Genomic DNA, 144,179 nt, shown 5'->3' with positions numbered 1-144,179 from the left:
TTTCTTTCAGAAACGTTTATATTTTGATACATTGTTCATTGTTTTACTTTTATTGGAATGTATATTTAAAATGATATGCATTTTATTAAAATTTTTGTTAATTTAATAACATTATACCACTTGTCCACGAACTTTACGAACAACCCTCGTATAACAGAACACAGTAATATATCGTGCTTGAACATGCAATCGCTCTGTTCGACGCAAGTACACATTCTCATTGCCGAACTGGTATTGGTTTTTTTGTTCGATGGCCATTACGTGTTTAAATAACCGTTCCCGACTATTTCGTACGACGGACAAAATAATGTGGTATTAAAATATATCATTGATAATCGCATCAACAAAATCGCTAAACTGTATCATAAATATAGACAAATTTCACACATTTTTGCGACGTATGATTGGAACGGTTCAATTCTGAAAAGTACATTTATAACTATTCCTTAGAATAACTCTTACATTAATTTGTTTTAATTTAAAGTATATAATTATTGAGGGATTGTAGCTTACACTTAGTCACCCAATCTTTTTTCAAAGTCATTTGTTGCATTGTTTCACATTGTGGTTTGAAATGTTAGATTGAATTTTCAAAAAATGAATTGCAGATTGAATTCACACAATGGTTTTATTTTTCACGTTTTAAAAACTTACAAACTGTCATCTGTTTGAGACGGGATGTACGGATAGATAATCGTTCTTTCTGTTTTTGCAAAATGAATATTTGGCTTAAAATGTTTTTTCTTATGCTTCAGCTATAAAATGTTTTATTCATAGTGTTTGATAAAGATGAAATCGCACGCCGTTAATTGCTGGATAAAAGACTCATTTTATGATCCTGATCTCGTTATCGAACATACTGGCAAATAAACTACAGAAAATCGAAGTATGTAGACAAATATAACCTGGCTATTTATGCACATCTAAAACCAACTGAAATAAATCTTCCAAATACACTAAAATATTTCACATTTGGAAGCTAAAATATCGGCCTTGTTCTCGTTATGCATTCAAACAGATCTCAAGTTGACATGCAAATCTCTTAACGATGCCATTAGATGAACCATTGGCCCACTCCACAATGATGTAAAGCTGTGAACTGACAACTGCTTTAAAACAGGAAGGACATTTATAACGCAAACTCTAATTATCATTATGTCTTCAAAGGAGTAATAAAACTCTGGTGTGGACTGTATTGGATGGTTAACGTTAATTTTGCATTTGTCATTCAGTTAACATGTTCACAGCACCACTACCCGTAACATTACATGCATATGACTTGTTACCCCGCGCAATAATGGTATCATATAATATCAGATTTGTCATTTCGCGTCATATTCGCAAAGAACTAAACACGATCGACTTTTCCGAGTGGTTTCTGGTTCATTGATTTATATTATTTCTTGGTAAAACAAATTCAAGACAGGAAACACGGTTGCGCTAGAGCCATATCAAAAATAAGTCAATCTGTATCCCTTTAATTTAAATAAAAAGTGAACTCGCACGGGGTTAAATGCAGAAACAAAAAGGTGTTTCATTGTACTAAGCTCGTAATCGAAATAAAAACTTGCACAAAAACAACGGAAAACCGAAATATATAGATAATCAGAACTGGGCTGATAATGCACATCTTAAAACACTTGTAATAACTATTTCAAACACATTAAAATATTGCGCATTTGAAAGCTAAAATAGCGGTCTTTGGAATCCTTCAAGCAGGAATCAAGTTGACATGAAAATCTCTTTACGAGGCCATAACATGAACTATTGGCTCACTCTTCAATGATGTAAGGCTATGAACGGACAACTGCTGCTTTAAGTGAAATCTGGAAGAATGTTTCCAACGCAAATTCTAGTCCCGTGCTAACTTTCTTCTTTGAAGAAATGATTAGCTGTTGTGTATGCCTACTTACCCTGTAAAAGATCGCTATCATCTAAAAAATGTTTTGCCATTTCGCTTTTGATTCGTGTAGAATTAAGCACGATCGAAGATGATTTTTTTTAAGACTGATCTTATTGTTTCTTTTACATTGTTTTATTACTGCTTGGAGGGCTATATTAAATTGCACTTAATCTATAACCATTTATTACTCCCTCCTTATAAAAAAGAAATCGCACACTGTTAATTAAACATATCAGTACTTGACTTGTAATTGTAAATCACCTGTACACAAAACTTCAAAAAGTCGAAATATATTCGCCAATAATTACCTGACTATAAAGGCGCATCTTAAAACAACTGAAAAGAACTCCTTCAAAAATACTTCAATATTGCACGTGTGGACACATTCTTGTTCTCGTTATGCATTCAAAGAGATATTAAGTTGACATGAAAATCTCCTTACGAGGCCATTGCTTGAGCTAACGGCTCACTCCACAATGATGTAAGGCTGGGAACTGACAACTGCTGCTTAAGTTAAAACACGAAGGATGTTTCCAACGAAAATTATAGTCTCTCGATTACTATTTTCTTCAAAGGAATGATACTGTTGTGTATTTGAAAACGAGCTGTGATGATTACGGTCGCCAGAGCGACTGTATTGGATGGTTAAGGTAAAACTTGCATCCGTCAATTAGTTAACATGTTCAACGAGCCATTTGCCATAATATTACATGCATATACCTGGTTACCCGGTACAACAGATATATCCTATTAAACTTGTTTAATCATTTGACATTTAATTACCACGTATGGTAGAGTTCGACTGCATTGTTTTAAATTTGCTTGTTGAATTTTGAATTGATATGATTACTTGAACATGTGTAACACGGGTGTATTAAATCAATATTAAATATAACTTGAATTCAAAGTTAGAATTCTGAGAGTTTTGACTGGACTGTAAACTTCATTTGGCAGTAGAGTTAAATCAAAGTCTAAGGATTAGCATAGGACGCCTTAGATACAGCCCAGTGTCTATGTCCCACAATCATACTGATTGATGTACCCAATATACGAATAAGCTTGTCAATTACTTTCATAAAATTAGCGATAATATGAACAGATGTTATGCTTGATATCATTTGAACGGGTATAGTTTGAGGATTTTTTGAAAAAAATGACCGAAAGTTTCGTACGCGTAGATATAATTATCGCTACTTTTAAATGTGCTCTTTATTTAAAATACGACGTGAAATTGCGTGTTACTAGCATTTTTCGTCGGCAAACAAGCTCGTTTGTAAAGAATCGTTTGTCGTTTATGATCGGTTCATATAACAAATGTTTCTCGTCACATTAACCTCTTGAAAATTATACCATATTATATATGGGGTCACCAGATATCAAAATTCCATATACTTGTACATTGTACGGCTTAAAACCTGATTCACGACAGTGTGTGCCAGAATGCTACGAAAACCTGTTCTTGTTCCATGGGTAGTTTACTCTGTCTCTTCATGTTTACGAATGTTGTTTTTGCAAGACAAATGAAGTGAGAACAGTGCATTTCCTGTTCTGAAGTTTGTAGATTAAAGACATAAGAATTTAGCATTTATGACATTTCCACAAGTGCTTAAGTTAAGAAAAGGCTGAGTTGGCAAATGATTTAAGACAGTTTACGGCTACCGTGTGTTCGAATCATAAAAACTGGACATTGGGATCAGCATTAGCCCAAGGACCCTACTCATAACGCAACTTAGGTTGACATATCATTTGCAATGTAAACTACAGTAACGTATCCTCTTTGTTCAACAATATAATGTAAACTACAGGAACTTACCTCTTTGTTCAACAATAGTTGTAAACTACATGAACACATCATCTTTGTTTATTATAAAAAATAAAACTACCGAAACACGACGAGCAGCATTTTGATTTAAATGATTTCCCTAGGGTCAGAGTTTAAACCGCCCCTCGAGTTTAATTAATTTGAAAAACTTTAAACCCTCAGGTCAAATGTTTTAGTTAAAACAAAGGCGTAAAGCATGATATAAATCATCTACTGGCAGCAGCTATGATAACTGTTTAACTACACAGGTCCATCCATGGTAACAATCTTCAAAATGATCTCTTCAGATCTAGCATTTGCCGTATAAGGAGAATATCTGCTTTCCTGCATTTAATCAAACTAAACCTTACTTGTTTTAAAATTGCATCAAATTGTGTTAAGCATAATACAAAAAATAGCTGATTTATGATACCTTTTTGGTTGTTTATTTATTCATTTCCATTTCGCCTAGTCTCAGAAATTTAGTGAGTAACAGAATATAAGAGACACACACCGAGTTAAACTTGAAGATTAATTAGAGATAAAAATACAAACAGCATCGAAATTGCCAAAAGAATCTTCTTTACGATGAAACATGTGTGCTATTTCTTTGCAGTTTTTCCAAGAAGTACTCTTTTGTTTTTGAAGTCCCCGAGGTAAATTTCAGAAGATCAGCTGTCATTGCAATTTTCTGAGTTTACTGCCACCGTAGTAGAAATAATCCAATCTTGTTCGCGATTATTAGTTAGTTATTGAACGTTATTGTCCCAAAGAGGTAAGACTCTCGTTAATCATTGACGCATTTTTTATCGAATGTTTTAATCGAAAACCAGTGACGCAGAGACACTATTAAACAAAATTAGAAACGCACACCAAACATCAACTGCAGTAAATTCGACACGAACTATTCAAAACAAAGGCTAAACACGAACTATTCAAAACAAAGGCTAAACACGAAAAAGAACAACTAGAAACGGTCAAAAGCTTTGTAACGCTACAAACATCATTTGCAGTAATTACGTATAGACCAGAACGGATAAAAACACAAATTGCAGCATTTCTAGCAAAATATGTTTTATGGCCATCATAAATTGGTTCTATATTTTGCGTCGTCTGTCCAGAAGGCTTACGGCGTATAGTGAAATTAAAACCAATCGTCAACACTGAAACTGTTTTTAAGCTGATCTGTTTTTCAACGGGAAAAAGTCAACGCCTTTGCCTCGTTGAAGTCGTCAGCGTATAGTAGCCTTTGTCGTCAGGCACAAAATAACTAAATGTCATTGTTTTCCATATCAGGGGAGTGTGTTGTTTTATCTCGGCATTTCTTTGCTTCGTCTTATTCGTGCTAGGCAGGGATAGCTAGGCAGGGATAATCATACGGACACTTCACATGATCTTGACAAATAAGTCATCGATAATGTATTAAGGAATATATGCTTGACAGACGTGTATACGAAACAGATTGTTTAGGTTATTATATGTTAAACATGTTAAGTATTTGCTTGGTGATAACATGTTATACATGTTGAGTATTTTGTGGTATGTGTAACATGTTATTTAAATCAGTATTTTTGTTAATTATATGTTATATATATAAGTATTTGTTTGGCGACTATATGTTAAACATGTTAAAAAATGGTAATTATATATAAGATTTGTTAAGCATTTTTTTCAATAGGGTTGCAGTAGTAATTGTTTATCGTCTTAAACGTACAGTATCTGTAAGTCGTGTAAACAAGTTTTAAGCGTAAAAAGTAATATATATCTTCGTTTCCGGTTTCATACCCACCCCTCCCCCCCCCCCCCACACACACAAAAAAAAATAGGGAGGATCGGAAATACCATTTGTTTTATTTTTTATGATGCAAATTGTTTCCTCAGATTTTTTTGAAACCCAAAATATAGTATATGATTAAATATCTAACCATTATTGACATCACTGGTATTGGTAAAGGCCAAAAACACTCCATTTTTTAACTATGAAAAGAAACAAATCAAACAAATGATTAAAACCATTGTTCACGGCTTTAAAGAGGTTTAAGGTCGGGCAAAAAGGGAAGGTATTCTTGTTCAGTATTCTTGACAGTAAAAGAAACACGTTTCTTGTTTTACAAATCCTTCATTGTCATTCGATGTCACTGCACTTTATGCCAATTCTTTCTTCCATTCTTTAGATTAGGAGCACTAGTTTCCATCGGGTAATGAGTAATTGATATTTAATGTTGATATGGTCGAGTAATACAATTGTCCATTCCCTCTGTATTAGTAGATCTGAATCTCTAAGTAATAAAGTAATAAGCCTGGTTTGTATATTCGAACAATGCATTGGTCAATAATTATTGCTAGGGAGTTATACCATTTCTGATATTAATGTCGATCTGTTCTGTTTGTAAATTGTTATGTCAAAAACATCCAGACGTTCTTTTGTTACTTTTTTATGTTTCGCAACCAATGGTGTTAGAGATATTTCTGTTTGTTCTTTATTGAAATGTATTCAACCTAAGCTGAACTGTGTTAAATATGGCTTTATATTGCATTGTCTGGGTTTAATGCAAAAATAGTTTTAATTTACTTGAAGCCTTTTTCAAAATGTATATTAAATGCATTGGATGTTTCTTAATATGTTAGCTAGTACATAATCAAATGCATTTTCGTTTCAAAAAATCGTCCTCATTTATTTGAATTACGACACTATGAAATATATCTTTTTTCTTCTGCTAAAATTTAAAAGAAAATATCTTAAAGAGTCAGATTTAAGATATAAAATACACGAACTAACACTCCATTTGTGCTCCCATAGATGAAATCATATAATTTTAATTCCATTCATTTATAGATCGATCTTTCGTGCGTTAGTTTAATAAAAACGCTCGCCGCGATTTTGCAAATTTGTGAAGCTAGCATAATCTCAAGCAAAAATACGAGTTTATTTTTATATATATTTACACTTTTTCATTTTCAACGCTTAAACTTGTGGTAATTATGATTTGGGTGGTAAAATTTTAAGCCTGTATCAAGAAAACTGTTTTACATTTGTATGACCATTGTCGTTCTCGCGAGAATCCGCCTACATTATTTAACAACTTGTAAAGAAGTACATCTTTCAGATCAAATGCTTTACATGAAATCAAATTCTCCAGCTGGTAGAAAAACAGTTGTGTTAAGCATGCTACAAAAATTGTGACTCCGTTTTTTTCTTGTTGTTTGTTTATACTTCGCCCATTTCACCAAGACCTCTTATCTGGTGAATAGCGGTATATCAGTGGCAAACACCGGGCTATATTGAATTTTAATGGAAGCTCAAAATACAAAACATATCTTAATAACCCGAGGATTCTACTTTACGATGAAGAACAAGTGCTATTTCTTGGTGGCTTTTCCAAAATGTACTATTCTTTGTTCAAGTCCCGGAGGTATATTTCGGAAGATCAGCCGTCATTGCAATTGTCTGAGGGTTTTTTTGCGAGGTATAATCCAATTTTGATTGCGATTATTGGTTAGGGAACATTCAACGTTTTTGCTCCACTGCAATAACTTCGACAAGAAATGTTTATAACAAAAGCTTAACACGCGTCCGTTAAACAAGAAACGCTACAATTATGAGTGGCAGTACTTTCAACGATCAATGTTTTAAACCAAAACTCGAAACGTAAGCGCACGGAAAATATAAAACGCTACAAACATCAGTTGCAGTATAAAATAAATAAAGGCTATAAACGACAACCAGAAAGGCTACAAACACAAATTGCAGCAATTCTTGCAAAATATAAAGCCATCTCATTTGGATTTATGTGTCCGTGAGTGTTTCGGCATTTGAACCACAGAAGCCATTTTTCAAAAATAAAACCCCATTTAAACCCATCCGATTTTCAACGGGAAAACGTCATGGCCTTTGCGTTGTAGGAAGTCGTCAGCGTAGCCTTCGTCATCTCGCAAGAATTTAAACTTTGGTCATAACTGAATGTTGTCAATATGTTGGACGTTTTTTTTTATTATTTATCTCGGCATTTCATTTTGTTTGTCTTGTTTTCACTTGAAAGGATTAATCATATGGACCCTACACATGATCTTGACTTGACAAAGACGTCACTAAATTCGTACTGAATGCAAAAAGGAAGGTATGCTTGATAGACGCGCATTTAAAACAGAGTTTGTTGTTAATTATATGTTTAACATGAGTGTCAAGTATTGGCTTAATAATAATATGATACATATATTCCAATATGTTTGGGTAAATATGTGTTAAACATGTTTAAATAAGTTGTATTGTTCGTACTTATATCTTAAAACAAGTTAAATATGTGTTTGGTAACTATATGTTATATGCGAAAGGGTTTGTCGTAATTATATGTTAAACATGTTAAGTGTTTGTTTCAATAGGGTCACTTAAGTATGTGTGTCTCGTGCTTTAACTAACAGTATCGGACTCGTCATGTTCACATGTTTAGGCGTTAAAAGCAATATGTTTGTTTCAGGTTTCATGTCCCCCCCCAAAAAAAAATAAATAAATAAATAAATAAATAAATAAATAAATAAATGATAGGTAGGTCGGATTTGTTTGATTTAGCATTTTTTTTCCGATTTATATGTAACCAAACATTAAATTGTTAATGTCTGTTTCCTTCCTTTATCTTATATATATATACAGGAAAATTGCAATTCATAATATGCAATAAATGTTGCCTTACGCAAATGAGAACATTTAAATAGGCAAACTTGAAATGTAAGTATGTATGGTCATGCAACCACGAGGTGAAAATAAAATTAGATCAGATGTTTGATGCGTTCAATGGAGAGTGCATGCTATCCCTGATTATCGCCCTTCAACCAAAGTATGTGTCGTCGAATTTGACAGCGCGCACGCTAAGTCTGAGGATTAGCGCGACACGGTGTCCACGTTGCTTCGTTTGTTTTCATAATTATTACTGATTTTAATGAATTGTCATTTTATCAATGCTTTTTTGCACCTCCTTCGATACAATGTCCGCTCATTTAAATTAAATATGTATTTAGCCAAACAATTAGGCGTGGAGAGTGAGAGTGGTTCAGTGGTACAGGTGTTGGCTTCTTACCCAGGAGGTTATGGGGTCTGTCCAAACCAGGGGTACCTTCTCACGGCGTCTCAAAATGGACACAAGTTTGAGAAATAATTGACTACTCATGTTACATGACAAGTGAATTTCTCAAGTAGACAGTGATCAAATATTAGCAAACACCTGCAAAGGCATTATTGACTTCGTCCACAGTCCAGTGTACGACACAAACATATACAGACACTTATCTGGCATAGGTTGATTTAAAACCCAAATCAGCGTAACTCGTAGAGATAAGTGGAAGGAAACCATTGATAAAACAATGCCTTTTTTCTAAATATCAAACATGTGATCAATTGTGATATTGATGTTATGCACATTGTTAAATGTGAACTTTTGCTTATTTGGTAGTTTTATTACGTATTGTGGTTTACCATGTCACCATGTCACCAATGCGATTATCGAATTGTTTGCTATGCTTTTGGCCTTTTACTTTGCCTTTGTATTAGGTTAAAGCGTATATTTTATTTTTTGTTTTTTTTTAATATGTCTTTCTTGAATACCTCTTCAACTAAAACTAGAGACATTGCCAGCGTTGCCGTTTTTTAGTATTGCACATGTACTTGTACTTCTGATTTCGTACTTAAGCTTTGATGATCATTGGATGGGATAATTGTCTAAGTCGATGCTCTGAGCCTCCCTTGTGACAATTCATAACAGATCAAACCCAGTTTAAACGTTGAGGACGCCTATTCCTTCTTTTCACTCAGTTGCTTAACTTTAAATTGTCAATGATCATTGTTAAAAAATCACCTTTGCAACCAATAAATTTCTATGACTTTATACCTTATTTAATAACTTTAGTAAATTTCCTCACTTTGCTAAAATTACCTTATTAAATAACACATGGGTGAAGTGGGTTGAATCCTTTATGCAGCCAATAGGCGCAGACCTACCATACAATCTCGAACGCAGCCACGATTGCTGACATAATTTTAGTTAGGATTTCCCCTGCACTTCCTCGCGGTAACTTTGATTTGACTGTATTTACATGTTTTACCACAAACACTATTTTGAAATGTCAAAAACTGGAACTGCATTTGCCTTCAAAATGTTTTATGTATATTTTCGTAGTTTGTGGTTTAATGTGTCATTTGTCTCATAACATTAAAGAATTATAAACATCTGTTGGTAAAACAGCGTCCTTTTTTGTTTCCATTTGGCCATTACCTTTCCTGATGAAAGGCCGCTGTACGAATCCCTTACTGCCATCTTCATTTGAATTTATTACAATACAATCTCGCCGTGTTGTTTGCAGGGCATTCATTTATTTACTTATTCCATTTCTTCTGTGATTCCCACTTTATTCTGACCATAGAAACCAATACCTCACCTTATTGTTCTCATCCTATGAACCTTATTCATCATGGACAATTGTATTTTGTCGGAATGTATGCTGTGTGGCACCCCTTCCTGACATTTCCGTTCATATCATTTTCATCAGCCCGTTTATTGCCTTTTTGAGAATAACATAGGATATTCAGTAATATCGTTATGTGTTTGAAATTCATTTAATTTGAAACAGATTCTAAGGACAAAATGTTGCAACATTATGTTCTTTTTATAATGTACTGGTTTTCGTTGGTAAAACTCAGTTGGAATCGGCTTATGAAACTTCATATATCAAATCTTTTATTTCTCGTCTCTGTATTTGGTCCAAAATCAACAAATCCAGTTGGAGAAAACAACGGTTTATTGAATAAAACAGTTCTTTAAAATAATCATACTCAATAATTTTAAAGCAAAGCCCTTGACTCCAGTCAACATATTACAGAGGGTACAACCCAAAGTTGGTTACACCTATTAATATCAATGCCACACTATCACTGAGTCGGTGGCCATATTGGAAAAGTGTCCGCCTCGGGTGAAAAAGGTCATGGTATACATCCCGACCGCATTATACTGGAATACAAGTAAATACGGTACCAACATTTCCTATACCCCTATACCCGGTGCCGACATATGAGGGAATTTATGTGTTAAGTTCTAGTCAAACAAGGAATGTTTTTTCTCGTGTATCGGCGCTTTAAAAGCTAAAGAAACGAGGAGTCATTCCGAAAAGAGCTAAGGTATTGCTACCAAATTGCTTCAACTCCACTGATTTCTAGATGTGACATTAGAAGTGCGGTAACCTCTATCGCTCATGTCACGATAGAAAACGGCGAAGACAAGCCATGCTGTAGCCAATGAACCTTTAAAAAACAACCAGTGCTGCCATTGTCTGTAGTTATTGTTATTCAGAAATGCATATATTCGAATGACCACACACCGATTGAGCTGCTTTTTTGCAATCATTGAATGTTCCAGTAAACATTTATGTCTACTACAAAGCATATACAATAATGTTATATATAATGGTCATGTTGTACCAAAAACTAAATGTAGGAAGGACGTTATGCTTCAATGTCAAATCGGTTTTAAGACACACATAACAATATCGCAGTTGGTGTTGATTTATTTGATTAAGTTTGGAAAATAATTACTATGCATTTAAACTTAACACACATAGGAATATTAAAAAAAAATCAGGTGGTATGTTTTCTCCCTCTCAGTTTGATAAATATAAAATAATCATACAAGGAAGAGATTAATATTCTTCTTAACTTGCTGCCGATTGCTCCTAACCTTTCTTTAAAGTGTGAATATGCAAGAAAAATGGGTGAAAAGGTAATAATATCGTAAATAAAGAGTGCAAGACAAAACGTGCGTTCATGAAATAAAAAAAAAACTTAATTAAACAATTTGCACGTTAGTTTCACTTGACACTAAGTAAAAACGTAGAGTCAAACGTTAATGAGCGTTCATATATTGAGTTCATCAATAAGTAAATACTGAAATACCATATATATCGACGGTCCAATAAGTAATACTCATCCGCCAAGACGATGGCTCCATAAATAAAAACGGTATATAATCAAAATACAATATGTGTTAAGATAAGTTTTCAATTTATATCGTAGAACGAATACATGTAAACTATATCTATCATAAAATTCACCATTCTTCAGAAAAAGTATCGACAAACTGGTATTTACTTGAATTCATATTCAATAATATATTTTACAAAATGCCATTTTGCGTTATCTTTGTTTTGAAGAAAAGTCTTCTTTATTTGTCTTGAGCTTTATGGGTCGTAACTACTTAAGACTTCAAAATGCGCGCAGACATGTTCTTGATGACTGTACATGATGCGAAACCAATGAAGAGAAAATGCATTTCTAAATTTATAACTGTATCTGATCAGCCAAACACTCACACTTTGTCACACTTGACATGTAATAACCAAATGGCGAAAAAACATATGCCGATAAAGTTAAATTGAAAGAGTGAAAAACGTTCAAAAATATTTGAAATAGAAAAACACAAGTGTACACTTTTGCATTTAACATCGATATTAACAAGTTCAAACGACGATGTTTTCATGTTTATATTAAAAGTGTCTCCAACGGCTTAAAAGTTCATCCGTGCTTTTCATTTTTCAGTGAACAGCGGCTGATACTCTGAAAGATATGATAACAAATCCAGTTGGAGAAAACAACGGTTTATTGAATAAAACAGTTCTTTAAAATAATCATACTCAAGTACTTTAAAGCAAAGCCCTTGACTCCAGTCAACATATTACAGAGTGTACAACCCAAAGTTCGTTATCCCTATTAATATCAATGCCACACTATCACTGAGTCGGTGGCCATATTGGAAAAGTGTCCGCCGCGGGTGAAAAAGGTCATGGTATACATCCCGACCGCATTATACTGGAATACAAGTAAATATGGTACCAACATTTCCTATACCCCTATACCCGGTGCTCTACATATGAGGGAATTTATGTGTTAAGTCATAGTCAAACAAGGATTTTTTTCTCGTGTATCGGCGCTTTAAAAGCTAGAAAAACAAGGAGTCATTCCGAAAAGAACTAAGGTATTGCTACCGAATTGCTTCAACTCCGCTGATTTCTAGATGTGACATTAGAAGTGCGGTAACCTCTATCGCTCATGTCACGATAGATAACGGCGAAGACAAGCCATGCTGCAGCCAATGGACCTTTAAATAAACAACCAGTGCTGCCATTGTCTGTAGTTATTGTTATTCAGAAATCCATACATTCGAATGACCACACACCGATTGAGCTGCTTTTTTTGCAATCATTGAATGTTCCAGTAAACATTTATGTCTACTTCAAAGCATATACAATAATGTTATATATAATTGTCATGTTGTACTAAAAACTAAATTTATGAAGGGCGTTATGCTTCAATGTAAAATCGGTTTAAAGACACACATTACAATATCGTAGTTGGTGTTGATTTATTTGATTAAGTTTGGAAAATAATTACTATTTAAACTTAACACACATAGGAATATTATAAAAAATCAGGTGGTATGTTTTCTCCCTCTCAGTTTGATAAATATGAAATAATAATACAAGGAAGAGATAAATATTCTTCTTATCTTGCTGCCGATTGCTCCAAACCTTTCTTTTAAGTGTGAATATGCAAGAAAAATGGGTGAAAAGGTGCGTTCATGAAATAAAAAAATCTTAATTAAACAATTTGCACGTTAGGTTCACTTGAAACTAAGTAAAAACATAGAGTCAGACGTTAATGAGCGTTCATATATTGAGTTCATCAATAAGTAAATACTGAAATAACATATATATCGACGGTCCAATAAGTAATACTCATCCGCCAAGACGATGGCTCCATAAATAAGAACGGTATATAATCAAAATACAATATGTGTTAAGATAAGTGTTCAATTGATATCGTAGAACGAATACATATATCTATCATAAAATTCACCATTTTTCAGAAAAAGTATCGACAAATCTGGTATTTACTAGAATTTTATGTTCAATAATATATTTCATAAAATGCCATTTTGCGTTATCTTTGTTTTGAAGAAAAGTCTTCTTAATTTGTCTTGAGCTTTATGGTTGTAACTACTTAAGACTTCAAAATGCGCTCAAACATGTTCTTGATGACTGTACATGATGCGAAACCAATGAAGAGAAAATGCATTTCTAAATTTATAACTGTATCTGATCAGCCAAACACTCACACTTTGTCACACTTGACATGTACTAACCAAATGGCGAAAAAACATATGCCGGTAAAGTTCAAACGACACTGTTTTCCTGTTTATATTAAAAGTGTTTCCAACGGCTTAAAAGTTCATCCGTGCTTTTCATTTTTCAGTGAACAGCAGCTGATACTCTGAAAGATATGATAAACCATTTGAATTTTGAACATTTTATCCGCAAATATACAAACTGTAAAGGATGTACTACATTAATTCTTTCATGTATACTATATGTTGTAATGATTACTAGGGATTAAAAATCGGTCCAAAACCACAATGGATCAATGGATTAATTGATCCAGCCATTTTGGTCAATTTTCAATTTAAGAGAACATAACAGTGGACGAACATGAAAGCAAATTATTAGGATTCATCTTTTTATGATTCGCTGTAGGTATTAGCTAAATCAAAATTAACGTATTCTGTTGTTTAAGCGTGTGTTTTTTTTCTATTATTAGACCATTCATAAAGGAGAGAATCTGATTGACGTGATGTTACACAAGTCATCAAACGTTTGAGGAAATGCAGCAGTGGTCATCAAAATTATATGATGCAAACAATGTTTTAGGCCTGTACAAAGTTAAAGATAAACCCTCATCTTAAACAGTCATCTATCATAGCTTTTTGCGGTAGTTGAATTCTATAAAACACTCAAAGGAGGTTATTAAAATACATTGTAAATAATTCTAAAAATGATATATAACATTGCAATCGTTTTGTGCGCATATGACACTAAATATTTATTGACATGTTTCCCCATTAACGTCGAAAATTCTGTTAATAAGCTCTAACGATTCTGACAGACAATTGCAATTTATATAAATGATGAATCTCCATCTTATATAAGCCTATCATAAACAGCTGCATGCGATTGCATTACACTGAATACGTTATCCATATGTTATTGTATCGATAGTTTGCAACATTCAGTGATTTGATTGTTAATGATAATTATAAAAGATATATTGAATTATCAATAAACTAACCAGTGATATGCAATTGGCAGTTGCAGCCGTTTGCATGAAAAGGCAAATTGAGTTATCAATAAACTAACCACTGATATGCAATTGGCAGTTGCAGCCAATTGTATGAAAAGGGATATTGAGTTATCAATAAACTATCCAGTGATATGCAATTGGCAGTTGCAGCCGTCTGCATGAAAAGGGATATTGAGTTATCCAAATATTATATTTTGGTTAGTTTGCAAATAAAAATAATTATAATTGTTCAATATTAATTAATTAACTTGTTCGCTAATTTTAACAAAACCAACGATATAAACGGTTGTAGATAATTGGCAGCTGCTAATTTAAGCAGCACGATCATATTTTCTTAAGCAGTATTAAATAAATAACAATAACAATATTATGTATTAAAAATCGCTAGAACAAAACACGTGTTCTTTCGCAATGCAGATTTTATTTAAAATCATTAAACTTGCATTAGCACAAGCAGAAATAGAAATACATTATAGAAGATGGCTGAATATGTCGATCTTAATCTTCAACTTAAAAACGTCTGTTTCGTGTCAAATATTCATAAAATGCAATGGTTCATGAACGTCATATTTCTTTTCCAATATCCCACCATGAAAGAATGTCTAGATATGTATCATTTAGGCCCGCGTTATTTAAAGGTTTTAACCACAATACTGTGCTTGTTTGTAAAACAATACAAATTTCAATGCTAATCACAACTCAGACGTAACCTACCTGTCCAAGAAAGCCTCCCGTCTCCGTTGGCGTCCGCAGCCATGTAGAAACCGTTCACCGTCTGTCTCGCCTCTTCCGGTAGCATCCCAACATATTAGTGAGGACGACAATAATTCACAATACTTATGGAACAACGATAAATGCGAATTATTGTATATACAGTAATAAAGGGAAACAAGTAAGTATCAACAAAATAAGATGGGGTCGACCTTAGTCCAAATAATTGTACGTTGACAGATTTTTTAATGATTTTTGATATGGCAAATCCTTCACGTACACATTGTTTTGTACCAAAAGTGGGTAGTTATTCCGATTGAGAGTCCGAGTTTAAGCATATAAGTCTATAAAATATCATTAAAACAAGAAATATTACCAGATAAAGTTATTTCATATTAGTTCCGTACACAAAAAATAAATATCCGACGAATTAATATGAGTTTGATGTGTTTTTCTTCATTTTGTACTGTCAAAACATAACGATTTTTACATGAAGGGCGCCTGCAAGGCTGCGGTTCACAGTTTTACAACAATCGGAAGACCTCGGCCATGGCCGAGTTGTCACTATTGTATTTACGAGGTCTATCTCGAGGCTTGCCGGAGATGGCTGAGGTGTTACAATTGGCATTATTGTTGTCTGTGTCAGTCAAGTTCGTTTTATTGGAAAGGTAAATCCTGTGTGCTAATGCATTTCATGCTTGTTTTGTGCAAAACATCTTTGCACTTACACGATAAAATATAACTACAAACCTTTATGATCTATTTCAAACATAAAGTACTTTTCTAAATACAATTTCAATATCTTCCACCCCCCCCCCCACCATCCCCTGTTTTTGCACAAACCCGTTTAGACGTTAGAATTTGGAAGAACCCGGTATAACACGTCTATTATTTTAGACTAGGGACTCGACCTTAACTTACACTGTAGTTTATGAAATATATTTGTATGGTTCCTAAATAACGTAATTCAATTACTGCATTCGTTGTAAGATATTTTAAAATATGTTGATCTCATGCCTTAAACATCTGTCTTATATACCCTAGGGGTCTAACACAAGGCGGGGTCATGAAATATTAAAAAGAATATTATTGTATAATAAGTTGTTTCGGTTGTACCGAATGTTTAACATTTAACCGTATTTATTTTTTTACTTAAAAACTATTCATCGGTTAACTTGCTACTTCATTAACAGCTGGATCCCTATCATTTGCCATGCCCATCGATTGATTAGGACTATGTCCGTCTCAGGTAAGTTTATTAAGAGTGAAAAATCCATTCAATGGAGTCAACAAATCTGCATATTTTTATTTCCATACCGATAACGAACTTAAATCCGAGTGTTCCGACGTCATCTCAACTATACTTTACCAACCATCGTAGCGATGTTGATGAGCTCCTCGCGTGTCACATATCCGTCCCCATTCGTGTCCTCTAGACTGAACCACTCTTTCGCGATGGCAACATCGAAATCAGGGGAGCTAACCTCCATCAGATAGTCGGGAATGAAGTCCACGGACCCGTCGCCTTAAATAAGTGATTTTCTAAATCAGTATCACAAACAATTTACAACACCGTTCAATTTGTCGTTGAGGTCAGAGTGAACGGACAGTAATTAATCTTTTGAGAGTTTTCATTTAATAAGAACGTATATTTGCTTTTGTTCGAGTTATTGACATTGACATGTGCCTCGTGGGACGATATGTAAATGTTAGTTGCTGCGAAACCCATGAATGTTTTATTAAGCGTCACGATATATATTATATTGACAATAGTGATTGTTCCAGAAACACGTGTTTCTGTTCTGGGATGACATTTAATTATAATTTACATTAGTGTATATTTGTATCTTCTTTCTATTAAATGTAGACGTACACACATGAAACAAGAATTCAATGATTCGGAATTTTCATTTATAGAATTTAAATAAGGTATCATTGTATAGGCACTTTGTTTTTCCTATCAACTATGTAACACCCTCTCAATTATACATACTTATTGATACACATTATTTGATATCTCCTTAAATGTTATGTTACAGTGGTAAACTGCTAATATGACACCCTGCATACTACTTCCGAACAAACAGCCAATTACAATTCGTCTTCTCCTGTTCATTTGACTATTATTAGTTACACGTGTGATTTAACTAGTACTAATCTTAAGAGTCGATAAATAGATAATCATTTAACAACAATGGATATACACATTTCCGAACGAGGTAGTATAGACTTCTTTAAAACAAACTGAACATTGTCAGCAATTAAAAAGGGATTTTCAAACAAATATTACTGAAGATTGAAACTTCTAAGACCTCTTTTGCTCAAGACTAAGCGTTTCTTTATTTTTTCTAGCGAGGTTAAACATTTATAACATTAATAAACTCTGAATTTTCTTCCAAAGCCCATTTATTGTCTGTTAGACATTTCTCATCTGCTTTACCTTTATTTGTCTTGATTAAGTAACACAATTACAAATAAAACAATTAACAAGTTTGTACTGCGTGTTTGAAATGTCCTTGTCAGCGATTACGGTATATCACGGAGTTTATCTTGCACAAATCCACAGCAAAGCACAGACTAGTGTATCTAACAATGAATATGTGTGAGAGATATATAGGATGTGTTGATTTCAGTGTAACATCGAGTTTTATTTCAGGAGTGGTCATATAAAAAGAGTTTCACTAGTAGTTTCACTATTTCCTTGAATGATATACGCATAGGGAGCCTCTTGCTGCCTTCCATCCACCCTCTATGACAAAAGTGTTCTTCAAATATGAAATATTTTTATCCCTGAATCCTATTTAAATTCCAACATTTGTTTTAGTATTGAATAGTCAACCTGTACTGATCTTTATTTGTCTAGTACTAAAACAACTACAGTTTTGAACAAAAAACAGTTTATTTTAAAGGCGAATGAATGCAAATACAATGTACGTCGCATTTTTGTTATGAAGATATTCAGTACAAATTATTCATGGCTTTAAAACACTTTTTTATTCCGTTAGTTAATGATTGGTGTAATTTATTCACTGAAATTGCCATAACAAGCTTGGGTCCCGCAATGCAAAGGAACGGTGGTGGGGGGGGGGGGGGGGCAATTCGAATGGTATTTGTTCTGATACTGTGTTCGGGCGTTTCTGTTTGTTGAATGCTCTCGTGGAAACTTCTGGGGTAGTTTGTATTACAACAGCAGACGGTTTGGAGATATTGAATAAATGTGAGCATGAAATACAACTCTGTACTGAAGTCACTTATTGACAAACATGCTCCTTTGTGAACAAGAAATATAGTGTTAAGACCAACCTGTGCATGGTACACGGATCAGTTACATGAGGAAAAACATACCAAACGTAAGCTTGAAAGAAAATGGCGAGAGTGAAAACTAACAATCGACCATGAAATCTACAGAAATCAATGTGAAAAAGTTAACAAGTTATTGAAACAGGCTCGAGAGACATATTATAAAAATGAACTTCAATCACGTGATCAAAAGAACCTATTCCAAGTCGCAAACCATCTTCTTGGAAACAAAAAGGAAGTTGTGCGACCATCTCACACATCGCCCAAAGAACTAGCTACCAGAGTTTAGTGACTTTTTCGTTGAGAAAATTGAAACGATCAGAAACAATATCACATCAGCTGATAACACAAATCATGAAAATACTACACTTGAAATGCAAGACTCAGAAGTGAAATTTAATGAATTCGAACCCGCAACAGAAGATGAAATTTCTAAGCTAATTGCAAATTCTTCCACCAAATCGTGTGAACTTGACCCAATTCCAACATGGTTATTGAATGAATGTACCATTGAGCTTGTTCCAATAATTAAAAACATTACCAACATCTCATTGAGGGACGGAGAAGTGCCATCGTCATTCAAACACTCGCACATTCGTCCTCTTTTGAAAAAAGAATCATTGGATCCTGACATATTCAAAAACTACCGACCAGTCGCAAATCTTCCGTATTTGTCGAAAATCAATGAAAAAGCTGGAGACACTCGCTTAGAAAGACATCTGGAATCCAACAATCTACATGAACCTTATCAATCAGCATACAGAAAATTTCATTCCACAGAAACTGCCTCACTCAACGTGCAAAACGACATCTTGCTAGCACTGGACCAACAAAAAGTTACGAATTTAGTGATGCTTGATCTGCGGCGTTCGATACCATAGACCATAAAACATTGCTAACACGTCTTGAACATTATTTTGGCATTTCTGGGAAGCCACTCGAGTGGATGAAATCGTATTTAAGCGACCGCTACCAGACCGTATGTATTGACGGTGAGCTTTCCGAGCCCGTGCCTATAGTGTCCCCCAAAGTTCCGTCCTGGGTCCTAAATTATATGTCATGTACACCAAACCCGTTGGTGCTATTTGTCGAAAACACGGACTAAATGTACATTTCTACGCTGATGATTCCCAATTGTATTTGTCGTTTGAACCAATAGATGAATCAACTATCAAAGACATGGTAAATCGTTTAGTAAATTGTGTTTCTGAAATCATGCACTGGATGAATAACAATATTTTGAAACTGAATTCGGATAAAACGGAACTTATAGTTTTCTCATCTGGTAACAAGTCTGAAAAAGTATCAAATCTTACAGTAAATGTTGGAACATCTGTTATCACTCAATCAGCTAACGTCAGAAATCTTGGTGCTTTTCTAGACTCTCGGATGAACATGGAATCGCATGTTAAGTCTGTATGCAAATCAACTTACGCTCAGCTGAGACAGATAGGACGCATTCGACAGTACATCAATGAGGATGCTACGAAAACAGTCGTAAATGCCTTAGTAACATCTAGATTGGACTATTGCAATTATCTCTTGTATGGAGTCCAACAACAATCATTAAACAGGCTACAACTTGTACAAAATACTGCTGCTAGGATAATTACCAGAAAGTCAAAGCTTAGTCACATCACGTCAGTGCTTAAAGATCTTCACTGGCTCCCAGTGGATTACACAATCAATTTCAAAATACTAACTCATGTATTTAAATCACTTTATGGCAAAGCTCCACAATACATTAATGATATGATCAACGTTTACAAACCGACTAGAAATCTACGTTCAGCCAACCAATCGCTAACTCTTGTGCCACCAAAAACAAAAATTAAATTTTGGGATAGGACCTTTTCTGCAGCTGCTCCTAAACTATGGAACACTTTACCAGCACATGTTAGAGACTGTACTTCTCTTGAAAGCTTCAAACGACAACTAAAGACTCACTTCTTCGTTCAGGTTTATGGGAACTGAAAACTGAATCGCTTACTTTATTAACTGTGATTATGTAAGATGGAAAATATCCCATATTCCAATATCTTAATATCTTATTATATTCAATTTAAGTATTAGTCATTCGCTTGTTTTATCTATGCTTTCAGAATATGTCTTAGAAAACTGCTTTATATTTGTAATTCCATGCCTATTTTTAAGTATTAGTCATTCGATTGTTTTATCTATGTTTTCAGAATAAGTCTTAGAAAAATGCTTTATATTTTTAATTCCATGCCTATTTTTAAGCATTGCTTTGAACTTTTCACATTGCCTTTAACTTGCACATATATTTTTTTCCTTTCTGATTAATTTGTACTGATTAACTATATATTGTTAAGCGCTTTTGAGCATTTTTGGAAAGAGCGCTATATAAATGTGGTATATTATTTTATTATTTATGAAAATGAAGGCCAAAACTAGAGAGAGAAAGGGGCCATGAGGATTAATTGTCCGGAAATAAATGCAGAGAGAGAGAGACAGACAGACAAAGTGAGAGAGAGAGAGAGAGAGAGAGAGAGAGAGAGAGAGAGAGAGAGAGAGAGAGAGAGAGAGAGACAGAGAGAGAGAGAGAGAGAGGGAGGGAGAGAGAGAGAGAGAGAGAGAAAGAGAGAGAGAGAGAGAGAGAGAGAGAGAGAGAGAGAGAGAGAGAGAGAAAGAGAGACACACACACACAGACAGAGAAACAGAGACAAAGATAGATACAGAGAGAGTAGTAGTAGGAAGGTTAGGTCTGAAGAGAGCTTAGTGATGAATGAAATGTGGGATTAATGGCAACAATTTTTGGAGAGATTTTTGGAGAGGTGAAAACAAGATAGAGGAATGGAAGATGCAAGACGTGAAGAGTTCATGATGTTGGATGGGAAGAGGGTTCAGTGAAGAGTTGAAAAAGATAGGGGATTGAAAGATGCAGGATATGAGGAGTTGAAGAGGGAGGATGCGGAGAGGGGTTAGTGTTGACATGAAGGGAAAGAGAGAGGATGATGAGAGACAGAATGATGAGCTAAAGTTAATTTGAGAGTGGGATGGGGGGAGGGAGAGATAGAATGGCGGAAAGAGAAGAGAACAGCGGGAGAAGGAATATGAGTAGAGCTAGGTCCGCAAAACCAGCACCGCAACAACCGTACACAGCAATGTTTGGAGTTCATTGACATTGTTTGTCATAACACAACGTTTTGGGCTGAAACAAAAGTTTCTATATCATTTAACTTGGGCTTTTTAATTGTATAGAAAAGGAAAGCATTACCATATTAATGCTCTGCTAATTTCATTGAAAAGTGCAAAAATGTCTTTGAATGGAAGGAATCAAATACTATTATCAAGGAACAATGAGTGCAATAAAACAAAACATGTCAATGTTTGTGAATTGCCATCCTATCAAACAAACTGGATGTAAACGAGTTTGGAGTTGGGTCTGGGCGAACACACCGAAGATCGAGCACAAAGGCAGTAAAACATATTAAAATAAACGAGGTTTTACTACGATTCTTAAAGCACTGGCTAATCAATCTAGATTTAGATAATAACCTACATGTTCAGCCAAGATCAATATTTAAGCACCAAGCTTCGTCGTAAAGATTTGTATTTTTACAACTACAACAAACCGTTTTAATTGGTTCCCAACCTGCTGAAAACATGTTACTTTCTACGGAAATATTAGATCGAATCCCAATGACCAAGCTTTCTCGCTTCACTCAATCATAAAGATTTACCGAATACATTCTAGTATAAAATCATATTATTGTTTCGTTCACAATTTCAGTGTATGAGTATTTTGTGTTAATTGTTTTCTTAATTTAACGAGCAATTAAATTAAAACATAAAGACTCACATACGCACCGTCTTTATCTATCCGAGCAATGAACTCCCTCACTTGTCGTGGCGTAACGTCTGTGTCATATTTTCTAAGGTAGCTGAGAACCTCTTCCATGCTAGACCGCTCGTCTCCATTGCGGTCGATGTATGTTGCAAACTGCTCCTTAAGGGCTATAAGTATATAATAGTACAGTATTTCTGTAAACAGAGGCGTCAATAAGTTACGCGTTAATGTTTTTTAGTGATATTTTGCCCAATAATCTAAGAGAGCTTTGTATTTATCGGTGTGCATTTTTGATGAACAAATCAGAATGACCATAGTAAAATATAGGCCAGTTTCTTGCAATGGAGATGCATTTATATCTAGCTTACCTTGTAAGTGTGGTAGTGTGGAGCACATCTCAAATACATTTCGTTAAATAATTTATAAATGGGTTCGCGCAAAGGCATTTATTTTGAGAATTATCAATCAAAAATAGTTTTAGGTGAATTAATTGAAAAAAGACGGAAATGTGTCCGTTTTTATATATCAACAGAAGGCATAAAACAACATTTAATTAAGAAATAAGACCGATAGTAAAGCTCATAAGTTGACCATGTTCTTATATAAAAGAACAAAATAATATTTAGTGCTTGAACATGCAATAGCTCTGTTCGACGCACGTACATATTATCATCGCCGTACTGCTGTTGGTTGTGTTGCTCGATAGCCATGACGTTTTAAAATAACCGTTCCCTACTATTTCGTACGCAGAAAAAAAATAATTGTGGTATTAAAATATGTCATTTATAATCATTTCTTCAAAATCTCTAAACTGTTATGATAAATATAGACAAACTTTACACATTTTTGCGACAATTGATTGGTACGGTTCAATTTTGAAAATGTATGATGTACGAATAAATGATCGTTTGGCTTAAAAGAAAAAAAGAAATTGTTACTCTTAAGCTATAAATAGGTTATCAATCCCTTTTGATAAAGACAACACAGACAGACCACATGCATCACACACAACACACAGAACAACACAAACATACCACATGCATCTCACATAACATCACAAACACGCCGTTAATTGCAGGATAAAAGACGCATTTTGTGATTATGATCTCGTTATCAAACATACATCCACATAAAGTAAGAAAATCGAAGTATATAGACAAATATAACCTGACTATTAATGCGCTTATAAAAAAAACTGAAAAAAATCTTCCAAATTCACTAAAATAATGCACATTTGGAAGCTAAAATAGCGGTCTTGTTCTCGGTATGCATTCAAACAGATCTCAAGTTGACATGAATGTTTCTTAACGAGGCCATTAGATGAACCATGGACTCACTCCACAATGATTTAAGGATATGAACTGACAACTACTTTAAACAGGAAGGATGTTTCTAACGCAGTTTCTGGTTCTTATTATGTCTTCAAAGGAGTAATAAACTGTTGTGTGTTTGGCAACGAGCGGTGATGATTTCGGTCGTCATAGAGACTGTATTGGATGGTTAACGTTAAATTTGCATTTGTCAATCAATAAACATGTTCATAGCACCACTTACCGTAACAATACATGCATATATCTTGTTAACCAGAACAAGATTGCTATGAACTAAATTTTATTGTTTTGCCATTTCGCTTTTGATTCGTGTAGATCTAAGCAAGATCGAAGATGATTTTGGTTTTTCGACTTCACCTATTGTTTCTTTTACATTGTTTTCTATAATTGCTTTGTAAGCTACGCAAATACATTTGACACGGAGTAATTATGGCAATCTTAAGTTGCACTTGTAATTATTTATCATTTATAAAGAAAGAAGAAAACGCACGCCCGAGATTAAATGTTTGTAATTTACGTTCTACTTAACTCGTAAATGTAAATACAAAAATCGAAATATATTCGCCAATTATAACCTGATTATAAAGGTGCATCTTAAAACACACTCTTTCAAAATAACATAATATTGCACATATGGACATTAAAATAACATTCTTGTTCTCGTTACGCATTCAAACAGATATCAAGTTGACATGAAAATCTCTTTACGAGGCCATTGCATGAGCTAATGACTTACTCCACAATGATATAAGGCTATAAACTGACAAATGCTGCTTAAAGTGAAATCCGCAAGGATGTTTGCAACGCAATTTCTAGTCCCCCAATTACTATTTTTTTCAAAGGAATGATAAACTGTTGTGTATTTGCAATCGAGCGGTAATGACTACGGTCCTCAAAGCGACTGTTTTGGATGGTTAAGGTAAAACTTGCATTAGACAAATAGCTCAAAGATGCTGTCGACTTTTTCCAGAAGTTTGTACTGCATTGTTTTATATTTTTGCTATTTGAATTTTGATGAACTTCTTTAAAATGTGTAACACGGGTTTATTGGAGCAATATTTAATTTCACTTGATTTTAAAAATAGAATTCCGAGCGTTTTGATTGGAGGGTAAACTTCATTTCGCAGTTGACTGAATGCAATTATAGTCTAAGGATTAGCAAATGACGCCATACATACAGCCTAGTATCTGTTTCCCACAATCATAGTAATTGAGGTACCCAATGTACAAATGCTTTTAATGTTATCCAGCCATTTGGTGGTTACAGGAACATGTTATGTTTAATATCCTTTGAACGGTTATAGCTTGTGGAATTCCTATAAGTTGAAGAAATGACCAAAACTTTCCTATCGTAGATATAATGATTGTCGTTACTAAGTGTGTTCTTTAAACCCTTTCAAATTATGCCATATTTATATGGGGTCTCCAGGGATCGAAATTCCATAGACTTCATTGGACACCTTGAACTAAATTTACGAGAATGTGTACTAGAAAGCTACGCAAACAGGTTCTTGTTTCATAATGAATTTACTCTGTCTCTTCATCGAATAGTTCATATGGCGAATGAGAAAACTCCGTCTACATTGGTGAAGAGAAATACGCCCAGTGCCATATAAGCTGCCTCCATAGATTAAGGGGACCTAAAAAGAAAAGCGATGGTTATTAAGTTTTAATTTACACAATGAAATATACAAAGAAAAGCTCAGTTTTGAGGCGCAATGCTTATGTCCACCCGACACGAAATGAGAGGCACACAAAATATCAAGAACAACACAGACATATCACATGCATCAAATTCAACGCCAAAAAAACACACAGATAGAGCTAATGCATAACACACAACACACAGAACAACACAGATAGACCACATGCATCAAACACAACACACACAACAACACAGTTAGACAACATGCATCACACACAACACACATAACAACACAGATAGAGCACATGCATCAAACACAACACACACAACAAGACAGACAGACCAGATGCATCGCACACAACAAACAGAACAACACAGACATACCAAATGCATCAAACACAACACACAGAACAACACAATCAGATCAAATGCATTAAACACAACACACAGAACAACACAGACAGACCACTTGCATCACACACAACAAACACAACAACACAGACAGACCAAATGCATCACACACAACACACAAAACAACAAAGAAAGACCACATGCATCACACACAACACACACAACAACACAGATATACCACATGTATCACACACAACACACAGAACAACACAGACAGACCACATGCATCACACACAACACAAAACAACACAGACAGACCACATGCATCACACACAACACACAGAACAACACAAACATACCACATGCATCTCACATAACATCACAAACAGACCACTGTATCAAACACAACACACAGAACAACACAGACAGACCACATGCATTACACACAACACACAGAACAAAACATACAGACAATATGCATCATACACAACACATCGAACATTACACACAGACCACAAGCATCACACACATCACACAGAACAACACAGACATACCACATGTATCAAACACAACACACAGAATAACCCAGACAGACCACATGCATCACACATAACACACAGAACAACACAGACATGCCACATTCATCACACACAACACACAGAACAACACAGACAGACCACATTCATCAAACACAACATACCGAACACCACAGACAGACCACAAGCATCCCACACAACACACAGAACAACATAGACATACCAAATTCATCACACACAACACACAAAACAACACAGACAGACCACATTCATCACACACAACACACAGAACAACACAGACAGACCACATGCATCACACACAACACACAGAACAACACAGATATACCACATGCATCACACACAACACATAGAACAACACAGACATACCTCATGCATCAAACACAACACACAACGACACAGACATACCACATGCATCACACACAATACACAGAACAACACAGACATACCACATTCATCACACACAACACACAGAACAACACAGACATACTTTATGCATCAAACACAACACACAACAACACAGACATACAACATTCATCACACATAACAAACAGAACAACACAGACAGACCACATGCATCACACACAACACACAGAACAGCACAGGCAGACCACATGCATCACACACAACACACAGAACAACACACAACAACACATACATACCACATTCATCACACACAACACACAGAACAACACACACAACACAGACATACCACATTCATCACACACAAAAAACAGAACAACACAGACAGACCACATGCATCACACACAACACACAGAATAACGCAGACATACAACATGCATCAAACACAATGTTTTGGTTGCCACCTTGGATGGGTCAGTCAAACAGCAGCGTTCACTAGGGGTAGAAGTCTTAGCCCGTTTAATTTTAAAGATGTTATTATTATTGTTCGTTTCGGTGTCGTCTACAATTTCAAACTTTAATATTGATACAATTTGATCCTGTAAGAATGTACCAATGTTTTCATCTACCGCAAGCGCTATAAAGTTGCATTCATCTCGAAATATGTCATCATATTATATACGAATGACATAGTTATTTTCAAAAATAAAATGCACAGTTTCTTGTTTCAACCGCTCAAATTTAGTCTGGACATTTTCTCTTTGTGTATGTGTGTGAATGGGTTTTTTCTCTCGAAATGACTATATCCGAAACATGTCTTGTTTTCTTCTTGAAACAAATCCTATAAAAAGACATTAGACACTAAGGAAAGGGAGCACTGACCTGTTTTGAAGTCCAAAATGTCTGCATAAAAGAGACGGTTCTCTTTTAAAAAAGCTTGATAACAACCGGTTTTAGAGTAAAAGATGTGTAGACATTGAATGGTATATGCTTTTCAAACCAATGGCATCTATAAATATTGAACCACAGTAAAAATAAGTAGTTCACATAAATAACAAATTAATCACCATTCTTGGATTCTTTCTGACAAGTAAAATGGCTGTTTTGCAGGGCAAATGAAGTGAGAACAGTGCATTTCATGTTCTGGAGTTAATTAAACATCAATTTGACATGTTAACTCAAGCAATCATTCGTGGAAGTCGGTTTTCAACCTTATTGAGCTGCCCATGGTAAGTTATTATAATCTAGCCGGTATTCCTAAACATCTTATGTCGATTTCGTCAAACCTTATTGTCAAATTGACAGATGTGTATGAGTTTTTTGTACACAAAAGTATGCAAATAGATTAAAGATATTAAAAATAAAACTTTATGGACATTTCCAATGAGTTCTTAACTTAGAAAATGGACTTAATTTAGCATATGATTTAAGACGGCTGCCGGCCACATGTTTGTTTGACTGGTGAATCAACGTAGGTTGAATTATCAATTTAGTAGAAACACGGCTCCAGACTCTGGGATATTGCTACTACGTCGATTAGAACTAGTTTGAAGAAGCATCGTGTGAAACCAGGAAGCTTAACTACTTGCATATGCAATACTATAACATATTCCTCTTTGCTCAATAATACATTGTTAACTATAGGAACATCCATATTTGCTCAAAACTAAAATGTAAACTACAGGAACATATCATCTTTGTTCAGTATTACAATGAATCTACCTGAACACGACGAGTAGCAATTGGATTTAAAAGATTTCGCTAGTTCGTACCGCCTGTTGAGTATAATTTATTTAACATAATTATCATCCTTTGTTCAATAATACATTGTAAACTGCAGAAACATATCCGCTTTGTTTAACAACACAATTATGTCAACTACAGGAACATATCATCTGTTGTTCATTATAACAATGAAACTACCGGAACACTACAAGCAGCAATTTGGTTTAAATGATTTCCCTAGACACAGAGTTTATACCGCCCCTTAAATATAATTTATTAAAAAAATCCTCAGGTCAAATACTTAAGTTAAAATAAACGGCGTAAAACATTACAATAATCCTCCAGCAGGTAAAATAAATACACAGTTATCTGTTTAACTACAAAGGTTCATCCATCGCAACAATCTTAAAAAATGTTTGTTTTTTCAGATAAAGCATTAGTCGGATAAGAAAATTATCTGCTTTCCTGCCTTTTATAAACCTAAATCTTACTTGTTTTAAAATTGCATCCCGTTGTTTCAATCATAATACAAAAAATAGCAAATCTGTGACACCTTTATGTTCTTGAGTTTATTTTCCATTTCGCCTAATTCCAGAAATTTGGTGAATAGCAGCATATAAGAGGCAAACACCGGGTTCAATTTAAAGATTAAATGAAGTTAAAACACAAAACGCATCGAAATTGCCAAAGGATTCTTCTTTACGATGAAACATATGTGCTATTTCTTGGCGGCTTTTCAAAGAAGTTCTCTTATTTTTTCAAGTCCCCAAGGTATATTTCGGAGGATCAGCTGTCATTGCAAATGTCTGAGTTTACTGTGGTAGATATAATCCAATCTTGTTTGCGATTATTAATTTGGGGAACATTCAACGTTATTGTACCAAAGAGAAACCGACTCTCGTTCATCATTGGAGCAATTTCTACCAAAACGTTTTTAACGAAAACTAGAAATACAGAGACGCTGTTCAACAGAAATTCGACAAGAAACATTTAAAACGAAAGCGAAACACGAGAAACAACAACTAGAAATGGTCACAAACAAAAACATGTAACGCTACAAACATCAGTTGCAGTAAATTCAAAAAACAGCAATTCTAGCAAAATATTGTTAAGGCCATCACAAAATTGTTCTATATTTTGCGTCATCATAGTGTCCGTAAGTTTTCGGCATTTAGTGAAAAAGAAACCATTTGTTAAAAATGAAACTGTTTTAAGCTCATCTGTTTCTCAACGGGAAAACGTCATGGCCTTTGCCTATTTGAAGTCGTCATTGTAGCCTTCCTCATCGGGCACGAATTTAAACTTTGGTTATAACTAAATACGTTTGTATACACTAACAGGGGTGTTTGTTGTTTTATCTCGGCATTTCTTTGTTTCGTCTTGTTCGTGCTAGGCAGGGATAATAATACGGACACATCACATAATCTTGACTTGAAAATTACGTCGTCACTAGTCATCGAGAACGCACTAAGGACGGTATGCTTGATATACGTGCATACGAAACAAAACGTTTTGGCTATCATATGTTAAACATGTTAAGTATTTGCTTGGTGATAACATGTTATACACGTTGAGTGTTTTGGGGTAATTATATGTGTAACATGATATTTTAATCAGTATGTTGATTATATGTTAAAAAAGTAAAGTATTGTTTGATAACTATATGTTAAACATGCTAAAACATGGTAATTATATGTTAAATTTGTAAGTATTTTTTCAATAGGGTTGCTGTAGTAAATGTTTCTCGTCATTAACTTACCGTATCTGCCTTGTCGTGTAAACAGGTTTAAGCGAAAAAAGTTATATATATGTTTGTTTGCAGTTTTATGCCCACCAAAAATAGGAGGGGTAGGTCGGAAAATATTTTTTAAGAGGCAAATTGTTTCTTCAGATTTTCCTGTACTCATTATTCTCATCATTGGTATTGTAAAATGCCAAAATCACTTCATTTATTAACTTTTAAAGGAAACAAATCAAACAAATGATTGAAGCTATTGTTCACGGCTATAAAGAGGTCTAGGGTCGGGGCAAAAAGGGAAGGTCGGAAAAACGAACACATACATGTGTTTTAAGCCTTAGTATTCTTGTTCAGTTTTCTTTACAGTAATAGAAACTAGTTTCTTGTTTTACAAATCCATCATTGTCATTCGATGTCGCTGCACTTTATGGCAATTCTTTCTTCCATTCTTTAGATTAGGAACATTAGTCTGCACCGGGTAATGAGTAATCGATGTTTAATTATGACATTGGTCGGGGAATATGATTGTCCATTCCCTCTGTATTAGTAGATCTGAATCTCTAAGTAATAAAGTAATAAGTCTGGGTTATATATTCGAACAATGCATTGGTCAATAATTATTGCTGGTGTGTTAGCTTTTTCTGATATTAATGTCGATATGTTCTATTTGTAAAGTGTTATGTCAAAAACATCCAGATGTTCTTTTGCTATCTTTTTTGTGTTTCGCAACCAATGGTGTTAGAGATATTTCTGTTTGTTCTTTATTGAAATGTATTCAACCTAAGCTGAACTGTGTTAAATATGGCTTTATATTGCATTGTTTGGGTTTAATGCAAAGAATGGTTTTAATTTACTTGACATTTTTTTAATACAACATTACCATATGTAACTTCTTCAACCATTCAAAACAGTTAACTATAATTTCTTAAAATGTATATATTAAATGCTTTGAATGTTTCGTGATATGCTAGCTAGGACATAATCAAATGCATTTTTGTTTCAAAAAATTGTCCTCATTTATTTGAATTACGACACAATGAAATATCATTGTTTTCTTCTTCTTAATTTTAAAAGAAAATATCTTAAAATACATAAACTAACATTCCTTTTGCGCTCCCATAGATGAACGCATATATTTTCAACTCCATTCATATTTGGATTGATCTGTCGTGCGTTCGTGCATTTAAAACGCTCGCCGCGATTTTGCAAATTCTTGAAGCGCACTAGCATAAACGCAATAAAAAATAAAATAAATAAATATAATTACTGTTTTTCATTTTCAACGCTTTAATTCTTGTGGTTATTATGATTTTGGTGGTTAAACTTTTCAGCGTTAATCAAGAAAACTATTGAGAATTTTTACATTTGCATGACCCTTGTCGTTCTTGCGAAACTCCGCCTACATTATTTAATTAGTTGTAAAGAAGTACACCTGTCAGATCAAATGCTTAAGTTCAAACAAAAGGGCGCTAAACATGAAATCAAATTCTCCAGCAGGTAGAAAAACTGTTAAATAACGCAAGTCCAGCCATCGTAACAATCTTCAAAATAATTTTCTTCTGATCTAGAAATAGTCAGATTAAAAGAATTTCTGCACTCCTGCCTATAAAACTAAACCTTATTGTTTTAAAATTGCATCCCATTGTGTTAAGCTTACTACAAAAAGAGATATATGCGACTCCCTTTTGTTCTTGTTGTTTGTTTATACTTCGCCCATTTCAGCCAAACCTCGAATCTGGTGAATAGCGGTATATCAGCGGCAAACACCGGGCTATATTGAATTTTAATTAAAGATGAAAATACAAAACATATCTTTATAACCCAAGGATTCTACTTCACGATGATAGGGGCGCTATTCAACGAGGACGAAAAAACTGCTTCACTGCAATAACTTCGAAAAAAAATGTTTATTAAGAAATCTTAACACGCGTCTTAGTTAAACAAGAAACGCTACAAACACTGGTCGCAGTAATTTCAACGATCAGTGTTTTAAACCAAAATTCGAAACGGAAACACACGAAAACAATTAGCGTTACAAACATCAGTTGCAGTAATTAAGTAAAGAAAAGTTAAAAAAAAAACAATCAGAAAGGCTACAGGCTCAAATTGCATTATTTTTATATGTTTATAAGACCATCTCAATTTGGATTTATGTGTCCGGGAGGTTTTTGCATTTGAGCCACATAACCATTTTTCAAAACTGAAACCGCATTTAAGCCCATCCGATTTTCAACGGGAAAACGGCATGGCCTTTGCGTTGTTGGAAGTCGTCAGCGTAGTCTTCGTCATCTGGCAAGAAATTAAACCTTGATCCCTCATACAGAATGCAAAAGGGAAGGTATGCTTGATAGATGCAGATACGAAACAGATTGTGTTGTTTATTATATGTATAACATGAGTGTTAAGTATTTGTTAGGTAATTATATGATATATGTTTAACATGTTAAGCATTTTAATAGGGCCATAGAAGTGCATGTTTCTCGTTTTTTACCTTTCAGTATCGGCCTCGGCCTGTGCACTTGTTCAGATTTAAAAATCAAAATGTTTGTTTACGGTTTCATGTCCCAAAGAAATAGGGTAGGAATGTCGGATTCTTTTATGAAGCAAATTGTTAATTCCTACTTTTATTTAACTTTACATTGTTTTATTCATATGTGTTGGCCAACTCCTACCAAACCATCGTATTATTGTATAGGAACCAATTTTTTTTCTCTCAACTTATATAAATAAACATGCCAAACATTGTTTTTTTTTCATTTTGTTTACGTTTACATTAACGATTCAAACATCTATCGCTTTGCAACTTCTTAGCCTTATTTTAAACTAATATTGTTCAAACTACCAATACCTCCATTACTTATGAGAATGCTTTTTCGTATTATCTTCTGTGAAATGATTAAATATTTATGAAAATAATTAACATCGATGTTTCTTTCCAAGCACATTCTTTGTCTATGAAGCCATTCGAATCTGCTTTACTTTTTATTTTCCTCATTTAGAAACAAAATTATTTATCAGGCAGCCCACACTTTTGTCGTGCGAGTTCAATTCAGTGCGGGTTGGTATTGAATTCATCGACTATCACGGTTTACATCAGTTTATATTGAATCGTTATGTTGTAAATGATGTCGACGTTTCATATAATCGGTGCTTTTTAAACTGTTCCTATGTAAGTATTATAAAATGAACATTACTTTGTATATAGTGAAATCACAATTCATGATATGAAATAAATGTTGCCTTAACCAAATGAGAACATCTAAAAGGGCAAACTTAGAATATATGTGTTTATGGTCATGCAACCTCGAGGTGAAAATATAACTATAGCACATGTTTGATGCGTTGAAAAGAGAAAACATACGATTGCTGATTATCGACATTCAACTAAAGTATGTGTCGTCAAAGTTGACAGCGCGCACGCTAAGTCTGAGAGTTGGCGAAGCATGGAGTTAACGTTACTTCGATTGTTTGGCATAAGTATTACTGATGTCAATGAATCGTCATTTCAGATGCTTTTTGCACCTCCTTCGATAGAAGTAATGTCCGCTGCAATTATTTTAAATTAATATGTATTAAGCCATACAATCATGCGTGGAGAGAGAGAGAGAGAGAGAGAGAGAGAGAGAGAGAGAGAAAGAGAGAGAGAGAGAGAGAGAGAGGGTGGTTCAGGTGTTGGCCTCTTACCCATGAAGTTCTGTCCAAAACAGGGGTACCTTCTCACGGCCTCTCAAACTCGTAGAGATAATTTGAAGGAAACCAGTAATAAAACAATGTTATTCATCTGAATATTAACATATGATCAATGTTTGTATTGATGTTATTCACATTGTTAGATGTGAACTTTTGCTTATTTGGAAGTTTTATTACGTATTGTGATTAACCATGTCACCATGTTCGAATGCAATTATCGAAGTGTGTGTTATGCTTTTGGCATTCTACTTTGTCTTTGTATACCGGCATAGTGTAGAATTTATTTCTGGTTCTTTAATATATATTTCTTAAAAAAATATTTAACCGTTGCGGACCCCTTTTCCTTCTTTTCACTCTGTTGTTTAACGGTAACTTGTCAATAATCGTTGTTAAAAAATCACCTTTGCGACCAATAATTTTCTATGGCTTTATACCTTATTCAATAACTTCAGTTAGTTTCCTCACTTTGCCTAAAATACCTCTTTAAACAACACGGGGGTGAAGTGGGATGAATCCTTTATGCAGCCAATGAGTGCAGACATACCATACAATCTCGAACACAACCACGATTGCTGACCTCATAATTTTGCTGTATTTTTTGCCTCCAAAGATTTCCTCTAACATAATATGTTTGCACTTCCTCGCGATAACTCGTGATTTTCAAAATATTACGCCTGTATTTACATGTTTTACCACAAATACCATTTCGTTACTGGATTGATCATGAAATGTCAAAAACTGGAACTGCATTTGTCTTTAAATGGTTTTGTGTAATCATTTCGTTGATCGTGAATTCATGTGTCATTTATCCCTTTACGTTATTGAAATATAAACACCCGTCGGTATAACTGCGTCCTTTTCCTATTTCCATTTGGCAATAACCTTTCCTAATGAAAAGCCGCTGTACAAATCCTTTACTTTCATCTTCATTTGAATTTATTACAATACAATCTCGCTGTGTTGTTTGGAGGACATTCATTTAATTACTTATTCCATTTCTTTCTGTGATTTCCAATTTATTCTGACCATATAACCAATAGCTTACCTAATTGTTCTCCTCCTATGAACCTTATTCATGATGGACAATTGTATTTTGTCGGAATGTATGTTGTGTGGGACCCCTCCTGACATTTCTATTCAAATCATTTTCATTTGCCCGTTATTGCCTTTTTGGGTATAAACTATGATATTCAGTAATATCGTTATTTGTTTGAAATTCGTTTGGACATGGAGATTGTCACATAAGAGTATAACAGGGTAATTAGAGTGCTAAGTACTAGTCAACCAAGGATAGTTATTTCTTGTCAGTCGGTGTTTTTACAAGCTATAGAACCCAGGAGTCCTTCCAGAAAGAGCTCAGGTATTCCTCCCGAATCGCTTTTACTCTGCTGATATCTAAATGTGACGTAAGAGAAGCGGTCACTTATATCGCTCATATCACCATAGAAAACGGCAAAGACAAGCATTAATGTAGCCAATGGACTTTTAAAAAAACAACCAGTGCTACCATTGTCTGTCGTTATTGTTCTTCAGAAATGCATACTTTCGATTGACCACACACCGATTGAGCTGCTTTTTTGCAATCATTGAATGTTGCAGTAGTTTGTGTTAAACATTTCTGTCCACTACAAAGCCAAAAAAAATATATAATGGTCAGGTTGTGCTAAAACTGGATTTAAGAAGGGTGTTATGCTTCAATATCAAGTCGGTTTAAAGACACACATAACAATATCGTAGTTGGTGTTGATTTATTATATAAAGTTTGTAAAATAATTGCAATGCATTTATGCTTAACACACATGGGATTATTAAAGAAAGTCAGGTATTATATTTTCTACAGTTTGATAAATATGAAAAATAATACAAGGAAGATATTTATCTTCTTCGTTTCTTGCTCCCAATCGAGTCAAGCTCTTCTGTTAATTCGGAACATGCAAGAGGAATAGGGTGAAAAGATAATAATATCGTTAATATAGAGAGCAAGACAAAATGTGCGTTCAGAAAATAAGAGGATCGTTATTAAACAATTAGCATGTTCGTTTCACTTGACACGAAGTAAAAACATAGAATCAAACTTCAATTAGCGTATTGGGATCATATATTGAGTTCATCAATATGTAAATACTATAATACCTTATATATCGCCCGTACAATAACTTATACTCATCCGCTAAAACGACGTTATCTTTGCTTTGAAGTAAAGTGTTCTTAATTTGCCTTGAGGGTTCTTAGCTTCACATGTCGTAACCGTTCTGATATTTAGGGATTAAATTTCAAAATGAGCTTAAACATGTTCAAGTCTTGACAAAACCAATTAAGAGAAAATGCATTACTAAATTAATAAATGTATCTGGTCACTCTTTGTCATACTAAGTTTGACAATACTGAGCAAATGGCGAAAAAACACATGCCGGTAAAGCTAGTTTTAAAGAGTAAAAACCGTTCAAATATAGATGAAAAAAGAAAAAAACATAAGTCAACACTTTTGCATCTAACATCTATATTAACAAGATCAAACGACACTGTTTGTGTATTAAAAGTGTTTCCAGCGGTTTAACAGTTCAGCCGTGCTTCTCCTCATGTCTTTGCTCATTTCTCAGTGAACAGCGGCTGATACTGTGAAAGAAAATGATAAACCATTTGAATTTTAAACATTTTATCTGCAAATATACAAACTGTAAATGATGTACTACATTCATTCTTTCATTTATACTTTATTTTGTAAAGAATACTAGGAATTGAAAATCTGTCCAAATCTGGATCGACGTAAATCATTGATCAAGCCATTTTGGTCATTTTTCAATTATGTTCTCAAAATGTTCACGATAATGTTTAAACTTAAGATGTATAAACAACAAATATCAAGCTAAATTGTAATGTTGCAAAGAGAACAGAACAGTGGACGAACATGAAAGCAAAATATGATGATGTATGATTTTATTTTTGTTAATGATTCGCTGGAGGTGTTAGCTAAATCCGAAATAACGTATTCCGTTTTTTTAGCATTTTTTTCTCTTTTTTTAGACAATACAGCCAAAAAGCGATAATCAATTCCAAGTTTTTGCAATCGAATTTCGGCATCCTCATTTATAAACAATCCATTCGTCGACATCGCACGATCATACAGTTCAATCCCTACCAACTGTGCCAACGTTTAACACTGTCGCTCAAACCACTCATAAAGGATACTGATTGACGTGATTTTACCCAAGTCATCAAACGTTTTAGGAGATGCAGCAGCGGTCATCAAAATTTTATAATGCAAAAAATGTCTCAGGCGCGTACAAAGTAAAAGATACACTCATTTTAAACAATCATAGTTTTTTTGCTTAAATTCAATTCTATAAAAACACTCAAATGAGATTATTTAAATACATTGTAAATAATTTTTAAAAATGATATATTGTATTGTGAGTGTAATAATAAATATATAAATTGAATCTTTTCCCCCATTAACGTCGAAAATTCTATTCATGTTCTAACGATTCTGACAAACAATTACATGTTAAGAAAATGATGAATGTCATGTTATCATAACATAAACAGCTGCATCCGATTGCATAACACTGGATTAGTTATGCATATACCTTTGTTTGGCTTGTTTGCACCAGTCAGTGATTTGATTGCTAATGATAATTATAAAATAAATATTGAATTATCAATAATCTAACCAGTTTGATGCAAGTGCCAGTTGCAGTCGTTTGCATGAAAAGGGAAAAATTATCCAAATGTAATATCTTGGCTAGTTTGCAAAAATTAAAATTGTTCAATATAATTTATAATCTTTTTGGCCAACTGTAACCAAATCAACGAAATAATTGGCAGCTGCTAATTAAAGCAGCAATATTATATTTTTAAGCGTTTTTAAATAAATAACAATAAAAATATTATGTAATTCGCTTTAAGAAAACACGTGTTCATTCACAATGCAGATTTTATTTAAAATCATTTAACTTGCTGTAGCGCAAACAGAAATAGAAATGCATTATAGAAGATGGCTAAATATGTTCATCTTAATCTTCAACTTAGAAACGTCTGTACTCGTGTCTGGTATTCATAAAATGTAATAGAGCAATAAGCGTCATATTGCTTTTAAGATATCCCACCATGAAAGAATGTCTTGATGTGTATCATTTTAGCACGTATTAATAAAATATACAAACCATAATACAATGCTTGATTGTAAAACAAACAAAGCTGAATAATAATCACAACTCAGACGTAGACCAGTAGCCTACCTGTCCAAGACAGCTTCCCGTCTCCGTTGGTGTCCGCCGCCATGTAGAAACCGTTCACCATAGAAACAAAAAAAGCAAAACAAGGAAGTATCAACGAAATAAGATGGGATCGACCTTTTCATACTCTGAAGTTTATGAAATATATTTGTATGGTTCCTAAATAACGCTATTCAATTACCTGCAGCTGTTGTGAAATCTTTTCAAATGTGTTGATCTCATGCCGTAAACATCTGTCTTATATAACCCTAGGCGGGATCATTAAATATTTAAAAAGAATGTTTTGTAATTAAGTTGTTTCGGTTGTACCGAATGTGTAAACATATTTATTTTTTACTTAAAAAGTATTAATTGGTTCACTTGCTACTTGATTGACAGCTGGTTCCCTATTAATTGCAATGTCCCTTGATTGATTCGGACTATGTCCGTCTCAGGTAAGTTCATTAAGAGTTATGAATCTATTCATTGAAGTCAAGAAATTTGCATATTTCCATTTCCATACCGATAACGAACTTAAATCCGACTATTTTGACGTCATCTCAACTATACTGCACCAACCTTCGTAGCAATGTTGATGAGCTCATCGCGTATCACATACCCGTCCCCATTTGTGTCCTCTAGACTGAACCACTCTTTCGCGGTGGCCACATCGAAATCAGGGGAGCTAACCTCCATCAGATAGTCGGGAATATAGTCCGCGGACCCGTCGCCTTAAATTGGAGAACCGCACACCGGTTTAAGCGAACAGTCTTTGACATTAAAACATATAAATATTTACTCCTGTGAATGTTACTTTTGTGATCCTCGTTTGATATGGTGTGTTGGTGACCTTGTGCTTTGAAAGATTTGGATAATAAATGTCGTGACATGATCGTAATCGAGTTATCAAACAAGTTTTAATACTCAACCGCGATATGAAGACCATTTCAACGTAGTACCTTTCACTGATAAACAGTTTATTGAAATTAATGTGGATTTTCTGAGCTGGTTGTGGTGTTTCGTTCGTTTCTCATTAAGATTGCTGTCTGCCTGTTGTCTGATTTGTTTCTGTTTATGTTGAAAATGTCTGTTGTTTAAAAATAATGTTACAACACATACATTAAGGCGTTGTTTTGTAATGTGACCCAGTCTTATCATCAAACTTATCGTATGACCATATTTTAAATCGGAATTCCCGAGTAGTTGTTACATATAATTCTTTTTTTTTCTAAGAGTGGAGTCTTCGTAAAATATTGTTGTTTTCTGAATGAACGCATTTACCTGGGCTTTAAATTCGTGAATTTCGGAATATCCGAAATATTTTCCAAAGTTTGAACAATTGCAGACATTTTAGAAGTGCAAGTATGTTGTTGCGATAAGTGATCCATGATTTATGTCAGAGTACACAAGCCTTTGTTTTGCTTATAAAAAAAAATAATTTACATATGATGTCATTTAATGACTGCTTTATAATTGTTCTTCAATTCATCAGATGCGTGTACTATCTAGTTTTAATTTCTTTCTTAAATGCCACTCTCAAAATTGACGGTTCCCATAAATCGATGTTAAAACAGCAATACTTTGTCACTTTCTAAATCAGTATCCAGAACAAATTACAACACCCTTCCTGTTATAAATATCAGTTATTTGTCGTTGAAGTCAGTCTGAACGGACAGTAGTTAATCTTTTGAGAGTTTTCATTTAATAAGAACGTTTATTTGCTTGTGTTTGAGTTATTGACATTGACATGTGCCTCGTGGGAGGATATGAATATGTGAGATGTGGCTGCGAAACCCATGAATGTTTTATTAAGCGTCACGATATATATAAGTTGACACGAGTGATTGTTCCAGAAACACGTGTTTCTGTTCTGGGATGACATTTAACTTTAATTTACATTAGTGTATTTTTGTATCTTCTTTCTATTGAATGTAGACATGCACACATGAAGCCAGAATTCAATGATTCGGACATTTTATTCAAATAATTTTAATAAGGTATAATTGTATAGGCATTTTGAAATTCGTCTTCTCCTTTGACCATTATTAGTTACACGTGTGTTTTAACAGGTACTATCCTAAGAATCGATAAATAGTTAATCATTCATCGACAATGGATGTTCTTAATTCGGAACGATGTAGTATAGACTTCTTTAAAACAAACTGAACATTGTCAGCAATTAAAACGGGATAACAAATATTTCTGAAGATTCAAACTGCTGAACCCCCTTTTGCTCAAGTGTTTCTTTATTTTTTTTAGGGAGGTTAAACATTTATGACATTGATAAACTCTGAATTGTCTTCCAAAGTACATTTATTGTCTATTAGGCATTTATCATCTGCTTTACACTTTGTTGTCTTGATTAAGTAACACAATTACAAAAAGTTTGTATTGCGTGTTTGAAATGCCTTCGTCAGCGATTATCACGGAGTTTATACTGCACAAATGCAAAGCGAATCACAGACTAGTGTATCTAACAATAAATTTTTGTGAGATATATATAGGATATGTGTTGATTTCAGTGTAAGTTCGAGGTTTATTTCAGGAGTGGTCATATAAAAAGAGTTTCACGAGTAGTTTCACTATTTGCTTGAAGGAAATATCCATAGGGAGCCTCTTACCGCCTTCCATCCGCTCTGTATGACAAAAGAGTTCTTCAAATATGAAAATGTTTTATCCCTGAATCCTATTTAAATTCCAACTTTTGTTTTGTAACTATTGACTATAGTCAACCTGTACTTATCTTTATTTTTCTAGTACTAAAACAACAAAAGTTTTGAACAAAACAGATTATTTTAAAGGCAAATAAATGCAAGTATGTCGCTCTTATGCAATGAAGATATTCAGTACAAATTAATCATGGATTTAAAACACTTTTAAATTCCGTTGGTTTTTGATTGGTGTATTTTAATCACTGAAATTGCCAGAACAACAGGCATATGTGTTTATAGCCTCATCATTTACAAGCTTGGGTCCCGCAATGCAAACGAATTAAGTGGGGGTGGGGGCAATTCGAATGGCATTTGTTCTGATACTGTGTTCTGGCGTTTTTTTATTGATTGCTCTCGGGAAAGGACATCTGATGAAGTTTGTATTACCCTATCGGACGGTTTGAAGAGATTGAATAAATGTTCGAGCATGCAGATGAAGGCCAAACGAGTGGAGAGAGAAAGGGGCCATGACGAGAAGTTGTCCGAAAATAGAGAGAGAGAGAGAGAGAGAGAGAGAGAGAGAGAGAAACACAGCGAGACAAACAGAGACAGAGATAGATACAGGGGGAGTAGTACAAGGAAGGTTAGGTGAGGGAAGAGCCAGTAATAAATGAAAACAAGATAGAGGAATGGAAGATGCAGGACGTGAAGAGTTCATGAGGGTGGGTTGGAAAAAGGTTTAGTGAAGAGTTGAATAAAATAAAATAGGGAATTGGAAGATGCAGGATATGAGGAGTTGAAGAAGGAGGATGAGGAGAGGGGTTAGTGATGACATGAAGGGAAAGAGAGATGATGATGAGAGACAGGAGGAATGAGCTAAAGTTAATTTCAGAGTGTGATGGAGGGGGATAGAATGGCGGAAAGAGAAGAGAAAAGCGGGAGAAAGAATATGAGTATAGCTAGGCCCGCAAAACAAGCACCGCAGCAACCGTACACAGCAAAATTTGGAGTTCATTGACATTGTTTGTCACTACACAACTTTTGAGGTTTAAATAAAAGTTATCTATATCATTTAACGTGGACCTTATTAATTGTATTAGTGCATGAAGTGGCAAAAACAAAAACTACCTGTTTTTTCTACTAATATTTAGATATTTCTTCTGAAAAAATGGTTTATCAAAATTGTGTTATTTTACATAGAAAAGGGAATCATTATCATAATAATGCTTTGCTAATATCATTGAAATTTGCAAAAATGTCTTTGAATGGAAGGAATCAAGTACTATAATCAAGGAATTAAGAGTGCAATAAAATTGCGATCATATCAAACAAATTGGATGTAAACGAGTTTTGAGTTCAGTTTGGTTCGGGCAAACAGACCGTAGATCGAGCTTGTCAGCACATAGGCAGTAGAACATATTGAAATAAACGTTTTACTACCATACTTAAATCACTTGCTAATCAATCTAGATTTAGATTAAAACCTACATATTTCGCCAAGATCAATCTTTAAGCACCAAGCTTCGTCGTAAAGATTTGCAGCTTTACAACTACAACAAGCCGTCAAAATTTGGTTCCCAGCCTGCTGAAAACATGTTACTTTCTACGGAAATATTAGATCGAATCCCAAGGACCGAGCTTTCTCGCTTCACTCAATCATAAAGATTATACCGAATATGTTCTAGTATAAAATCATATTTTTGTTTCGTTCACAATTTCAGTGTATGAGTATTTTGTATTAATTGTTTTTCTTAATTTATCGAGCAATAAAACCAAAACATAAAGACACATACGTACCGTCTTTATCCCTCCGAGCAATGAACTCCCTCACTTGTCATGGCGTAACGTCTGGTTTATACTTTCTAAGGTAGCTGGGAACCTCTTGCATGCTAGCCCGCTCGTCTCCATTGCTGTCGATGTATGTTGCAAACTGCTCCTTTAGGGCTATAAGTATGAACTAGCACTGAATTTCTTTAAACAGAGGCGTCAATATATTAAGCATCAATGTTTTGAGTGATATTATGCCCAAATATTTAAGAGGGCTTTGTATTTATCGGTGTGCATTCTTGATAAACAAATCTGTATGACCATAGTAAAGTATAGGACAGTTTGCAACAATGGAGATTCATTTATATCCAGCTAACCTTGTAAGTGTGGTAATGTGAAGCGCATCTAAAATACAATTCGTTAATCAGGTTATAAATGGGTTTGTGCAAAGGCATTGTTTTAGGAATTATCAATCAAAACTAGTTTTAGCTGAATTTATTGGGAAAAAAAGGAAATGACTCCGCTTTTATACATTAACAGAACGTATAAAACAACATTTAATTAAGAAATAAGTCCGATAGTAAAACTCATCAGTTAGCCTTGTTCTAATACAAAAGAACACAATAATATATGGTGCTTGAACATGCAATCGCTCTGTTCGAAGCAAGTACTCATTTTCATCGCCGTATTGCTGTTTTGTTGTTCGATGGCCGTTACGAGTCCAAAAATTGTTCCTGACTTTTCGTACAAAGTACAGAAACAAAGTAATGTGGTATTAAAATATTTCATTTAATATCACATCTTTAAAATTGCTAAACTGTTATCATAAATATATACAAAATTCACATATTTTTTGCGACAATTGATTGGTACGGTTCAATTTCGAAAGGTATATTTATAACTGCTTCTAATATGGAGAACAACTCTTTTATTTATTTATTTTAAATTTATGTGTATAATCAATCGTGTTTGAGGGATTTTAGCATACGCCTTTTCACCCAATCTTAGTTTTTTTCAAAGTCACTTGTTGAATTGGCACACGTTGTGGTTTGAAATGTGAGATTGACTTTTGAAAAATAATGAATGACAGCATAAATTCATACAAGACGCATTTTGTAATCCTCATCTCGTTATCTAACATACTTACACATAAAGTACAGAAAATCGAAGTATATAAACAAAATATAACCTGACTATTTATGCGCATCTAAAAACAACTGAAATAAATCTTCCAAATACACTAAAATATTGCACATTTGGAAGCTAAAATAGCATTCTTGTTCTCGTTATGCATTCAACAAGATATCAAGTCAACATAAAAAACGATCTCTTAACGATGCCATTACATGAACTATGGGCTAACTCCACAATGAGGTAAGGCAATGAACTGACAACTGCTTTAAAATAGGAAGGCCGTTTCTAATTCAAATTCTTGTCTTGTTATCATTAGGTCTTCAAAGGAGTAATAAACTGTTGTGTGTTTGGAAAGAGTTGTGATGATTTCGGTCATCGTAGAGACTATATTGAAAAGTTAACGTTAAATTTGCATTTTTCAATCAGTTAACATGTTCATTGCACCACTCACCGTAACAAGACATGCATGTGCCTTGTTACCCAGCACAAGATTGGTACCACATAAAATCAGATTTCGCGTATGATTTTCAAAGACCTAAACACAATCACAGACGTTTTTCGACTTTTCGAGTGGTTTCTGCTTCATTGATTTCCATTGTTGCTTGGTAAAACAATTTAAACACATGAAACACGGTTGCACTAGAGCCATATTAAATTTTACTAAATTTGTATCCCGTTATTTTTAATAAAAATGAAATCGCACGCCGTAAATTGCATGATCAAAAAGGCATTTCGTGGTACTTAGTTCGAAATTGAAATAAACTTCCACACGAAATACATGGACAATTAGAACTGGACTAATAATGCGCATCTAAAAACACCTATAATAACTAACACATTAAGATATTGCACATTTGGAAGCTAAACTAGCGGTCTTCTTCAAACAGATATCAAGTTGACATGAAGATCGAGGTCATAACATGAACTATGGGCTCACTCCACACAGATGTAAGTCTATGGACTAATAATGCGCATCTAAAAACACCTATAATAACTAACACATTAAGATATTGCACATTTGGAAGCTAAACTAGCGGTCTTCTTCAAACAGATATCAAGTTGACATGAAGATCGAGGTCATAACATGAACTATGGGCTCACTCCACACAGATGTAAGTCTATGAACTTACAACTGCTGAAATAATTGAAATCCGGAAGAATGTTTTCTTACGTAAATTCTAGTCTCGCGCTTACTATTTTCTTTAAAGGAATGATTAACTGTTGTGTTTGAAAACGAGCTCTAATTATTTCGATTCTGAAAGCGGCTATATATTGCGGTAAAGGTTAATATTGCATTTGTCAATATGTAAACATGTTCAAAGCACCACTCACGGTAACATAACATACATATACCTGGTTATGCTGTCTAATATTGCTATCCTGTACACTTATTGTTTTTATCCATTTAGCTCTTTTTTCATGAAAAACTGATCACGATCGAAGAGGAGTTTAGTTTTTTCTTCTTTTCTTCAGAAAATCAAAGAATATTCGGCAATTATAACCTGACATTAAAGGCGCATCTTAAAACAAGTTAAAGAACTCTTTCAAAAACACTATAATATTGCACATATGGACGCTAATGCAGCATTCCTGTTCTTGTTGTGCATTCAAAGAGATATCAAGTTGACATGAACATCTCTTTACGAGGCAATTGCATGAGCTAACGACTCACTCCACAAAGATGTAAGGCTATGAATTGACAACTGCTGCAATCCGGAAGGATGCTTCCAACGCAAATTCTAGTCCCACCGATTAATATTTTCTTCAAGAGTGATCAACTGTTGTGTATTTGCAAATTAGCTGTGATGATTACGGTCGTTAACATGTTCGACGAGCCATTTTCCATAACATTACATGCATATGCCTGGTTACCCGGTACAACAGTGCTATCATATCAAACTTGTTTGGTCATTTCACGTTTGATTTCCACGTACGGTAAAATCAAAAACGTTCAAAGATGCTGTTGGTTTCGACTTTTTCCAGGAGTTTGTACTGTACTGTTTAATATTTTTGCTTGTTGAATCTTGAATTTTGATAAACTACCTTAAAATGTGTAACACGGGTTTATTGGAGCAATATTTAATTTCATTTGAATTAAAAAATAAAATTCCGAGCGTTTTGATTGGAGGGTGAACTTCATTTGGCAGTTGACTGAATGCAATTATAGTCTAAGGATTAACATAAGACGCCTTAGATACAGCCTAGTCTCTATTTCCCACAATTATAGTAATTGAGGTACCCAATGTCCAAATAAGCTTTTAATTTATCCAGCCATTGGTGATAACATCAACAGGTTATGTTTAATTTCCTTTAAACGGTTATAGCTTGCGGAATTCTTATAAGTTGAAAAAATGACCATAACTTTCTTTAAGAATTTACCAATGTTTTCATCTACCGCATGCGCTATAAAGTTGTATTCGTCTTGTAATATGTCAACATATTATATAAATGACTTAAAAATAAAATATTTTCAGGAATAGAAAACACAGTTTCTTGTTTCAAACGCTCTAATTCACTCTTGACATTTTCTCTGTGAATGTTTTTTTCTCGAAATGACTACGACCGAAACATGTCTTGTTTGCTCCATGAAACAAACCCGATAAAAATACATTAAACACTTCGAAAAGGGAGCACTGACTTGTTTTGTACTCCAATATGTCTGCATTAATGAGATGGTTCCCTTTTGAAAAAGCATGATAACAACCGGTTTTAGAGTAAGCCATGTGTCGAGATTGAATGCAATGTGCTTTTCGAACCAAGGGCATCCATAAATATTCGATCACAGTTAAAATAAGTTGTTCACATAAATAAGAACTTAATCACCATTCTTGGATTCGTTCTGACGAGTAATATGGTTGTTATGCAGGGCAAATGAAGTGATAATAGTGCATTTCATGTTCTGAAGTTAATTAAAGATCAATTTGACATAACATGGTGTTTACTAAAGCAATCATTCGTGGAAGTCGGTTTTCAACCTCCTTCTTGAGCTGCTCGTAAGATATTGTAACCTATGCCGGTATTCATAAAACATCTTAAGTCTTTTCCCAAAATTAATGTCGATTTCGTCATATTTTCATTGTCAAATTGACAGATGTGTATGAGTGTTTTGAACATAAAAGTATGCAAATAGATTTAAGATATTGAAAATATAGCATTTATGACATGTTCAAGAAATACTTAAGTTAGGAAAAGGACTTAAATTGGCATATAATTTAAGACACAAGTTTATTCGAGTGATGAAACTGGAAATTGGGGTAAGCAAGGTGCCGTACTCATAAATCAACTAAGGTTGTGTTTTCAACTTAGTCTCTGGGACATTGCTGATACGTCAATTAATAATAGTTTTAATAACAACCGTGTGAAACCAGGAAGCTTAACTACTATGCATCAGCTTTTATAATCCTTAATCATCTTTGCTCAATAATACAATTTAATCTTAATGAACATATACCCTTTGTTCAACAATACAATGACAACTACAAGAACTGAACTGGCCATCTTTGCTCAACAATATAATGTAAATTCAAGAACATGTCATCATTGCTCAATGATAGAATGTAAACTGCAGGAATATGTCATTGCTTATTAATATAACGTAAACTATAAGAACATGTCATCTTTGCTTAACAATATAACGTTAACTTCAGGAACATGTCAACTTTGCCCAATTATAGAATATAAACTTCAGGAACATGTTATCTTTGCTCAATAATAGAATGTTAACTACAGGAACATGTCATCATTGTACAATAAAACAATGACAACTTCAGGAACATATCGTATGTGTTCAATAATACATTCTAAACTACAGGAACTTACCCTCTTTGTTTAATAATACAATGACAACTACAGGAACATATCCTCTTTGTTCAATAATACAATGTTAAAACTGCATTCTCACAGATATATATTTTTCTAATTTTTTTTGTCATGGAAGAGCAAAAGTTTGCGTCAATATCTGCAAACCAATGATAAAGGATTGCTTACAAAAAATAAGATCGCAGATTTCCGTTCGAAAATTAATGTTTTATGGCTAAAGGATTAAGAAAAATGCATAAAACATCAATTTTTGAACTTAAATATTAAAATCTGCGATCTATTTTTTGTCAGCAGTCTTGTATAACTCTTTGCCATGGATTATCGCAAAAATTGGCTCGTTTCAAGACAAACAAAAAATGTTGTCAAAACGTTCAATCAGTGAGAGTGCATCTATAACTTCAATAGCATAATATCCTCCTTGTTCAATAATACAATGTAATCTACAGGAACATATCCTCTTTGTTCAATAATACAATGTTAAATACAATAGTATAATATCCTCTTTGTTCAATAATACAATGTTAACTACAGGAACATATCCTCTTTGTTAAATATTACAATGAAACTACAGGAAAACGACCAGCAGCAATTTGATTTAAATGATTTCCCTAGAGACAGAGTTCGTACTGCCCCTTGAGTATATATATTTATTTATTTTTTAAAACGAAGGTCAAATGCTTTAGTTAAAACAAAAGGCGTAAAACATGATATTCATCCTTCCGCAGGTATGATAACTGTTTAACTACACAGGTCCATTCATGTCAACAATCTTAAAAATGTTTTCTTCAGATCAAGCAATAGTCGGATTAGAAGAATATCTGCTTTTCTACCTTTTATAAAAACTAAACCTTACTTGTTTTAAAATTGCATCCCATTGTGTTAAGCAAAATACAAAAATAGCGGATACCTTTTTGGTCATGTTGCTTGTTTATTTATTTTTTCCATTACGCCACATCCGGAATTTGGCGAATAGTAGCATAAATAAGGCAAACACAGGGTTACATTTGAAGATTAAAAAAGATAAGATAAAAATGAAAACGCATCGGAATTGCCGAAGGCTTCTACTTTACGAGTAATCCTGTGTGCATTTTTTGGCATTTTTCCAAGATTTAAAATTCTTTTGGTAAAGACCAGGTATATTTCGGAAGATCAGCTGTCATTGCAATTGTCTGAGTTTACTTTGGTAGATATAATCCAATCATGTTTGCGCTTATTAGTTAGAAAATCATTCAACGTCATTGTCCCAAAGAGGTATGACTCTCGTTAATCATTGGAGCAATTTTAACAAAAGTATTTTAAACGAATACCATAGACATTATTAAACCAAAACAAAACAAACCGCTCCCAACATCAACTGCAGTAAATTCGACAAGAATTGTTTCCAAATGAGCCAAATAAACAATTTTTCAAAAATGGAACTGCATTAAAGCTCATCTGATTTTCAACGTTAAAACGTCATGGTCTTTGTGTCGTTTGAAGTGGTCAGCGTAGCCTTCGTCATCAGGCAAAACTTAAAACCTTGGTCATAATTGAAAAACCTTGTTGTCAATATCAGCGGCGTTTTAGGTTTTTATCTCGGCATTTCCTTTGCTTCCTCTTGTTTGTGCTAGGCATGGAAACTCATATGGACACTGCACATGTTCTTGACTGGACAAAAAAGTCATCAAGAATGCACAATGAAAGGTATGTTTAATAGGCGTACATACGAAACAGAATAATGTGGTTATTATATGTTAAACAAGTTAAGTATTTGCTTGGTGATTATATGTTAAACATGTTGAGTGTTTTGGGGTAATTATATGTGTAACATGTTATTTTAATCAGTATTTTTGGTAATAATATGTAAAATATGTTTAGATTTTTTTAATAGGGTTGCAGTAGTAAATGTTTCTCGGCTTAAACTTACCGTTTAACTGGTCGTGTAAACAAATTTAAGCGTAAAAAGTTATATATCTTTGTTTCCGGAATCATACCCGACAAAAACTGGATGGGTGGATCGGAAAATATATTTTTATTTTTATTTTTTAATAAGGCAAATTGTTTTTTCAGATGTTTCTGTTACCACAAATAACAAATTAAATGCTTAATTATCCAATTACTATTGACATCACTGGTAATGTTAAAGGCCAAGTACACTACATTTTTTAACTTTGAAAAGAAACAAATTAAATAAATGATTAAAACTAATTCTCACGGCTATAAAGTGGTTTAGGGTCGGGGCAAAAAAGAGAAGGGCTGGAAAACGGACACAAACATGTTTTTAAGCCTTAGTATTCTGTTTCAATTTCTTGACAGTAACAGAAACAAGTTTCTTGTTTTATAAAATCCATCATTGTCATCCTATGTCGCTGCACTTTATGGCATTTTACCCCCATTCTTTAGATGAGGAACATCAGTTTACACCAGGTAATAAGTAATCGAGGTTTAATTATAACATTGGTCGAGGAATACAATTGTCCATTCCCTCTTTATTAGTAGATCTGAATCTCTAAGTAATAAAATAATAAGCCTGGGTTATATATTAGAACAATGAATTGGTCAATAATTATTGCTGGTGTGTTACCTTTTTCTGATCTCATTGACAATATGTTCTATTTTGTGTTTCGCAACCAATGGTGTTAGTGATATTTATGTTTGGTTCTTTATTGAAATGTATTCAAACTAAACTGAACTGTGTTTGAATGGCTTTATATTGCATTGTGTGGGTTTAGTGCAAAAATGTTATTAATTTACTTGAAATCTATTGAATACAAAATTACCATGTGTAACTTCTGCCATCATTCAAACAGTAAAACTATCATTTCTTCGAAATGTATATATCAAATGCATTGAATGTTTCGTGATATGTTAGGACATAATCTAATGCATTTTATGTTTCAAAATTTGTCCTCATTAATTTTATTATTATTTATTTATCATTACGACACTATAACATGTCATTGTTTTATTCTAAACTGTCAAATTTAAGATATATAATACATAAACTAACACTCCTTTTTCGCTTTCCCATAAATGAACGCATGTAATTTCAATTTTGTTCATTTATTAATTGATTTCTATTTTTCGTGCGTTCGTGCAATAAAAACGCGATTTTGCAAATTCATGAAGCGCGCTAGCATGAATGCAAACAAAAATATGAATCAATTTTCATAGATACAGTTTCACCTTTTCAACGCTTAATTTAATTTATGGTTATAAGATTTTTGATTGTAATAATTTTTGCGTTTATCAAGAAAATTATCGAGAATTTTTATACAAGTTTTTTTTTAACACTTGCATGACCCTCGTCGTTCTTGCGAAACTCCTCTTGCATTATTTAAAGACTTCCAAGGAAATAAACCTTTTAGATCAAATGCTTAAGTTCAAAAAAGGGCGCTAAACATGATATCAATTATCCAGCAGGTAGAAAAACTGTTAAATAACACCAACCATCGCAACAATCTTCGAAATATTTTTCTTCTGATCTAGAAATAGTCGGATTAGAAGAATGTCTGCACTCCTAACTTTTATAAAACTAAACCTTACTTGTCTTATAATTGCATCTTGTTGTGTTAAGCACCATACAGCAAGTGATATGTGTGACTCCTTTTTGTTCTTGTTGTTTGTTTATACTATACCATTTCACCAAAACCTCGAAGCTTATAAATAGCAGTATATCAGCGGTGAACACCGGGCTATATTGAATTCTAATAAATTAAAACCTGAAAATACAAAACGCATCATAATTACCCAAAGATTCTACTTTAAGATGAAGAATAAGTGCTATTTCTTGGCGGCTTTTCCAAAACGTAATCTTCTTATTTCGGAAGATCAGCCGTCATTGCAAATGTCTGAGTTTATTTTTGCGAGGTATAATCCAAATTTGTTTGCGATTGTTGGTTAGGGAAACATTCAACGTTATTGCCCCAAAGAGGTATGTCTCTCGTTTATCATTGGAGCAATTTCTACAAAAAAAAAATGTCTTAAAAGAAAACCAGAGACACTATTAAATGAAAACATAAAACGTTCCAAAAATCAATTGCAGTAAATATGACAAGAAATGTTTAAACTAAGTTCAAAAAGAAGCACTTTTAATATAAGTCCCAGTCATTTCAGCAATCAGTATTTTAAACACAAACTAGAACTGGTAACAAACGGAAAACACTACAAACATCAGTTGCAGTGATAATGTAAAGAAATGTTATAAACGAGGACCACAATGCTACAAACACAAATTGCAGCAATTCTTACAAAATATGTTTTTAAGACAAGTTAGTTTTATGTGTCCGGGAGGTTTTTGGCATTTAGAGCCACAGAAACCATTTCCCAAAATTAAACCGCTTTTAAGTCCATCTGATTTTGAACGGGAAAACGTCATGGTCTTTGCGTCTTTCGAAGTCGTCAGCGTAGCTTTCGTCATCGGGAACAAATTTAAACCTTGGTCATAACTGAATAACCTTGTTGTCAACATCATGGGCGTTTGAATGCAAACGGAAGGTATGCTTGATAGACGCACATACAAAACGGATTTTGCTGTTAATTATATGTTTAACATGAGGGCTAAGTATTTGCTTATTTATTATACGACAAACATGTTAAAATATGATTGGATAAAAATATGTTAAACATGTTTTTTTTATATATATTAAGTATTTTGGTTATTAGAAGTTTAAACAAGTGAAGTATTTGTTTGGTAGCTATATGTTAAAAAACATAATAGATATTTTGGTAATTATATGTTAAACATGTTAAGTATTTGTTTTAATAGGGTTGCAGAAGTAAATGTTTCTCCTTTTTTTCACTTACAGTATCGGTCTCGTGGTATGAATATGTTCAGGCCTAAAAAGCAATATGTTAGTTTTCGGTTTCATGCCCCAAAAATAGGGTAGGTACGTCGGATATTTTTATTAAGCAAGTTGTTAATTCCGATTTTTATGTAACCAAGCATAAATGTATACAAGTTTGTTGGCTTACTCCTACCAAACAATTGTATCTTTGTAAAGGTACCAACTTTTCTTCTCTCAACATATATAAATGAACAAGCCAGACATTGTGTTCTTCTACGTTTCCAATAAAGGTTCAACCATCTATCTCTTGGCAACTACTCAGCCTATTTTTAAAAAACAATTATCGTTAAACATTCAAACTGCCAATATCTCTTATACTAAAGACAAATCTAGTTTCGTATTTTCTTCTGTGTAGAGGTTAAACATTTATGAAAATAATTAACTTAGATCTTTCTTTCCAAGCACTTTATTGTCTCTGAAGCATTGCTCATCTGCTTTATCTTTTATTTTCTTAATTTAGAAATAAAATTATACATAAGACAGTCCACAAATGTCGTGCGTGTTCAATTAAGTGCGTTTTGGTAGTGTCTTCATCGACTATCAAGGTTTATATCACTTTATACTGAATCATTATGTTGTTAATGATGTCGACGTTTCATTTAATCGGTGCTGTAGTTTTAAAACTGGTCCTATGTTAGTAATATTAACTGCACAATACTAAGTATATAGTGAAATTAAAATTCATTATATGAAATAAATGCTGCCTTAACCAAAAAAGAACATCTAAATAGGTTAACTTGAAATGTAAATATTTATGATCATGCAACCTCGAGGTGAATAATAAAAGTAGAGCAAATGTTGGATGCAATGAATGGAGAAAGCATACTATCACTAATCATTGCTCTTAAATAGTTTATAACAATGGATTTAAAATATCTAAACATTAGGTTAGTTTTTGTGAATACCCAAATCAGCGTAACTCGTATAGATTAGTAGAAGGAAACCATTAATCAAATAATGCTATTAATCTTGATATAAAACATGTGATCACTGTTGATATTGTTGTTATTCACATTTGTAAATATGAAGCTTTTGGTAGTTTTATTACGTATTGTGATTTACCATGGCATCATATAAGTGTAGTTTTTATTTTCTTGTTCTTAAATATGTCTTGAATACCGCTTCAACCATAACAAGGGAAAAAAACCAGCGTTGCCGTTATAAGCGTTGTACATGTACTGGTACTGCTGATTTCATACTTTAGCTTTGATTATCATTGGTAGAATAATTGTCAAAATCGATTCTCGGAGCCTCCATTGGGACGATTCATAACAATCAAACCCGGTTGTCAATTAACCATTGCGAACCCCTCTTTCTTCTTTTAACTCGGTTGTTTAACGTAACCTTGTCATTGATCGTTGTTAAAAACACCTTCGCAGACAAATATTTTTTTTGGCTTTATACCTAATTTATTTTTTTCAGTAACTCCCCCACTTTGCTAAAAGTACCTCTTTAAACAACACGGGGGTGAAGTGGGGTGAAGCCATTATAGAACCCATAGGCGCAGACAGACGGTACAATCTCGAACACAACCACGATTACTGACTTCATAATTTTGCGGTAGTTTTTGCCTCTGAAGGTTTCCTCTACACTTCCTCACAATAACTTTGTTTTTCAAAAATGTACGGCTGTATAATATAGTTTACCACAAATACCATTTCGTTATTGAATTGATCACGAAGTGTCGAAATCTGGAACTGCATTTGCTTTTAAATGGTTATGTGTAATGCTTTCGTAGATCGTGGATTAATTGTGTCATTTGTCTCATAACGTTATATAAATATAAACACCAGTAGGTATAACAGCGTCCTTTTCCTATTTCCATTTGGCAATAACCTTTCCTGATGAAAGGCCTCTGTACAAATCCCTTACTTTAATCTTTATTTGATTTATTACAATACAATCTCGCCGTGTTGTTTGGAGGACATTCATTTAATTACTTATTCCATTTCTTCTGTGATTTCCAATTAATTCTGACCATAGAAACCAACAGCTTACCTAATTGTTCTCCTATGTACCTTATTCGGGATAGAAATTGTATTTTGTCGGACTGTATGCTTTGTGGGACCCGTCCTGACATATCCATTCATATCATTTTTATCAGCCTGTTTTATGCCCTCTTTGAGTTGAACATTCAACAGGAAAATCATTAATATTGTTATATGATCAACATGCATTTTTGTCTGAAACAGAGTATAAGGATAAAATGGTGCAATATTAAATTCCTTTTATATATATACTGGTTTTCGTTGGTAAAATTAAGTTGGAATCGGCTTTTGAAACTCCATTTAACAAAAAAAATACTTTTCGCCTCTATATTTGTTTCAAAATATGCAAATTCCAGTTGGAGAAAATAACGGTTAATTAAAACAGTTCTTTAAAATAATCATACTGAAGAATTCAAAGCAAAGTCCATGACTCCAATCAACATATTACAGAGTATCAAACCATGAGCGTAGTTTGTTATCCCTATTAATATCAATGCCACACTATCACTGAGTCTTTGGCCATATTGGAAGAGCGTCCGCCTCAGTGAAGAAGGTCACGGTATACATCACCGCCCGACCGCATTATGCTAGAATACATGTAAGTATGGTACCAGTAGTAGTTCATATTCCTGGTGCTCGACATATGAGGGTATAACTGGGTATTTAGAGTGCTAAGTACTAGTAAACCAAGGATAATTATTTCTCGTGTATCGGCGCTTTAGATTAAAATAACCAAGGAGTCGTTCCGAAAAGAGCTAAGGTATTGCTTCAACTCCGCTGATTTCTAGATGTGACGTTAGAAATGCTGTCGTTTCTACCGCTCATGCAACGATAGAAAACGGCGAAGACACGCCATAAAACAGCCAATGAACCTTTTAAAAACAACCAGTGTTGCCATTCTCTGTCGTTATTATTCCATAGAAATGCATACCTTCGAAGAAACACACACTGATTAAACCTCTTTTTTGCAAGCACTGAATGTTGCAGTATTAGTAAATGTAAAACATTTATGTCCACTACAAAGCTTATACAATAATGTTATATGTAATGGTTATGTTGTGCTAAAACTAAATTTAAGAAGGGCGTTATGCTTCAACATCAAGTCGGGTTAAAGACACACATAACAATATCGTAGTTGGTGTTGATTTATTTGATAAAGTTTGTTAAATAATTGCAATGCATTTAAAATTAACACACATGGGACTATTAAAGAAAATCAGGTATTATGATTCCTACAATTTGATAAATATGAAAAATAATACAAGGAAGATATTTATCTTCTTCGTTACTTGCTCCCAGTTGATCCAAGCTCTTATGTGAATTGTGAACACGCAAGAGGAAAAGGGTGAAAAAGATAATAATATCCTTAATATAGAGTGCAAGACAAAATGTGTGTTCAGAAAATAAGAGGATCGTTATTAAACAATTTGCATGTTAGTTTCACTTGACACGAAGTAAAAACATAGAGTCAACCTTCAAAGAGCGTAGCAATCAGTAATTACTGAAATACCTTATATATCGCCGGTCGAAAAGGTTAAACGATGGCTCCATAAAAAAGAACGGTATAAAATCAAAATACAATATTTGTTTAGATAAGATTTAAATGTATATCATAGAAGGAATACATTTATGTTATTTTATATCTATCTTAAAATTCACTATTCTTCAGAATCGAAAAAAGGAGATTTGCTACAATTTAAAATCATAATTATTTTTCATAAAATCCCATTTTACGTTATCTTTGCTTTGAAGTAGTTTTCTTAATTTGCCTTGAGGGTTCTTGGCTTGATAGGTCGCAACCGTTCTGATATTTAGGGATTTAATTTCAAAATGAGCTCAAACATATTCTAGTCTTGATGACTGTACATGATAAGAAACCAATTAAGAGGAAATGCATTTCTAAATTAATAACTATATCTGATCACTTTTTGTCACAAATAGTTTGACAATACTGAGCAAATGGCGAAAAAACACATGCCGGTAAATCTAGTTTTAAAGACTAAAAAAACATTTAATAAAAGATAAAAAAGAAAAAGCATAAGTTTACATTTCGCATTTAACATCTATATTAACAAGCTCGAACGACAGTGTTTTCTTGTTTATGTATTGAAAGTGTTTCCAACTGCTTATCAGTTCAGCCGTGCTTGAATGTCTTTGCTCATTTTTCAGTGAACAGCGGCTGATACTCTGAAAGAAAATGATAAAACATTTGAATTTTGAACATTTTGTCTGCAAATATACAAACTGTAAAGGATGTACTACATTCATTCCTTCATTTATACTTTATGTTATAATGATTACAAGGGACTGAAAATCTGTCCAAATCTGTATCAACGGAAATATCATTGATCAACCCATTTCGGTCATTTTTCAATTATGTTCTCAAAATCAAATGTTCACGATATTGCTTAAACTTAAGATGCATAAACAACGAATATCAAGCTAAATTGTAATGTTGGTAAGAGAACACAACAGTGGACGAACATGAAAGTAAATTATGATTATTTATCAATTTATTTTGATTAATGATTGGCTGGAGGTGTTAGCTAAATCCGAAATAACGTATTCTGTTTTTCCTAGCATGTTTTTTTTATCTTTTTTTAGACTCGGACAAACCCGAAACTCGGAATTGATTATCGCTAATTGGCTGTATTAGCCAAACAGCGGTAATCAATTCCGAGTTTTTGCAATCGATTTTTGGCATCCTCATTTATAGACGATCCATTCATCGACATTACAGGATCATACAGTTTAAACCCTACCAATTGTGCCAACGTTTAACGCTGTCGATCAAACCACTCAATCAGTATGATTGACGTGACGTTAACCAAGTCATCAAACGTTTTAGGAAATGCAGCAGCGGTCATCACAATTATATTATGCAAAAATGTCTCAGGCGCGAACAAAGTTAAAAATACACTCATTTTAAACAATTGGCTATCATATTTTTTTGCTTTAATTGAATTTTATAAAAACACTCAAATGAGGTTATTCAAATACATTGTAAATATTTTTTAAATGATATATCGTATTGTGCGTGTGTAATACTATATATATATTTAAACTTTTTTCCATTAACGTCGAAAATTCTGTTCATGTTCTAACGATTCTATCAAACAATTACATTTTATGTAAATGATGAATGTCATGTAAGCATATAATAAACAGCTGCATCCGATTGCATAACACTGGATTAGTTACGCATATGCTTTTGTTTGGCCTGTTTGCACCATTCCCATTTAATGATTTGATTGCTAATGATAATTGTAAGGTAAATATTGAATTATCAATAATCTAACCAGTTTTATGCAATTGACAGCTGCATTCGTTTGCATGAAAAGGTGACAAATTATATCAACGTTATATTTTGGCTAATTTATAATGTTGTTGGCCAACTTTAACCAAACCAATCAAAAAAGAGTTGTAGTCAATTGGCAGCTGCTAATTAAAGCAGCAAGATAATATTTTTAAGCAGTATTAAATAAATAACAATATCATGTAATAAAAATTCGCTAGAAGTAAACTCGTGTACATTCACAATGCAGATTTATTTAAAATCATTAAACTTACCGTAGCGCAAACATAAATATGAATATATTTTAGAAGATGGCTGAATATGTCGATTTTAATCTTTAACTTAGAAACTTCTGTGTTCGTGGCAGGTATTCATAAAATGTAATGGAGCAATCAGCGTATTTTTGCTTTTAAGATATCCAACCATGAAAGAATGTCTTGATGTGTATCATTTTAGCCCGTAATAAGTAAATATGTAAACCATAATACTGTGCTTGATTGTAAAACAAAACAAAGCTCAATGATAATCACAATTTAGACGTAGACCAGTAGCCTACCTGTCCAAGAAAGTTTCCCGTCTCCGTTGGCGTCCGCCGCCATGTAGAAACCGTTCACCGTCTGTCTCGCCTCTTCCGGGGGCATCCCAACCTGAAAGTGAGGACGACAATAATTAACCTATACTTATGGAACAACGATACATTCGAATTTCTAGATAAACAAAAATACAGGAAAACAAGTAAGTATCAACGAAATAAGATGGGGTCGACCTTTCCTTACTCTGTAGTTTATGAAATATATTTGTATGGTTCCTAAATAACGTAATTCAATTACTGCGTGTGTTGTAAAATATTTTCAAATGTGTTGATCTCATGCCTTAAACATCTGTCTTATATACCCTAGGGGTCTAACACAAGGCGGGGTCATGAAATATTTTTGAAAAGTGTTTTGTAGTTAAGTTGTTTCGGTTGTACCGAATGTGTAAATTTTAACCATATTTAGTTTTCTTACTTAAATAAGTATTCATTGGTTAACTTGCTACTTTATTGACAGCTGGATCAATATCAATTGTTAATGCCATTCGGACTAAGTCCGTCTCAGGTAAGTTCAATAAGAGTGATGAATCTATTCAATGAAGTCAATAAATCTGCATATTTCATACCGATAACGAACTTAAATCCGAGTATTCCGACGTCATCTCAACTATACTGTACCAACCTTCGTAGCGATGTTGATGAGCTCATCACGTGTCACATATCCATCCCCATTCGTGTCCTCTAGACTGAACCACTCTTTCGCGGTGGCCACATCGAAATCAGGGGAGCTAACCTCCATCAGATAGTCGGGAATGAAGTCCACGGACCCGTCGCCTTAAATTGGAGAACCGCACACCGGTTTAAGCGAACAGTTCTGTGACATTAAAATATATAAACGTTTACTCCTGTTAATTTTACCTTTGTGGTCCTGGTTTGAAATGTTGTGTTGGAGACCACCTTGTGCTTTGAAAGATTTTGATGATAAATGTCGTGATATGATCGAAATCGAGATATCACAGAAGTTGTAATACGCAACCGCGATTCGAAGACAATTTCAACGCAGTACCTTTCACTGATAAACAGTTTATTGATATTAATGAGGATTTTGTGAGCTGGTTGTGGTGATCTGATTTGTTTCTGTTTATGTCGCAAATTTCCGTTGTTTAACAATTATGTTACAACATATAGATAAAGGCGTTGTCTTGTAGTGTGACCCAGTCTTATCACCAAACTTATCGTATGACCATATTTTAAATCGGAATTCCCGAGTAGTTGTTATATATTATTCAAAACAAATTCTAAGAGTGGAGTCTTCGTAAAATATTGTTGTTTTTTGAATTAACGCAATTACATGGGTGTTAAATTCGTGAATTTCGTGATATCTGAAAACAGTCGGTCACATTTTCCAAAGTATGAGCGATTGCAGACATTTTAGAAGTGTAAGAATGTTGTTCCGATAAGTGATCCATGATTTATCTCAGAGTACACAAGCCTTTCTGTTCCTTATAAATAAACAATAAAATAACATATGATGTCATTTAATGACTGCTTTATTATTGCTCTTCAATTCATCAGATGCGTGTACTTTTTAGTTTTAATTTCTTTCTTATGCCACTCTCAAAATTGACGTTGCCATAACTCGGTGTTAAAACAGCAATACTAAGTCACTTTCTAAATCAGTTTCCAGAACAAATAACGACACCCTTTCTGCTATAAATATCAACAATTTGTCGTTGAAGTCAGTCTGAACGGACAGTAATTAATCATTTGAGATATTTCAATTCATAAGAACGTATATTTGCTTTTGTTCGAGTTATTGACATTGACATGTGCCTCGTGGGAGGATATGTATATTTGAAATGTGGCCGCGAAACCCATGAATGTTTTATGAAGCGTCACGATCTATATTATGTTGACAAGAGTGATTGTTCAAGAAACACGTGTTTCTGTTCCGGGATGACATTTAACTTTAATTTGCATTAGTGTATAACTGTAGTTCCTTCCTATTGGATGTAGACGTACAAATGTGAAGCAAGAATTCAATGATTCGGATTTTTTATTCAAAGAATTTAATCTAGGTATCATAGTATAGACACTTTGTTTTTCCTATCAATTATGTAACACCCTCTCAATTATAAATAGTTCTTGATACCTCATTAAATGTTATGTTACAGTTGTTAACTGTCAATATGACACCCAAAATTCCGAACAAAAAGTCAATTACAATTCCTCTTCTGTTCGGTTGAACATTATTAGTTACACTTGTGTTTAAACTTATCCTAAGAATCGATAAATAGTTAATCATTCAACAACAATGGATGTACACATTTCCGAACGAGGTATTATAGACTTATTTCAAACAACCAGAACATTAGCATCAATTAAAACGACATTTTCAAACAAATACTACTGAAAATTCAAACTGCTAAGATCTCTTTTGCTCAAGACTAAGCGTTTTATTATTTTTTCTATAGGGAGGTTAAACATTTATGACATTAATAAACTCTGAATTTTCTTCAAAACCACATTTATTGTCTATCAGGCATTTATTATCTGCTTTACCGTTTGTTGCATTGATTAAGTAACACAATTACAAATAAAACAATTCACAAGTTTGTACTACGTGTTTGAAATGTCTTCGTCAGCGATTATGGTGTATCACAGAGTTTATACTGCACAAATGCAGAGCGAAGCACAGACTAGTGTATCTAACAATGAATATGTGTGAGATATATATAGGATATGTGTTGATTTCAGTGTAAGATCGAGTTTTATTTCAGGAGTGGTCATATAAAAAGAGTTACACGAGTAGCTTCACTGTTTGCTTGAAGGAAATACACATTGGAAGCCTCTTACCGCCTTCCATCCGCCCTGTATGACAAAAAAACTCCATATATGAAAATGTTTTATCCCTGAATCCTATTTAAATTCCAACATTTGCTTTGTTAGTTTTAAAAAATAATTAACCTGTACTGATCTTTATTTATTTATTATTAAAACAACAGCAGTTTTGAACAAAAACAGATTATTTCAAAGGCGAATGAATGCAAATACGTCGCTTTTTTGTTATGAAGAAATTCAGTACAAATTATTCATGGATTTAAAACACTTTTTAATACCATTGGTTTTTGATTGGTGTAATTCTAGGATACAGAGAGGGTAGTAGTAGGAAGGTTAGGTCTGGTGAGAGTTTAGTGATGAATGAATGGAGGGATTAATGGAGATGTGAGATGGGGAGAGAGTAAGTGAAGAGGTAAATACAAGTCAGAGGAATAGAAGATGCAGGATGTGCAAAGTTTATGAGGGTTGATGGGAAGAGGGGTTTGTGATGACATAAAGGGAAAGAGAGAGGATGATGAGAGACAGAAGGGAAAGTAAATTTGTGAGTGGGATGGGGGAGAAACAATGGAGGAACAAGAAGAGAAAAGCAGGAAATAGAATATGAGTAGAGATAGGCCCGCAAAACAAGAACCGCAGCAACTTTTTGGGTTAAAATAAAAGTTATATATATCTTTTAACGTGGACCTTATAAATTGTATAAGTGCATGAAGTAGCAAACAAAAAAACTACATGTTTTATCTACTAATTTTTAGATATTTCTTCTGAAAAAATGGTTCACCAAAATTGTGTTATTTTACATAGAAAAGGGAATCATTACCATAATAATGCTTTGCTAATTTCATTGAAAGTTGCAAAAGTGTCCGTGAATGGAATGAATCAAGTACTATAATCAAGGAACTATGAGTGCAATAAAATTGCCATCATTTCAAACAAACTGGATATAAACGAGTTTTGAGTTGAGTTGGGTTTGGGCGAACAGACCGAAGATCGAGCTTGTCAGCACAAAGGCAGCAGAACATATTGAAATAAACGAGTTTTACTACGATACTTAAGTCACTTGCTAATCAATCTAGTTTTAGATTATAACCTACATATCATCTTTCAAAAATCAATTTTTAAGCACTAAGCTTCATCGATAAGATTTGTAGTTTTACAACTACAACAAGCCGTCATAATTTGGTTCCCAACCTGCTGAAAACATGTTACTTTGTACGGAAATATTAGATCAAATCCCAATGACCAAGCTTTCTCGCTTCACTCAATCATAAAGATTTACCGAATATGTTCTGTTATAAAATCATATTTGTGTTTCGCTCACAATTTCAGTGTATGAGTATTTTGTGTTAATTGTTTTTCTTAATTTAACGAGCAATAAAATTAAATCAAAAAGACTCAGATACACACCGTCTTTATCCCTCCGAGCAATGAACTCCCTCACTTGTCGTGGCGTAACGTCTGGGTTATACTTTCTAAGGTAGCTGAGAACCTCTTCCATGCTAGCCCGCTCGTCTCCATTGCTGTCGATGTAGGTTGCAAACTGCTCCTTTAGGGCTATAAGTAAGAATTAGTACAGTATTTCTGTAAACAGAGGCGTCAATAAGTTACGCGTTAATGTTTTTGGGTGATATTTTGCCCAATAATTTAAGAGAGCTTTGTTTTTATCGGTGTACATACTTGATCTACAAATGAATCTGGACCTTTAATAGTAAAATATAAGTCAGCATACAGACATGCATTTATATCTAGCTTACCTTGTAAGTGTGGTATTGTGAAGCACATCTGAAATACAATTCGTGAATAAGGTTATAAATGGGTTCTTGCAAAGGCATTTATTGTGAGAATTATCAATCAAAACTAGTTTTAGTTGAATTTATTGGAAAAAGGAAAGAAATGTGTCCGTTTTTATACATCAACAGAAGGCATAAAACAACAGTTAATTAAAAAATAAGTTCGATAGGAAAAAACTCATAAGTTGACCTTGTTCTTATATAAAAGAACACAGTAATATATAGTGCTTGAACATGCAATCGCTCTGTTCGACGCACGTACACATTTTCATCGCCGTACTGCTGTTGGTTTTGTTGTTCGATTGCCATTACGTGTTTAAATAACCGTTCCCGAGTATTTCGTACGAGAGAAAAAAGTTATGTGGTAATCAAATATATCATTTATAATCACCTCTTCAAAATCGCTAAACTCTTATCATAAATATAGACAAATTTCACACATTTTTGAGACATTTGATTGGTACGGTTCCATTTTGAAAAGTACATTTATAACTGCTCCTGGAAAAGAACTCGCATTTATTTATTTTAATTTAAAGTATATAATCATTTTTGTTTGAGGGAGTGTAGCATACACTTAGTCACCAAACAAAATTCAATGGTTTTATATATTTTTCATGTTTAAAAAACTAACAAACTGACATCTTAATGAGACGGGATGTACGAATAAATAATCGTTCTTTGTGCTTTTGCAAAATTAATGTTTGGCTTAAAATGATTTTGTTATGCTTCAGCTATAAAATAATTTATTCATCCTTTTTGATAAAGGTGAAATCGCACGCCGTTAATTGCCGGATAAAAGACGCATTTTGTGATCCTGATCTCGCTATCGAACATTCTTGCACATAAACTACAGAAAATCGAAGTATATAGACAAATATAACCTCACTATTAATGCACATCTAAAAACAACTGAAATAAATCTTCCAAATACACTAAAAGATTTCACATTTGCAAGCTAAAATATCGGTCTTGTTCTCGTTATGCATTCAAACAGATCTCAAGTTGACACGCAAATCTCTTAACGATGCCATTACATGAACCATGGGCTGACTCCACAATGATGTAAGGCTGTGAACTGACAACTGCTTTAAAACAGGAAGGACGTTTTTAACGCAAGTTCTAGTTATCATTATGTATTCAAATGAGTAATAAACTGGTGTGTGTTTGAAAACGAGCTGTGATGATTGCGGTCGTCATAGTGACTGTATTGGATGGTTAACGTTAAATTTGCATTTGTCATTCAGTTAACATGTTCACAGCACCACTAACTGTAACATTACATGCATATGCCTTGCTACCCTGCGCAAAAGTGGTATCATATAAAATCAGATTTGTCATTTCGCGTAATATTCTCAAAGAACTAAACAAGATCGACTTTTCCGAGTGGTTTCTGCTTCATTGATTTCTTTTATCGCTTAGTAAATTCAACACATGAAACACGGTTGCACTGGAGCCATATTAAATATCACTAAATGTGTATTTCTTTATTTTTAATAAAAAGTGAACTCGCACGCCGTTAAATGCAGAATCAAAACGGTATTGCGTGGTACTTAGCTCGTAATCAAAATAGAAACACAAAAACAACGGAAAACCGAAATATATTAATAATCAGAACTGGACTAGTAATGCGCATCTCAAACACTTGAAATAACTATTTCAAAAACACTAAAATATTGCGCAATTGGAAGCTAATAGAGCGTTTTTCTGATCCCTTCAAGTAGGTATCAAGTTGACATTAAAATCTCTTAACGAGGCCATTACAAGCAATGGGCTCACACCACAATGATGTAAGGCTATGAACGCACAACTGCTTTAAGTGAAATCTGGAAGGATGTTTCCAACGCAAATTCTAGTCCCGTGCTTACTATCTTCTTTAAAGGAATCATTAGCTGTTGTGTTTGAAAACGAGCTGTGATAATAGGTGTTCACGAAGTGGCTGTTTAGTGCGGTTAAGGTAAATATTACATTTGTAAAATAATAGAAGTCATGTTCAAAGCACCACTTACCGAAACATAACATGCATTCATGTCTGGTTACCCTGTACAAGATTGCTATCATCTAAATTTTACTGTTTTGCCATTTCGCTTTTGATTCGTGTAGAATTAAGCACGATCGAATATGATTTTGTGCTTTTTTACGACTGATCTTATTGTTTCTTTTACATTGTTTTCTATTACTGCTTGGAGGGCCATATTAATATGCACTTAATCTAGAATCATTTATTACTCCCTCTTTATAAAAAAGAAATCGCACAATGTTTATTAAATGTTAGTACTTGACGTTGAACTTGTAATTGTAAATCACCTGTACAGTAACTTCAGAAAATCGAAATATATTCACCAATAAAAACCTTACTATAAAGGCGCATCTTAAAACAACTGAAAAAGAACTCTTTCAAAAATACAATATTTCAAAGAAATGTCAAGTTGACATGAAAATCTCTTTACGAGGCCATTGCATGAGCTAACGGCTCACTCCACAATGATGTAAGGCTGTGAACTGACAACTGCTGCTTAAGTTAAAACACGAAGGATGTTTCCAATGAAAATTATAGTCCCTCGTTTACTATTTTCTTCAAAGGAAGGAGAAACTGTGGTGTATTTGAAAACGAGCTGTAATGATTACGACTGTATCGGATGGTTAAGGTAAATTTTCACCTGTCAATGAGTTAACATGTTCAACGAGCCATTTGCCATAACACTACATGCATATGCCTAGTTATCCGGTACAACAGTGGTATCATATTAAACTTGTTTGGGCATTTCGCGTTTGATTTCCACGTATAGAAAAAAATAAAAACGTTCAAAGATGATGTTGGTTTCGACTTTTTCCAGGGGGTTGTACTGCACTGTTATATATTTTTTGCTAGTTGAATCTTGCATTTTAGTGAAACTACTTTAAATGTGTAACACCGGTTTATTGGAGCAATATTTAATTTCACTTGAATTAAAAGAATAGAATTCCGAGCAGTTTGAGGGTAAACTTCATTTGGCAGAATACTGAATGCAATCATAGTCTAAGGATTAGCATAGGACCCCAAAGATATAACCTAGTCTTTATTTCCCACAATCATAGATATTGAAGTACCCAATATACAAGCTTTTAATTTAATCCAGCCATTTGTGATAACCTCAGCATGTTATCTTTAATCTCCTTGAACGGTTATAGCTTGCGGAATCCTTGTAAGTTGAAAAAATGACCAAATCGTTCGTATGCTTGGATATAATAAGCGTCGTTCCTAAGTGTTTTCATTATTTAAATTAAAATACGACGTAAAATGACATGTTGCTAGCATTTTTCGTCGCCAATAAAACCCGTTTGTAATATATGTTTAGTTAAAATTACAAATGTTAAACATTTTCAAATTTTACCTTATCAACATGGGGTCACCAGACATCAAAATTCCATATACTTCATCGGACACCTTAAAACTATAGCTACCAGAATGTGTACTAAAATCTACGCAAACCTGTTCTTGTTCCATGGGGAAGTTACTCTGTCTCTTCATGGGAGGGTTTAATTGGCGAATGTGAAAAACTCCGTCTACATTGGTGAAGAGAAATACGCCCAGTGCCATAAGAGCTGCATTCATAGATTGAGGGAACCTGAAATCAAATAAAAACTACAGGGACAAGCGCAGTTTTAAGGCGCAATGTGTCCACCAGACATCAAACGAGAGGCACACAATTCACAGAACAACACAGACATACCGCATCTAACACAACACACAAAACCACAAACATAGACCATATACATCAATCACAACACACACGAATACACAGACAGAGCACATGCATCACACACAACACACAAAACAACACAGAGAGACCACATGCATCAAACACAACACACACCAAACAACATTATTATTATTATTTGTTTCGGTGTCGTCTAAAATTTCAAACTATAATATTGATACAATACGATCCTGTAAGAATATTTTTATCTACCGCATGCGCTATAAAATTGTATTCATCTCGAAAAATGTCAACATATTATATGAATGACATCAATATTTTTAAAAGTGAAATAGACAATTTCTTCAAATTCACTCCTGACATTTTTTCTGTGATTTTCTTTCTCGAAATGACTACGACCCAAACATGTCTTGTTTGCTCCTTGAAACAAATCCGATAAAAAGACATTAAACACTTCGAAAAGGGAACAATGACTAGTTTTTTACACCAATATGTCTGCATTAATGAGAGTTTCCCTTTTGGAAAAGCGTGATAACAACCGGTTTAAGAGTAAAACACGTGTCGAGATTGAATGGCATTTGCTCTTCAAACCAAGGGCATACATAAATAAAGGATCACAGTTAAAATAAGTTGTTCACATAAATAAGAACTTAATCACTATTCTTTTTGGAGGGCAAAACAAAGTGAGAACAGTGCATTTCATGTCCTTAAGTTAATTAAACATCAATAGAAGTATGCTGTTTACTTAAGCAATAATTCGTGGGATTCGGTGTTCAACCTTCTTGAGCTGCCAATGGTTAGGTATTGTAACCCGGGCCGGTAATCATAAACATAAACCATTTTCCAAATGTCGATTTCGTCAAAATTTCATTGTCAAATTGACAGATGTTTATGAATGTTTTGAACATAAAAGTATGTAAATAGATAAAAGATATTCTAAAGAAAATATAGCATCTATGACATTTTCAAGAAGTACTAATGTTAGAAAAAGGACTTAAGTTGGCATATCAGTTGAGACGTTTGATCGAATGACATTGGGATCAGCAAGGGGCCCTCATCATAAATCGACTAAGGTTGGATTTTCAGTTGAAATACAGCTCTAGTTTCTGACACCTTGCTGCTACATCGACAAGTAATAGTTTTAAAAAGCACCGTGTGGAAGCAGGAAGCTTAAATACTATGCATCAGCTATTATAGTCCACAATCCTCTTTGCTCAATAATACAAATTAATCAAAATGAACATAAACTCTTTGTTCAACAATACAATGACAACTACAGGAACATGTCATGTTAGCTTAATAATAGGATATAAACTACAGGAATATGTCATAATGCTTAATAATATAACGTAAAATTCAGGAACATGTCATCTTTGCGCAACGATATAATGTAAACTACAGGAATATGTTCCCTTTGCTAAACGATATCATATACACTTAAGGAATATGTCATCTTTGCTCTACAATATAATATAAACTAAAGGAATAAGTCATCTTTGTTCAATAATATAATGGAATCTACAGGAATATGTTCCCTTTGCTCAACGGTATAATGTAAACTACAGGAATATGTCATCTTTGCTCTACCATATAATATAAACTAATTCAATATGACATCTTTGTTCAATAATATAATATAAACAAAAGGAATATGTCATCTTTGTTCAGTAATAGAATGTAAGCTACAAGAATATGTTCCCATTGCTCAACGATACATGTAAACTACAGAAATATGCCATCTTTGCTCTACAATATTATATAAACTAAAGTAATATGTCATCTTTGTTCAATAATAAAATTGAACCTACAGGAATATGTTCCCTTTGCTCAACGATATAATGTAAACTACAGGAGTATGTCATCTTTGCTCTACAATATAATATAAACGAAATCAATATGCCATCTTTGTTCAATAATATAATATAAACAAAAGGAATATGTCATCTTTGTTCAATAATAGAATGTAAGCTACAGGAATATGTTCCCTTTGCTCAACGATATATTGTAAACTACAAGAATATGTCATCTTTGCCCTACAATATAACATACACTTAAGGAATATGTCATCTTTGTTCATTAATAGAATATAAGCTACAGGTATATGTTCTCTTTGCTCAATGATATAATGTGAACTACAGGAATATGTCATCTTTGCTCTACAATAAAATATAAACTAAATGAACATATCATCTTTCCTCAATTATAGAATGTAAGCTACACGAATATGTCATCTTTGTTAAAAAAAGATGACAACTACAGAAGGATATCCACTTTGCTCAGTAATTCTATGTAAACGACATGAACATATCTTCTTTGTTCAATAATACAATGACAACTACAGGAGTTTGTCCTCTTTGTTCAATGATACAATGTTAACTACATGATCATAATATCCTCTTTGTTCAATATTACAGTGAAACGACCGGAACACGACAAGCAGCAATTTGAGTTAAATGATTCCCCTAGAGACAGAGTTCGTACCGTCCTTTGTTTTTAATTTATTTTAAAATAAACCTCAGGTCAAATACTTTAGTTCAAACAAAAGGCGTCAATCATGATATTAATTCTCCAGCAGTTATGATAACTGTTTAACTACACAGCGTCATCCATGGCAACAATCTTCAAAATGTTTTATTCAGATATGCCAGTAGTCGGATAAGAAAAAGGTCTGCTTTTCTGCCTTTAAGAAAACTAACCCTTACTTGTTTTAAAATTGCATACCATTGTGTTAAGCATAATACAATAAATAGCAGACACCTTTTTAGTCTTGCTGTTTGTTTTTCCATTCGCCTCATCCCAGGATTTTGGCGAATAGCAGCATATAAAAGGCAAACACCGGGTTACATTTGAAGATTAATTAAAGATAAAAATACAAAACGCTTCGGAATTGCTGAAGGATTAAACTCTACGATGAAGCTTGTGTGCACTTTTTTGCCTTTTTTCTCCAAGAAGTACTCTTCTGTTATTTAAGTCTCCGATGAATATTTCGGAAGATCAGCTGTTATTGCAATTGCCTAAGTATACTGTGGTAGATATAATCCAATCTTGTTTGCGATTATTAGTTAGGAAAACATTCGACGTTATTGTCCCAAAGAGGTATAACTCTCGTTAATTATTGGACCAATTTCTACAAAAATATGTTGAATGAAAACCAGAGACGCTATTAAACGAAAAAAAAAACGCTCCCAACATTAACTGCAGTAAATTCGACAAGAAATAATTACAAATGATCCAAAGAAACCATTTTTCAAAAATGTAACTGCATTTAAGGGCATCTGATTTTCAACGGGACAACTTCATGGTTCTTTGCATCGTTGGAAATCGTCAGCGTAGCCTTCGTCATTAGGCAAAAATATAAGCTTGGTTATAACTGAAAAGCGTTGTTGTCAACGCCAGGGGCGTTTTGGGTTGTTATTTCTCTTGGCTTTTCTTTTGTTTCGTCTTGTTCGTGCGAGGCAGGATCAATCAAACGGACACTTCACATGATCTTGACTGAAAAGGGCGTCACTAAGGTCATCCACAATGCACAACGAAGGGGTTGCTTGATACGAAACAGTATTTTTGGTAAATATATGTAAAACATGTTAAACATTTGCTTGGTAATGATATGTTATGCATGTTAAATAGTTTAGGCAGTAAATGTTTGTTGAACATGTTATTATAATAAATATGTTTAGTAATTATATGTTAAACTTGTTAAATTCAGTCAATTATTTCTTAACAAGGTAAGTCAATTTTCAAAAGGGTCACATTATAACATGCTTCTCGACTTAAACTTACAGTATCTGCCTCGTCGTGTTTACATTTCAAGGCGTAAAAAGTTTGGTTTGTTTCTGGTTTTAAAATATTAATATCATTTTATAAGGCAAATTGTCTCTTCAGATTTCTTTGTAACCAAAAGTAAAAAAATGCTTAAATATATAATCATGTTTATAATCAGTGGAATTTTAAAAGGCCAAAAAACTTCATTTTAAACTTTGAAAAGAAAAGAAATCATTAAGAATTAAAATCAATTCTCAAGGCTATAAAGAGGTCTAGGGTAGGGGCAAACACGGGAAGGTCGGGAAACCAGAAGCAAACACGATTTTTTTCTTGTTCAGTTTTTTCTTGACTCTTATAAAAAATGTATTGTCTTACAGATCCTTCTTTGTCATTCGATGTCCTTGCACTTTATCGTTTAACGAGAAACATACGTCTGCACCAAATGAGGAGTAATCGAGGTTATATGATGACATTGTTCGAGGAATATAAATTTCCATAACTGTCAGTAACAAGGCTGCTTTATGTATTCTAACAATGCTTTGGGCAATGATTATTGCTGGTGTATTACCTTTTTCTGATATTAAAGTCCATCTCTTCTGCTCTAAAGTGTTAAGCCGAGAAATTTCAGATACTGATCTGCCTAAAGATTTGCTACTATCTTGTGTTTGGTGTAAGTGATATTATTCTTGATTTGTCATTGAAATGTATTCAAACAAGGCTGCTCTGGTTTTAACCTTATATCTCTTTATATTGAATTGCTGGAGTGTAACGCAAAACTGGTTTAAATTTACTTGAAACATATCGAATACAAAACTACTAAGTGTAAATTCTGCCACCATTAGAAAAAGTAAACATATAATTACTTTAAAATGTATATTTCAAATGCATTAAATGTTTCGTGATATTTTAGTTAGAAAATGTGGCAATAATCTAATGCAATTTTGTTTCAACAAATATATTTGTTATTAATTTGGATGATGCTATAGTAAAACACCCTATATTTTTCTATTTTTCTGCTAAAATATTATATGAAAAATTAGTGTCACTTTTAAGATCAAAATACATTAAATAACATTTTTATTGCGCTTCGATAGATAATTGCATAAATATTATATTTAAATTGCATTCATAAATGGATTCATTAATTCCTATGTTTCGTACGCCCGTGCAGTATGAAGGCTGGGCCGCGATTTTGCAAATCCATGAAGCGCCCTAGAATGAACGCAAGCATAAATAGCAATCATTTTTTACTTACATGATCACCTGTTCATCGCCGTATTTTTTGTGGTCATATGCTTTCGGTTATTATGATTTTTGCGTTTACAAAGGATATTATCGAGGGTTTTTTTATTCGTGATTTACATATTCATGACCATGGTCTTTCTTCCAAAACACCGCCTACATTTCTTAATCTCATGTAAGGAAATAAACCTTCATAGCAAATGCTTTAGCTAAAACAAAACGTGTAAAACATCATATTCATTCTCTAGCAGGTAGAATAAATTACACAGGTCCAACCATAGCTACAATCTTCGAAATATTTTTTTTTAGATATAGCAATAGTCGGATTAGAATAATTTCTGCTTTCCTGCCTTTCATAAAACCTACCCTTACTTGTTAAAGAATTGCATCCTTGGTTGTGTTGAGTATCATACAAACAGATCAGTCTTGTGACTCATGTATGCTCTTCTTGTTTGTATGTAGTTTTCCATTTCACCTACCCCCCGACAACTGGTGAATAGCAGCATATCAGAGGCAAACACCGGGCTATATTTAAAGATTAATTAAAGATGAAAATATAAAAGGCATCTTAATTGTCGAATAATTCTACTTTACGATGAAGCATGTGTGCTATTGACGGCTTTTCCATGAAGTATTCTTGTAATGTCAATACCCCGATGTGAATTTCGGAAGATCAGCTGTCATTGCAATTGTCTGAATTTACTGTATTATATATATATCCAATCTTGTTTGTGATTATTAGTTAGGGAAACATTCAACGTTATTGTCCCAAAGAGGTAAGACTCTCGTTAATCATTGGAGAATTTCTACAATAGAAATTTAAACGAAAACCAGAGACACTATTAAACGAAACCATAAAACGCTACATCAACTGCAGTAAATTCGACAAGAAATGTTTAAAACGAAACTCGCTACTTAGTTAAATAAGAACCGCTTAAGATATGAATAGCAGCTATTTCCACGGTCAGTATTTAAAACAAAAACTAGAACTGACGAAAACTTGAAACCCAATAAACATCAGTTCCAGAAATTGCGTAAAGAAAGGTTATAAACGTCCCCCAAAAGGCTACATATTGCAGCAATTCTAACAAAAATAGTTTTTAAGACCATCATAAATTGATTTTATGTGTCCGGCAGGTTTTAGCCATTTACAGTCAAAGAAAACAACTTTCCAAAACTGAACTGTTTTTATGCTCATTCTTTTCAAAAAGTGAAAAAATCATAATCTTTGTGCCGTTGGAGGTCGTCACAGTAGCCTTTCTCATCGGGCACAAATTTAAACTGGACCATTACTTAGTAAATTCAAATTTTACTGACCGTTTCAAGGCGGTACCTAACAATCGTTGCTAAACATACCTAGTTTTGTGCTGTTTGTGGAGTTTTGTGCTGTTCTTCCATGTTTCTTGTTTGTGTTTTTTGTTTTGTTTTTTGTGTTCTATGTCTTTGGCGTTTACCAAGTGCCATTAAACCGGGTTTATGTAATCTTTTGGCTACATCGTCGTGCTAGGCAGGGTTAATCATATGGACACTTCACATGAGCTTGACTTGATAAGAAATGTTACCTAAGTAATCCAGAATGCACCAAGGCAGGTATGCTTGATAGACGAGCAAACAAAACAGCATTGTTTGGTAATTATATTCTAAATATGTTAAGTATCTGCTTGATAATTATATCGTATCAACGTTAGAGTATTTTGGGTTAAATATATGTTAAAAATGTCATTAAGTTTTCTTGGTTATTATATGTTAACAAGTAAAATATTTGTTTGGTAACTATATTTTAAACATGTGAAATATTTGTTGGTAATAATATGTTAAATATTTGTTGGTAATCATATGTTAAACATGTTAAGTATGTTTTTGGTAATCATATGTTACGACTTAGTATTCTTGTTCAGTTTTCTTTACAGTAATAGAAACAAGTTTCTTGTATTACAAATCTGTCGTTGTCATTCTCTGTTCTTGCACTTTATGGCAACAATTGTTTCCATCGTTTTATGAGGAACTGAAGTCTGCACCAAATAAGGAGTAATCGAGGATTAATTATGACATTGGTCGAGGAATATAATTGTCCATTCCTTAACTATGAAGGAATCTGAAACTGTCAGTAATAACCGGGGTTATATATAAGAACAATGCATTGGTCAATGAGTATTACTAGTGTTATACCTTTCCTTATATTAAAGGGGCTGTCTCACGTATGATAAAATAGCGAAAAAAAGGGAAAATTGCCGAAAACTGACATAAACTTGGAATCGATGTGTACAATGCATTGAAACTTACTAACTGAAGTACCACATAGTTTACACTGTATTTATGTTTAGCAGTTATTTCGTATTTTTCCATTAATTTTTTTACTGGGTATGTCTAGCAGGTAGAATTCTTTCCTTATGCGTGATTGGATAGTCGGTGTTATCTCGTGATATTACCGAGGTAGGTGTATAGCTTAATTATGTTACCCGATTAGAATAAGCCTTTGTAGCTCAGTGAGTAAGACGCTGGATTTCAATTTTGGAGACGTGGGTTCAAACCCGGTCTCCGACACAATTTTATTTACATTTTGGTACTTTTGACAATTATGATATCAAAGCGTAACACATTCTATTAGATAATTGTCCTGAGATTCGTTACAGAAAAAAAACTTTTTTTGGTGCCAATCTGTGACACAGCCCCTTTAAAGTCAATCCTATTTGTTTGTAAAGTGTTATGTCAAGAACATCTAGACGTTCTGGTCGGCGTAAATGTTTGCTACTATTTTGTCTCTCGCAACCATGGCTGTTGGTGATGTTTTTGCTTGTTCTGCATTGAAATGTATTCAAACTAGGCTGAACTGTGTTTAACCTCTTATTACTTTATATTGGAAAATCATGTTTTGGTTAAATGAAAAAATAGAAATTAACATGAAAGTCTATTGAATACTTAAGATTTACGTGTGTAGATTCAGCCTCAGTTTAGAAAAACTATATAATTACTTCAAAAGTTATTCCCTGTCAAAATATTTTTTTTTCCTTAAAAATGGCAGTTGCATGATCCGAAATATATTAATCCTTTAAATTTAATTGAAAAATATGTCAAACAACCGTTTTTGTATTTGTATATTGGATAACAGAAATCTTTCATTAAGACAACGTTGTTTAGACGTTGTTTGTGGTGCTGTTGTTGAATTTGCTCAATGTTTTTGACACTGAGTACAAACAAACATAAACATGCTCATTTCTTCATAAGGCATAATAACAATGTTATCAGTATGTTTAAACACACATGAATGTCGCATGGCTTTCTATAGTGATTATTCAATTTACAAAGATTATGTTTTAAATTGACAAAGATTATGTGTTCAATTTTCAAGATTATGTCAGATTTTTGTTCAGAGCGAATGAGCAACAAACGTACGAGGCATTTCGATATTCACTACATTAACACTTATATCGGTACCGTTAAAACGTAAACCTTTTTTTTAATACATGTGCAGAAACTTTTTACGATAGCAATTGAAGTATACATAACACATAAGTATTTATGTTTATAACTTTTCTGTTGATCATGATTTTCTCTTTTACGAGAATGAGTTGTATGTGTTTTATGGCTATGCATATCGTAACAAATAATAGGTTGCGCTATGTAGTATTTAACCAGGGGTGGTATTCAATATTCAACTTAAGTAAATTTTATGGTCATACATCATTGACTTCATTCACGCTATTGGTCGGTTATTATTAACAAGTAATCCGATTAGCTATATCGTTCTCAGATCCATTTAAGACTAAAATTGAATACCAGCCCAGTTTCATTAAACAGACTTTGCTGCTGGGTCAGACGGATTTTGTGAACTCCGACCTCTGAAAAGCGAGGAAAATACATAGTATATTAAAATTTAGTTTTCCCATCTTTGTAAATATATATATAAAGTCAATTTGTCTTTAATTAACTGTATTGTGCTAAAACATAGAGCAGCAGGCGTATATTATGAAAACAATTGTTAACGCGATATTACCCGATAGGGTAATCAAATTGTTGAGTACAGCGTTACTACTTTAACGAATTGCTAAAATCTTTAAATACAAACATTAATAAATGCACAGCTTCTCATTTTTAAATTGGATTATGTCAAGAATATGTCGCCATTCATTGAGAATGAAATCGATCCTTAGTTTTAAATAAAGTCCGTGAATGCAATATGCAAATTGGTTATTTAGTTTAAAAATTGAGATTCACTAATCAAATCGAGCGACAGTATTGACTTTGTACAAATTGTGTCAATAGATGAATGGAATTTAATTTAATTATATTTTTTTCTACAGATTAGAAATTCATTTTGATAAAATTTTATGTTTCATTAAATTCTAATACTAAAAGGTTCCCTTTTTACATTGAACTTAATTAATATACTGAGTCATATACATAGGGTAGCGGGTAGAGTGATAATTTAAGGATACCATATGGCCGGTATAAACAAAAGCCTTCACGTCACTTAGGGGACATTATAAGAAGTGGCTAGGTGGATATATATAAAAGTCCATGTACACCTTTTATGGCTAACATGACCATCCGTTACATGTCATAGGGCCCGATGTAGGTCACCTTCTTGGACAAATTCAACATTGTAATTTAAAATAAAAAAAGATGTAGTTTGTTTTCGTGCTTTCCCATTTTTGCTTAAACAGTTGTTTCCATTATAAAAAGATAAAGTAACCCAAAGCATCTTTCATCAAAATATGCATAGTTAGTTAATACGAACTAATCAATTGGTTGAAACACTTTTTATAGTTTTAAATGAAAGTAAGATAAAACAAAGTTCACGTTAAATAAAAAAACAAAGTGTAGAAGTTCAAAATCATCAGACATGTTCATCAAATATGAAATCAAGTAAGTAAAGGATTTAATTGACCGTATTACGTATGGCATGTTTAAAGTGGTTATTTCGTTAGGCCTAAAAAAAATATGTATGTTTCGGGTAACCCGACCCTACCTATAAAAAGGCGCCGACCCTAACTATTTTTTCCGTTTCTGAGCAAAAAAATATTCGTTAGCGAATAGAGAGTTACGAAGAGCGGATAAATGCGAATTGGATGATCAGAATTATAGTTTATATGATAAAACAAAGTCAGGCAATGTCGTGACAAATGAGATCTTGCAAACATATAGGTAGAAAGTAGGGAGTTTTATTCGTGTAATGTCATAGTACAAAATGGAAAAAAAACAATATTAGAATAAACACAAATGAAGAAGTTTTACAAATGTTTAAAATTTACATAAGTGTGTATAGGGAATGTATTTTCTTGTATAGGGAATGTATTACCTATATGTGCAATGTGTAATTGCAGGTCAAAATATATGGATATGTGTGGTGACATATAAGATAACCTAACCTCATCGCGGAAACAAAGTGGTTAACACGAAACAATTCGTGAACGTTATCGGGTTATCTTACGGCAGTTATATGCCACTAAAGGTTATTATACTTTAACATTGACATGATAAAAACTCATAACCACGTTTTATTTCTAAAAATTCCAATGAAGGTTCTTTTGCGAATATGTTTGTATTGTTAATCTCGTACGTCCAGGGGTATTTATTTATGTTTTTCTCAAGTACTAGGAAATTCCAAGTTCATATGGCGACCGGGTTAACGTTTTTATACCTCATTTTGACCGATCATAAATCACCATGATCTCGGACTGATACTGCCTTGGGTATAGAAACCAAAAGTGTAATCCGGAGGGTACTTTTACACGCTTTTTCAAATGCAATCTTCTTAATCCTGAACCAATGTTACATTTTTTTTTTATAAACCGAATATCATTAATGGGAACTTTAGCTTTTGTGCCTGAAAATGTCAATCTAATTTGAGTTAGAAAAATCATGACTAGCGTGTTCTTATAATTGAAATTTTAATTATTTTTTTTATGATGTGATCTTTCAAAAGCATGTGATTTTCTGTACGATAAAATTGGCGTTTGTTTTGTATAAACCGGTCAACCTTTCGTGGCCATGGGTTTTGTAAGAAATACCTTGGTCATGCAAAACATGTAAAACACGAAATAAAAAATCTCGAAAATGTTCTTAATAAAACTTACATTTTGTAACTCCGGTGTCAAATTTTACTTTCCAGTTTCCAATACAACTATAAATATCCAATAAAAAAAGGAATATTTCAAATATTATCAGACGAAAATTGTGATACCCGCTATCATTAACACTAGTTTAGGTTCGGTACTGCTAGTATCCCGCAATGTTAGCCTGTCAAAGACATTCTCTGTACGCTTAAATATGGTCTCTGCCTCGCTGCTTAGTAGCCGCCAGTGATAGAGGGATTAATAACTGAATGAACTTTGTCTAATTGATGTCCTTATCAGGTTGACTGGACCAAGCCTAATAATTTCAGAAGAAAAGTCACATGTATTTATAGTGAAAAACATATGACTGATTTGGTCTTATATTGGTGGTTTTAATCTTAAAATTAACTACCAAAGCAATGTTTTGAAAAGTACAAACTGTTTTGTAGATAAAAAACGAAAACAAATTCACTGTTTTTTATCTAATATTTAATTAAACAATTGCAATTTCGTGGCAAAGAAAAATAAGACACCACAACTTATTAATTGTAACCAGGTGTCCAGATAATTTTGCTCGCGTTAACACATGTTTTGTTCAGGTCCGCCAGTATCCCGCAATGCCTGCCCGTCAAAGACAGGCTCTGTTTGCCCACAAGGGACGTTGCCTCACTGGCGTGTAACCTTTGGTTGTGAAAGGATTGTCCCTAATATTGTGTTGTCTATATCAGGAAAAATGGCCCACGCGCTACCATTTTATTTTCAAATCCTATTTTCATTGCATTTTTTGGAATAAAGGTCTTTAAACAACGGGAAAGGAAACTTTTCATTTATTTATGGTGAAGGAACATAAATCTGATTTATTCTATTATTGGTAGTTTTAATATTAAACTTCAATGTAGCATTTCTAACCACTTCCAGCAACCAACTAAATATTTTGAAAATTTATTATAAAAACACACACATTTTTAAATAAAAGGTGAAAAATGTTGCTTGTCTTTTAACTCGTCATCAAGTAAAACAATTAAGTAAACTGGGGAAAAATGAGGAAAAAAATGCAAAATGTCGCTGGTATTTTTACTTGTCATTCAACAAAACACAAGTAATTACCAAAGTAAATAAACTGACAATCACTTACATTTTGTACCCAAGTATCTAACTTTATCTTCCAAAATAATTAAATATCCAATAGAATTCGATCTGTTTCGACTATCGTTCATTAAAAAGAGCACTACGCGAATAATGTTGTTTTTTGCTCACGTCAGCACAAGTTTGAGTTATGTTTAGCGGGCCAGTCCTGCTGCATTTTCCGTGATGCTTGGCTGTCAAAGACTGTCTCTTTACGCCCACATAGGGACACAAGCTATCTCACTGGGACTCTTCAACAGCCTCTTGTGATGGACGGATTAATTAATAATTGTTGGAGTGTGGTATTTAGAAGGACTGGGTCATGAGCTAGTAATTGAATCCACCTTATTATAATTACATTTTCAAAATGTTATCTAGTTTAAAGACCACTGATAAAATTAAGATCTTTGAATAATAAAATGGTCTCATTTATTCATTGTTGAGAAACATATTGCTGATGTGTTCTGGTACTAGTTCGTGCGGAATTCTAATCTTAGACATAAATGTTGTTTATTTTATACAGCTAGTAATGCAATGTTTTACGACGTGTTTTGAAAATGCACACTTCTTTTGCTAGATAATAACTGAAAACACGTTAAAATGTCACTGGTGTTTGATCTCAGTATTAAATAATGCAAAAGCAACTTCGTAACACAGTAAACTTACAACCACATACACGTTGCAAAAGTTCATCCAATGGTACCTTTAAAAAAAACTACAAAAAGCAAATCACAAAATATTTTATTTATATATTTTTAACATCAGCGCACGATAAGTTGCGTTAAGCGATGCAATTCCGCTTCGTATTTCTCGTCGCTCTACTGTCAAAAACTACATAAGCATTCTCATTGGGACTCTACCTCTCTGTTTCAAATTATCCGTTGATGGAATAATTAATTATAAAATTAAATGTTGTTTTTTTTCGTTCAGGTTTTATATGATATTGTGTCACAATTATCAGCATGGCATAAAAAGTTTTGGGTTCATCCCATGCTTTTGGAGAGTGATGATTTTATGATATACATATCTTGTTAAATTTAAGAAATGAAACTCTACTTAACTAAAAAGGTGAGGGGCATGGCAGAAGTGTACTTATTTCTGTGGTGCTATTCTTTTTTTACAATCTGCAAGTTTGCATTCCGACCATGGTTCTATAACATTATATGTATAATACATTTAGATGAAAGGCAATGGTTCCAAGAATTAAAGAGCATGCATCTTTGAACCGCTATGTTTGCAGTTTAATATTGACATGTATTAAAAATAAATAATAATGTGGCGATCTTTTTAATTGTAAAGCCAGGAGTAAAGTTCGCTACTTTTAGAAATAGCAGAATATGAAGCAAACAACATTACCACTTACATTTTGTTAACAAGTATCCAGCTGTGCCTTCCAAGTTAACTAAAAATATCCAATCCGAAAACTGGACTTAAAATTACTTTACAACGAAGAACACTGTGCTAAAATTATGAAGGTTTTTTTCTCCCGTCAGCACATGTTTCAGTTATGTTAATCGGTCCAATTCTGCTGCGTATCCCGCAATGCTTGACTGTCAAAGACTGTCTTTGTACGCCCACATCTCTATATCTCCGGGACACTGCTTCGCTGCTCGGTGATGCCAGGATTATTTGCTAAATTACCTCATTCCAATATAGGTTTTACGGGTGTGTGTTTTTCGGCTTAATTGTGCAAAATTGATTTCGACCTAGAGTAAGGACCAATTAAATGTTGTATATAAAGCTTTAAAACAAATCGAATGCAACGATTTAATGTGTTTATAGTTAAAGAGAAGAGGCAACGAATGGGCCAGTCTTTAAGACATACTGAACTTTTACAAAGTCTTTATTAACACCGCAAGTCATTATAAACACATCAAATTTGTACAAAAACTGTATTTATTATTGATCATAGTTGCATTTATCTTAAGGATGGGTACATCTCGAAAAAATGAAAAAAAACACTCTGTTTTAACGGGTCTATCTCAATTGATTGAATACAAACAAAACACACAACTTCGAATATAAAGATAGTTTGAATAAATTAATAATGGTATCCTTCTATATTGGAAATGTTTTTGCCCCCGAACGCTAGGCAAAGATTAATCGCCTGTCCATCGTTCTGTTAATATCGTGTTCCAGCTGTAAATTACCAAGTCATTCGAAATCCGAACAAACATGATAAGAACTTTACAGAAAAATCAAAAAGTGTGTCGTGCATTTCATCAGTGCTCTTATATCAAGATCAAGGTCACAATGGGTGGTCAATGTTATTCAATATGGATATAAGTAATAAAAGTCTTACACATGACTGTTTAACAAGTAATGTAAATTCAATCAAACGTTTCCTAATCTAAGAGTACCATTGTAAAGAATGTCGCGCATAATAGTCGAGCTATCAGTTAAAAAGGTCAACGTCACACTTGTAGGTATAAAAGTGACTTCATAGCAATACTTCCTGACCCAGCCGTTACTTTTAAGCAAAAAAAAGGAATTCAATCAAACTTCTCAGACATGTGGAGCTCCATGCGAACGTGCGTCACTCTTAACAAGTGTGTTGTTGTCATGATCTATGTTTGTGGTCATGTTGCATAGTAAACATTTTAAAGCACTACTTTGTCTCTCAGTCATATTATTTTTCAAACCTAGTGAAAAAGCACAGACTTGTTAAGTTCGTTGTTTAGGTGTGTCACGCATGACATTAATAGTCTCATCTCAAAGGTGAAGGTCAGTTTTGCACCATATGGACTTTCTAGAGCAGCAATAACATCTTACATAATTCTGATCATCAGCCAATGTTGACGGATCCATACAGCATCACTTGAAGCGTTGCTTGCTATAAATGGGGTTTTAATCGAACCCTTAATTCATAAACCATGTCATATACTAATGGCTATCTGTCTGACAAGGCCAAATCGGATGCAATTGTCACGTTTCTGTGGCATACATGTATTTTGATTCTTATGAAATAAACAATATTGCAAACGTATCGCACCATCGTTTTCAACTGTAAAGATAGAAACCAATTGGTTTAACTTGCTTTATTTTGTAAGATAATTGTGTCTAACTTCCATTAATCTCAATAATTTTGTTAACTCATTCTCCATTACAACAAGGACTCTTAAGCTGACCTTAAATGTTTTATTTAAAACATTATTTCGCTAATTTCACATTCACAGTCATAATCTGATATTATTGTATTTTGTTGTAAACATTATTTTCAATTTGATCTCAACTTTAGTGCTGCATACATTCTGTTCACTGTGTTTTGTATTATGTAGTTACTGATATTTGTTTCTCTGTTTTGTTTAAACCGTTTCAAACTTGTTTCTATGTTATCATCTCATGCATATTATATGCCAAAGATGTAAATAAAAACTTGAAACTTGAAAACTCGTTTTGAAAGATATTTTTAGCATTTATAATATCGCTTTGGGCAATAAAAGGGAATTGGTAAATTTAAATAACTCTAGTGCTAATTGCTTGTTAAGAAAACCTAATTTTTAATCAAGAAAATAATTGTAAAAATCGTAACTGATCACGAAAACTAATTGGAATAACGAAAAAGACGTTATTTTTGGTTGACCACTTCCTAAGAAGAATTCTTATAAATATAATCAGGTTATACGAAATAACCGTGTTATTTTGGAAATCTCATTTTAATACATCCGACACAAAAACCATGCTATTTTCGAATAACTACTTCGATACATCCGACACAATAACCATGTTATTTATGAATTCTGACTTCGTTACATCCGACAAAATAACCATGTTTGTTTCGAAATATGACTTCGATACATCCGACACAATAATCATGTTATTTAAGTATTCGCACTTCGATACATTCGACACAATAACCATGGTATTTTCGAATTCTCACTTCGATACATTCAACCGTGACAACAACCATGTTATTTTCGATATCTCACTTTGATACACTCAACACAATAACCATGTTATTTACGAATTCTCACTTTGATACACTCAACACAATAACCATGTTATTTACGAATTCTCACTTTGATACACTCAACACAATAACCATGTTATTTACGAATTCTCACTTTGATACACTCAACACAATAACCATGTTATTTACGAATTCTCACTTTGATACACTCAACACAATAACCATGTTATTTACGAATTCTCACTTTGATACACTCAACACAATAACCATGTTATTTACGAATTCTCACTTTGATACACTCAACACAATAACAATATTATTTACGAATTCTCATTTTGATACACTCAACACAATAACCATGTTATTTACGAATTCTCACTTTGATACATTCGACCCAATATTGATAATATTTTCGAATAATCGCTTCGATACATTCAATCGTGACAACAACCATGTTATTTTTGAATAATCACTTCATACTTTTGACACAATATTGATGTTATTTTCGAAATCTCACTTTGATACATTCGACTCAATAGCGATGTTATTATTTCAGTAAGCCATTGGTCTTTTAACAATAGAACCACTGACATATTGTTTAAAGGTCCATGATAGAACAATATACAGAAAAAAATTAATCTCATATTACTTATGTCAACCTTATCACTTTTGAACGATGTTATTATGTGTTTATTTTGTTGTTTAGCATTTCCCAAACATTATTCCATGTTCGCCTATTATCTTATTACATAGTTATTCATTTTTCTGACACTGTGTCACCAACTTTGCAAGTTTTTTTTCCAGCAATATCAAGTACCAGGCTATAATTACTAGTATTTATTTATTATTAAATCTATTTTGTGATACATGCAATTTCGTACCAAAATGCAGTTATACTATCATATATGTGTTCAAACCATTTCAAGCAGTACTTTATAAGGTACATTCTAAACTTGGTTTTTCATTTTTGTGTGGACAACAAAGGAGGATCTTTTTCTAATTTTCTGTTCAGTAATTTTTTGAAGATCGATTCTGAAAGAAAATTAGTTTCATAGAGTATTCTGTCGGTCTATTTTTCCATTCAGGCTTACTCGTTCAGCCATTCTCAGTAGTAAACTGTACCATACACTTGGTGTTTTTGCATTCTTGTGTGTGCTTTTGTGTAAATCCTAAAACTGGATCGCATACATGTATATAAGAGTGACATATCTCTGTGTAAATGAAAGAATGGCACCGAAGTAGACATAGTGCAAGAAGTCAGTCAGCATGTTTAACTCCATTTAAAGCAAGACCGTGTTTAAAATGGCCCATTGACATATGGATCACCGTATAAATATGAACTTGGCATGTTTTCAAGTGCTGTTCGTCGGCTGTAATAAGCCGCACCGTTCTTCGTCTACAGCGTATGTGATTTGTGTTTTTCTGGTCCTTCGGGTTTAAAGCACATGTCTTTAAGAGGCACACTACAGGTCATACTAGTAGATAGAGGCACAATACAGGTTACACTATTAGATAGGGGCACAATACAGGTTACACTAGTAGATAGGGGCACAATACAGGTTACACTAGTAGATAGGAGCACAATACAGGTTACACTAATAGATAGGGGCACAATACAGGTCACACTAGTAGATAGAGGCACAATACAGGTCACAATAATAGATAGTGGCACAATACAGGTTACACTAGTAGATAGGGGCATAATATAGGTTACATTAGAAGATAGTGGCAAATACACGCCACACTAGTAGATAGGGGCATAATACAGGTCACACTAGTAGACAGAGGCACAATACAGGTCACACTAGAAGTTGGTTGCACATATTCACAATACAGGTCACACTAGCAGATCGGGGCACAATACAGGTCACACTAGTAGATAGGGGCACAATACAGGCCATACTAGTAAATAGGGGCACAATACAGGTTACACTAGTAGATAGGGGCACAATACAGGTTACACTTGTATATAGGGCCACAATACAGGTTACACTAGTAAATAGGGGCACAATACAGGTTACACTAGTAGATAGGGGCACGATATTGGTCACACTAGTAAATAGGGGCACAATACAGGTTACACTAATAGATAGGGGCACGATATTGGTCACACTAGTAGATAGGGGCAAAATACAGGTTACACTAAAAGATAGGGGCACAATACAGGTTACACTAGTAGGTAGGGGCACAATACAGGTCACACTAGTAGATAGGGGCACAATACAGGTCACACTAGTAGATAGTGGCACAATACAGGTTATACTAGTAGATAGGGGCACAATTAACGCCAAACTAGTAGATAGGGGCACAATATAGGTTAATCTAGCAGATAGGGGCACAATACAGGATACACTAGCAGATAGGGGCACAATACAAGTTACACTAATAGATAGGGGCACAATAAACGCCAAACTAGTAGACAGGGGCACAATATAGGTTACACTAGTAGATAGGGGCACAATATAGGTTAAACTAGCAGATAGGGGCACAATACAGGATACACTAGCAGATAGGGGCACAATACAGGTTACACTAGCAGATAGGGGCACAATACAGGATACTCTAGCAGACAGGGGCACAATACAGGATACACTAGCAGATAGGGGCACAATACAGGATACACTAGCAGATAGGGGCACAGTACAGGATATACTAGCAGATAGGGGCACAATACATGATACTCTAGCAGATAGGGGCACAATACAGGATACACTAGCAGATAGGGGCACAATACAGGATACTCTAGCAGATAGGGGCACAATACAGGATACACTAGCAGATAGGGGCACAATACAGGATACTCTATCAGATAGGGGCACAATACAGGATACACTAGCAGATAGGGGCACAATACAGGATACTCTAGCAGATAGGGGCACAATATAGGTTAAACTTGATTTTTATAATGCATTATAATTTTAACTCATGTGACTCTAATGACCATAACAAAACAAATGATTTGTATACAGATACCCAAAACAAATGATTTGTATACAGATACACAAAACAAATGAGCGATATCTTGGAGGTTTTGTGGCAACATAGCTATTAATTGAAAAACCAACTATAATGCTTTAATGATTACGGTCAAAAGAGTTAAGGACCTTCCACAGGTGGTGGGGAAGGACAAAACTTTAAATGTTTCAAAAGTGCATGTTTTAATTAGTTTTCTGAAAAAAAACCTGCTTCAGGAGTTAAACATACATCTATATATATATTTAACGAACAACTTTTGATAAATGATGTGTGCCTAATTGTCGAGCAGATTATGTGTGACATATACAGCAATATTTAACATCTTTGCTTTCGTAATAACATTTTTTCCAACAAATTTCTTGCTTTAATGAGTCCGAGTCTCAGAGTTAGTCTCGAGACTTCAGTCAATATGGGCACTAGTGCTCTTTTCTGAATTGTCACTTCAATAATTATTGCGTGTAACACACATTAGAACAACGTCTTTTTGGTTATGATAGACAGACAGACAGAAATATTTATTACGACTGGAAATATTGTACATGGTCAATAAACATATATATTCAATGTTTAGCTGCTGGTTGGAGTATGTCAATAAAAGTAAGTAAAATACATGTAACTCAATTCACACAAAATTTGGAAAGCAAATGTTGCGAATATGAAATCTGTTAAAAAATTCTATAAAAGTAAGGAGGGTTTTTTTTAGCAACAAAATATTTGAATTTCAGTTGTCCTACCATGTAATCATGAACTAAAAAGTTTTTTTCTGTCCGCATGATATCTCGAGTGCTATTGCCCTTTTCTGAATTGTCACTTCAAGGAATAATTAAGTAGTGAATTATGCACCATCGAAATCATCAGAAACATCTTTAAAACGATGTGAGGATCTTGAAACGGATGCTTTCGCCTAATGCATAGCGATAACATGGCGCTATTGCTTTGGACACGCAAAACTATCGTTTTTTATGGCAGCAAGACTAGTTAATCCTTCGTGCTTACGATGAATGATGTCCTTACTATCCATGATCGTTTTTCGGACGTAATTGCCCGTTAGAGTCTTCTCTTGAAGTGCCTTTGGATTACCTGCTGATACCGTTTCAATGTCATAAATCCTTTCACATCAGCAAATGTATTTCTAAAGTTCAGAGTTTGTTGGCTAAATCGGCATTAGATATGTCATTGGTTACTTAAAGCATTGTTAATAAAGTTGGTATTTCGTTCATTCAAAACTCGCTGAGCCTCGGGAAATACTTCATAACAAGGAAAATTCGATTGAACCAAAATAAAAAAGTGAACAACTAAACCAAAAACAATCGAAATAAATCCACATAACCAGAACATCGAGATAAAAGAATTCGACATAGCGAGTTTCGACCGTATCTATAACCCCACTTCAATATTTATTTACTACAATTGAAACATTAAAATAACAGAGTCTACTAAAGTTACTGCATGGACATATTGATATGCGGTCACATATAACATTTGAAAATAAGGAATACATTATTTCGTAATATTATGATATATTTAGTATCTATGAATCGAAAAATTTAATTATATAAATACGTAAATTTTAGCATGAAATAATTTCAATACTTCTTGGAAACGTTCGTTATCATAATTTGTATGTTTTAGATATATGGTCGTGCAATATGTGACTTCATTGCTGTGATTTGATACCTCTTATCATGCGGTAAGATTGGCAACACAAAAGATGAGAGCGGGTTCAGCAAAAGAAAAACTAGTATAACATATGTGCTTACAAACGTTTTATCATATTAACGATTGTTTCTCAGTGAATAAATGTTACTTAACGATATAAGTTTTATAGGCCCCAGTTTTTAACCGAAAAGGGTTGAGAAGAAAACATGAAAACACAACCTGAAATCATTTGAAATCAAGTATTTCAATGCTTGAAATTGAAAACAAAATCTCGAAGGGAGGAAACACCCCTTTCGAGCCAACTCCTTCCGCGGCCCCACTGTGAATTTGCTGTAGTTATTTCTGAAATACGAACTATCATTTTGTAATTATTACATGTTTATTTCGTAAGCCAGAATTTTTATTTTGTTTTACGAAAAGTTATTATTGTATTGAGCTAAAAATGATAGTTTTTTGCACATATTACAAATTTTTTTTTTGAAGTATTGTAGTCTTCAATTGAAAACAAAAAAGTGACAAGAAATTCTGCAAAGCCGAAATGATTAAGAAGGACGAACCAGCCCTTCCTGGTCATTAAGTTTACTTGATACAATTTTCTGACTAATTTGCAGGCGGGAAACCAAATTATGAAGTAACTTATGTCAAGTGATATACGATTAATCATGGTTTATAGTATTAAAATCTGTACTTCTGTACGGTGCCCTTAAGGAGACACACGGTTAAAGGCCTCAAAGTTTTACTTTTATTCATGTACATTTTGCACCTGTTACAAATCCATTTTTCGCATAATTGCAGTTTAACATTCAAAAGTAAGAGTTACATGATATTGTGTAAAATCTTAAATATCAAAATTAAGTCCTTCCTGGACCTAATTTCTCGAAATTTTTAAGCTTAACAGGCTTAAGTAGCTTATTTCAATCAGCCAAAATACATTTCTTAATTGAAATTTGATAAATGAAAAAGGGTTTATTGTGATTATAGTTAAAGATAATTTCTATCTTAGGTATAAAACTCTTTAAAAACCTGTACACCAGTTTGGCACCAAAAAGGTTTTTTTCTGTAACGAATCTCAGGACAATTATATAATAGAATGTGTTACGCTTGGATATCATATTTGTAAAAAAGTACAAAAAATGTGAAAAAATAAGCCCTTCCTGGCTCCAATTTCTCGAAACGTTTTAAGCTTAACAGGCTTAAGAAGCTGATTTCAATCAGCAAAAATACATTCCTTAATTGAAATTTGATAAATAAAAAAGGATTTGTTGTGATAATCGTAAAGATTATTCCTATCTTAGGTATAAAAACTCTTTAAATAAGTAAATGTCTCACAAATTATTGAAAACAAAAACAGTGGGCTTAGCTTAATCTTGTTAAGGGACTTCAGAAGTTTCGAGAAATTTGGGCCTGGTCATTATGAGTACATGATACAATTGGTTCTGACTAATTTGCAGACGGAAAACCAAATTATTAAGTAACGTGTGTCTAGTGGTACAGGATTAATCATAGTTTGTAGTATTAAAATCCGATATATCATGCTAGGTCAAAACTAACTAACACATTTCCTGAACTCGTTGAATACAATTGAGTGTGTATGATTTGTAGATTCATTATAGATCATTTGTACATTTGCAAAGGATTTCAAATCTTCCATAATACACAGAAAAGTACGGGGATAGGCTCTGTGCTACTTTCTGTAGTCAAAGGCTAGCGATATGAAAATGTTGTATAACAGCCACGTACCCATTCGGAACTCCTCGGCCATTTTTCGTCCAAAACATTATTTAGTGTTACTAAACTGATTTCCAGTGAAGTGTATTATTGTATACATAATTAAGATTCCCAAGAGTGAAGTCACTATCGCGATATACATGCAGCGTAGATAAATGTAAAGATTTCTAATATTGTAACCGTTATATACATCCGAGGTTTGTTTGCGATTGAAAATGGACGAGGTGTTTCCGCACGTCACTAACCTAGAAACAACCAACGTACCCCACAAAACAACACAACACAACACAACAAAGACAGTTCTAAGGACACAAGCATCAAAATATTTTATTGATTATTTTACAAAGATTGTGAAGAAAGTTATATTAATCTATACTATAAGTTGGCACGATTTACGCGAAAGTGTTGTCATGTGTGGTGGGGAAAACCTATTTGTTCGGTCGGAGACCATCAACCAAACTCACAAATACCTGTATTTAATGCTAGGGCTACCCTACCTCCCCTCCCGCTCCCCCCCCCCCCTGAAACGGTCAGCGAAACAGGAGACCAATGGTTGTTTTAAGTTGAAATTAGTGTGTATGTATGTTTGTTATAGAATTTAACGCCCAATGGCTACATTATGGCTTGACCCTACTGTATCACCCGTGCAGAAGAATTTAGATGTTACAATTATGTTGTTGTCTTAATTTTTCACATGCATATATTTGGCTTAATATATCACATTCATTGTAACTTAATAAGGGGTTTTAGGCATTAAATTCGGCCACTTAAAGGGACTAGACACTAGATGATACCATTGCAAGAAAAAAGAGAGAAAATAGTCAAAATTGATATCGTTTTGTACAGAGCATTGAATCTTGTATAATAACGTTTCACATCGCTGACGACTCATGCATCTTTCGCCGTTTTTGCCCATTTCTTCCAATTCGATACTAAATGGGTTTACAGTCTACCACGTAAATTCCAGTAGGTTTAAAAATAGCGTTGGTATATATAGCTGTACTCATAAACAGATATGATTTAAACTGGAAACCCAGTATGCACTATTTTAAACGGAAAACACAGATGAGACAGCAACATGATTTTCGGTTTATTATTTTAACCATGTTAAAGTTTTTATATAATGCTTACAACAGTACATGACCTTTCAACCTGTCAATCTGCCTTGATCCGGCTTCGTTGAAAAGACAATTGCCATTTACAAAACTACTACAGTCCAACCTCGTTGGGACCGGCCAAAATACCTCGAGCCTCGAAAAATTCGAGCCAAGCGAAAATGCTTACATTGAAGTTAAAGAAATCGGACCTTTACATCCAGTTCGAGCCAACGAGTAATACGAGCCAAGCGAGTTCGAGCCAACGGGGTTCGACTGTACTTAACTTTCACTATATTAGGTTGGCATTTATTTGCTTATATTGTATTTTTTTCATGTATTCTGTGTAAAAAGGTAACTTTTTTTATCTCAAGAAAATCTTATAATCTTCCTAGCAATTACTCTAGGTTTTAAAAAAAGTCGGAAGATAGATTTGTTTAACTCTGCATCCAATGGTAAGCCTATCTTGACTTCCTTGTTGTTTGCACTTAAATACTTAAAAAGAGAAAAATCTAAAATGCATATACGCTGAGTATTCGTATTATGGGACAACAGGGGTTCTAAATGCACATAGTAGAAAAAAATCGTAGGAATTTTTTTAACGTAGTTGAAAAATCAACTTAGTAGAAAAAATCACCTTAGTGGAAGAAAGAACATTTTTACTATATACAGTCGTGCCTCGTTGGCTCGAACTCCCAGGGACCGGCCAAAATATCTCGAGCCAAGCGGAAATTCTTACATTTAGGTTAAAGAAATCGGACCTTTACATCAAGTTCGAGCCAACGAGGAATTGGAACCAAGCGAGTATTATATACGCTGCTTAAAGCTGCACTCTCACAGATCGAACGTTTGAGCACTTTTTTATTTTTTGTCTTGGAACGAGCCATTTTTTTGCAAAAATCTATGCAAACCAGTTATCTAAGACTGCTGACAAAAAAAAAAGACTTTTATATTTAAGTTTAAAAAATGATGTTTTATGCATTTTTCTTAAACCGTTAGTCATAAAACATTTGTTTTCGAACGGAAATATGAAAATATGCGATCTGATCTTTTGTCAGCAATCTTTTTTCATTGGATTGCAGATATTTACGCAAAAATGAGTGCTTTCCAAGACAAAAAAATAAAAAAAAGTTGTAAAAATGGTATAACTGTGAGAGTGCAGCTTTAAGAGTGCTTGGGTTCAACGGTGGTTACGAGCAGAATCTATGCGATTAAATGTCCTTGCGAAATATTTTTTTATTGAAACGCAGCTTTCGCCAATAAACGAGTTATGTCTAGAAAGTTACGATCTTAACCCTTGCGATCTCTTTTGAAACGGGACCCTGAGTCGTGCGTATATCACACTTAAGAACAACGTATTTGAGGTACGTTCAATGTCTACACGGCTACGTTCGCACTCGATAAAACTTGCGATTATTTTGCATGAACCGATCGACCTTTCGTGACCTCTGTAGTCGGAGTTTCTCAAGAAGGACCACGCATATCATGTTTATGTGTAAAAAACGAATGACAAAATATCGATAATAATAATAATAATAATAATAATAATAATAATAATAATAATAATAATAATAATAATAATATAAATCTAAGGATAAGCGCTTCTACGATTTACAAAATCATATTGCATGAACACACAAAACCAACAATACGTTTAAGGATTGATCCTTATTTCTTGTAACATGTTTATTTCTTGTAACATGTTTATTTCTTGTAATATGTTTAGGTGATTTTGAATGAGTCATAGGTTTTAGATTATTCTCTTTACAAGTACTGATTTCCGGGAAGAAATATTAGTACTTAAATACTTTGTTATGCGTATAAAATAATTTATATCTAATTACAAGCAGCGCGTTTAAAGTCCTAGCATGAATCAAAATAAAATGTTTGGATTATTGACTTGCTTTTATACATGGAATATTCTCTTCAGTGTCGCTGGTAAGTGTATTAAAATGCAATTTAGTAGAATTTGTTTTAAATCATATATGATATTTTTTATAAATTTCAGGTAAACGCACAAGTAAATTATAAACGTCATTTTCGGTATGATATCATTTTGGCCCAGTTTTGAAAACTAATGTCAATTTATTATTTTATTTGATGAATTTAAAGCTGCACTTTCGCAGATTTACCGTCTTGGCAACTTTTTATGTCTTGTCTTAGAATGAGCCAATTTTTTGCAAAAATATCTGAAAATAAGTGTAATAAGACTGCTGACAAAAATCAGGTCGCATTTTTTTACATTTCCGTTCGAAAACTATTGTTTATAACTTAAAGCCTTACTAACGCTTTAAGAAAAAACGCATAAAACATCAGCTTCTTAACATAAATATGAAACCTGCGATATGATATTTTTTGTCACCAGTCTTATATGACTGGTATCCATGCATTTTCGCAAAAATTGGCTCGTTCCAAGACAAAAAATAAAAAAAAGCTGTCAAAACGGTCAATCTGTGAGAGTGCAGCTTTAAAACATGGAAAAAAGATAAGACAAAAAGTTTGTGTCAGTGAAACATTGTCCCGATCATGGGAACGTTCTCTTAGGTTCTTAGGGTCATGATTACGTACAGGCTCAAATTCTAGATTCAGACTCAGAGAAACACTAATATTTTATTTTAATTGTTATATTGAATCATCTTGGTTCCATTCGATTTACTAAAATACACGTGAAAACGTGAAATACATCATCTCATCATCTATACTTGACAAAGATGTTTACTAACAAATAAAGATTTGTAGTTTTGCCACTTGAGTCTGGGGCAGTGGTTACGAACAGTCTCAAGTCTCATTTTTGTAAAAGAAATGGAATAAATATGATTTGTTTGTTTCTTCTTAAAAATGCTTTTCTGAGTCTGAGTCTAGACTTGGGAGTTGAGACTGTTCGTAATCATGGCTCAAGTACCTGTGTCTACCGAGGAAGCGGACCCGAACGTGATTCCATTCAGCTTATAGCTATTTCCATCGCACTAAATTAAATCAGTATAAACTATTATTGTATATGTTAAGTGATTTACATATCAAATGGATAGGTCAGATCTGTCTTAGTGTTTGCGCGAATGTCTCTGCCAATTGCATCGCCATACCATGGGTTCCGATGTAAATTTTTAAAAAGAAATCTAACGAAACACGACCGGTAAAGTTCCAATTAGGCATATTTCGTTTTATTAATGCACCAATCAATTGTTACCACGCCCACCCCCCAGGTCCGGGTGTATACCAGGAATAGCATAGGAAATGGGCCATGTTTATACTTTTCATGTGGCCCCGCAGTGCCGAGTGAATGCGGTGGTTTTGTTTTCGCACCAAATATAGAGGGGAATGGGCCTTACCTAGATGTCCCCGGGGTGTGGGGGCATTTGGCGGGGATTTTACCCGGGATTTGCTGGACCGTAAGTCAAAGTTCCCGTTTTTCCCCGGACCTGGGGCGTGGTTACAATTGAGTGGTGCATAAATATGGTGTTAACTGACTCACGCATGTGTGCTGGCTAGTAAAGAGCCATTGGCGTCAGTACCAAGAAATTAAATATTTATAGTTGCTATATTGAATAATTAAGTGGGCAGCCAGACCGCAGTTTTATCACTTTTGGTTTATTTCTACTCAATGTACCACACAGTAACAACATTCTCATGTCTTCCATAGGCGGTGCAAACGACGATAACGGCTATGACGACTATAACGGCTACATGTATGACGACTATAGCGGCAATGACGACCATAATAAACAGACGGAACCATCAAACGGGATAAAAAACTCAACAATTACACAAATCCAATCAAAGCCTTGTTTGAATTGTTCATCGCACCAAGACTGTGTAGATGGCAAATGTCTGCCCAAGTGTCCAGACGGCTTTACGGGCAACTCCTGTAATGTTAGGTGTTTTGAGCGTTGCCTGTCATGTCGGCGGGACGATCCAGATCTTTGTTTAGCTTGTAAGATAGGATGGTATGGCTATGAAAAAAAAGTCGAAGGGATAATTGAAGTATATAACTGTAATTCACAGTGTCCAAACAACTGTGCTAATAATACTTGTGAACGAAGACTAGGACACTGTGATAGTGACCCTGGTTGTAAATCGTCCTTTCACGGCCTCAAGTGCGAAAAAAAATGTTCTGAACACTGCAATGATGGTGTCTGTGCCAGGATAACTGAGGAGTGCTTGCATGGATGCAACGGTGGCTACAGAGGAAGGAAATGCCAGTGTCCACCCTCACATTTGTGCCAGAGATGCTCCTTAGACTTGAATAAATGCGTGAAATGCATTAATGGACTTTGGGGCGATCGCTGTTTGCAGAGTTGTTCCCCCTTGTGTTTAAACCAGACATGTTCGACTACAGATGGGACGTGTGTTTACGGGTGTAGAAACAAGATGTATGGACCAATGTGTTTGAATGACTGCCCCTCTACTTGTGACGTACAGACTGATAGACCGACTTGCTATACTACAGACGGAAGTTGCATACAGGTCAGTTGTTCATTTGGAGATCAGCAGTAGTTAATTCCTGCTAAACCAAATAAGGTCATTAATATAAATGGGTGGCTTCCAACAAGTTTTTACTTAAATTAGTTTAAAGGTTGGCAAAATTAAACAGAGTTTGTATAACAATTGTATAAAGCCGGTCAATTCGTTGGTTTGGTAAAATTTAGTCGAAATGTTAATTGATTGATCAATATTTATCCAAAAATGGCCGTGTCTTCATTGATGTTCACTCAGATTCAAAATTATTGCCACTGTCCCACATTGCCAATGTCCTATAATGAGTCAATACTGTTGCCAATGTCCTATAATGAGACATTATTATTGCCGATGTCCAATAATGAGTCAAAATAATTGCTAATGTCATATAATGAGTCAATGATATTGCCAAGGTCCCATAAAGAGTCAATATTATTGCTTATGTCCTATAATGGGTAAATAATAGTGCCTATGTCCTATAATGAGTCAATAATGTTGTTAATGTCCTGTAATGAGTCGATATTATTGCTAATACATAAGATATGTCAATTTTACAGCCTATGTCATATAATGCGAAAATATTATTGCAAAATTCCTATAACGAGTCATTAGTATTGCCAATGTCCTAAAACGAGTCAATAGTATTGCCAATGTCCTATAACGAGTCAATAGTATTGCCAATGTCCTATAATGAGTCGATAGTATTTCCCAATGTCGTATAATGAGTCAATAGTATTGTCAATGTACTATAACGAGTCAATAGTATTGTCAATGTACTATAACGAGTCAATAGTATTGCCAATGTCCAATGTACTATAACGAGTAAAAAGTATTGCCAATGTCCTATAACGTGTCAAAAGTATTGCCAATGTCCTATAACGAGTCAATACTATTGCCAATGTCCTATAACGAGTCATTAGAATTGCCAATGTCAAATAACGAGTCAATTGTATTGCTAATGTCCTAAAACGAGTCAATAGAGTTTCCAATGTCCTATAATGCGTCAATAGTATTGCCAATGTCAAATAATGAGTCAGTAGTATTGCCAGTGTCCTATAATGAGTCAATAGTATTGCCAATGTCAAATAATGAGTCAGTAGTATTGCCAGTGTCCTATAATGAGTCAATAGTATTGCCAATGTTATATACTGTAGGTAACAGAGCTTGTTCATGTGTATTGAATTGTTTTAAAACAGGGTTGCCTTGATGGGTATTATGGCAGACTATGTGAACATAAATGTGTCGGTTGTGTCAACAACACGTGTGCACAGGAAACCGGCGCATGCGTAGAAGGCTGTATTTTTGGGTTCCTGTTGGAAAACAAAACATGCAAAGGTACGTTGAAAGAAGTTTCACCATTATAATTATCAGCTATACTGAATAAAAATTATGTGGCAAGTTCTTTTTAAGCATGCATCAGTTTTTATAAATACCTATATTGTTTTGTAATGTCAATGCATGTGTATGTAAATAACGAAAAACGCCTTTTTTCAAAGTTAATTAAATACCAACAATTATCAGCTTTTACCGCATCGGCACAAAATTTACATCACAATTTTTCATTTGTTTCAAAAAAGTTTTCACCAAAATGCTTCATTTGGTATGTATGAACTATTTAAGCCCCACCACCATCTTCCGTCAAGACTCAACCCAGTCCAATAGAAGAGAAGATAGAGATCCATGTCGGTGCCGGCACAGGGGGAGCCGCTCTTCTGATCATCGTCGTCGTCGTGGTTGTGCTGAAACGCAAAAGGTGAAACCATATTTTCACTATTTTGACATTATACATCTATCAATGTGTTGGACCACCGGGGGTGGGGGGGATCACAACCAGGGGATATAGAAAAAACTGCTAAGAATGTTGTCTATATCTTAACATTGGAGCAGGGAAATTTGTAAAAACCTGTGTTCGGTCCAGGCACCATATGCTCATGAAAATCTAGATCATTAAGTCTTTTTCCCATTTGGCCTTCTCGCCGAGCTTTTCAAAATCCCGTCTCTCGAGAATTGGCAGTTGTATAAAATCCCCTATACATTCCTCCATTGGAGAAACACTTTGATGGTTGCATTAGGATGTCACATCTTTCCTCGATAATGTCTCCTTGATAATGACATGCTTGCGATGAGGCGTGGCAAGTTTTTTTTATCATTTGCACTAAGATAAGACTAATTTCAGAATTATGGCGGGTTGCTTTACTTTTCTCAACCGAGATTAAAACAGAGTATTTCCATTATAAGTTTACAGTTAGCTTCTATAGTATATAGTCATTACCGATGGATTTTCAAACTCAATCATTTTTTTTTTAAATCGAAAAAATATATAATAATTCCAAACTAAAAATTATTACACCAAAAATGTGAATTCTTAATGATTAAGAATGGGTGGAGTTAGCGTAGCTGACTTAACTGACTAATCTAACTGACTTAGAATACCACCTCATTGGTTGATACATTGACAACGCAAAATCTGACACAGGGATTGTGTATCGGATGAGTGGCAGTGGACGAAACTTTTAAACACCCGCGAAAGATGAAATTTTTAGTGATTTTACGTATAACTTAATGATTGTCTATCTTTTTTTTCTTTTTTTTTTCTTTTTTTTTCATATGATTTATTTCATATGTTTTGCATTTTGGCTATAGATGATATGTCATTTAATGCTGAATAAATATTATGTTATGTTATGTTATGATTGTCTATCTGCAATTTCATTGGCTGAAAATGTAGGTTGTATTCTAATTAATGTTTACGTTTTTTTCTTCATGTTATCACTTAATGGAATTGTTGTTTGTTAATTACTTCGTCCGGGTTAGTCATATAGGTTGTATTCTAATTATTGTTTACGTTTTATTTCTCAGTTGATCACTTAATTAATAGAATTGTTGTTTGTTAATTACTTCGTCCGGATTAGTCATCGCCTCCGGAAATGCATCAATTAATAACATATCGTCAGCAATAATAGTTGTAAAATTAAAGTTCATACATTCGTTATCGAACGTATGTTTACTAACACTTTTTTTTTAGAATTTTCAGACGGAGGAGAACGCCCAAAGACAAAAACGAAACTGCTGTCACCAATGTGACGTATACCGACCATGCTGATGATGAAAGTATTTCATTTTTAATTCCAACTATCCCATACATAAAGACAACAGTTTTCAACAGATACATATTTATAAAATGCTATACGGAACTCTTTATGACATTTGATCAAATTTGCTTTCCTTTAATTCATAGAAATTCTTGCTTGTGAAACATTTCACTTGACTTTAACATAATGTTGAATCTCGTTATGTCGAACTCTGTTATCTCGCTGCTCTGGTTACGTCGAACTTCCCCAAATATGTTGGGTTAATTTATACATTTTTTTGTTTTCGGTTATATCGAAATTCCGTTATCTCGAACTGTTTCCCGCGGTCAAAGCGACTTCGACATAGCAAGTTTTTGACTATATATATCTGATACCGAGTTGTGGTACCTACTGTCGTCGTCAAATAGTTTTTGTGACGTCTCCTCGTGATTTTTTTTATGAAATATGTACTCAAATTGCAGATTATATACTGATAACATTACAAACCAGTTTGAAGGGGGGGGGGGGCGGCGGGGGTATATTTGAATCCCCACAGAGTTGCTCGGGGGGAGGGTTATAAACACAAGTTTGTGCAGCGAACTTCTCCTATACTTTAAAGTTATCATTCTGATACTTGGTACACATAACCAACTGCCGGACATTTATTTATTTTATTATTATTTGCGTAAATTAGTGATTTAAAATTGCTGTCAAAAGATCTGATCGCTGTTCTTCATATTTACGTTCAAAATTTGAAGTTAAGCCAAACTACACATGTTTCTTAAAGCGTATGTCATAGTGCATTATATGATAATAATAATAATAATAATAATAATAATAATAATAATAATAATAATAATAATAATAATAATAATAACAATAATAATAATAATAATAATAATAATAATAATAATAAGTATTATTATTAGGGATGGCAACGAGTAGTAAAATTGGTACTCGAGTACTCGGACAATCTTTCGATCGAGTACTCGGGTACTCGATTACTCGGAAAAAATGATTTTGTTTTTTTGGAAAGACAAGATCGTGTATATATGTACCGTTCATGGCGTGTATTGCCATTGGCCTACAAAACAAAATTCACCACTTTTATGTCATCAGATTCAAGAAAAACATTACGAAATATTAGTAAATTTTTGTACTTTGCATTTATATAAAGATCACGAAATTAACATGATGTGATAACTAAAACCATTGTAATCAATTATACAACATCTCTTTATTGACCATGTCTTTGCTTTTTACGACAAAGTGATATAATTTATGTTGGCTATGAATGTGTAAACGTTTAATGCTGAATAAATATAATGCAATGTTATGTTATGTTATGTACCGTTCATGGCTTAAAGTTTAACCCGGATTTTATTCGAGCGTCTAGATAGTAGAGATTTATAATGAACATCAATCAGAATTACAATGAACGAAAATTAATAGCATACATAAGAATAAAGAACGAAATACTTCGTACTGTATTATTGTTGTTTACCTCATTAATATTCATAATTCTTCATTTAAGATATCAACCCATCAATTGTAATAATCATTGCCCATTAAGAAATCAATGCTCGTAACTGTCGTTACTTGTTCGCTAGTCAGCGTCCATTGTTTGGTGAAAGGACTCTAATCGGTAAACAATAGAATTGTAAAGTTGAAAGTTCCGCTATCAAAACTTCGCTAATTGACATTAGTGCTAATTAAAAATAGGGGCCCTTTGTTGACAGTTTGCAACTCAACTAATTTATTAGGGTGAATTGTGTACACAGCGGGGATTAGAGGGACCGTAAATTGTCCTCTTGGCAACTAACCAGATCTGTTACTTCGTCTGTAAATTTTGTCTGTGTATTTTGTGATTTTTATAGATTTTTTTTCCGAGTACTCGAGTAGTGATTTGGTACTCGAGTACTCGGACGTTCGATCGAGTACTCGGGTAGTCGTTTCCATCCCTAATAATTATAAATAATAATAATAATAATAACTTTATTTCATGCAGATAACACATTAAGTTCCATAAGTATCTTGTTTACAATGTGGTCTTCAATAGATTCTACAAACATATAAGTATTCATTTCTCATTCAAACAATAACAAATAAGACGACATTCAAACACAACATATACATCTAACAGTACATTTCGAGCGTAAATACGAAAACTGCGATCTGCTCTTTCGTAAGCATCTTATATCACTGTTTTCCAAATATTAATTATTATTATTAATTTTCCAAAATAAATAAATAATAACGGCCAATCTCTGTGAGTGCAGCTTTAGGGGCCATTTGGTCTTGAAACAAACAAACAGTGTTTAAATGGTCAATCTCTGAGAGTGCAGCTTTAGGGGCCATTTGGTCTTGAAACAAACAAACAGTGTTTAAACGGTCAATCTATGAAAGTACAGCTTTAGGGCCCATTTGGTCTTGAAACAAACAGTGTTTAAACGGTCAATCTATGAAAGTACAGCTTTAGGGGCCATTTGGTCTTGAAACAAACAGTGTTTAAACGGTCAATCTATGAAAGTACAGCTTTAGGGGCCATTTGGCCTTGAAACAAACAGTGTTTAAACGGTCAATCTATGAAAGTACAGCTTTAGGGGCCATTTGGTCTTGAAACAAACAGTGTTTAAACGGTCAATCTATGAAAGTACAGCTTTAGGGGCCATTTGGTCTTGAAACAAACAAACAGTGTTTAAACGGTCAATCTATGAATGTGCAGCTTTAGGGGCCATTTGGTCTTGAAACAAACAGTGTTTAAACGGTCAATCTATGAAAGTACAGCTTTAGGGGCCATTTGGTCTTGAAACAAACAAACAGTGTTTAAACGGTCAATCTATGAAAGTACAGCTTTAGGGGCCATTTGGTCTTGAAACAAACAGTGTTTAAACGGTCAATCTATGAAAGTACAGCTTTAGGGGCCATTTAGTCTTGAAACAAACAGTGTTTAACGGTCAATCTATGAAAGTACAGCTTTAGAGGCCATTTGGTCTTGAAACAAACAGTGTTTAAACGGTCAATCTATGAAAGTACAGCTTTAGGGGCCATTTGGTCTTGAAACAAACAGTGTTTAAACGGTCAATCTATGAAAGTGCAGCTTTAGGGGTCATTTGGTCTTGAAACAAACAAACAGTGTTTAAACGGTCAATCTATTAGAGTGCAGCTTTAGGGGCCATTTGGTCTTGAAACAAACAGTAAGTACAGCTTTAGGGGCCATTTGGTCTTGAAACAAACAGTGTTTAAACGGTCAATCTATGAAAGTACAGCTTTAGGGGCCATTTGGTCTTGAAACAAACAGTGTTTAAACGGTCAATCTATGAAAGTGCAGCTTTAGGGGCCATTTGGTCTTGAAACAAACAGTGTTTAAACGGTCAATCTATGAAAGTACAGCTTTAGGGGCCATTTGGTCTTGAAACAAACAGTGTTTAAACGGTCAATCTATGAAAGTACAGCTTTAGGGGCCATTTGGTCTTGAAACAAACAAACAGTGTTTAAACGGTCAATCTATGAGAGTGCAGCTTTAGGGGCCATTTTGTCTTGAAACAAACAAACAGTGTTTAAACGGTCAATCTATGAAAGTGCAGCTTTAGGGGCCATTTGGTCTTGAAACAAACAGTGTTTAAACGGTCAATCTATGAAAGTACAGCTTTAGGGGCCATTTGGTCTTGAAACAAACAAACAGTGTTTAAACGGTCAATCTATGAAAGTACAGCTTTAGGGGCCATTTGGTCTTGAAACAAACAGTGTTTAAACGGTCAATCTATGAAAGTACAGCTTTAGGGGCCATTTGGTCTTGAAACAAACAAACAGTGTTTAAACGGTCAATCTATGAGAGTGCAGCTTTAGGGGCCATTTGGTCTTGAAACAAACAGTGTTTAAACGGTCAATCTATGAAAGTACAGCTTTAGGGGCCATTTTGTCTTGAAACAAACAAACAGTGTTTAAACGGTCAATCTCTGAGAGTGCAGCTTTAGGGGCCATTTTGTCTTGAAACAAACAAACAGTGTTTAAACGGTCAATCTATGAAAGTGCAGCTTTAGGGGCCATTTGGTCTTGATACAAACAGTGTTTAAACGGTCAATCTATGAAAGTACAGCTTTAGGGGCCATTTGGTCTTGAAACAAACAAACAGTGTTTAAACGGTCAATCTATGAAAGTACAGCTTTAGGGGCCATTTGGTCTTGAAACAAACAAACAGTGTTTAAATGGTCAATCTATGAAAGTGCAGCTTTAGGGGCCATTTGGTCTTGAAACAAACAAACAGTGTTTAAACGGTCAATCTATGAAAGTGCAGCTTTAGGGGCCATTTGGTCTTGAAACAAACAGTGTTTAAACGGTCAATCTATGAAAGTACAGCTTTAGGGGCCATTTGGTCTTGAAACAAACAAACAGTGTTTAAACGGTCAATCTATGAGAGTGCAGCTTTAGGGGCCATTTGGTCTTGAAACAAACAAACAGTGTTTAAACGGTCAATCTCTGAGAGTGCAGCTTTAGGGGCCATTTTGTCTTGAAACAAACAAACAGTGTTTAAACGGTCAATCTATGAAAGTGCAGCTTTAGGGGCCATTTGGTCTTGAAACAAACAGTGTTTAAACGGTCAATCTATGAAAGTACAGCTTTAGGGGCCATTTGGTCTTGAAACAAACAAACAGTGTTTAAACGGTCAATCTATGAAAGTACAGCTTTAGGGGCCATTTGGTCTTGAAACAAACAAACAGTGTTTAAACGGTCAATCTATGAGAGTGCAGCTTTAGGGGCCATTTGGTCTTGAAACAAACAAACAGTGTTTAAACGGTCAATCTATGAAAGTGCAGCTTTAGGGGCCATTTTGGTCTTGAAACAAACAGTGTTTAAACGGTCAATCTATGAAAGTACAGCTTTAGGGGCCATTTGGTCTTGAAACAAACAGTGTTTAAACGGTCAATCTATGAAAGTACAGCTTTAGGGGCCATTTGGTCTTGAAACAAACAAACAGTGTTTAAACGGTCAATCTATGAAAGTACAGCTTTAGGGGCCATTTGGTCTTGAAACAAACAAACAGTGTTTAAACGGTCAATCTATGAAAGTGCAGCTTTAGGGGCCATTTGGTCTTGAAACAAACAAACAGTGTTTAAACGGTCAATCTATGAAAGTGCAGCTTTAGGGGCCATTTGGTCTTGATTTTTTACACTTATGGGTATAGCGATGTTAGCAAGTATTACTCGGATACCCGGTACACATTACCAACTGCCGAACGTATATTGCGTTACCTATGATAGGCCATTTTGTCTTAAAACTTTGGGCTATAGTGAACTTCTCTGTTAAGATCACCATGATTCTATTCTGTTATACCTTGTCTCATTCATGATAACAGAAAATACTTATCAATGTGAATATCGAGCCAAGCGATATCGAGCCAACGAGTTTTGACTGTAATTGAAAAGAATTATAAAAAGTTTCTGTCTTATTCTTTAGTTCTACTTCTGTTATTTTGAGCCAACGAGAATATCGAGCCAAGCGATATCGAGCCAACGAGTTTTGACTGTAATTGAAAAGAATTATTAAAGTTCCTGTCCAATTCTTCATCATTATTATTTTGACAGTAGTAGGATGCTCCCGACTTAGCTGTGTATCAAAGACGTTATAAATCGCCATTGAAACGGCTGCTTGGCGTCACTTGACCGGGAGCGTGCTGTAAAACAGAAATTTTAATCAACAAGATAATAATATATTTGAAACGTTTTACAGAAAATGTATGACCTTGTTTAGACTGCACATATTAAATGTCTGGTTTCATTCATAACTCTTCAACTCAACAATATTATTTTGACAGTAGAACGATGCGCTCCCGGCTGAGCTGTTTAAAAAAGCTATATTACGTTATTGAAAAGGTTTCTTGGCGTCATTTTACCCGGAGCGTAATGAAACACAGAAATTATAATAAACATGATAAAATATATTTTAAACGCCTACAGAATATTGAGGGGGCTGTTCACACTGCACCCACACTCCGGGTCTTCTCTTTTCTGTAGAGCATAAAAAATAAACACTTATTTATACTCAGCGGTAAGATGACATTAGAGTCCTCTCAACAACTCCGCTACTGATGGAAGAATTGCAAACAAAACTTTGTATAAATGTCGACTATAAAACTCTCCCCCCACACACGCATGCACGAACGCACACACGCACAGACACACACACACACACACACGCACGCACGCACGCATGCACACACTCACTTAGGCTAGCACGAGCGCGCACACACGCACGCACTCACGCACACACGCACGCACACACACACACACATCACCACCACCACCACCACCACCACCAGCACATAAAAAATGCCTTCCGTTTACATTTTAACAACTGTTCGCAATTTACTCGCTAATTTTCTGCATGTCGTGAAAATAATAGTTTTCTGTTTGCGCCTCTCTTTAAACTTTATGATACGTCGGAGATAGCGCGTCTCTTCCAATTAATCCATTTTGTTCTGATAGCCGACCAAAGTACCAGACAAAACTGCCATAAGTTACTGTAAGAAGGATACCGCCAGATTTAAACAGCAATAAACATGTCGCTGTTTTCATATCAATGTGCTTTATAACTGGGAGTAGGATTAAATTTGTTATTGGTCCCAGTTTATACTGAGAAGGATCGCGTGTAGACCGATATATTATACTTTTAAGATCTCGTAATAGTCCACTATATGTGTAACATTCGAAACAAGCAACGTTAGAGTATAGATGTAGGATCTTATAATACAATAGAGTTATTAGTACTGCGTTTTGATCCGGGAGGTTGTATTCGACTCGAGTGGATTTTTGCGGATTCAGAAATCACGAGGCGGAAGCCGAGTGAAATAAAAATCTGCAAAAATCCACGAGAGTCGAATACGACATTCCGAATCAAAACGCAGTACTAATATCCCTTTCATTATAGACATGACTGGTTAGATAACTTAAAAGTCTCATTTTTTCATAATAAATTATTATGTCATTTTAACGACGCACTATTTGTTCTATGACGTCATTTTAACATCGCGCAACGATACTTGTTATGATGTGACGTCACAAAAGTGGAATACGGCCGTATCGCACTAGAGAGTAGAGTGGAATACGGACTACCGTTTTTTGCGATATGTATTGCGAGTGAATTTATGATGGGTATATAATAAAACGTTTTATAAAACTCGATACGTAAACGTCATAGAACTTGCTAAAGGCCATCGTCGGCATCCACGGTATTTTATTGCGCTACATTTTATAAATAAATTTCGGCATTGGTACTTTGTTATTTATGGTTACAAGCTTTTCCTAGCCAAAATCGCCCATGGAACACAACGAAGCATAGCGTTGTAGTGAATCGGGGGTTTCCGATGATGGCCAAAGACTCGCTTTTTAACTTTCCGTTCCATATCTTACGTATTAAACTATTAAATGACAATTACTGTTCGATCCTAATTATCTGGTATTGCAAGTCCAATATTGGGCAGATTATTCGGAACGTAAGAGAGTCAACATTACGTTCAACGAGATCCTTGTTAACTTTCCAACGTTAAATGTTAGATGGTGCGCTTATGTATCTAAAAAATAAACAAGAGCAGCTGAAAAGTTGTCTCCAAATCTTGTGAGAAATAATGCAGATCACAAGGGTATCTATGGAGATATTTGTAAAGATTGTAAAGACGTGACGCTTTCAAAGTTGTGAACTGGAACAAGGGTTTGGACAATCAGTCCATTATACACTAAATATCCGTATGCGTGTCATATACTTCAGGGACGGGCCCAGGATTTTACGTTAAGCTTATGGACCCCCCCTCCTCAGAATCGAAATTTATTTTGTTTAACCTTAAAGTGTTGGCATGGGGTAACAATGTCTAGTCCGAACTGGTGAAAAAGTTCACTTGGGCGATTAAGTGGGGGGGGGGGGGGCGGAATGTCGTACATGTATCTTTCTTCAAGTAAAGTGAAACAATCCCACTGATCAACCGACTAAAATAGTATTTGTTTTCTTTTATGTTTTTTTTTTAAATAAACAAAAACAATAGTTATCTTTTCAAAAGCATTTCAATCCGACGCAAAACGTCCTATTTCGTGCGCGTAGGAAAGCGGAAATACTTACGCGCATCCGTACAAGGCTACTCTGTGTTATGGAATCAGAAAAGACTTAGTGTAATACGGTAATTCTGTTGTTTTTATGTTTAAATCATTCAATATTATACACGGAATTTGAACAGTTATGAAAAAAAATATCTTTCATTTTCAGATCTCTATGATCAAATACCAGAAAATCCTGAAATCAACGAATACAGTTATATTGCGAGTAACCAGCTTGGAGACAGGTGTTCAACGAAGTATTCGTTCAGCTCACCAATTTATAACCACGATGGCACAAACACGGAACGTGAGGCAACATCTGCTACTGGGTCTTCGGCTGATTATTTAACTCCACTGTCCAGAGGGGCAACGTGTACAACTGGGTCTTCGGTTGATTATTTAACTCCGCTTTCTAAAGGCGTGGCGGGGAACCAGCGAAATACATCAAATGTAAGTTATCCTGAAAGCGGGGTTGTCCGGGAAGGGAAGTGGTTAGCGCACTCGCTTCCGACCTTGGCGAATCGGGTTCGATCTTCGGCCTGTGTGCATGCGAGTTTGGTTAGTGGTCACCAAGCCGGACAAGTTGGTTTTCTCTGGGCTTGGTTTCTTTCTTGGTTTTCCCCCCACGAGACAAGACCACACTCTCGCGTAACATCATGCCAACTATCCTCGGCACCCTAGCGTATCATAACCTATATGTTACCCTGGGCAAATTGGCTAGGAAACTTCGAAAATCTTGAATATTTATAAGCATTTTCTGAGCAATGAAATAGCCGATAACAAAAAGGAAAGAATCTCCTTTGTGAAGAGCTATCGGCATCCTGCCTAAAACGATTTGTAAGCCGTGAATTCATTGGATTATTTAGAATCGAGTTTACATCACGGCCATTTCTTCACCACATGAGGTGTGTCTCATGCGACCAATCAAGCAACTGGATTTCACCTTATTAATTATTCATAAGTACGAAATTATAACAGCTGATTTGCCCAGGGTATCATATAGGTTATGATACGCCGGGGTGCCGAGGATGCATACCAATGAGACTTATTAATGTAATGTTGTAATCATCGTTGTAAAAACTTAAAATAAAAAAGTGAGTCGAGTAAAATTGATGAAACAAATAATCATTAAAACGATGCATGTCTATATATCTTACATTCTTGTAAATTTGATAAAACAAAATGCCAATCTAGTGAATACTCTAATTAAACTTTATGATTCTAAAATTTATCTCGACATACTATGAATAGTTGAAATGAATGCGCCCCTAGACCCCCCCCCCCGCACCGTTTGTCGCTGTTAGAAAAAGTGAGCAAAAATATATTTAATTCATCGTGTTTGGAATTCTATTTTTTTCTGTTCCAGGTACAGTCGGGAATGGACGATGAAGTTCAATCATACTGCTGATTTAACATACGGATGCTGCTTTTTATATGTGAAATTCTATATTTCGGCCGCTCGAACACACGGATGAGCCATTTATATGGACATTGAAGTTCAATATTTCGGCTGCTGTAACACATTGATGAGACATTGAAGTTTGATAGTTTATGGGCGCTGAAGTTCAATCAATCGACCGCTGGAATATACGGATGTGCCATTTATAAAACGTTGGGCTAGTTTAACAAATACATGAGCAATTTTTAAAATATTTCGTCTGGTCTAACATACAGATGAGCTTTTTAAATGTAAAATGTCTAATAGTTCGGTTGGTTTAATATACGAATGGGTCACTTAAACAATGCCACAGAAAATATATTTCTGTGTTGGTTTTTGCCATATACACAAAGTAACAGTGGTCTAGTGGTTTAAGTTTCCGTCATAACCCATGTGATGTGGACTAAGTGTCCAAATTCGAGCTAAAAACTAGTATGAACAAGAAAGTAAAGTATACTTGTAGTAAAGATCTGTCTAGTAAGACGACCGACCCGGAGAAGCAAGTGTTGATAAAAATCTGATAGAGGTCTTCAAAAATTAAAGCATTGTTTTTGACTCATTTTAAACTTGTAATGTATCCTTTTTTGTCTCAATTTTCTCCAAAGATGTGTTACATTTATTCCGCATTAACGTCATATCTCGTCTATTCGCATTCAATCTGTATACAAAAAACACATGTTATTTCTAGTTAACTGACATCATGATCATTGGAGCACAACTGCAATTTTGGAAGAAAAATGCATCATTAAATTTAACAATTCCAACTCATAAGAATGTCCCATGATTATAACGAATTATAATGAAGTTAAAAATGATTTGTTTTCAGAGTGTAGTATTTTGTTTATGGGATTGCTACTTGAAAAGTTCATGTTTACAGGAAATAAAAATATATAAATCTTTGAGAGTATTAAGGTAGTATCAATTACTGTGCAGATTGCAATTAATGATAATATTCATACACATTTTTATCGATTTCAATGATATCGATTTAGTTCAGTCTTTGTATATGTTCTTTCCCACGTTTGAATATATGTAATGAATAAAGTGGGAAATAATTGAATTGGTCCTTACAAACATGTTATGATAGTGAACATGTTAAAATTGACCATTTTTATGTTTGCTTTTTTACAATAATGATACAGTCGAAAGGGGGTTCGACCGTATGCCCTGATATAGGTCCTTGGGTTTGATAAATAATCCCGGGCCCAAATTTCTCAAAATTTCTTAAGCGTAACCCACTTAAGTATCTTATCCAATGTAGAAAATACTTACTTAAATATAAGTTTATTCAACAAAACATTTTTTATCTTATTTATCTCAAATTTTATTTCCATTAAAAGTTTCAACACTCTTTAAAATGAGATTGTTACACAACTTATATAAAATCAAAAATAGTGTGCTAAGCTTGATCCCGTTATAAGGGGCTTAAGACGTTTAAGAAATTGGGCCCTGGTCTTAAAAACGCCTACCTACCCTATTTGTGGAGATGTAAGTGTGCAAAATGAATCATTTTTCTGGCCTAAAGGGACCCTCTCACGTATAAAAGGTTCTGATATTGTACATTTTAAGTGTACGTGTTGCATTTTTTATCTCGTTTCAACGACTAAGTATCTCGTTTTAACGACTTCCGTATCTCGTGAACTCGTGTTAACGACTTACGTATCTCATGAAATAGACTTAGTTTTAACGTCCAACGTATCTCGTGAAAAAGACTTAGTATCTCGTTTTAACGACTTACGTATCTCATGAGAAAAACTTAGTATCTCGTTTTAAACGACTTACGTATCTCGTGAAAAAGACTTAATATCTCGTTTTAACGACTTACGTTTCTCGTGAAAAAGACTTAGTGTCTTGTTTTAACGACTTACGTATCTCGTGAAAAAGACTTATTACCTCGTTTTAACGACTTACGTTTCTCGTGAAAAAAAACTTAGTATCTCGTTTTAACGATTCACGTATATTTCTCGTCAATATGGAAAATGTATGATATTCTTTTTAACTTCTAGTGTATTTTTATGAAAAGTACTTCTTTTCTGGAATGTTTTAATTTAAATACAAATTGTCCTTTTTATAACGTTTTATTCTTTATTTTGCATGAAAAAACAACAGATATGAAACATCTTGATAAATAACAAAACATTGTACAATATTAAAGCAATTTTAACAGAAAACACAATAGCTTATTATAAATAATAAAATATCTGCACCAATAATTATAGAGATCCGGGGAACACATCAAGGCAAATGTCATTGTCTCACTTTTTTTTTCTTTCGAAGCGAATCATTTTAAGCTCTGCTTTCCTTTTAATCCGTTTCAATATATCATGTATATAATTGTATATTTATAATAATGAAATCTGATGAAGTTTTTTTCTTTGTGTTGTTGTTGTTGAAGTTTTTTTTCTTTGTGTTATTGTTGTTGTTGTTGTTGATGTTGTTGTTGCGTTTTGTACTATATTCAATAGTATTATTGTTAGAAATGTATATTTCATATAAACAACCACTTTCAGAACATTACATGTGAATCTTGAACGTTCTTAATGCATTCTTTTCAGGTAAAATGTTTGAATCCAGTTCCAAAACATTTTTAGTATTTTGCAATGTCAATGACGTTTCTTCAATTTTTACTTTTAACTTCGGGAATAAACTTTTAATCGTAACCTTTTCTTGCTTTACGTGACAAAAATGTTCCAAATTATCCTCAGTTCGTGTTAACCCACAATGCACGGGTCTTCTATGAAGCACTAGACTGGTGTACGAATATTTCATGTCATCATCCACAATATTCCTAAACCCGACCACTGACGTATGACACGGAAGCGTAACATCTTTCAAAGGGTGAACTTTGTCCATAAGTTTAACAGAATTGTCTTTAGTTGTATATATCTGTAATTTATTCTGTAAAAACTCGTTTAATAAAACAGCTTCACTTGTAGCATACGTGTAACGCTTTTCTATCGGATTGAATTGGACAGCCTTTTCTTCCACTTCTATGACAAATTCATTCATGACATTGACATTATCATAAATGCCCTGTCCAAGTCCACGGCCATCGTCCCGGAAGGTATGTCTGTCCAACATGGTATCCAGCTGACCGGAAGCTAGACTGGCTACTCCGTGCGGCTGTCGGAAGTGGAGGGTCATGCGCAGCCTGCCGTCCTCTAAAAGCGCCATCGTGGTTGCAGGGTAGTAGTTACTAGCTATGGGCTTGGTAGGCATGGTCTCCCTACCGATTAGCTGAAATCCGTTTTGATCGGCATAGAAATTATGTCCATTATTGATGCTGGACTTGATTCGATAAATAACCTCCATTTCACTCATGCCGACGGACGCCATAACGGTTGACGTTGAAACGTGCAGGCCGCGCCCCTGTATTTAATGCTAGGGCTACCCTACCTCCCCTCCCGCCCCCCCCCCCCTGAAACGGTCAGCGAAACAGGAGACCAATGGTTGTTTTAAGTTGAAATTAGTGTGTATGTATGTTTGTTATAATAGAATTTAACGCCCAATGGCTACATTATGGCTTGACCCTACTGTATCACCCGTGCAGAAGAATTTAGATGTTACAATTATGCTGTTGTCTTAATTTTTCACATGCATATATTTGGCTTAATATATCACATTCATTGTCACTCAATAAGGGTTTTTAGGCATTCAATTCGGCCACTTAAAGGGACTAGACACTAGATGATACCAATGCAACAAAAAAAAAGAAAATAGTCAAAATTGATATCGTTTTGTACAGAGCATTGGATCTTGTATAATAACGTTTCACATCGCTGACGACTCATGCATCTTTCGCCGTTTTTGCCCATTTCTTCCAATTCGATACTTAATGGGTTTACAGTCTACCACGTAAATTCCAGTAGGTTTAAAAATAGCGTCGGTATATATAGCTGTACTCATAAACCGATATGATTTAAACTGGAAACCCAGTATGCACTATTTTAAACGGGAAACACAGATGAGACAGCAACATGATTTTCGGTTTATTATTTTAACCATGTTAAGCGATATATTATCGGCCTTCTACTATCTTGCATTGACAATTCTGATAATATATTGTATTTGCAGATTTTGAGACCATCTGGTGTCTAGTCCCTTTGATTAAAGATAATAAATCTTGAAATTTCCGAGTTTTTATATAATGCTTACAACAGTACATGACCTTTCAACCTGTCAATCTGCCTTGATCCGGCTTCGTTGAAAAGACAATTGCCATTTACAAAACTACTACAGTCCAACCTCGTTGGAAATCGGACCTTTACATCCAGTTCGAGCCAACGAGTAATACGAGCCAAGCGAGTTCGAGCCAACGGGGTTCGACTGTACTTAACTTTCACTATATTAGGTTGGCATTTATTTGCTTATATTGTATTTTTTCATGTATTCTGTGCAAAAAGGTCACTTTTTTATCTCAAGAAAATCTTATTATCTTCCTAGCAATTACTCTAGGTTTTAAAAAAAGTCGGAAGATAGATTTGTTTAACTCTGCATCCTATGGTAAGCCTATCTTGACTTCCTTGTTGTTTGCACTTAAATACTTAAAAAGAGAAAAATCTAAAATGCATATACGCTGAGTATTCGTATTATGGGACAACAGGGGTTCTAAATGCAAATAGTAGAAAAAAATCGTAGGAATTTTTTTAACGTAGTTGAAAAATCAACTTAGTAGAAAAAATCACCTTAGTGGAAGAAAGAACATTTTTACTATGTACAGTCGTGCCTCGTTGGCTCGAACTCCCAGGGACCGGCCAAAATATCTCGAGCCAAGCGGAAATTCTTACATTTAGGTTAAAGAAATCGGACCTTTACATCAAGTTTGAACCAACGAGGAATTGGAACCAAGCGAGTATTATATACGCTGCTTAAAGCTGCACTCTCACAGATCGAACGTTTGAGCACTTTTTTATTTTTTGTCTTGGAACGAGCCATTTTTTTGCAAAACTCTATGCAAACCAGTTATCTAAGACTGCTGACAAACAAAAAATCGCAGACTTTTATATTTAAGTTTAAAAAATGATGTTTTATGCATGTTTCTTAAACCGTTAGTCATAAAACATTTGTTTTCGAACGGAAATATGAAAATATGCGATCTGATCTTTTGTCAGCAATCTTTTTTCATTGGATTGCAGATATTTACGCAAAAATGAGTGCTTTCCAAGACAAAAAAATAAAAAAAAGTTATAAAAATGGTATATCTGTGAGAGTGCAGCTTTAAGAGTGCTTGGGTTCAACGGTGGTTACGAGCAGAATCTATGCGATTAAATGTCCTTGCGAAATATTTTTTTATTGAAACGCAGCTTTCGCCAATAAACGAGTTATGTCTAGAAAGTTACGATCTTAACCCTTGCGATCTCTTTTGAAACGGGACCCTGAGTCGTGCGTATATCACACTTAAGAACAACGTATTTGGGGTACGTTCAATGTCTACACGGCTACGTTCGCACTCGATAAAACTTGCGATTATTTTGCATGAACCGATCGACCTTTCGTGACCTCTGTAGTCGGAGTTTCTCAAGAAGGACCACGCATATCATGTTTATGTGTAAAAAACGAATGACAAAATATCGATAATAATAATAATAATAATAATAATAATAATAATAATAATAAAAATAATAATAATAATAATAATAATAATAATAATAATAATAATAATAATAATAATATAAATCTAAGGATAAGCGCTTCTACGATTTACAAAATCATATTGCATGAACACACAAAACCAACAATACGTTTAAGGATTGATCCTTATTTCTTGTAACATGTTTGTAACATGTTTATTTCTTGTAATATGTTTAGGTGATTTTGAATGAGTCATAGGTTTTAGATTATTCTCTTTACAAGTACTGATTTCCGGGAAGAAATATTAGTACTTAAATATTTTGTTATGCGTATAAAATAATTTATATCTAATTACAAGCAGCGCGTTTAAAGTCCTAGCATGAATCAAAATAAAATGTTTGGATTATTGACTTGCTTTTATACATGGAATATTCTCTTCAGTGTCGCTGGTAAGTGTATTAAAATGCAATTTAGTAGAATTTGTTTTAAATCATATATGATATTTTTTTAAATTTCAGGTAAACGCACAAGTAAATTATAAACGTCATTTTCGGTATGATATCATTTTGGCCCAGTTTTGAAAACTAATGTCAATTTATTATTTTATTTGATGAATTTAAAGCTGCACTTTCGCAGATTTGCCGTCTTGGCAACTTTTTATGTCTTGTCTTAGAATGAGCCAATTTTTGCAAAAATATCTGAAAATAAGTGTAATAAGACTGCTGACAAAAATCAGGTCGCATTTTTTTACATTTCCGTTCGAAAACTATTGTTTATAACTTAAAGCCTTACTAACGCTTTAAGAAAAAACGCATAAAACATCAGCTTCTTAACATAAATATGAAACCTGCGATCTGATATTTTTTGTCACCAGTCTTATATGACTGGTATCCATGCATTTTCGCAAAAATTGGCTCGTTCCAAGACAAAAAATAAAAAAGCTGTCAAAACGGTCAATCTGTGAGAGTGCAGCTTTAAAACATGGAAAAAAGATAAGACAACAAGTTTGTGTCAGTGAAACATTGTCCCGATCATGGGAACGTTCTCTTAGGTTCTTAGGGTCACGATTACGTACAGGCTCAAATTCTAGATTCAGACTCAGAGAAACACTAATATTTTATTTTAATTGTTATATTGAATCATCTTGGTTCCATTCGATTTACTAAAATACACGTGAAAACGTGAAATACATCATCTCATCATCTATACTTAACAAAGATGTTTACAAACAAATAAAGATTTGCAGTTTTGCCACTTGAGTCTGGGACAGTGGTTATGAACAGTCTCAAGTCTGAGTTCAGACTCAAGACTCAATATGGCAAAACTTCATTTGATTGTTATTTTCCTTCTATCAAAGCATTTATGGTGAAATTTGCTGAAATGTATTACTATTTGAATGTTTTACTACTGTTTACCTACATTTTTGTAAAAGAAATGGAATAAATATGATTTGTTTGTTCCTTCTTAAAATATGCTTTTCTGAGTCTGAGTCTAACTTGGGAGTTGAGACTGTTCGTAATCATGGCTCAAGTGCCTGTGTCTACCGAGGAAGCGGACCCGAACGTGATTCCATTCAGCTTATAGCTATTTTCATCGCACTAAATTAAATCAGTATAAACTAGAATTGTATGTGTTAAGTGATTTACATATCAAATGGAAAGGTCAGATCTTTCTTAGTGTTTGCGCGAATGTCTCTGCCAATTGCATCGCCATACCATGGGTTCCGATGTAAATTTTTAAAAAGAAATCTACCGAAACGGCCGGTAAAGTTCCAATTAGGCATATTTCGTTTTATTAATGCACCAATCAATTGTTACCTCGCCCACCCCCAGGTCCGGGTGTATACCGGGAATAGCATAGGAAATGGGCCATGTTTATACTTTTCATGTGGCCCCCCAGTGCCGAGTGAATGCGGTGGTTTTGTTTTCATACCAAATATAGAGGGGAATGGGCCTTACCTAGATGTCCCCGGGGTGTGGGGGCATTTTGGCGGGGATTTTACCCGGGATTTGCTGGACCGTAAGTCAAAGTTCCCGTTTTTCCCCGGACCTGGGGCGTGGTTACAATTGAGTGGTGCATAAATATGGTGTTAATTGACTCACGCATGTGTGCTGGCTAGTAAAGAGCCATTGGCGTCAGTACCAAGAAATTAAATATTTATAGTTGCTATATTGAACAATAAAGTGGGCAGCCAGACCGCAGTTTTATCACTTTTGGTTTATTTCTACTCAATGTACCACACAGTAACAACATTCTCATGTCTTGTATAGGCGGTGCAAACGACGATAACGGCTATGACGACTATAACGTCTACATGTATGACGACTATAGCGGCAATGACGACCATAATAAACAGACGGAACCATCAAACGGGATAACAAACTCAACAATTACACAAATCCAATCAAAGCCTTGTTTGAATTGTTCATCGCGCCAAGACTGTGTAGATGGCAAATGTCTGCCCAAGTGTCCAGACGGCTTTACTGGCAATTTCTGTAATGTGAGGTGTTTTGAGCGTTGCCTGTCATGTCGGCGGGAGGATCCATACCTGTGTTTAGATTGTAGGATAGGATGGTATGGCTATGAAAAAAAAGTCGAAGGGATAATTGAAGTATATAACTGTAATTCACAGTGTCCAAACAACTGTGCTAATAATACTTGTGAACGAAGACTAGGACACTGTGATAGTGACCTTGGTTGTAAATCGTCCTTTCACGGCCGCAAGTGCGAACAAAATTGTTCTGAACACTGCAATGATGGTGTTTGTGCCAAGATAACTGAGGAGTGCTTGCATGGATGCAACGGTGGCTACAGAGGAAGGAAATGCCAGTGTCCACCCTCACATTTGTGCCAGAGATGCTCCTTAGACTTGAATAAATGCGTGAAATGCATTAATGGACGTTGGGGCGATCGCTGTTTGCAGAGTTGTTCCCCCTGGTGTTTAAACCAGACATGTTCGACTACAGATGGGACGTGTGTTTACGGGTGTAGAAACAAGATGTATGGACCAATGTGTTCGAATGACTGCCCCTCTACTTGTGACGTACAGACTGATAGACCGACTTGCTATACTACAGACGGAAGTTGCATACAGGTCAGTTGTTCATTTGGAGATCAGCAGTAGTTAATTCCTGCTAAACCAAATAAGGTCATTAATATAAATGGGTGGCTTCCAACAAGTTTTTACTTAAATTAGTTTAAAGGTTGGCAAAATTAAACAGAGTTTGTATAACAATTGTATAAAGCCGGTCAATTCGTTGGTTTGGTAAAATTTAGTCGAAATGTTAATTGATTGATCAATATTTATCAAAAAATGGCCGTGTCTTCATTGATGTTCACTCAGATTCAAAATTATTGCCACTGTCCCACATTGCCAATGTCCTATAATGAGTCAATACTGTTGCCAATGTCCTATAATGAGACATTATTATTGCCGATGTCCAATAATGAGTCAAAATAATTGCTAATGTCATATAATGAGTCAATGATATTGCCAAGGTCCCATAAAGAGTCAATATTATTGCTTATGTCCTATAATGGGTAAATAATAGTGCCTATGTCCTATAATGAGTCAATAATGTTGTTAATGTCCTGTAATGAGTCGATATTATTGCTAATACATAAGATATGTCAATTTTACAGCCTATGTCATATAATACGAAAATATTATTGCAAAATTCCTATAACGAGTCATTAGTATTGCCAATGTCCTAAAACGAGTTAATAGTATTGCCAATGTCCTATAACGAGTCAATAGTATTGCCAATGTCCTATAATGAGTCGATAGTATTTCCCAATGTCGTATAATGAGTCAATAGTATTGTCAATGTACTATAACGAGTCAATAGTATTGTCAATGTACTATAACGAGTCAATAGTATTGCCAATGTCCAATGTACTATAACGAGTCAAAAGTATTGCCAATGTCCTATAATGAGTCAATAGTATTGTCAATGTACTATAACGAGTCAATAGTATTGCCAATGTCCAATGTACTATAACGAGTAAAAAGTATTGCCAATGTCCTATAACGAGTCAAAAGTATTGCCAATGTCCTATAACGAGTCAATACTATTGCCAATGTCCTATAACGAGTCATTAGAATTGCCAATGTCAAATAACGAGTCAATTGTATTGCTAATGTCCTAAAACGAGTCAATAGAGTTTCCAATGTCCTATAATGCGTCAATAGTATTGCCAATGTCAAATAATGAGTCAGTAGTATTGCCAGTGTCCTATAATGAGTCAATAGTATTGCCAATGTCAAATAATGAGTCAGTAGTATTGCCAGTGTCCTATAATGAGTCAATAGTATTGCCAATGTTATATACTGTAGGTAACAGAGCTTGTTCATGTGGATTGAATTGTTTTAAAACAGGGTTGCCTTGATGGGTATTATGGCAGACTATGTGAACATAAATGTGTCGGTTGTGTCAACAACACGTGTGCACAGGAAACCGGCGCATGCGTAGAAGGCTGTATTTTTGGGTTCCTGTTGGAAAACAAAACATGCAAAGGTACGTTGAAAGAAGTTTCACCATTATAATTATCAGCTATACTGAATAAAAATTATGTGGCAAGTTCTTTTTAAGCATGCATCAGTTTTTATAAATACCTATATTGTTTTGTAATGTCAATGCAAGTGTATGTAAATAACGAAAAACGCCTTTTTTCAAAGTTAATTAAATACCAACAATTATCAGCTTTTACCGCATCGGCACAAAATTTACATCACAATTTTTCATTTGTTTCAAAAAAGTTTTCACCAAAATGCTTCATTTGGTATGTATGAACTATTTAAGCCCCACCACCATCTTCCGTCAAGACTCAACCCAGTCCAATACAAGAGAAGATAGAGATCCATGTCGGTGCCGGCACAGGGGGAGCCGCTCTTCTGATCATCGTCGTCGTCGTGGTTGTGCTGAAACGCAAAAGGTGAAACCATATTTTCACTATTTTGACATTATACATCTATCAATGTGTTGGACCACCGGGGGTGGGGGGGGGGGGGGGTCACAACCAGGGGATATAGAAAAAACTGGTAAGAATGTTGTCTATATCTTAACATTGGAGCAGGGAAATTTGTAAAAACCTGTGTTCGGTCCAGGCACCATATGCTCATGAAAATCTAGATCATTAAGTCTTTTTCCCATTGGGCCTTCTCGCCGAGCTTTTCAAAATCCCGTCTCTCGAAAATTGGCAGTTGTATAAAATCCCCTATACATTCCTCCATTGGAGAAACACTTTGATGGTTGCATTAGGATGTCACATCTTTCCTCGATAATGTCTCCTTGATAATGACATGCTTGCGATGAGGCGTGGCAAGTTTTTTTATCATTTGCACTAAGATAAGACTAATTTCAGAATTATGGCCGGTTGCTTTACTTTTCTCAACCGAGATTAAAACAGAGTATTTCCATTATAAGTTTACAGTTAGCTTCTATAGTATATAGTCATTACCGATGGATTTTCAAACTCAATCATTTTTTTTTTAAATCGAAAAAATATATAATAATTCCAAACTAAAAATTATTACACCAAAAATGTGAATTCTTAATGATTAAGAATGGGTGGAGTTAGCGTAGCTGACTTAACTGACTAATCTAACTGACTTAGAATACCACCTCATTGGTTGATACATTGACAACGCAAAATCTGACACAGGGATTGTGTATCGGATGAGTGGCAGTGGACGAAACTTTTAAACACCCGCGAAAGATGAAGTTCTTAGTGATTTTACGTATAACTTAATGATTGTCTATCTTTTTTTTCTTTTTTTTTTCTTTTTTTTTCATATGATTTATTTCATATGTTTTGCATTTTGGCTATAGATGATATGTCATTTAATGCTGAATAAATATTATGTTATGTTATGTTATGATTGTCTATCTGCAATTTCATTGGCTGAAAATGTAGGTTGTATTCTAATTAATGTTTACGTTTTTTTCTTCATGTTATCACTTAATGGAATTGTTGTTTGTTAATTACTTCGTCCGGGTTAGTCATATAGGTTGTATTCTAATTATTGTTTACGTTTTATTTCTCAGTTGATCACTTAATTAATAGAATTGTTGTTTGTTAATTACTTCGTCCGGATTAGTCATCGCCTCCGGAAATGCATCAATTAATAACATATCGTCAGCAATAATAGTTGTAAAATTAAAGTTCATACATTCGTTATCGAACGTATGTTTACTAACATTTTTTTTTAGAATTTTCAGACGGAGGAGAACGCCCAAAGACAAAAACGAAACTGCTGTCACCAATGTGACGTATACCGACCATGCTGATGATGAAAGTATTTCATTTTTAATTCCAACTATCCCATACATAAAGATAACAGTTTTCAACAGATACATATTTAAAAAATGCTATATGGAACTCTTTATGACATTTGATCAAATTTGCTTTCCTTTAATTCATAGAAATTCTTGCTTGTGAAACATTTCACTTGACTTTAACATAATGTTGAATCTCGTTATGTCGAACTCTGTTATCTCGCTGCTCTGGTTACGTCGAACTTCCCCAAATATGTTGGGTTAATTTATACATTTTTTTGTTTTCGGTTATATCGAAATTCCGTTATCCCGAACTGTTTCCCGAGGTCAAAGCGACTTCGACATAGCAAGTTTTTGACTATATATATCTGATACCGAGTTGTGGTACCTACTGTCGTCGTCAAATAGTTTTTGTGACGTCTCCTCGTGATTTTTTTTATGAAATATGTACTCAAATTGCAGATTATATACTGATAACATTACAAACCAGTTTGAAGGGGGGGGGGGGCGGCGGGGGTATATTTGAATCCCCACAATAGAGTCGCTCGGGGGGAGGGTTATAAACACAAGTTTGTGCAGCGAACTTCTCCTATACTTTAAAGTTATCATTCTGATACTTGGTACACATAACCAACTGCCGGACATTTATTTATTTTATTATTATTTGCGTAAATGTCTGGAAATTAGTGATATAAAACTGCTGTCCAAAGATCTGATCGCTGTTCTTCATATTTACGTTCAAAATTTGAAGTTAAGCCAAACTACACATGTTTCTTAAAGCGTATGTCATAGTGCATTATATGATAATAATAATAATAATAACAATAATATTAATATAAATAATAATAATTATTATTATTAGGGATGGCAACGAGTAGTAAAATTGGTACTCGAGTACTCGGACAATCTTTCGATCGAGTACTCGGGTACTCAATTACTCGGAAAAAATGATTTTGTTTTTTTGGAAAGACAAGATCGTGTATATATGTACCGTTCATGGCGTGTATTGCCATTGGCCTACAAAACAAAATTCACCACTTTTATGTCATCAGATTCAAGAAAAAACATTACGAAATATTAGTAAATTTTTGTACTTTGCATTTATATTAAGATCACAAAATTAATATGATGTGATAACTAAAACCATTGTTACGAATATGTAAGAAATTATACAACATCTCTTTATTGACCATGTCTTTGCTTTTTACGACAAAGTGATATAATTTATGTTGGCTATGAATGTGTAAACGTTTAATGCTGAATAAATGTAATGTTATGTTATGTTATGGTATGTACCATTCATGGCGTATATTGTGCGTTGGTCTTATAACTGGTCATTGTCATCGAAAATTAGACTTTCATTATTTACTTTAACAGAAAATTTTATAAAATGAATACAAATGCTGTTTCATGCTTTTTGTCTTTTTCATTTCACTTTAATGATTTTACATATAAGTATGCTCTGCAAATTAGCTTCAATATAGCTTGAAAGTTTAACCCGGATTTTATTCGAGCGTCTAGATAGTCGAGATTTATAATGAACATCAATCAGAATTACAATGAACGAAAATTAATAGCATACATAAGAATAAAGAACGAAATACTTCGTACTGTATTATTGTTGTTTACCTCATTAATATATTCTTCATTTAAGATATCAACCAATCAATTGTAATAATCATTGCCCATTAAGAAATCAATGCTCGTAACGGTCGTTACTCGTTCGTTCGTCAGCATGAAAGGACTCTAATCGGTAAACAATAGAATTGTAAAGTTGAAAGTTCTGCTATCAAAACTTCGCTAATTGACATTAGTGCTAATTAGAAATAGGGGCCCTTTGTTGACAGTTTGCAACTCTCAACTAATTTATAAGGGTCAACTGTGTACACAGCGGGGATTAGAGGGACCGTAAATTGTCCTCTTGGCAACTAACCAGATCTGTTACTTCGTCTGTAAATTTTGTCTGTGTATTTTGTAATTTTTTATAGATTTTTTTCCGGGTACTCGAGTAGTGATTTGGTACTCGAGTACTCGGACGTTCGATCGAGTACTCGGGTACTCGTTGCCATCCCTAATAATTATAAATAATAATAATAATGACTTTATTTCATGCAGATAACACATTTAGTTCCATAAGTATCTTGTTTACAATGTGGTCTTCAATAGATTCTACAAACATATAAGTATTCATTTCTCATTCAAACAATAACAAACAAGACGACATTCAAACACAACATATACAGTACATTTCGAGCGTAAATACGAAAACTGCGATCTGCTCTTTCGTAAGCATCTTATATCACTGTTTTCCAAATATTAATTATTATTATTATTATCATTATTAATTTTCCAAAAAAAAAATAATAACGGCCAATCTCTTTGAGTGCAGCTTTAAGGGTCATTTTGTCTTGAAACAAACAAACAGTGTTTAAACGGCCAATCTCTGAGAGTGCAGCTTTAGGGGCCATTTGGTCTTGAAACAAACAAACAGTGTTTAAACGGCCAATCTCTGAGAGTGCAGCTTTAGGGGCCATTTGGTCTTGATTTTTACACTTATGGGTATAGCGATGTTAGCAAGTATTACTCGGATACCTGGTACACATTACCAACTGCCGAACGTATATTGCGTTAACTATGATAGGCCATTTTGTCTTAGAACTTTGGGCTATAGTGAACTTCTCATTATTCTATTCTGTTATACCTTGTCTCATTCATGATAACAGAAAATATTTATCAATGTGATTACGCGGTGAAATAAATGTCCTAGGTTCTAGTGGACATTTCCGGATAATAATGAGAAGTTCGTAATTTGAATAAAGTTTAATTATTTTCCACAATAATGTAAATTTCCTGTTATTGTTTTTCTTCACAAGTTGCATTGATATTGAGAACATCACATATTATACATGTAATTGAAAATAATTATTAAAGTTCCTGTCTTATTCTTTAGTTCTACTTCTGTTATTTTGAGCCAGCGAGAATATCGAGCCAAGCGATATCGAGCCAACGAGTTTTGACTGTAATTGAAAAGAATTATAAAAAAGTTTCTGTCTTATTCTTTAGTTCTACTTCTGTTATTTTGAGCCAACGAGAATATCGAGCCAAGCGATATCGAGCCAACGAGTTTTGACTGTAATTTAAAAGAATTATTAAAGTTCCTGTCCAATTCTTCATCATTATTATTTTGACAGTAGTAGGATGCGCTCCCGACTTAGCTGTGTATCAAAGACGTTATAAATCGCCATTGAGACGGCTGCTTGGCGTCACTTGACCGGGAGCGTGCTGTAAAACAGAAATTTTAATCAACAAGATAATAATATATTTGAAACGTTTTACAGAAAATGAATGACCTTGTTCAGACTGCACATATTAAATGTCTGGTTTCATTCATAACTCTTCAACTCAACAATATTATTTTGACTGTAGAACGATGCGCTCCCGGCTGAGCTGTTTAAAAACGCTATATTACGTTATTGAAAAGGTTTCTTGGTGTCATTTTACCCGGAGCGCATTGAAACACAGAAATTATAATATACATGATAAAATATATTTTAAACGCCTACAGAATATTGAGGGGGCTGTTCACACTGCACCCACACTCCGGGTCTTCTCTTTTCCGTAAAGCATAAAACATAAACACTTATTTATACTCAGCGGTAAGATGACATTAGTGTCCTCTCAACAACTCCGCTACTGATGGAAGAATTGCAAACAAAACTTTGTATAAATGTCGACTATAAAACTCTCCCCCCACACACGCATGCACGAACGCACACACGCACAGACACACACACACACACGCACACACGCACGCACGCATGCACACACTCACTTAGGCTAGCACGAGCGCGCACACACGCACGCACTCACGCACACACGCACGCACACACACACACACCACCACCACCACCACCAGCACATAACAAATGCCTTCCGTTTACATTTTAACAACTGTTCGCAATTTACTCGCTAATTTTCTGCATGTCGTGAAAATAATAGTTTTCTGTTTGCGCCTCTCTTTAAACTTTATGATACGTCGGAGATAGCGCGTCTCTTCCAATTAATCCATTTTGTTCTGATAGCCGACCAAAGTACCAGACAAAACTGCCATAAGTTACTGTAAGAAGGATACCGCCAGATTTAAACAGCAATAAACATGTCGCTGTTTTCATATCAATGTGCTTTATAACTGGGAGTAGGATTAAATTTGTTATTGGTCCCAGTTTATACTGAGAAGGATCGCGTGTAGACCGATATATTATACTTTTAAGATCTCGTAATAGTCCACTATATGTGTAACATTCGAAACAAGCAACGTTAGAGTATAGATGTAGGATCTTATAATACAATAGAGTTATTAGTACTGCGTTTTGATCCGGGAGGTTGTATTCGACTCGAGTGGATTTTTGCGGATTCAGAAATCACGAGGCGGAAGCCGAGTGAAATAAAAATCTGCAAAAATCCACGAGAGTCGAATACGACATTCCGAATCAAAACGCAGTACTAATATCCCTTTCATTATAGACATGACTGGTTAGATAACTTAAAAGTCTCATTTTTTCATAATAAATCATTATGTCATTTTAACGACGCACTATTTGTTCTATGACGTCATTTTAACATCGCGCAACGATACTTGTTATGATGTGACGTCACAAAAGTGGAATACGGCCGTATCGCACTAGAGAGTAGAGTGGAATACGGACTACCGTTTTTTGCGATATGTATTGCGAGTGAATTTATGATGGGTATATAATAAAACGTTTTATAAAACTCGATACGTAAACGTCATAGAACTTGCTAAAGGCCATCGTCGGCATCCACGGTATTTTATTGCGCTACATTTTATAAATAAATTTCGGCATTGGTACTTTGTTATTTATGGTTACAAGCTTTTCTTAGACAAAATCGCCCATGGAACACAACGAAGCATAGCGTTGTAGTGAATCGGGGGTTTCCGATGATGGCCAAAGACTCGCTTTTTAACTTTCCGTTCCATATGTTACGTATTAAACTATTAAATGACAATTACTGTTCGATCCTAATTATCTGGTATTGCAAGTCCAATATTGGGCAGATTATTCGGAACGTAAGAGAGTTAACATTACGTTCAACGAGATCCTTGTTAACTTTCCAACGTTAAATGTTAGATGGTGCGCTTATGTATCTAAAAAATAAACAAGAGCAGCTGAAAAAGTTGTCTCCAAATCTTGTGAGAAATAATGCAGATCACAAGGGTATCTATGGAGATATTTGTAAAGATTGTAAAGACGTGACGCTTTCAAAGTTGTGAACTGGAACAAGCGTTTGGACAATCAGTCCATTGTACACTAAATATCCGTATGCGTGTCATATACTTCAGGGACGGGCCCAGGATTTTACGTTAAGGTTATGGACCCCCCCCCCCCTCCTCAGCATCGAAATTTATTTTGTTTAACCTTAAAGTGTTGGCATGGGGTAACAATGTCTAGTCCGAACTGGTGAAAAAGTTCACTTGGGCGATTAAGTGGGGGGGGGGGGGGGCGGAATGTCGTACATGTATCTTTCTTCAAGTAAAGTGAAACAATCCCACTGATCAACCGACTAAAATAGTATTTGTTTTCTTTTATGTTTTTTTTTTAAATAAACAAAAACAATAGTTATCTTTTCAAAAGCATTTCAATCCGACGCAAAACGTCCTATTTCGTGCGCGTAGGAAAGCGGAAATACTTACGCGCATCCGTACAAGGCTACTCTGTGTTATGGAATCAGAAAAGACTTAGTGTAATACGGTAATTCTGTTGTTTTTATGTTTAAATCATTCAATATTATACACGGAATTTGAACAGTTATGAAAAAAAATATCTTTCATTTTCAGATCTCTATGATCAAATACCAGAAAATCCTGAAATCAACGAATACAGTTATATTGCGAGTAACCAGCTTGGAGACAGGTGTTCAACGAAGTATTCGTTCAGCTCACCAATTTATAACCACGATGGCACAAACACGGAACGTGAGGCAACATCTGCTACTGGGTCTTCAGCAGATTATTTAACTCCACTGTCCAGAGGGGCAACGTGTACAACTGGGTCTTCGGTTGATTATTTAACTCCGCTTTCTAAAGGCGTGGCGGGGAACCAGCGAAATACATCAAATGTAAGTTATCCTGAAAGCGGGGTTGTCCGGGAAGGGAAGTGGTTAGCGCACTCGCTTCCGACCTTGGCGAATCGGGTTCGATCTTCGGCCTGTGTGCATGTGAGTTTGGTTAGTGGTCACCAAGCCGGACAAGTTGGTTTTCTCTGGGCTTGGTTTCTTTCTTGGTTTTCCCCCCACGAGACAAGACCACACTCTCGCGTAACATCATGCCAACTATCCTCGGCACCCTAGCGTATCATAACCTATATGATACCCTGGGAAAATTGGCTAGGAAACTTCGAAAATCTTGAATATTTATAAGCATTTTCCGAGCAATGAAATAGCCGAAAACAAAAAGGAAAGAATCTCCTTTGTGAAGAGCTATCGGCATCCTGCCTAAAACGATTTGTAAGCCGTGAATTCATTGGATTATTAAGAATCGAGTTTACATCACGGCCATTTCTTCACCACATGAGGTGTGTCTCATGCGACCAATCAAGCAACTGGATTTCACCTTATTAATTATTCATAAGTACAAAATTATAACAGCTGATTTGCCCAGGGTATCATATAGGTTATGATACGCCGGGGTGCCGAGGATGCATACCAATGAGACTGATTAATGTAATGTTGTAATCATCGTTGTAAAAACTTAAAATAAAAAAGTGAGTCGAGTAAAATTGATGAAACAAATAATCATAAAAACGATGCATGTCTATATATCTTACATTCTTGTAAATTTGATAAAACAAAATGCCAATCTAGTGAATACTCTAATTAAACTTTATGATTCTAAAATTTATCTCGACATACTATGAATAGTTGAAATGAATGCGCCCCTAGACCCCCCCCCCCCCCACCGATGGTCGCTGTTAGAAAAAGTGAGCAAAAATATATTTAATTCATCGTGTTTGGAATTCTATTTTTTTCTGTTCCAGGTACAGTCGGGAATGTACGATGAAGTTCAATCATACTGCTGATTTAACATACGGATGTGCTTTTTATATGTGAAAATCTATATTTCGGCTGCTCGAACACACGGATGAGCCATTTATATGGACATTGAAGTTCGATAGTTCGGCTGCTGTAACACACTGATGAGACATTGAAGTTTGATAGTTTATGGGCGCTGAAGTTCAATCAATCGACTGCTGGAATATACGGATGTGCCATTTAGAAAACGTTGGGCTAGTTTAACAAATACATGAGCCATTTTAAAAAAATAAGTTCAATATTTCGTCTGGTCTAACATACAGATGAGCTTTTTAAATGTAAAATGTCTAATAGTTCGGTTGGTTTAATATACGGATGGGTCACTTAAACAATGCCACAGAAAATATATTTCTGTGTTGGTTTTTGCCATATACACAAAGTAACAGTGGTCTAGTGGTTTAAGTTTCCGTCATAACCCATGTGATGTGGACTAAGTGTCCAAATTCGAGCTAAAAACTAGTATGAACAAGAAAGTAAAGTATACTTCTAGTAAAGATCTGTCTAGTAAGACGACCGACCCGGAGAAGCAAGTGTTGATAAAAATCTGATAGAGGTCTTCAAAAATTAAAGCATTGTTTTTGACTCATTTTAAACTTGTAATGTATCCTTTTTTGTCTCAATTTTCTCCAAAGATGTGTTACATTTATTCCGCATTAACGTCATATCTCGTCTATTCGCATTCAATCTGTATACAAAAAAACCCACATGTTATTTCTAGTTAACTGACACCATGATCATTGGAGCACAACTGCAATTTTGGAAGAAAAATGCATCATTAAATTTAACAATTCCAACTCATAAGAATGTCCCATGATTATAACGAATTATAATGAAGTTAAAAATGATTTGTTTTCAGAGTGTAGTATTTTGTTTATGGGATTGCTACTTGAAAAGTTCATGTTTACAGGAAATAAAAATATATAAATCTTTGAGAGTATTAAGGTAGTATCAATTACTGTGCAGATTGCAATTAATGATAATATTCATACACATTTTTATCGATTTCAATGATATCGATTTAGTTCAGTCTTTGTATATGTTCTTTCCCACGTTTGAATATATGTAATGAATAAAGTGGGAAATAATTGAATTGGTCCTTACAAACATGTTATGATAGTGAACATGTTAAAATTTGACCATTTTTATGTTTGCTTTTTTACAATAATGATACAGTCGAAAGGGGGTTCGACCGTATGCCCTGATATAGGTCCTTGGGTTTGATAAATAATCCCGGGCCCAAATTTCTCAAAATTTCTTAAGCGTAACCCACTTAAGTATCTTATCCAATGTAGAAAATACTTACTTAAATATAAGTTTATTCAACAAAACATTTTTTATCTTATTTATCTCAAATTTTATTTCCATTAAAAGTTTCAACACTCTTTAAAATGAGATTGTTACACAACTTATATAAAATCAAAAATAGTGTGCTAAGCTTGATCCCGTTATAAGGGGCTTAAGACGTTTAAGAAATTGGGCCCTGGTCTTAAAAACGCCTACCTACCCTATTTGTGGAGATGTAAGTGTGCAAAATGAATCATTTTTCTGGCCTAAAGGGACCCTCTCACGTATAAAAGGTTCTGATATTGTACATTTTAAGTGTACGTGTTGCATTTTTTTTATCTCGTTTCAACGACTAAGTATCTCGTTTTAACGACTTCCGTATCTCGTGAACTCGTGTTAACGACTTACGTATCTCATGAAATAGACTTAGTTTTAACGTCCAACGTATCTCGTGAAAAAGACTTAGTATCTCGTTTTAACGACTTACGTATCTCATGAGAAAAACTTAGTATCTCGTTTTAAACGACTTACGTATCTCGTGAAAAAGACTTAATATCTCGTTTTAACGACTTACGTTTCTCGTGAAAAAGACTTAGTGTCTTGTTTTAACGACTTACGTATCTCGTGAAAAAGACTTATTACCTCGTTTTAACGACTTACGTTTCTCGTGAAAAAAAACTTAGTATCTCGTTTTAACGATTCACGTATATTTCTCGTCAATATGGAAAATGTATGATATTCTTTTTAACTTCTAGTGTATTTTTATGAAAAGTACTTCTTTTCTGGAATGTTTTAATTTAAATACAAATTGTCCTTTTTATAACGTTTTATTCTTTATTTTGCATGAAAAAACAACAGATATGAAACATCTTGATAAATAACAAAACATTGTACAATATTAAAGCAATTTTAACAGAAAACACAATAGCTTATTATAAATAATAAAATATCTGCACCAACAATTATAGAGATCCGGGGAACACATCAAGGCAAATGTCATTGTCTCACTTTTTTTTTCTTTCGAAGCGAATCATTTTAAGCTCTGCTTTCCTTTTAATCCGTTTCAATATATCATGTATATAATTGTATATTTATAATAATGAAATCTGATGAAGTTTTTTTCTTTGTGTTGTTGTTGTTGAAGTTTTTTTTCTTTGTGTTATTGTTGTTGTTGTTGTTGTTGTTGTTGATGTTGTTGTTGCGTTTTGTACTATATTCAATAGTATTATTGTTAGAAATGTATATTTCATATAAACAACCACTTTCAGAACATTACATGTGAATCTTGAACGTTCTTAATTCATTCTTTTCAGGTAAAATGTTTGAATCCAGTTCCAAAACATTTTTAGTATTTTGCAATGTCAATGACGTTTCTTCAATTTTTACTTTTAACTTCGGGAATAAACTTTTAATCGTAACCTTTTCTTGCTTTACGTGACAAAAATGTTCCAAATTATCCTCAGTTCGTGTTAACCCACAATGCACGGGTCTTCTATGAAGCACTAGACTGGTGTACGAATATTTCATGTCATCATCCACAATATTCCTAAACCCGACCACTGACGTATGACACGGAAGCGTAACATCCTTCAAAGGGTGAACTTTGTCCATAAGTTTCACAGAATTGTCTTTAGTTGTATATATCTGTAATTTATTCTGTAAAAACTCGTTTAATAAAACAGCTTTACTTGTAGCATACGTGTAACGCTTTTCTATCGGATTGAATTGGACAGCCTTTTCTTCCACTTCTATGACAAATTCATTCATGACATTGACATTATCATAAATGCCCTGTCCAAGCCCACGGCCATCGTCCCGGAAGGTATGTCTGTCCAACATGGTATCCAGCTGACCGGAAGCTAGACTGGCTACTCCGTGCGGCTGTCGGAAGTGGAGGGTCATGCGCAGCCTGTCGTCCTCTAAAAGCGCCATCGTGGTTGCAGGGTAGTAGTTACTAGCTATGGGCTTGGTAGGCATGGTCTCCCTACCGATTAACTGAAATCCGTTTTGATCGGCATAGAAATTATGTCCATTATTGATGCTGGACTTGACTCGATAAATAACCTCCATTTCACGCATGCCGACGGACGCCATATCGGTTGACGTTGAAACGTGCAGGCCGCGCCTCTGAAGGCTATCCGTATTGTAAAGACGGTATTTCTGTGTGAATCCCGGTCTTGTAACAGCCACTTCCGACCACATGCGGCCATAGAAGGTAGTGATAACCGCGTTTCCGGTTTTGAAACCTGTGGCTGGCCCTTCTGGCCCAAATATGTATGCACCACTTCTTTTCGATTTGTAAACCATGAAATCTGCTGTAATATTGATAACATTTCCGCTAGACAAAATCATAGTTTGAAGCAACCCTGTTTTCGAGCTGAACACCACTTTCATGTATTTGTTTTTGAGTTCTATACTTTCTCCAAAAACTTCAGTTTCCTTGACAATAGAATGGTCCATCTCTTTTGGTAACAATTTATACACTTCAATACCAAACGCTTGTATGTCTATCTCAAATGAAGCCATAAAAACACCACCCTTGGTTTCCGTAACTTGCACTTCAATATGGGACTTCTTTGGTGTATTTATTACGAAATGTTTTGATTTCACGTACACGCTTACAATTTCAATTCTTCGTTTTGAAACGGGATTATAAAACACGAGATTAGAACCATCGCCTACGTCTAGTACCCGGTACCGAGGAATGTCGCGACTATTTTCTTTAACAATTACCTCTTGCAGGTGCGCGCTGTTCTGAACTTTACCACGTGACAGAAGTGACGTCAGAATTGTTTTCATGGCAACGTGAGCTCGCGCATGCGCTTTCATCAATCTTGCCTCAAAATCTTGGATCACGTGCGGTAGAGAAGTTCCTGAATAAATATAAAATAAAAAGAAATTGATGAAAAAGTGAGCTTATTATTGAAAGTATGTAATTTTATAGATTGTATATGATGTTCGGTATGTTGTCGATTCAATATATTATAATTGCCCTGGGTATATAATAAATTATATTAATTGAAATATACAAATAGTCGGAATAAGAGAAACACAAACAAGACATACTTCACATGCACAGTATCGCTTATTTTTCTAAATTCGTACCTGTTATTCCGTCGTGATGGAGAAACATGCCCAGCTCCCTTCTAGCGTCCGTCAGAGCACGTGCTGCGTCTCGCTGTCCAGCGTACGTCACACCGTAATACCGGAACGTGCCCGTCACCAACACGTTCAGAACGTCAGCAGCGTGCACGAGCGACCCGATGTCACGTGAAAACGCTTTCAGGAACGGCCTTGATGTGTAATATCCGGTCCAAAACTCGCCCTTCCTTTCAGTATAAGGGAATAAATCGCCAGAAATGACCGGAAAGTCTGAAGAATTTCCAGATGTGGGATTTTTAGATGTTGTCTCTCTTTGTCTAACATTGTCAAAATATTCCGAAACTGTTCCAAATTTTATTTTCATTTTCCACTCCGATTTATTATTGATATAGTCCATAATCTTGTCAAAGTTTACAAATATATTGTCCCACTCTTCTGGCAAAACATATGAGAAATCTTCACCAAGCCCAATGTAAAGACTCCGATACTTGTAAAGATCCCCGGTGATCCTTAGCTGCTTGTAGAACAGTTCCGAGAGTTCAGCAATATTTTGATCAGTAACAGCAACTGCCCTTCTTCCCTTTTCATGAAGGTGAAGATAGTTGAAAATTGAACAAATTTTAGGGTCAGGCCCACAAACATCATCCACCCAATAATTTGTAAAGGGCATCAGGCTCGTTAAAACATCACTTCCGGCGGAAGTCGAATGATACGGCCGCCATAAGAATTCTAGACTCTTCAGTGTCACCAAACGCGCTTTAAGCGGCTGGTTTATCCTTAGAGCTAGGAGGTTCTCCATTCCTGCCTGTCGCCACAAGTAAGGCATTGTTCCGGAGTATCCGAATGGATCGTTCACCCAAGCGGTCCGCGGCCGCACGTGCAGATGTTCCGCCAGCCAAGTGTGCCCTTCGATCAGTTGATCAACAACAGACGCGTAGTGAGTTGACGCTTCATCCGGCATGACCCAACCGCCAAGTACGATTTCCAGTCTACCTGACTTCACCAAGTCACGGACTTTATTCTTTGCTTCATCGTTTATATCTCTGAACCATCTTTCCAAAAATACAGTCTCGGCCCACTGAAATGTCATCTTTGGGTACTTAGTCAATTTCGTTACCATGAGATTCAACGTTTTTGAGGTTTTGTGTTGATAATATTGTTCAAACGTTAGACCATATCCAGGGTCAGCATGTGAAAACGGGACCAAATAAACATTTAAAATCTCTGAATCACTGCTTATCTCTTTAGCTATTTCATCATATTTTCTCACTGGAAAAGGGTAGTTTCCATTCTCATCCGTTGTATAGTTAACAGTTGCAAGTAAGTCATACGTAGAAAACTGGCCTTTTATACCTTTCCACTTGGCCACAACATCACAGACACCGTTAGAAGCCTCTTGTTTAAGATCTTCTGGGATTGCGTCTGTTTTGATTGCCTGAACATCTTCCGTTCTTTTTTTATATGTTATTTCAGATAACGTTTTGTTCGCATGCGTCTTCTGTGCGTGCTTGTCATCATTATCTGAGACCTCTTTAACTTTGGTTCTTATTGGACTTTGTAAAGAAGGCTTCATAAGTGTATTGGATTCTATTAGTGTAGTATCAATAAATATTTTGCTGTCCAATTTTGTCTGACTAGTACTTTCTTTTGAAATACTACTAGCAGAATCATTTACAAAAGCTTTAATTACATTTCCTTTGACATTCTCCTTAATCGTATTAAGAGAGGGTTTCACTGCAGTCGTAGGCAACGTGTCAACAGCGGGCTCCACTGCAGTCGTAGGCAACGTGTCAACAGCGGGTTCAACTGAAGTCATAGGCAACTTGTCAACAGCGGGTTCCACTGCTGCAGTCGTAGGCAACGTGTCAACAGCGGGTTTCACTGCAGTCGTAGGCAACGTGTCAACAGCGGGTTCCACTGCTGCAGTCGTAAGCAACGTGTCAACAGCGGGTTTCACTGCAGTCGTAGGCAACGTGTCAACAGCGGGTTCCACTGCAGTCCTAGGTAACGTGTCAACAGCGGGTTCCACTGCAGTCCTAGGCAACGTGTCAACAGCGGGTTCCATTGCAGTCGTAGGCAACACGTCAACGGCTAGCTCCAATTTTGTCCTTGGTAACGTGTCAACAGCGAGTTCCAATCCTGTCCTTGATAATGTGTCAACAGCGAGCTCCAATCCTGTCCTTTGTAACGTGTCAATAGTCGGCATCGTGTTAATGTCTTTAAACTTTTGAGGAACGTTTGACGGTTTGTTGAAATTCGTTTCAATCGAAACCAGAGGCGTCCTCTGTCGGTTTAAGGTTGTCAGCCATAGGAAACGGATGACGATTATTAGAAGAACTAGGCAGACACATTTGCGAATGAGCTTGCGGTTATTTGAAGATTTTCTCATTGCTGGTTTTCGTTGGATATCTGTAAAGAAAAAGATTCAGTGCAAATTACAATGTTCAAAGGATGTCTTATCTTTCGAAAAAAAAATGGAAAATGCAAGTTATTTCAAGAAAAACATAAAAATAGAACAGAACAGAACATAAACTTATTTCAGTTCAAACATTCAACATAATAATATACAATGAAATAGATCAAAATGATCCTTGATCATTGGCAAGAAATAATACATGCTCATATATGCATGGCGATTAGCGTGTCTATACACGAAACGAAAGAAATTTTAGTATTTAAGTTAACAAGAACACAAGATGGTATATTGTAATGAATACACGAATTTATTTCTAAAGAATATATATGTAAATTAGACCTTGACATGTCAATAGATATTATGTTTTCAAAAGACATTCACGCAAGAGAATACAACTATAATTATACTTAAGCTACAGAGTAAATTGTTTTCTTATTTCAAAAGCTCAATATACAAATACAGCAAGGTTTTTAACTATATTAACATTCTTTGACATGAACAATGGTTTTAACAATAATATCTGGGCAGGTATTTTTGTCTCATTTAGGAATACAAATTCCATTCAAAAAGGAGGTGAAACTCATTTTCGAAAATGTTACATCATCAATGGACACGACCTATCTACAATATCTGCATTATTCCATCTCCCAGTTTCGATACTAAGCCTATGTGATGATAATTTCAATTTGCTGATAATAATATTAACAAGTTTGTCAAACAGTTCAATGTTACGATCAGGAGTAATATTGGACAAAAATTATTTAAATAAATTTTAACGTGTATATTGCCTTTTGCGCTTGATCAGCAAGTGTTTTTGTGGCCTGCATAAAAGAACCTCCTGTTGTAAAAACTATTCCCCAGTAAGTAAAATTATAAACAATTTCAATGGTGGTACCATCATATAAAATGTCCAATGCTCTTGGTAATCTTCCACCTTTTCTAAAAATTAACACTTTTATTTTATTGATATTAACCTTAAGTTTTCATTGTTTGTAGTAATTGCATAATATATCAATATTATATTGAAGTTCCCCTGCAAAATTGGCAAAAATTACAATATCATCTGCGTACATCAGTAAGAAAAATATTCATAACCCAGTATCGACTCCTTTTGCACCTTTCAGGTAAAGTGCATTTTCTAAATCATTGATATAAAGAGAAAACAAAATCGGTGCAAGGCATTCACCCTGCCTAAACCCAAGATGACATTCGAATATTGCACCTATATCATTTTTAAGCTTATCTCTTGTATATATATGGTTGTACATTATAACTCTATAATATTAAAAAGTCTACCACGAAAACTATTCCGTATATCATAAACCAAAGGGTTTCCTTTACAATATAGTCAAATGCTTTAGTAAAATCAATAAATGTGCAGAATAATTGCTTATTTCGGATACAGAAATACAGAAGTCGGATTATAAAATATAAAATAATTCGGCACAATATAAAACAATATATTTGAAACAATTCTTTATTAATTAAACATTTAACTATTTTGAAATGAAATGAAAATAAAAATAATGTAAGTCGCAAACCGTAAATATTCATCCATATTTTAATTTATCGCTATAAATGTAACTAATCACTTACCATAACTTTAACTGCAATGTTTATAATTTTAATGTTGGTTGTGTGGTGAAATTTCGCGTTGACAAAATTAAGGAAGTTGGTGACATACAATTATATGACCTGTGGCAATTGTGTTCGTGAGTTTCGTTAACATACATCCAAAGTATTGATGAGCAATCGACTTAAAAAACAATGGGTGGTTTGGTAAGTCTCTTTATTCGCTTTTATAATTATTTTAGTTCTTGTTATACTCAGTAGAGTTATCATTCGTATGGTCGTACGTTTTCATGAGTGTAAAGGAATTTCAAACGTTTATTTCATGTTGCAAGTTTGATTTGTGACACTCGCTCTTTTATTTTACTATATTTCGTCGTACATTCAGTGACAAGACGACCAAAATATCTCTAACCGAAAGGGCAATAGAAACTTAAATATCTTTCATTATTGTCATAACTTTAACATGTTTTCTATGTAATCAAATAAATAATTTTATTTACAGTATAACTTTGATCTTAATATCGATACAACTGTAGTTATCTGTTTTATTAAACCTTGAAAAATTGCCGCCGGGGACAAATTGTCATTCGTTTTAATATCGACATTTGTGATGTTATCATTATCTATTAGTAAAACAAGTAATTAAATATCTACACTAACGGCAGTATTACCCAACATGTTCATTATTGTACTTTCATTTATTGATATTGGATATATATATATATATTTACGGGCGGACTACAGAAATTGTGCATACAAAAACACCGTTTTTTAATAACGCCTAATATAACATTTTTTTAAAGATGATTTAATTCGGAAAAGTGTCCAGTGCGATAAGGAAGTACCCCTTTTTTGTCGCAGTTAAATTTTAAGTTTCAAACAATTGAGGTAAACAGTATGTATGCATCCAATGATTTGACTTTATTTTATACAATGTTCGTACTATTCGCAGTTTCATATATACATGTCTGTATGAATAATTCGTTTGTGTTGTGCTAAACTTTCTAAAACATCGGTTTAATGAAAGATGGAAATAACGTACACAGCAAATATGTTTATCATGTTTTGCGTATAGACATACTTCATCAATTATATGTAAATCTGCGTGCCTTTCTGTGTTTATTCACGCCCAAGCTGTTGCCGAAGTATTTACCATATATATGAACTGTAACAGATTTCTCGCGTGTTGAATGTATCGTTAAAGCATTACTTACGTATACTGACAAAAACAGAGTTGAATAAATAAGTGCTTTTTGACTGTTATGTTGTTATTTTGGATTTAGAAAGTATCTGTCTTTCGCAGACGTTGCCATAGAGATGATCAGGAGCCAAGTGTCACTTGGCTGGACAGCGGTGGTTGCCGGGTTACAGTTGTGCGCACTAGTCCACGTGACCTGGTACAGCCTCGTTCTCGATACGCGCACCTGCACTTCCTGTGGTCGTCTGATTGTCTCCCTTGGAGAAGTACTGGAAAATTCCACTGCTTTGGGGTCAAGGTCGAGTTTAATCGAGGATGATGATTTTAAATATGATTTTGCTTTTCAAACGTTAGTACCGTTGTTTGGTTTTAATTACAAAGAAACTGATAAAAATATCACTAATGATTATGACAATGTCGACAACGCGAGGGAAAGCAGAGACTATCACTCTCATCCATCGAGTGAACATGATTTCAACAATGTGCCAGTGGATTTATCCTTTAACAAAGATGGATTATACGAGGATTTTGAAGACACTATCGCCATAGAAGGGCAAGTGAATGTAGATATTGGCCTGTGGCTGACGTCCGTGTGCCTGCCAGGCGGCCTGAGGTGCGTCCATCTGTCTCGGAGCCAGGCGGCAGGATTGTTCCGGTCTGTGAGGCCTCTTGCGACATTTCAAGGTAAATGGTTATATGTTCAAACAGTTCACCCAGTGTACCATTAAACTAAAAATGTTATCGAATTATATTATATATGTTGTATATTACTAATTATAAAGTTATGAATTTTGAAAAATATAAAACAGTGTAAAACCCGTTTTATTAATCGACTACATGATTACCTAAGACGAATTATGCAAAAAGCTTTCAGCATAAATTCTTTAAAACTATCATATATACTTCCGTATGATCTTTTAGCACAGCACGATATAAACATTCTGGTTTTCAAAAGCTTATCATCCGCTACAAACAGTTTTTTTTATTATTTTAAGGCACACTTCATTCGGAAATAAAATAATAATTTGAATTGTCAAATGAAATTCAAAAGCTTATTTTAAATATGTATTTTTGCAGGCATGGGCTTATCGAGTAATGTGCGATTGCTTAGAAATATGACCTCAAAAGTGTTAAAATGACCAATAACATTTAATCCTACTCCCAGGGTGAACACACTACACTGTGGGTTAAAACATTTAGAACTATGTTCTGTTTCAGACCACGTTACCTTGATAGCTTTGACAAGATGGCATCCTGGCCACCTTGACATAACATATACAGTCTTGAATACCTTAGACACCCGTAACACTGTCCTTGTTTTAGACTTTGTATTCAAGTAATACTGATCATTCAATTGGTAAGTGTGTTGCTAAACTTACTGGATCAGCTCGAGTCATGACCGACCAAACATAACATAATTCTGGTTCATGTAAAATATGTTTAACACTTGTCTTGTACCAAACCATGTGTCAGAATGTTGTCTGCTACAAGTTTGACCAGACATAACGATCTCTTTGTCGGCGTGACCATTGTTCCCTTGATGGTGTCATTCCGGGTCCAGGCCGACCAGACACAACGCTATCCTAGTTAATTAAAAAATCCCAGATCTAACAAAGTTCTGTTTCAGACAACGTGTCAGAATGTCACCTGCTACTTCTTACGTATGTCGTTGTGACCTTGGTTACCTTGGTGATAACTTTGCTGGACAAGGTCGCGTCAAGGCTAACCAGACATAAAGACACATTAGTTTAGATCAAACACATGTAACGCTGTTTCTTGTTTCAGACCACGTACCAGAGTGTCACCTGCTTCTACTCCTCTCCGTCAGCGTGACCTTGGTAACCTTGGTGATAACCTTACTGGACAAGCTTAAATCAAGGCCGGCCAGACACCATCGGGCGCTTGTGCACATTGGATTTATTTCCAGTATGTATTCAAACACACGTCATATTTACAGATAATACAAGTTCATCTGAGTAAGATCGATGTGTTGATGTTATGCATGATAGCTATCCTAATCAACACCCATAGTGTTTTTGAAAAGGAGTCAATAACATGGTACAATTTATCAAAAGCGGGAATTGGCCTTAATCAGTAATTTCCAAAAAAAAAATAATAAGCTAAATGTGAATAATAAACGCCAGTAACAGCTTTTCCCATGGTATTGTTTAGAATTCGACCGTGCGTTGAAGAGCAGGCATGACGTGCATTTATATTCATTTCAGCTGCCTCGTGCACAGGTTCTGTTCTCGGAGCTGTTACGTCATACGCCATCGTGCTCAGCAGCAGTGACGTCGTTTATCCCAGAATTCCATACGCGCTAGTAATGGCGACGTTGTCGATGTATCTACTGTTGTATACGTCCTATAAATCGCATACATCACTTCGAGAATCAAAGAAAATCAGGCTTGGTTTATGGCAAAGACCTAGATCTACTTTGATAAAAGATGTATGAAATTTTCATATCATGCATCGGGAAGTTCCACAACAGTAATGAAACAGGCGTATGTTGACAAATCATGGACGTCAAAAACCACGCAATAGAATTCAGACAGTTTATATTTGTCATCTGAACACTTACTTTGAGTTAATACTGCACGCCAACATACCGGTCGGCAGATAAATCCTGATGATCAAGTTACAGTCAATATGAAATAACAAACGCACATGCTATGAACAGCTACTGATCGAAGGATAGCGGTCAACGTACGGCGTCGCTGAACACTGTTGTTTTTTTTTATTATTTTTGTTTCAGTACTGTACGGACACCTTCGGGTATGTCCTCGTACACGCATTTCTAACAATAAGCTCGTGAAATGTACTCAGTCTTTAGGGGCAAAACGAGAGGTTAACTTTTTACGATTACTGTGCCGTAAAGAGATATTGTAGTCAGCAGTAGCTCAAGCTAGTACCAGTTCAGTCCCATAATATTTATACCTCAACTTCCATTCCTTAAATGAACTGCCTTTCGGCAATTGCGGTTATCATCCGATGAACGCAACATATTCGGATATGTTCGGATCGCAATTCATCGCATAACAATATGCATGAAAATTGTTGATCTTGTTATTGTTTGTATTGTGTCAGCAGGTCCCGTCAAATATAAATCGACATTTTAGAAAGTGTTAATTTATGATATATTAAAAGTCGTGTTGCTATAAGTGTTTCAAATTTACGTTTAAAAGTGATTTCAAGTGGTTGATCTTTTCCGCGTTATTGTGACGTCATTTGATAAAATGTTTCCGGTTACAGTCGGTCGTTCTATTTTCAGAATGGGTAAATAAGGATTCTTGAAAGGTTTACTTAAATGAAATGACGTATTTTTTTAACAATTGTTGAATGAAATAATGAACTTTTTGTGTAAATATAAGAAATGAATTGTGGGATTGGTGTCATTAGCGGGGATATGAACGCAATTGGGCTGGTCAGTGTACGCGTGGAGTCCTTCGGACTTTGACCAGCCCAATTGCGTTCATACACCGATTATGAAATCAAGCCCGCAATTCATTCCTTAAATGATACACGCAGCAGCGCCATAAAAGGTGTTTAATATTTGAGGTGTGGTTGGACAACTAAATGTACATGTACATATATGTTTACTATTTCAATCCCCACCCTCGTGAAATGGTTTCTTCACTGACTGCTCCAAGGCAGTAACCCCAAGATTCATTTATAACAATATTGTTACAATGTGGCAATTACTACTAGTTTTGATCCAGGAGGTTGTATTCGACTCGAGTGGACTGTTTCATATGCGGATTCACAAGGCGCTAGCCGATGGTAATCAAATCTACAAAAAATCCACGAGAGTCGAATACGACAACATCCGTATCAAAACACAGTACTAACAAGAAAAAAGTTGATGCATAGCATCAAGTCGGCGCAATGAAATAAGCAGAAACACGTGCATGCAGATAACCAAAAATGGTTATTATTTCAATGATAATAGTTGTTTTTATGTTGGGTGTACATATGCTTAAAGGACATTATGGTTAATATTACAATATTGTTACAATAGTTTAAGCACGGAATTATAGATATTCTGGGTTTTTTCCCAAGCTAATCCTCCAGTTAAAACTAAATTATAACAAAATTATACATACGTTTCTTCGGAAGAAATATGGTCTAGTACATAGATTTCAATAACATAAAATTCACCTGTGAATTGTGAATTTCTTGCTTTATATTTTGTATAAATTTTTGTTATACATTTCACTCATATGAGTATTTAGGACGGGGATAAAAATAATAAACATCAAGAGGGAATTATCTAAAGTTCATTCTTTCGAGTGACATTTTCAAAACAAACAATTAAGCTCAAGGTTACATTTTCAAAACTCGGCATTTTTGTCGTCACCAAGGGAGATTACTGCGTAGGAGGTTTACAAACATAACGGATATTGTAATAGTACCATGTAACCTTCATCTATTGATATCAATCGGAACACCTCGGCCTGTATCTATCTCGGAGATGGCCGAGTTGTTATGAATGAATTGGTATTTAAAATCAAAAATTTCAAAATGATAAGCAGGGCTATTATAATTTAAGGTTTCATTATCAATTAAAGAGTAAAGTATTAAAAAACATACAAAAACTTCATATTTTATCACTAAACTATTGAAAGCATTGTTCTGCATTTTATGAACTAGTCCCTAAGTTGGAATATTCTAAAGTAATATCAAATATTCTGGGCGCCGACTAATAATAACCCGCGCAGTGATACTAGTTGTGACGTGACGTCAACAGTGTGGAATGCGGTCGTATTGCACTGGAGTGGAAAACGGACTATCATATTTTGCGGTGTTTTGCGTTTTGAATTACAAAAGATAGGTACATTGTATATAAAAAAAATCATTTATGTGATTTGTGTATGTTAATTAAAATGTGCTGTTGTTTTGTCTCGATGAATGTCAGTTGAGCCTAGGCTTATGTGCCTTTAAACAACTCCAGTGTTATTTTACGATTTCTTAGCCATTGCGTTTTGTTCCAATTGCATTATTAAATAAATGTTTTACAATAAATCGGAACATAAAAAAAACACTTTTCATGAAATTATCTTTTTAAAGGTAATAACATACCAAAAAGCCTTGCAGTTTTATTGATATTCCAATCTATGTATAGGACAGCCGTGCACAGTATCATATATACGTATCCCATTTTTATAACGGATAGCCCTGCACAGTAGCATAGATGGACCTAATTCATATATATGATCGTCCTGCATAGCATCATAGATGGCCAAATTTATATATCTAATCGTCTTGCACAGTATCCTAGATGGCCAAATTTATATATCTGATCGTCCTGCACAGCATCCTAGATGGTCCAATTTATATATCTGATCGTACTGCACAGTATCCTAGATGGTCCAATTTATATCTCTGAACGTCTTGCACAGTATCCTAGATGGTCCAATTTATATATCTGATCGTCATGCACAGTATCCTAGATGGCCGAATTTATATATCTGATCGTCCTGCACAGTATCCCAGATGGCCAAATTTATATATCTGATCGTCCTGCACAGTATCCTAGATGGCCCAATTTATATATCTGATAGTCCTGCACAGTATCCTAGATGGCCCAATTTATATATGGCCCAATGCATATATCTGATCGTCCTGCACAGTATCCTAGATGGCCCAATTGTATGTATCTGGTAGTCTTGCACAGTATCATAGATGACCCAATTTATATATCTGATAGCCCTGCACAGTATCATAGATGGCCCAATTTATATATCTGATTGTTCTGTACAGTATCATAGATGGCCCAATTTATATTTTTGATTGCCCTGTACAGTATCATAGATGGCCCAATTTATATTTCTGATTGCCCTGTAGAGTATCATAGATGGCCCAATTTATATTTCTGATTGCCCTGTACAGTATCATAGATGGCCCATTTATATTTCTGATAGTCCAGCACAGTATCATAGATGCCTATTTTATATTTCTGATTGTCCTGCACAGTATCATAGATGGCCCAATTTATATTTCTGATTGCCCTGTACAGTATCATAGATGGCCCAATTTATATTTCTGATTGCCCTGCACAGTATCATAGATGGCCCAATGTATATTTCTGATTGCCCTGTACAGTATCATAGATGTCCGAATTTATATTTCTGATTGCCCTGTACAGTATCATAGATGCTCAATTTATATTTCTGATTGTCCTGTACAGTATCATAGATGCCCAATTTATACATCTGATAGTCCTGCACAGTATCATAGATGGCCCAATGTATATTTCTGATTGCACTGCACAATATCATAGATGGCCCAATTTTCTGGTATATATCTGATAGTCCTGTACAGTATCATAGATGGCCCAATTTACTGGTATATATCTGATAGTCCTGCACAGTATCATAGATGGCCCAATTTACCGGTATATATCCGATAGTCCTGTACAGTATCATAGATGGCCTATTTACTGGTATATATCTGATAGTCCTGCACAGTATCATAGATGGCCCAATTTACTGGTATATATCCGATAGTCCTGCACAGTATCATAGATGGCCCAATTTACTGGTATATATCCGATAGTCCTGCACAGTATCATAGATGGCCCAATTTACTGGTATATATCCGATAGTCCTGCACAGTATCATAGATGGCCCAATTTACTGGTATATATCCGATAGTCCTGCACAGTATCATAGATGGCCCAATTTACTGGTATATATCCGATAGTCCTGCACAGTATCATAGATGGCCCAATTTACTGGTATACATCTGATAGTCCTGTACAGTACCATTGACAACCTAACTCAGGGTTCCCACATTTTTTTGCGTAAAATTCCAGACTTTTTCCAGACTTTTTCAAGGTTTTTTTTGCAAATTACAGACTTTCTCTCAACCTTTTTCAGTTATTACAACGAAACATTTCAGTGAAATAACTTATTTGCCATTTTTGACATTTATTAAACAACTTGTTAAATAACATCAAATGTCATTTTCAAAGGGTTTTATTCTCAAAAACAAAACCTTTCACTTTCTGAACTTCTTTGACATTTATTGAACAACATGATTAACCTTTAGCATGCTGAATACTGTTGGCCTCTGTGAATAGTGTAGACACGGATCAGCTGGCATGATCAGGGTCTAGGCTATTTGTATTTGCTACTTGGAAACTTAAAGGCTTACCTACTATAGTGCATAGAACAGTGTGGACCCTGATCAGCCAGCATGGTTTGGTGCCGGTTGATCTCCTAACAATACCAATTTTCGTAATTGGTGGATAAATGCATGCTTAAGGTAAATATAATCAAATATCACATTAAAAAAAGTTTTACTCTCTGAACAAAAACTTACTTTCTGAACATTTTTTAAAGCCGCACTCTCATAGATACTTTTTTTAACAACTTATTTCATTTTTTGTCTGAGATAGATCAACTTTTGACGTAAATATTTGCAAACCAACGATAACAGATTGCCAACAAAAGATCAGATCGCTAATTTTCATATTTATGTTCGAAAATTTATGTTTTATGGTTTATTAACGGTTAAATAAATATACATAAAACACCAATTTTTGATCCTAAATATAAATATCTGTTATCTATCTTTTTTCCAGCAGTCTTAAATAATTGGTTTTCATGGATTTTTGCCACAATTGGCTCGTTCCAAGACAAAAGTAAGAAAGTTGTCAAATTGTTCAATCCGTAAGAGGGAAGCTTTAAACAAATATTGAACAACTTGAACTCATAACATCCAGTGTCATTTTAAAAGAGTTGAACTCTCTTTAAAAAAATCTACTTGCATCAATGAGCATGCAATTCAGCTATATCTGTCCATCAATCTTCATCAATCCATGGGTGAAAATGCAAAATAAGTGACTTTTTTGCACAAGTTTAAAACTATTATGATGTCTACTGGCCAAAGAACTGTGGTCTTCTCAATGTCTATAAATACGAGCAAGGTCAGTCTAAAGGCATGATCATTCATAGCTTACTATGAATAGCAAATATTTGCCAGGCTGTGTAGCACTTCGCAGACTAGTAAGATCATTGCAATCAACATTCATGTATGTTATTGACAGCGTATCTCAAGTTTATTTTAATGAACTAGGGCCAATTTCACGTATTAAAATATATTTCGATGAATGCATGAATCGCTAATTATCCATGATCATTAATTAGCATACTGTAGATTAAAAATATCGTTGTATATAGCACCCACGATTCTTACTGACAGCGTATATAAAGTGAATCCCGACAAGCTGCGGTCAATTTCTTGTTTAAAATAACTTTTAAATGCAGACGGCAGTGACAAATAAACGCTTGCATGTTGTAACAGAAACCTTCTTAGTCTCGATCATTCAGCCGCTCTGATCAGAGTCAATTCAACAGAACAGTGTCAGATGCAAGCGTCTAGATGATCGAGAGTACTTAC

General features: G+C 34.5%; 7 protein-coding genes across 9 annotated transcripts; 3 read left to right on the top strand and 4 right to left on the bottom strand.

Annotated features, from left to right (window-relative positions):
* Positions 1-13,981: 13,981 nt before the first annotated feature.
* On the bottom strand, positions 13,982-23,092 carry LOC128219231 (calmodulin-beta-like). The gene is made up of 5 exons (XM_052927044.1): positions 23,065-23,092; positions 22,717-22,863; positions 16,961-17,110; positions 15,589-15,681; positions 13,982-14,010 (listed from the first exon to the last, which is right to left on the bottom strand). The coding sequence occupies exons 1-5, from the start codon at positions 23,090-23,092 to the stop codon at positions 13,982-13,984; spliced, it is 447 nt and encodes a 148-aa protein (XP_052783004.1).
* Positions 23,093-38,871: 15,779 nt separating this feature from the next.
* LOC128219230 (uncharacterized) lies at positions 38,872-43,130 on the bottom strand. The gene is given in 3 exon segments (XM_052927043.1): positions 38,872-39,038; positions 42,756-42,902; positions 43,103-43,130. Coding segments are annotated over 3 exon segments (342 nt in total).
* A 12,502-nt stretch (positions 43,131-55,632) lies between these two features.
* LOC128220587 (calmodulin-like) lies at positions 55,633-80,399 on the bottom strand. The gene is made up of 7 exons (XM_052929033.1): positions 80,194-80,399; positions 66,417-66,552; positions 62,912-62,939; positions 62,565-62,711; positions 59,002-59,153; positions 58,344-58,434; positions 55,633-56,679 (listed from the first exon to the last, which is right to left on the bottom strand). Coding segments are annotated over exons 1-7 (585 nt in total). The 5' UTR covers positions 80,196-80,399; the 3' UTR covers positions 55,633-56,650.
* Positions 80,400-92,010: 11,611 nt separating this feature from the next.
* On the top strand, positions 92,011-110,079 carry LOC128218953 (platelet endothelial aggregation receptor 1-like). Of its 2 annotated transcripts, none has more exons than XM_052926732.1 (7): positions 92,011-92,135; positions 93,838-94,661; positions 95,849-95,987; positions 96,273-96,405; positions 97,687-97,763; positions 105,977-106,257; positions 107,174-110,079. In XM_052926732.1, exons 1-7 carry the CDS (start codon positions 92,066-92,068, stop codon positions 107,213-107,215), a joined length of 1,566 nt encoding a protein of 521 aa, XP_052782692.1. In that variant the 5' UTR covers positions 92,011-92,065; the 3' UTR covers positions 107,216-110,079. The 2 variants fall into 2 exon arrangements, with proteins under 2 accessions (XP_052782692.1, XP_052782691.1); XM_052926731.1 differs by having other exon boundaries at positions 97,678-97,763; positions 107,174-110,078.
* A 3,071-nt stretch (positions 110,080-113,150) lies between these two features.
* On the top strand, positions 113,151-129,039 carry LOC128219548 (multiple epidermal growth factor-like domains protein 10). Of its 2 annotated transcripts, none has more exons than XM_052927368.1 (7): positions 113,151-113,265; positions 115,087-115,910; positions 117,195-117,333; positions 117,619-117,751; positions 119,038-119,114; positions 124,952-125,232; positions 126,150-129,039. In XM_052927368.1, the coding sequence occupies exons 1-7, from the start codon at positions 113,196-113,198 to the stop codon at positions 126,189-126,191; spliced, it is 1,566 nt and encodes a 521-aa protein (XP_052783328.1). In that variant the 5' UTR covers positions 113,151-113,195; the 3' UTR covers positions 126,192-129,039. The 2 variants fall into 2 exon arrangements, with proteins under 2 accessions (XP_052783328.1, XP_052783327.1); XM_052927367.1 differs by having other exon boundaries at positions 119,029-119,114.
* Positions 128,761-132,796, bottom strand: LOC128219229 (alpha-mannosidase 2x-like). Its single transcript, XM_052927042.1, has 2 exons — positions 130,594-132,796; positions 128,761-130,361 (listed from the first exon to the last, which is right to left on the bottom strand). The coding sequence occupies exons 1-2, from the start codon at positions 132,794-132,796 to the stop codon at positions 128,761-128,763; spliced, it is 3,804 nt and encodes a 1,267-aa protein (XP_052783002.1).
* A 2,522-nt stretch (positions 132,797-135,318) lies between these two features.
* LOC128220507 (uncharacterized) lies at positions 135,319-140,740 on the top strand. The gene is made up of 4 exons (XM_052928928.1): positions 135,319-135,466; positions 135,882-136,460; positions 137,562-137,702; positions 138,002-140,740. The coding sequence occupies exons 2-4, from the start codon at positions 135,896-135,898 to the stop codon at positions 138,229-138,231; spliced, it is 936 nt and encodes a 311-aa protein (XP_052784888.1). The 5' UTR covers positions 135,319-135,466; positions 135,882-135,895; the 3' UTR covers positions 138,232-140,740.
* The last annotated feature ends 3,439 nt before the right edge of the window (positions 140,741-144,179 follow it).

This window comes from Mya arenaria, chromosome 15, assembly GCF_026914265.1.
Source record: "Mya arenaria isolate MELC-2E11 chromosome 15, ASM2691426v1".
Taxonomy (NCBI): Eukaryota; Metazoa; Mollusca; class Bivalvia; order Myida; family Myidae; genus Mya; species Mya arenaria.
This window is presented reverse-complemented; position numbering and strand designations above follow the sequence as displayed.

Coding starts and splice junctions, on each gene's coding strand:
- LOC128219231 (XM_052927044.1), bottom strand. CDS start 23,092: ATGTGCTCCACACTACCACACTTACAAG. Junction 17,111..22,716: donor TGCTCGGATAGATAAAGACG/GTGCGTATGTGA, acceptor CACTTATTTAAG/GCGACGGGTCCGTGGACTTC. Junction 14,011..15,588: donor CGGGAGGCTTTCTTGGACAG/GTAGGTTACGTC, acceptor CATATCTTTCAG/AGTATCAGCTGCTGTTCACT.
- LOC128220587 (XM_052929033.1), bottom strand. Junction 62,712..62,911: donor CACAATACCACACTTACAAG/GTAAGCTAGATA, acceptor TCTTACTTATAG/CCCTAAAGGAGCAGTTTGCA. Junction 59,154..62,564: donor TGCTCGGAGGGATAAAGACG/GTGTGTATCTGA, acceptor CTCCAATTTAAG/GCGACGGGTCCGTGGACTTC.
- LOC128218953 (XM_052926731.1), top strand. CDS start 92,066: ATGAATCAAAATAAAATGTTTGGATTATTGACTTGCTTTTATACATGG. Junction 94,662..95,848: donor CAGACGGAAGTTGCATACAG/GTCAGTTGTTCA, acceptor GTTTTAAAACAG/GGTTGCCTTGATGGGTATTA. Junction 97,764..105,976: donor CGACCATGCTGATGATGAAA/GTATTTCATTTT, acceptor TTTCATTTTCAG/ATCTCTATGATCAAATACCA.
- LOC128219548 (XM_052927367.1), top strand. CDS start 113,196: ATGAATCAAAATAAAATGTTTGGATTATTGACTTGCTTTTATACATGG. Junction 113,266..115,086: donor TATTCTCTTCAGTGTCGCTG/GTAAGTGTATTA, acceptor TGTCTTGTATAG/GCGGTGCAAACGACGATAAC. Junction 117,752..119,028: donor GTTGTGCTGAAACGCAAAAG/GTGAAACCATAT, acceptor ATTTTTTTTTAG/AATTTTCAGACGGAGGAGAA.
- LOC128219229 (XM_052927042.1), bottom strand. CDS start 132,796: ATGCCGACTATTGACACGTTACAAAGGACAGGATTGGAGCTCGCTGTT. Junction 130,362..130,593: donor CCATCACGACGGAATAACAG/GTACGAATTTAG, acceptor ATATTTATTCAG/GAACTTCTCTACCGCACGTG.
- LOC128220507 (XM_052928928.1), top strand. CDS start 135,896: ATGATCAGGAGCCAAGTGTCACTTGGCTGGACAGCGGTGGTTGCCGGG. Junction 136,461..137,561: donor GCCTCTTGCGACATTTCAAG/GTAAATGGTTAT, acceptor TTCTTGTTTCAG/ACCACGTACCAGAGTGTCAC. Junction 137,703..138,001: donor GCACATTGGATTTATTTCCA/GTATGTATTCAA, acceptor TATTCATTTCAG/CTGCCTCGTGCACAGGTTCT.